The sequence below is a fragment of the Dromiciops gliroides genome, chromosome 4 (genome assembly GCF_019393635.1).
Source record: "Dromiciops gliroides isolate mDroGli1 chromosome 4, mDroGli1.pri, whole genome shotgun sequence".
Taxonomy (NCBI): domain Eukaryota; kingdom Metazoa; phylum Chordata; class Mammalia; order Microbiotheria; family Microbiotheriidae; genus Dromiciops; species Dromiciops gliroides.
In genome coordinates, this window is record NC_057864.1 from 467507630 (window position 1) to 467651102 (window position 143473).

Consider the following 143473-nt stretch of genomic DNA (forward strand, 5'->3'; position numbering starts at 1 on the left):
CAGCTCATTTGACAGATAAGGAAACTGAGGCAAACACAGTAAAATGACTCACCCAGGGTCACACAGCTAGGAAGTTTCTAAGAAAGAATTTGAACTCAGTGTCCTCCTGACTCCGAGGCTGGCACTCTATCCACTATGGCGACACCTAGCTGCCCTCTCACTAAGATAGAGAATTTTTAAATCTTGGAGTTAGGAGAGACCCCAGGTCCTCTTCATCTCTCTAGGCCTCAGTTTCCTCCTCTGTAAGAAGAAGGAGCTGGATTTGATGGCCTCTCAGGCACTCTTAACATCTTTGAGCCTTAGTTTCCCTATCAGTAAAATGAAAGATTTGAACATGATGACCCAGAAGGTTCCTCCCAGCTCTGAATCTATGATCCCCAGGTCTTGGTGCATTGCCCAGCAAAAAGTGTTATGTGGTAGGTGTCCGCTAGAGGACACCATAGTGCACAGCACAGAGTGCAGGGCCTGGCTTCAGCCTATCTGCTGCTGCTGCTGCCTATGGTGAAGGTGGTGGTGGGGATGATGACAACGACAACAACAGTAATAATAGACTTATATCTAGCGCTTCGAGGTTTGCAAAGCTCTTTACAAATATTACATCATTCGATCCTCACAACAACCCAGGGAGGGACGTTAGCTATCTGTCCTCATTTTCCCGATAGGGAAACTGAGGAATTTGTCTAAGGTCACACAGCTACTAAGTTCCTGACGCTGAATTTGAACTCAACTTCCTAACTCCAGACCCAGAGACTTGGCCTGACAGTGAAGAAGTCCCGAGTTCAAATCCTGCCTCAGACACTTAAAAATTCTATAATGCGGGGGCGACTAGGTGGCACAGTGGATAAAGCACCGGCCCTGCATTCAGGAGGACCCGAGTTCAAATCCTGCCTCAGACACTTAAAAATTATATAATGCGGGGGCGACTAGGTGGCACAGTGGATAAAGCACCGGCCCTGCATTCAGGAGGACCCGAGTTCAAATCCGGCCTCAGACACTTAAAAATTATATAATGCGGGGGCGACTAGGTGGCACAGTGGATAAAGCACCGGCCCTGAATTCAGGAGGACCTGAGTTCAAATCCGGCCTCAGACACTTGACACTTACTAGCTGTGTGACCCTGGGCAAGTCACTTAACCTCCTTTGCCCCGCAAAAAAAAAAAAAAAAAAGTATATAATGCTTCTCCATGAAATCTATCCAACAATAAAAAAGACACATTTCCCCCCACTTGGGCAGTGCCTCAGTGTCATTTCAGGAGGACCTCTCCCCCACCCAAGCCCATTCGAGCAGGTCTGCTACACATTCCTAAACTCTTTCCTAGGTAGGACCACCCAAGGGTTAATGATGGGACAAGATGTGGTCCAAGATGGTTTTCAGTTTCATTACAGTCCCCAGGGCCATCCCCTTCTCCACTTTCCTCTGAATTCCAGCCGTTCCAGCCATTCCAGCCTATTGATTTGTGGTACTGGGAGAGGTTGGTCCTCTTCCTCCCTAGGTGCTAAAGCCTAGACCCTAGAAGGGGGGGGAAAGAAACAAGCATTAATGAAGCACCTGCTATGTGCCAGGCACTGTGCTAAGCACTTGACAAATATCCTCTCATTTATCCTCCCAACAATCCTGGAAGAAAGGGGCTGATTCCCCATTTCACAGTTATGGAAACTGAGGCAAACAGATGAAGTGACTTACCCAGGGTCACACAGCTAATAAGCATCTGAATTTGTATTTGAACTCCAGGCCCCATGCTCTGTCTGTTCCAGGTGCCAAAGATCCCAGAACTTCTCTCCCAGGCTCTACAGCATCCTAATCTGCTCTCATTTTTCATCCTTTCTCTTCTGCCTCAGTCTATGCCTCACCCTCCATAGATTCTCCCAGGTCCCCTCTTCAGCCTCCAGCCCCAGCCCCAGCCCCAGGGTCTTGGCTACCATAAGGGGGAGAGCTGACTTTTCAAGTTTTAGAGCCTCTTGTTCACACCAGGAATGTGGCATATGGGGAGGAGAGATAAGCCCTTGGCCCCTGGCTTTGTCTTTGTGCCTTCCCCCACTCACTTAATGGATCACTCTGGGGGAGAGATCAAGGCTGACAACTTTGCACAGCTCTGCCTCACTTAAATCCAATTCACGTGAAAGTCAAGATATAACCCTCTGCACCCCCGATGTCACTGGTCCTCTTCGAAAAAGGAAGAGAGGGGAGAGCTTTTGAAGTTGGGAATAACAGTAATGGCTAACATTTATTTAATGCTTCCCATGTGGCAGGCAGTGGACTAAATGCTTTACAATTCTCTCATTTGATTCTCCCAACCCTGGGAGATAGAGGCTATTATTATCCCCACTTCACAGACAAGGAAACTGAGGTAAACAGGATTAAGTGACTTGCCCAGGGTCACACAGCTAGTCAATGTCTAAGGCTGGATTTGAACGTGGGTCTTCCTGACTCCAGGCCCAGAGCTCTGTCCATTGTGCCATCTACCTGCCCCTGGCAGCATTGGGCAAAAAGCCCCGGCATAAAGGATGACTAGGTGTGTAATCTAGCCTTCCAAGTTAAAAACTGGGAGGCTAAGGGGATGCTCACCATCATCAAAGGGGAGGTCTCTAACAGGAGACACTCAGAGCCTAGACTAGGAAGCTCAGTTTAAAAGATAAATCTGAGAGCTATTGTCGGGAATGTCTCTGCTCTTTGTTCTTGGTCCCTGGGGCAAATCTACTGCTGAGCCAAAAAGCTTTGTAGCTAAAACCGACTGTAATAAGAAAGCTGACTGCTTAAGGGAGTGAGCCCAGAAGGCTTTGGTTTTTGTTTGTTTCGGGAGAGGGAGTTTTACTGTTACCATGGCTAAGGCAAAAACTTGAATTTTCTAAAAAGTTCAACAGGGTCGCACTAGTTCTCCTAATGAGAAAGAGCTGATCCTATAGCCAAAGCCTTCATCGAAAACTAACAGAAGCTCCCCAGCCATGTGCACAAGGGGGCTGCCTGGCAGCCAGGGGTAGCTGGTAGGTAGAAGCGATGTATTCAGCATCTTGCCCCAGTCTGTCTCCATCGGCACTGACTGGGGCTCTCCTCTCTCTGAAAACGTTAGAGAAATTGCATGATCCGCTGCATTGCTCTCCATTATAAACAAGCTGCAGAAATTCATCCTTTAGTGGGATGAATACATAAAGAGTAAAAACTGTCAGGGGCCAGGACTGGAGGTCAAAAATACCCTTGCCGCATAGTATTCCATACATACTTCCTCCCTGACCAGACATTCTGCCTGTGTGTCTATTTATCCTTGTGATGATGTATATATTTGTGGGAGAATGTATAGCAGGTTTCTGGGGAAAATATTTAATTATAACTTTTCTTATCATGCTATTTCATTAAATATCTTTTGCTTTAAATTAATGGTGTCGGGGCAGCTAGGTGGTGCAGGGGATAGAACACCGGCCCTGGATTCAGGAAGACCTTAGTTTCAAATCCGGCCTGAGATACTTGACACTTACTAGCTGTGTGACCCTGGGCAAGTCACTTAACCCCAATTGTCTCACAAAAAACAACAAAACAAAACATAAATTAATGGTGTCTTCTGGCTGAATGTTAAAGGCTACCACACCAGTGGGGACTCAAGAGCAAGTATGTATAGACTCACAGAGTAACTTTTTTTTAATATTCTTTTTTTGTCTTTTTTTTTTTTTTGGCCGGGGGTGGGGGAGGCAATTAGGGTCAAGTGACTTGCCCAGGGTCACACAGCAAGTAAGTGTCAAGTGTCTGAGGCGGATTTGAACTCAGGTCCTCCTGAATCCAGGGCCAGTGCTATATCTACTGTGCCACCTAGCTGCCCCCTTTAATATTCTTTTTTTTTTAATTTTCCAATAAACATTTTTATTAAAGTTTTGAGTTTCAAATTCTAGTCCAGTCACCCTCCCCAAGGCAGTAAGCAATCTATATCTATAGGTTATACATGTGAAATTATGTAAAACATTTTCATATTAGTCATTTTCACAGAGTATCTTGAACTACCTTTGGGTTAGCCCCTCTTAGAACAGTAGCATGCAGCCTATGGGATATGCGGAAGGAAGATTCCTGTCCCACTGTGCCAAAGTGAGACTTTACTGGGAGATTATGTATGTAAGCCTCAGGTCTCTGACCATTCTTTTCTTACCTAGTCCTACTCCCAGGAGAGAGGGGAGAAGAATCCATAGGTGCTCCCTCTATTCTTCATGTCACATTCCTCCAGTAGAAAACAAGCTTCACAACCCAAATAGCAGGACTATTTCTTGTGTTTGCAGGAGACAATAACTGTCTGTTAAGTTGAGATCCTGTCTGGTCTGGCTGTGGCCAGGATGCCCAGAGTGGACACAGAATGCATGTCCCCTTCCCTCTGTACACTGAAGGACTCTCAGCTTTGTGGAAGTGTCCACAGCAAGTGTCCTAATCCCAGAGGCCCCAGCTCTCCCCAAAAGCTGGCCCCACTCACCCACCAGGTCATCCCTGGCTCAGTGATAGAGCTGCCTGTACTGCTGGGGGCTTGGACATGCTACCCCAGGTAGGAAGAAGAATTGTACCACTCCTAACCAATCAATAATCAATCGATCGATATTTATTAAACATCTGCTATGTGCCAGGCACTAGGCTAAATTCTGGGGATACAAAAGTAGGCCTTTGCCTGAGCATTCCCCAAACTGGGCCCCTTCCCTATTCCCTCAAATGAGAGGTTGAAAGGGGAGAAGGTGCTTCCTGCCTCTAGACAGAAGCTGGTGCATTTTCTAGTCCAAAAGCATACTTGGCTGCCCCAAACCCTATTCCCTGGGCAAAGCAACCCTCCTTGATCTCCAGGAGGCTTCTGGGTGTGGGGAAGGTAGCTGGGCTGGAACCCAAGCAGTACAAATATAGATGACATCTGTTTAGAGGGTTTTCAAAACACTTTACCCATTTTATTTTATCCTCACAACAACCCTATGAGGTAGGCAGGTATTACAATACCAATGTTATTCTCATTTTACAGATGAGAAAACTGAGGCTGAAAAATTCATCAAGTTGTTCAGGATCAGAAAGTGAGTCCATATCTGAGGTGGAATTTGAACGCAGGTCTTTCAACTGCCCCTGCTGTGCTCTCACTACTGTTCCCCTATACAGCAGGGAAGTACCATGCTGTAAGAGGCTTTGGTGGGAGAGAAGGTAGCCTATTTTGTATGGGGGGATTATCTATGAATTTAGGACACCAACACAGCACGCTTCCTTTAATCTTCAGTTACCAAAAGCTAAAAGGGACTCAGAGCATAAAGTCTAGCATGGGGGTACTCACAGACGACCGTCTAGACAAACAACAGCGTGAGGTGACACAACCATAAAAGGAGCAGTTGGTGCCACAGAAATGACATTATGAGCAGAAGCACTGGCAATCAGTGGCATGGGGTGCAGAGTGGGCTGAGGAGCCAGAAGATGGGGGGAGGCAGGTACCAGGGCCAAGTTGAGCAAAGTGGGCAGGGAACACTGACTGGGCTGGAGGTGGGCTTCAGAGGGGAGCAGCCAATAACCGATATCATATCAAGGTTTCATGACACCGATATGAGGCTCTATCAACCACATGTATGGGCTGGAGTGGATTTGTTCACAAGGCCTATCTGTCCATGATTGCAAGACTAGATGAATTAAAGTGTTTGTTAAGCAGTTACTTTGTGTCAAGTACTGGGGGGTACAAATAGAAACCCCTAAAGGTCCCCTGCCTAGGCAGATGGAAAGGCCTGGGAATCCTGGGACTGTGGAAGCAGGGAGGATGACAAGGGTCCTGAGGTTAAATGAATAGCTCAGATGACAATGTTGAGGGTCAAGAGGGCAGAGCAGATAAGGTCTGAAACTGGCCCAAGGGGAACATGATTGCAAGGTGAGGGAAGGGAGTCTTATAGGCTGTAACTAAAAGTTTGCTCAATGAATGCCAACAATGACCCTAAATAATGGCCAAGCCTATGTAGTGCTTTACATATATCATCTCAGTGCCTCACAACGATCTGGTGAGGTGCTCATACCATAGGTCATATTATCCTCATTTTATAAATGAGGAGATTGGCTCACAAATGTCCAGTAACTTGCCTATTGTCACGTAATAGCAGAGATGGGGCTGGAACCCATGTCTCTTCAGGGTCTTTTTATGGCATTGCCCAAGTTCTAAGACTGTGTTTGTTATATGGCAGTAGAAGGCTCTCAGCCACTGACTTCCAGGGCCCTCTCTCTCCTTTTCCCGACATCTGCTTTGAATTCCTAGTAAGGCTTTCTCTGTAACAGGATAGACAAAAGGATGTGAGAGCCCAGCACTCATCCCTCAATATCCCATTAAGAAGGTCATAGAGGGGGCAGCTAGGTGGCACAGTGGATAGAGCACTGGCTCTGGATTCAGGAGTACCTGAGTTCAGATCCGGCCTCAGACACTTGACACTTACTAGCTGTGTGACCCTAGGCAAGTCACTTAACCCCCAAAGCCCCGCAAAAAAAAAAAAAGAAGGTCATAGAAATTAGATATAGGTCTTACCTTGTTCCTACTTTCCACTGGAAGAAAAAAAGAAAGACAAGAAAAGAGTTAAATTAACTGGATAGTCCTCCTCCTTGGAGGCCGGAAGTGTTTCTTTCTTGTCTTTGTAGTCATGTCCTGCCTACTTTACACAGGTGCACCCCAGGGCTCAGTCTTGGACCCTCTCCTATTCTCTTTCTACACCCTTTTTTACTGAGATCAACGGTTCCCACAGATTCAACTATCATCTCTATGCAGATGAATCCTAATTCTAGATATTCAGTCCTCATCTCTCTGCTGAACTCCAGATTAGGATTTCCCTCTGCTTGCTCAATATCTCCACCTGGATTTTCTATAGGCACCTCAATCTCAACATGTCCAAAGCAGAATTCATTATCTTTCCCCCTAAATCCCTCCCTCCCATGAACAGTACCATTATTCTTCCAGGTTTTGAGGCTAAGAATCATTCTTGATTTTTCTTCCTCCTTCACTCATCGTATCCAACCAAGTCCCATGTCTTATAGATTCCACTTCCTCAGTATCTCTCTCATCTGTCCCCTTGGCTCTATTGACCCCATGACCAAGCATATCCAAGCCCTCATTAGTCCCCCCCGGATGACTGCATTATCCTCCTGGTTTTTATTTTAGTCCATGCACCTGTCATCTCCCCACTCCAATCCCTCCTTCCCGCAGCAACCAGAGTGATGTTCTCCCCTATGTTCCCTATTCTCCCATCTCACCTCTGCCTCTTGAAAACCTCTGCTGCCTTCAAGGCTCAGCTCAAGGGCTACTTCTCCTGAAAGATTTTTCCCTATTCCCCAAATTGTTAACACTTCCCAAATGATTGGGCATTTCTTTTGTGTATACCCTTATTTACTTCTCTGTGTACATGCATATCCCAAGAATCTAAGCTCAAGGACAGCATCTGTTTGCTTTTTTTTTTGTGGTTGTATCACCAATGCCTACCATAGTGCTTGGCATAGAGCGGGCAACTGATAAATGTTTGTTGATTGACTGATTGATGGATTGATCCCAGGAACCAAGGTTTTCTACTATTATTTTTCCCAAAGGTCCCCAGATATTTCATCCATGAGAGTTTGATGGCTCAAGGGTAGGACAAGGGTGGGGCATGGGCCCTCTAGTAGGCCATGCACTTCCAGATGGAACTGGGTTGAAGAGCAGCACCCCCCATGCTCAGGGCAGTTAGTGTTGCTGATTCCCTTCCCCCTCCCCCCAGAGCAGCCCAGCAAACAAACAAACACTGGTCTTTACCTTGGTGCAGGGTTCTCAAAAGAAGCACAAGCAAAACCACCAGGATTGCAATGATTAACAGGAGAAACCACCACTTAATTTCAAACCTTTCTGTAGAGAGAAAAGAGCAGCCCTATTGAATAGCTGGTCTGGAGACTGAGGAAAGCCAGCCCCCAGCCCCAATGCTTAATGGGGGAGTCCCTCTCATGTTAAGAAGGGCTGAATGGGGGGGGGCAGCTAGGTGGCACAGTGGATAGAGCACCGGCCCTGGAGTCAGGAGGACCTGAGTTCAAATCTGGCCTCAGACACTTAACACTTACTAGCTATGTGACCCTGGGCAAGTCACTTAACCCCAATTGCCTCACTAAAAAAAAAAAAAGAAGAAGAAGAAGGGCTGAATGGGGGCAGCTAGGTAATGCAGTGGATAAAGCGCCAGCCCTGGATTCAGGAGGACCTGAGTTCAAATCCGGCCTCAGACACTTGACATTTAGTAGCTGTGTGACCTTGGGCAAGTCACTTCTTAACCCTCATTGCCCCACCAAAAAAAAAAAAAAGGGCTGACTGAAAAAATAAAGAAAGAAAGAAAAGAAAAGAAGAAGGGCTGACTGAGAAAACTGGAGGAGAGGGATTTTGAGGGGGGAAAAAAAACCTGGGCACAAAGGGATCACTGACCACACCTTCACCTGAGGGTCTCCCTCCTAGGTTTTCACCTCTTTAGGCAGCTAGATGGTTCAGTGGTTAGAGCACTGGACCTAGAGTCAAGAAAATCCAAGTTCAAATCTTGTCTCGGACATCTACATGTTGTATGACTGTGGGCAAGTCCCTTACCTGCTGTCTATCTCAGTTTCCTTATCTACAAAATGGAGATCAGAGATAGCATACATAAGGTGCTTTGTACACTTTATAACCAGTACAAACGCTAGCTGTTGTTCTTACTGTTATATTTCAAGTCTCCTCAGCTCCTCAGCTCCTTCTGGGACACTGGATTTGGAGGGAGAGGACCTGGCTCCCAATGTCCCCAGTGTGTTACAGTATCCATCCCTCTAAACCTCAGTTTCCCGATCTGTAAAATGGGAAGGTTGGGCTCAAAGGCCTCTGAGGTCCCTTCTAGCTCTGTGAAAGAAGAAGGGACTTTGGAGACTACCAAATCTGACCCCTTATTTTACAGGAAGGAAACTCACCAAGTTGTACATACGGTGGCAACCTGCATTGGTGGAGGGAGTTTTCTCATGTGGGAATTCCCTAGACCAACCAAATCACAGATCCAGTCAGTCTCCCACATCTTGTGAGAAAACTGAGGCTCAGGGACCCTGAGAGAGCTTGGGGATTTGCCCAGGGTCACTAAGCTGAGAGCTGATCACTGGATTCTAAAACCTTTCTCTCCTCCTCTACTGCCCAGAGAATAGCAGAACAGGAGAGTGGGCAGGAGGCACCTTGGTGCCAATGAGGAAAAAGAAAGAAAAAGAAAAAAAATTACAGATAAGGAAACTGAGGCCCAGAGAGCACAAGCTGATGGCAAATGGGGCTTGGGCAGCTGGAAAGGGAATTGATCAAGGAGGACCATGATCTTTGACTCCTCACCTGGGGCTTCCCTGTCTATCTCCTCAGTCAGGGATCCTTCCCCAATTAATTTCTCACTACTCTGACCATTCCTATGCCCAGTTCTCACCTTCCCAACATCCAATGTCAAAGTGAGACTGAGGGGCAGCTAGGTGGCACAGTGCATAGAGCACCGGCCCTGGAGTCAGGAGGACCTGAGTTCAAATCCGGCCTTAGACACTTAACACTTACTAGCTGTGGCAAGTCACTTAACCCCAATTGCCTCACTAAAAAACTAAAAAACAAAAAACAAAGTGAGACTGAACTTGTCCTGTTTGCTGAGTTTGATGGTGGAAAACTTTGGGAGAGATGTGGCTGAAGTGAGATGCTGGGCCCTCCCTTCCCAGACCCATATCCCTGGAGATGGGAGGGAGGGAGGGATGGTTGGTGGGTGCCGACCACAAGTACCTTTCACCCTGATTGTGATGCTTTTCCTGATGGGGAAGTGCAGGCTCTCGTGTTCCACCCGGCAGGTATAACGCACACCATCATCTTGCAGGGAGACCTTCAGGAGGAAGTAGCTGGAGAAGCTGTAGGTTTCATCGCTGCTCTGCCGGTGATTGCTGAACAGGGCATTCTTCACTAACTCGGGGAGCATGCGGCCTTCCTCAGGCTCTCGCAGCCACTGCACATGGGCTTCTAGCGGGAAGTAGCGGTTGACCTCACACACCAGCTTCTTCTCCTCCCCTTCCTCCAAGCTGAGAGTTGGGGTCTGGGGACTGAGTGTCACTTTGGGGGGCTCTGGGGAAAGAGCAGAAATACAGACCTTGGGTCCATGGAGCTGGCGTGGGCACCACGAGCCGGGGAAAGGATCAGAGCTCTGTTGGAGGGATGGTGGACAGAACTGGTCTCAGAGTAAGGAAGGTCTGGGTTCAAGCTTCACCTCCAACAGTGACCAGCTGTGGGACCCTGGACAAGACACAGCACCCCAATGCCACCCAAACTAAGATTCCAAGTGGTTGGCCATCTTCCTGGGTAAAGAAGCCCCCAACTAAATTTAAGGTCCATTCTGAGCCCCCTCCCCAAAACCTCCCATATAAAAATGATGAGTCCCCCTATTCAAATGGAAGCTTCCTGTCTCATTGCCTCTCTGGGTCCTAGGGCTTGAGCCTGGGACCTCCTGGAGAGTAGGCACTGTTTGTTTTCTTTCTTTCTTTGTATCCCCAGCAGTTAGTGCCTGGCACATAATAGGTGCTTAATAAATGCTTGTTAAATATCTGGCATACAGTAGGCACTTAATAGATGCTTGTCCATTGATTGGTTGATTTGTCCTGCCCCCAGAACCCTGAGACCATTGGGAAGGTCACCCTGGAAGCCATGAAATTGGATTCTCCCTGGGCCAGTCTGACTCCAAAGGCAAGTGATGGGCAAACCCTCCCTAGGCTACGGGGAGCCACTGAGCTTGGGTTGTCTACACAGGCTATCTAGGCATTGCCAAGTTTGGGGTGTGTTCAGGGGAGGGGAACATTTCAGATAAGCATATTCACTGGTAACTATGGTAGATTAGAAAGTAAAGTCTATAAGAAATGCATAAAATTCTGAGGTCACTTGAGAGACCATTATATCCCACTTCTTCATATAGAGGAGCTGTATGACTTTGGGCAAGTCATTTGCTGCTTCTGGGTCTCAGTGCCCTCCTCTGTAAAATGGGAATAATCATGCCCAGCCTGACCAGGGACATCACAAGGTTAAATACTATTAAGGTCATGAAGCAGTTCCCCCCATCACCCTCTCCTAGGCTGGGGAGAGAGAACAGAGAAAAGGTAAGTTACCCACAACCACCACCTCAATGCCGAGCTCCCAGTGAAGCCCAGCCGTGCCCACGGAGCAGAAATAGGTGCCCTGGTCCCTGACCGCCACGCTGGTGAGCAGAATGGAGGCATTGCCTCTAGGGATCTCGCTGGGGAAGGCCTTAGCCTGCTCCTGAAGGTGGGTGACCTGGCGCCGTTTCCCCTCATACTTCAGCACCTCCCGATGCCGTCCCCCCTTCTGCCTGAGCACCCAGGCCACATCCATGGCCTTGGCCACATGGTCCACGGTGAATCCGCAGGCCAGGAGCACCGTCCCCTGTAGCTTCACCTGGACTCGGGAGGCCTTCGTGTACAGGGAGAACACTCCTGCGGGAGAGGCACAGAAGCAGTATTGGGGGGCTGGCATGGGCAAGGAACGGGAGGGAGGGTGGTGTCAGTGGGAGAGGGAGCAGGAGGGCAGTCATGCCAGGTGGGGACAGGGTCACAGACACAAGTCTTAGGGGTGTGCTAGAGGTCAGCGTCAGAGGCCTGGACTAGTCAGGGGTGGTGTCTGGGGCTAGTGGTCAGGGATGGGGCTGGCCGCAGCTGGCCTCCCTCTCCCACAGGGTGGCTGACCGGTAAAGGGTGCTGGCCCAGGGCCCTGGGAAGGTTCAGCAGGCTGGAAGCAGAAGGTGGAGATTCTGAACTCGTCATCTGTGTGGGTGATGGTCACAATATACCAGGTAGGCAGCTGGACCTGGCGCCGAGGGAGGCCAGGCCACAGGATCTGTGTGTTGGCGGTGAAGTAACGGCTCACTTTGCACTCTAGCTTATCCACATCTTCATCCACATGAGGGAGAAGGACCCCTGCCTTGTCTGCAAATACATGGGAGGGGTCAGAGAAGGGAGGAGCCTGGGTCCTCAGGCCTACTAGGGGGAGAGGCAATATGGCAAATTGAATACAGAGCTGGTCTCAGCCAGGAAGACTTCAGAAATACCTGGGTTCAAATTCTGCTTCTGACACATACTGGCTGTGTTACCTTGAGCAAGTCACCTAACCCCTAAGTGTTCCAGACAGCTCTCTCACACTATACTTTTTGGAGAAACTAGATCTGCGTGAGGAATAGAACTTAAACTCAGGAGATTCCCCCCCCAAAAAAAAGTATGAATGGAAGTAGATACCACTCACAGTCAATCACCAAGCACTTATGGGGTAGGAGACACTGAGAGACCTGAACCTGACATTTCATCAGTGTAGGGAACCCCCTGGATGAGAAAAATGCCAATCTGCTCCCATCTCTACAACTCAGTAGACAGAACACTGAGAGGTGTGACTTGCCCAGGGTCACCCAGCCAGGATGTATCAGATGCAGAACTTGAACTAAGGACTTCCCAGTTTCCTACTTAGTATCACTGATGCCTCTCTCCCTCCCAGTGTGAGTATACAAAGACCAAAACAGTAAACAGTCCCTAACCTTAAGAGATTTCTATTCTCATGCACTCACCTGTCACTTATACATAGCAACATGTCTAAGTTCACTCTCTCACACATTCACACCTACAAAGGCTGCACACACACACACATACTCTGCTCTCCCTTTGTCTGTCTGTCTCCTCTCTCTCTCTCTCTCTCTCTCTCTCTCTCTCTCTCTCTCTCTCTCTCTCTCTCTCTCTCTCTCACTCTCTCTCTCTCTCTCTCTCTCTCTCTCTCTCTCTCTCTCTCTCTCTCTCTCTCCTCTCTCTCTCTCTTTGTCTGTCTCCTCTCTCTTTGTCTGTCTCCTCTCTCTGTATCCTTTCTCTTTCTGTCTCTCTCTCTTTGTCTGTCTGTCTTCTCTCTCTCTCTTCCCCTCTCCTCCCCTTTCCCTCTCCTTCCCTCCCCCCTTTTCTCCAATTCTCCCCCCTGCTGTGACACAGGGAACCTCCATTGGAAGCCTCTCTCCTTGCCTCTCCCCATGGCAGACAAGAGCAGCTTACCCTGCAATAGGAAGGTGTCACTGTTGCTCCCATGGGGCAGGGTCTGGCTCTCAGAGCCACTCAGCACCAGCTGAATATGCTGCCAGTGAAGGTGTGACTCTCCATCCTGGGTCTTAGAGGGATCTGGGGGCACCTCCAACATGCAGGGTAGCTGGCCAACCTTGCCCAGCTTCATGCCAGCCTCCACCACGTGCCAGCCTGGGGTCCATAGCAACCCTGGGATAATAAGAGAGGAAAGGAGTGACCCTTCTGCCCCCGAAATGGGCTGGTTGGGGGTGTACACATCCTTAGGTCTTTCCATCAGTGATGAATGACCTCTTCCAACACCGAGATTCTGTGATTCTCTTATACTGCAGGCCCCAGGAGAGCCCAGTTCACTGATGCCAATGAGCTCAGGGTCCTGGGGTCACCCCAGCCCTACCTCAATCAATAAATCAATCAGTGAGCATCTACTATAGGCCAGACCGGGGCATATAGGGGGTGCCATAGTGCATAGAGTGCATAGAAAGGGCTTGGATCAGGAAGGTTCACCTCCCTGAGTTCAAATCTGGCCTCAGACACTTCCTAGCTGTACGACCCTGGGCAAGTCACTTCACCCTGTTGGCTTCAGTTTCCTCACCTGTCAAATGGGCTAGAGAAGGAAATGACAAACCACTCCAGTATCTCTGCCAAGAAAATCCCAAACAACAACATACTGTGTTCAGACAATGTGCCAGACTGTGCTAGAGATACAAAGACAGAAGAGAAGAGACCCTACCTGGGGGAAGAGAGACACATACAGCTTTCATAGGGGTGGCAAACTCCCTTAGGAGGAAAGTCCCTACAACTGTGCAGATCAATGCCCTCCAGCCTTAAGAATTGCTTGGGGTGGGGCAGCTAGATGGTGCAGTGGATAGAGCACCCGCCCTGGAGTCAGGAGTACCTGAGTTCAAATCTGGCCTCAGACACTTAATACTTACTAGCTGTGTGACCCTAGGCAAGTCACTTAACCCCAATTGCCTCACTAAAAAAAAAAAAAAAGAATTGCTTGGGGTGGGGCAGCTAGGTGGTACAGTGGATAAAGCACTGGCCCTGGATTCAGGAGTACCTGAGTTCAAATCCAGCCTCAGACACTTGACACTGGCTGTGTGACCCTGGGCAAGTCACTTGACCCTCATTGCCCCACAAAAAAAGGGGGGGGGGGGCGGGGAAGAGTTGCTTAGAGCATTGAGAGTTTAAGTGACTAAGCTAGGATCATTCAGCCAGTATTCCTCAAAGAGGGGGCTCAACCCTAGGCCTTCCTGATCCTGAGGCCTGCTCTGTATCTACAATCCCAGAATGAGAATATGCAGAACATACATAAAATAAGCTGTTGTATGGCACATACGATTTAATAAAAACATAATATTGGGGAGGCATTCACACCTAGAGGGAGTCAGGAACATTCTCATGTAGGTAATGGCATTGAAGGGAGCTAGGAGTGAGGAGAGAGGGCATCACAAGCAGGGTCACAGCCAATGCAAAGGCCTGGGGATGGGAGATGGGATGCTTTGGGTGAGGGACAGCAAGAGAGCAGTTTGGCTGGGTTGAAGGGTGTGTAAATGGCTCTTAGCTTCCCCTTCTCCCTTTTCTTCCTTCTGCTGCCTTTCAAGAGAAGGAAGTGCAAAGAAACCAAAGTCCTGAGGTCCTTTGGAGCCTATATGTGGTGGGGTCCCCTCCTGACTGGAGGACCCCCAGGGTCTGCAGAAGCTTTGGGGGGGCAGCCCAGCAAAAGTCAGTGAATCTGAGCCCCCAGCCCCAGCTCTCCCCTCAGGGGCCCGGCAATCCTCAGGTTAGGGCCGGGGCCACCTCCCCAGCTGTGGGGCTAGGACAGGGAACACCCAAGGACATTCTCCTCTCTGAGCAAGCACCCTGGGCAGTTCTCTCTCCCCTTTCCAAGGGAGCACCCCAGGCATTCCCCTCTCTGAGCCCCTGGGCACTGTGGGGTCCAAGGGGAGGGGGCAGGGTTGCTAGCAGCTCTGGTAGCCCCACCCCTCCTGGGCTGCCCCAGCTCGTCCCCAGAGCAAGGTGAACCTGCCGTGTTGAGGGGAGGGAGGCGGAAAAGGGTCTGCACTCACCAGCGCTGAGCAGGTACAGGGCCAGCATTTCTCTTCCCACCATTCCCCAGGACCCTCTGAGGCTGGTGCCTCACTAGCCCGCTTTCTTTCTCTTTCTCAAATTCACTTTCAGTTTCATTTACTTCTGAATCAGCAGAGGGCAGGTCGGGACAGCTCAGAACAGGATCTCTCCTTCTGCCTCCAGGTTCCCTTACCCTTGCCTTCCCTATCCCTGCCATGAGACTGAAGGGCTCTGGGCTGGGGACGAGGGTGGGGGTACACACCAGATGAGGAAGGAGCCAAGAACCAGGGCATCAATCAACGTGGGATGAGAAAAAAAAGTTATCTTTTCACTGATTCCTAATTGAAATTTACCATTTTCTTTCATTGTTTGGCGCCATATTCTGAGAACACTGTCAGACTGCCAAAGGAGATCAGGACATGCAACAAAAACGTATAAAGATTCCCGTTTGTAGGGAAATGGGCCAGGGCAGGGGAGGACAGGAAATTAACGAGCTTGTTACAAATTCTCATGTGCCAAGGGCATCCACCTTAGCTCACGGATCACCGAAAAACAGCTTAGCAGCCTTCTAGGACAGGAGGACCCTAGTGCTGGTATCATGTAAGATGAAGAGTCTCCATTTGTCCCATTTTTAAGAATCCCATCAAGCCCCTTGTCTGAAATGAGAGCTGTCTCCTATAAGGTTCTTTGGTGGCCCAGGCTGGGGTGACCAAAATGAAGTGAAATGACATGGGATTTACTCATAGGTCTGGTGCTTCCCCAGAATGCTCTCCCCCTCCTCAACTTTGGGGACCATCCAGTAATGGATGTAGTATTGAAGGGTGTCCCTCACTTTCAAGGAGGCAGCCAGGAAAATGAGGGCTAGGCTACCCACACCTCAGTTCCTTCCTAATTCACTCATCCATCTATGCACCCAACCATCCATCCACCATCTGTCCATCTGTCCACCCACCCATCCATGCCATTATTAGGGACAACTAGGTGATATATTGTATATTCCTCCTTTTATTGGGGGGAGGGGAGGCAATTGGGGTTAAGCCCAGGGTAACACAGCTAGTAAGTGTTAAGTGTCTGAGGCCGGATTTGAACTCAGGTCCTCCTGACTCCAGGGCCAGTGCTCTATCCACTGTGCCACCTAGCTGCCCTGGTGATACATCGTATAGCAGGCTGGACTTGGAGGCAGGAAGACCTAAACTGGAATCCTACTTTAGACACTGGCTGTGTAACCTGGGGCAAGTCTCTGAACCTTTCTAACCTCCAAAGTACCTGCCTCCCAGGGTTGTTGTGAGGATCAAATGAGATGGAGATACCATTTATGGAGCACTTTAAGGTTTGCAAAGCACTTTGTGTATATTGAGGCTGTTAGGCAGTCAGATAAGAATGTTGACCTTGGAGTCAGGAAGACCTGAGTCCGAATTCCACTTCTGACTCTTACTAGCTGTGTGATCCTGGGCAAGTCACTTCACCTCAGTTTGCCTCAATCTCCTCATCTATAAAATGGGCAAGTAACACTACCTTCCATGGTTGTTGTGAAGATCAAATGGAATCATTATTTTAAAGTGCTCTATGAACTTTAAATGCACTATATAAAATATTTGCTATTATAATTCTATGATTTTGTGATGATCAAATGAATTAATTTTTGAAAAGCATTTAGCTCAATGCTTGGAGCATAATAGACACTTAATAAATGTTTATTCCTGCTTTCTATTTCTACCTCTATCAAGTGGGAAGAATAATCACTTCCCCATCTCCCTACTAGTGTCAAAGGTGATAATGCAGATGAGCACAGAAAAGTAAAAGGCTTCTGGGATGTGGTGAAGAATTCCAATAGGGTCCCTGAGTGGGGGAACCAACAGGCTGCTTACGAAGGGAAGAACTGGTCCAGGGTCCATAAGGGTTGAAATAGGAGGACAAGGGTCAAGGAAAGAAGAAAAGGAGGGAGAGAAAGAAGGAAGGAAGGAAGGAAGGAAGGAAGGAAGGAAGGAAGGAAGGAAGGAAGGAAGGAAGGAAGGAAGGAAGGAAGGAAGGAAGGAAGGAAGGAAGGAAGGAAGGAAGGAAGGAAGGAAGGAAGGAAGGTTAAAAAGTCCAGTCTGAATGCTACATAATCCCAGAGAAGAGGAGAAAATGTACTTCCTTCAGGGAAGGGGCTGGGAGGTGGCTATACTGGTATATGATCATAAGTGGTGGCTGTGTTCACAATTCTCCTTTCTTTTGTTCTCTTGGGAAGGGAGAGAAGCAGATCTGAAAATGCAGGAGACAAAGGATAGTGATGAGCTCTTAGGAAAGAAAAGGAGACGTCATCATAGAAGGACCACTGCCCCCCAGACGCCCCTAGCTTGCTGTATCACACTGGGCAGAGCCGGCTCTTGGCCACAGCCCTGCCGCTGACTTGGTGTGTGACCTTGGGACCTTGAGAAAGTCGGTTACTAGGGAGCCACCGGCCCTTCTGCTTTGGAAAAATCAAAAAACCTTTATTTGGAAAGAACAGGAAAGCAGAATTTTCTTTAAGGATAAAACAAATTTGTGTGGCCTCCTCCGCCCCTGCCATCCCACAAGGTCACTTGGGCAGTGCCTGAGCAGCCCTTTCCACGATGACTCCAGGATGGGGGCAACACAAGCCTGGTAGAGGAGCCAGACCCTTCCTCCACACTCACCCCTGGGAAAAGGGAGAGTCTATGTTTCCCATAAGCCCCACAGCCACATCGTGAATCCACAAGGGGCCAGAGCCCAAGAGATCAGACAGGGCTGTCGGTGCCCAGCATCGGGCTCACCATTTCTCCCCAGTCAATCCCTCTCCTCTCTGGGGGCTCTTGGACAGGGATGGCCAAGGCCTCCTCTTGGCCCGGGGGAGTCGGCTCCACTGGGCCTTCCCGGCCCTCGGACTGTGGCTCGGTTCCTTCATCTACTCATCTTCTGGGCAGGCTGCTCCAGGGTCGACGCCCTCCTCCCGCCGCTCTTCCTCCATTCACAGATGGTGGCGTAGTCACACATCCGGCACTTCCACGCCTCCTTCACATCCACTCCCTGGGGCTCCCTGAGTCCTGTCCAGTACCCCAGGTGGTGGCGGAGCTTCTCCCTCACCTGCAGGGGCGAAACCAAGGGAGAGCTAGGCCGGCCCCAGCCCAGCTCCTCCCAACTATTCCCCAGGATTCTAAATACATAGCGCAAAGGCATCCCTGAGGCCCTCCCATTTTACAGGGGAGCAAACTGAGTCTTGGAGAGGTTACATAACTGACCAAGGTCACGCAGGCGGGATTTGAAAGCTGGGGCTCCTTCCACAATACGTCATGAAGCCACTCTTCCAGAATGGCTGGAGAAGGGGAAACCTCCCCTTCTAGAATGAGAGACACACAGACAGAGACAGAGAGACAGAGAGAGATACAAAGAGACAGAGACAGACAGAGAGACACAGAGACACAGACAGAAAGAGACAGAGACACAGAGACAGAGAGCAACACAGAGACAGAGAGAGACACAGACAGAGACATAGAGACACAGAGACAGAGACCAAGACAGAGAGACAGAGAGATACAAAGAGATAGAGAGTCACAGAGACAGAGACAAAGACAGAGAGAGACTGAGAGACAAAGACAGAGGTAGAGACAAAGAAAGAGACAGACAGAAATAGAGACAGCACCATTTGCTGCTGAATTATGTCATGTGCCATTCCATGGGCATGGGCCTTGTCTCCCCAATGAAGGGATTGAGTGGAAAACTTAGATTCAGGAAGACCTCAGTTTTAATACTCAGATACTTCCTGGCTGTGTGTCCTTGGGCAAGTCACTTTGGCTCTGAGACTCAGTTTCCCCATCTGAAAAATAGAGATGGTAATACACTACGTGTACCTCACAGGGCTACTAAGAGGCAAGTGCTTTACAAACCTTATTCTCTTCCTTTTGTTCCCCACTATCCCCAGTATCCAATACAGAAGTGGGCAAGACACGTCATATCCACCTCAGTAGAATGTAAACTCCTAGAGGGTGGGCGCTATTTTTCATTTTGTCTTTGTATCCCTCATAAGGCCGGATGCAATTTTCTGCATACATTAGGTGCCTAATAAATGCTTGCTGAAGCTTAGGACTGGAAAAGTGAGGAGAAAAAGCACCTCTCTCCCTTCTTGGCAAACATGGGGGCCTACAGGTATGGAATACCACGAGTGCAGTCAGACTTCATTGACATAGCGTTGCAGACCTGGCTTTCTTTCTTCTTTGTTACAAGGGATGCTCAATGGGGAGAGGAAGAAGAAGGAACATATTTGGAAATAAAGATGATGTAAAAACAAGAGATGATCATTTTAAAAACATTTCTTTTTTTTTTTGCAGGGCAATGAGGGTTAAGTGACTTGCCCAGGGTCACACAGCTAGTAAGTATCAAGTGTCTGGAGACTGAATTTGAACTCAGGTCCTCCTGAATCCAGGGCCAGTGCTCTATCTGCTGCGCCACCTAGCTGCCCCTTTTAAAACATTTCTTAGCTTGGAGTGAGCTTAACACTTCTACAATGAAACAACAAGCATTCATTAAAGCACCTACTGTGTGTCAGGCACTCTACTAGGCAATGTGGATACAAATACAAACAATGAAACAACCCCAGCTCTCAGGGAGCTTCTAGTCCATCAGGGGAGGCAACATGTACAATCAATCAATTAATGAGCATTTTCTAAGTACCTACTATGTGCCAGGCACTGGACTAAGTCCTTGGGGTACCAAAAAAAAAAAAAAGCAAAAACATAAAAGAACGTACAGAATAAATATGAAATAAAGGCAAGGTAGTTAGGCCAGCAATTGGGGGAATCAGGGAAGGCTTCACATAGGAGGCGGTGTGCTTGAGGTGAGCCTTGGAGGAAGTAGAGAGGAGGAGGTGAGGAGGGAGAGCACTCCGGGCATGATAGATCCGTCCAGGTGGAAGATGGAGCACATGCAATGGTAAGGGTGTTGTCTCCTTCCTGACTCCTCCTCATTTGTCCCAATCTTTAGATTCTTCTGTTCCCCTCAGCTTCCCTGTCTAAGCTGGATGGCCTTAATTAACCCCTAAGTTCAGAGGAAGGTAAGGAATGGGCTCTGACTTGACTGCCCCCTCCCAGCCAATCCCACTCCGCTCACCCGGTTCTCCTCAAAGACCACCATCTCTGTGCCCAGCACAGCATCCGTCTCCTGGTGGCTATACTCGATCTTCAGGGCATCAATGACTGGAAGGTCAGACAAAGTCAGGGACAAAATGGCCAGCTCCAGGAGGTCTCCGAAGGACTTCACGGTGAAGCCCCCCTGGTGGGCATGCTTCTGTACCTGGGACCCCAGCAGCAGCTCTGGGGAAAGCTTCATATGGTGAACCAGGCTGGCAGACGTCACCTGCCCCTTCACCATGGCATCAAAAATACATTTGTACAGGCTGACCTAGGGGAGAGGGGAGGTCGTGAGGAAAAACAGAGCCAGACTCGGCCAAAAAACCAACCATTGGGCAGTTATCAGACCTGAACAGGGCCTGAAAACCTATTTGCCCCTAGACAAATCACTTACCATTTCCTTTCTTTTTTTTTTTTCCCCTTTGTGAGGCAATTGGAGTTAAGTGACTTGCCCAGGGTCACACAGCTAGTAAGTGTTAAGTGTCTGAAGCCGCATTTGAACTCAGGTCCTCCTGACTCCAGGGCCAGTGCTCTATCCACTGCGCCACCTAGCTGCCCCTCACCATTTCCATAGCTCCTCACATGTTTGCTAAAATGAATTCATTTTTTGAGCCTCAGTTTCCTGGTCTTTGAAATAGATATAATAATATGTCACCTATATCAAAAAGTTGTTGTAGGAGGGCAAATCACTTAACCCTTATTGCCCCACCAAAAAAAAAAAAGTTGTTGTGGGGAGAGAATTTTGCCAACTCAGTTCAAACTGGGCATTTATTAAGCACCTACTATGCGCCAAGTGTTGGTGATACAAAGTCAAAAGCAAAACAGTCCCTGTCCTCAAGAAGCTTACAGTCTACTAGGATGATAAAATATTTACAGATAAGGAAATACACCATATGTCCTCAGTAAATGTAGAGTCATTTTTCCAGAGGAGGAAAGAACAATTTGGGGGTGGGGGGTAGTAAGAGGATGAGAAAATGTCTATAGGAGACAGTACCTCAACCACGTAATGGAAGCTAGAGATTCTGAGAGGCAGAGATGGGAAAGGACACTGTACATATCGGGGAACAGTCTGTCCAAAGGCATGGGAAGAATAGATGGAATTTTCTAAAGGAGGAACAGCAAGGGGAGTGCTTGTTTGGAAAAGAGAATGTATAAGGGAGAGTAATATTAAATAAGGGGTGGCTAGGTGGTGCAATGGATGGAGCGGCCTGGCCTAGAGTCAGGAAGACCTAAGTTCAAATCCAACCTCAGACACTTACTAGCTGTGTGACCCTGGACATGTCACTTAACCCTGTGCCTCAATTTCCTCATCTGTAAAATGAGCTGGCAAACCACTCCAGTATCTTTGCCAAGAAAACCCCCTATGGGGTTACCAAGAGTCAGAAATGACTGAAAAGAATGAACAACACAATATGAACCATATCTGGAAGGGTAGGCTGGAGTCAGACCTTAAGGTACTTTAAATATTTAAACAGAGGAGTTCCCATTTTATTCCAGAGGTAGAATAAAGATTCTTCAGCAAGAGAGCGCCTCTGCTTTAGGAAGATGATTTGGGGAGCAATGAAGCAGTCAATGAATGTGAGTCATTGTTAACAAAGACTCTGGACTCTAAAAGCCTATTTTCCGCCCCCCAGGAGGGTGTCAGGGCAGAATGACTACAGATACCTCTTTTATCTGCCTTTTCCTTTGGGCTCCCTAGGTTATCATTAACTGTGTGCTTAATCCAATGTCAGGCACAGTAAGCCCCTAAGACTTTCCAATGCTTGGATTCCTGCTATACTCTCTAATCAGCTTCCCCCTCTAGAACAATCCAACAAATGTTTACTGAGTGCCTATGCCTTGGTCCCTCTCTGGCTGCTCTATCTGTGCTAAAGACTGAGCCCATTCAGCTCTGCAACTCCCACTCAAGGGCCCATGCAGTCTTTTTTTTTTTTTTTTTTTTGCAGGGCAATGGGGGTTAAGTGACTTGCCCAGGGTCACACAGCTAGTAAGTGTCAAGTGTCCGAGGCCAGATTTGAACTCAGGTACTCCTGAATCCAAGGCCGGTGCTTTATCCACTGCGCCACCTAGCTGCCCCCATGCAGTCTTTTTTTAAAAATTTTTTTGGTGAGGCAATGAGGATTAAGTGACTGGCCCAGGGTCACACAGCTAGTAAGTATTAAGCGTCTGAAGTCGGATTTGAATTTAGGTCCTCCTGAATCCAGGGCCCAGTGCTCTATCCACTGTGCCACCTAGCTGCCCCGCCCATGCTGTCTTGATTGACAGGTGCTGCCCTAGGTCTCCAATATCTATCTGGCTCTCCCCCACCCCCATCAGCCTTCATTTTACACCCCAGTCATCTTCTAGCCATTAGCCCTGTGGAGCTGGGCTTCCTACTTCCCCTGTCTAGCTGGGGAACAATTACCAATTAAATGTTGCCTTGGCTAGTAGAAATTATGGCTCCATTTACCATCCCTGTGACTTCCTAAAATGAACCTCCCCTCCTCCAGATGTGTGCTTTCTCCATTAGAATGTAAGCTTCCTGAGGGCAGGGACTGCTTTCTTATGGGCATCCCCATCAGCCCCACCATTGTATCATTAGGGTTTTCCATATGCCCCCTTACCTTTATGTATCATCTCCCTCAATTACAGGATGAAATCTCTGACCAAAGAATAGAGCTCCCCTTTTCTTTGTCCCCCCAAAACTCAGCATGGTGTCTGGCACATAGTAAACACTTAGCAAATGCCTTTCTTTCATTCATTCACTCATTCATTCGTTCACAGTAAATTTTGTTCAAGCCTCTCATTTTCATTAAGTATGTTTCTTGGAGCAGCTAAGCGGCATAGTGGATAGAGCACTGGCCCTGGAATCAGGAGGACCTGAGTTCAAATTCGGCCTCAGACATTTACTAGCTGTGTGACCCTGGGCAAGTCACTTAACCCAAATTGCCCCCAAAACAACAACAAAGTCTATTTCTTCATTTTATAGACTTGCTTCCCATCTGCAGTGAAATGTTCAGTTTTGTTTTCTTATCCATTGTCATTCTCTTGGGCTTCTTGGATTGTTTAATCCATTCAAATTCAAAGTTTTGACAGAGGTTTGTTTTCCTCCTTTTCTTCTTATGTACGAGTCTTTATGTATTATTGTTTTTTATCTCCTTCCTCCTTAGAGACAGTTATCTGTCCCCACAGATTTTATCCTATTCAGCCACAGCCTTCATTCCGGTGGAGTTGAAAGAAAGAAATGGTTCTTCCTCCACGGCTTGACTCTGGACTGGGCAGGGGCACATCTCCAATACCAGCCCCCATCCTTATCTCCTACCTTCCCACTCCCTACTCCAACCACTTTCTCTTTCCCATTAGATACAGATCTACACAAATGAGAGTTATAAGGTTCAGTCCACAGAAGAGTCATTCACCTTTACCCTCCTTATCTTCTGATTCTTTTTTTGTTATTCTTTAATCCTCCCTGGGTTCCAGACAATGCTTCTTTGTTCTTCCTTTTAACTTGCAGTTCTATTGGTTTTTTTAAATAGTCTATAAAGAGGGAAGATTTGTCCATTTAACCTTTTCTTCATAATGGTTCTTATCTATCTTTTGGTGGTTGTTGTCTCTGCGGTGACCCCCCTTGGGGTTTTCTGGGCAGAGACAAGGCAGTGGTTTGCCATTTCCTTCTCCAGCTCATTTGCCAGATGAGGAAACTGAGGCAAGCAGGGGTAAGTGACTGGCCATGGTCACACAGTAAGTGTCTGAGGCCACATTTGAATTCAGGCACCCCCTAGCTGCCCATTTATCTTTCTAGCGTTTGCTTTTTTGGAGATCATATTCAGTTCACTTAGGTGGGTGGGTTGTTTTTTTTTTCAATAATGCTTCAACTATCTCTCTTTTGTTGAACACCCATTTCTTTGCGTTGGTGATTATTCTCAGCTCTGCAGAGATTCTTTTGGTTTCTTCCTTTGCTTTTAGAATTTCTCTATGACTCTAAAAAAAACCCCTGCATGATTCAAACCCGTGTTCTTTCACAGCTCCAGCTCTCTCCTGGCTATTTGCAAAATATGTTGTTTTGGGGTGAATGATGAATAAAAAACCATTTATAAATCTCTGGCACAGTACCTAGAGATACAAAGATCAGCAAACAAGATGGCCCCTGCCCTCAAGGAGTTTACACCAAACAAACAAACAAACAAACAAAAGTAAGTGATTAAGGGGCAGTTAGGTGGCACAGTGGATAGAGCACCAGCCCTGGATTCAGGAGGACCTGAGTTCAAATCCGGCCTCAGACACTTAACACTTACTAGCTATATGACCCTGGGCAAGTCACTTAACCCCAACTGCCTCACCAAAAAAAAAAAAAAAAGTAAGTGATTACACCAGACTCCTAGCTCTAGGTCTGATCCTATGACCTCTATGAGACGCAGTTTTGTCATCTGTAAAATGAGGGGGTTGGACAAGATGGCCTCTGAGGCTCAATCTATAATCCTGTGTCCCCTGGGGTCCCTTCCTTCTCTGAATCAACAACTCCAACATCTATGGTCCCGCCACACACGTACCTGGAAACGATCCTTCTCCTTCTGAGCCTCCAGTGGCATCATGGGTCGCTTTCGGGTCTTCAGTTCAGCCAGTTCCAGTTCCCCTTTTGAAGTGTAGTGTAGCTCATCAATTACTCCAACCAGGAACACCCCTTCTATTTCCCCAAAGACTGGGAACTCCCTAATTGTCCCACCTGTCAGAGAACAGAGGGTGATGTTACTCACAGGCAATCCATCCATCCTGGCCTGGAGCTTTTCACCAAGAAGAAAAAACAAAGACACAGGGAAGTGTCCTCAGAGCCCAGCATTTCTTCCTGTAAATAGCATCTCCTGTTTCCTTCTAAATGGTAGCTTGGAAACATGGGACAGATGTAGGAATGGTTCCTTGGGGTGAGGCAAAGAATTTCTATAGTGAAAAGGTAAATAGCCATCAATTGAGGATGGATTAAACAAATTGGGATGGAACATAACACACGAAAGGAATGGAATGACAAATATGAAGAATATGGAAAACCACAAGGAAGACTTCTATTAACTGATGCAAACCAAAACAGGGAGAACCAGGAAAGTGACATTCACAATGATCACAATCATGTAAACAGAAAGAACAACCATGAAAAAAATAGTGAAACTGAATGTTGTATAATTATAATGAGCAAGCCCTGCATCTAAGATGAGAAAATGCATCTCCTTCCCCTCTTTGCAGAGGTGGAAGGGACCATGGAAGTAGAACACTGCATATACTGTCATACTGGGTCATGGTATTAGTTAGTTTTGTTCGACTGCCTTTTATTCCCCACTTTGTTATTATTTGTTTCATAGGATGGCTTTCAGGGTACGAAAAGGATATTTCTGGAAATGAAAGTGATATAACCCCCCAAAAAATCAATACAGTTTTAATGAAAAGAGAAAAAAGGCAGACAGGGGACTTGGCAGGTGCCTTCCAATCACAAGTAACAGTCCAAAGGATTTAGCATCTTCATTAAGAAACTTGTTCCTCATTATTGGAGAAAATAATGACTAAATTGTTTATTCCCTTTGATTTATCTGCCCTAGGAATCCCACTCCTGGGTTAATACTCTCAGTGAATTCAATGGCAGAAAGGGCCCATTCATACCAAAATATTCCTATCAGCCCTATTTGTGTCTATATATACAGAAATATACATATATATAGTATATGTTTATATCTATATATGATCTTCAGAGAAACTTACTGCAAAGATTTTTTTCCAGTTACCTGCTTCTTTTTTCATTTTAGCTGCACTGATTTTATTTGTGCAAAAACTTAATTATGTGTAATCAAAATTGTCCATTTCGTCTTCTATGATCTTCTGTCTCATTCGGTTATATATTCCTTCCCTATCCACAGATGGCAAAAATAATTTCCATTTCTATGTACAACTGTAAGACTTCCTGAACTTAGGTACAAAAGCCCAGAGCATGAGGAGTCAGTAATATCTTGTGTTTCAATATATGTTCCTAACTGGTGTTCACCTTGGTAAATTTGAAGGCAGGGTAGCTGTGCTGAACTAAATCAATTCTGTAACCTTGCTTATTGGAGGTGACACAGTAGATAGAGCACTAGACCTGGAGTCAGAAAGACCTGAGTTCAAATCCAGCCTCAGACACTAATTGTGTGACCCTAGGCAAGTTACTTAACCTCTGCCTACCTCAGTTTCCTCACCTGTATTTCCCAGGGTTGTTGTGAGGCTCAAATGAGGAATATTTGTAAAGGGCTTTGCACATAGTAGGCATTATATAAATATCAACTAGTACTAGTAGTAGTAGCAGCAGCAGCACCACCACCACTACTGGTTTTCTCATACTCTTGTTAAGTAAATTTCTTTTCTATTAAATGTTAGATTCTTCAAGTGTCTAGCTTAGTTCTTACCCCAAGCCTGAACCACTGGACTGGTCTGAGTTAGGCCTGGCTCAGAACAGCCATGTTCTACAGTTATAGTACCTCTTCTGCAAAGAAGGGAATTGGGGGGGGGGGCAGCACTCATGGTTCTTCTTGGGGGCCAAGTTTAGTCATTAAAATTACAAGACAATGTTTCATTTTTTTTGTTCTTTCTATTTTCAATGTTGTAGGTGTCATGTAAATTCCTTTCCTGGTTCTGCTCACTTCGTTCTGCATTGGTTCATAGACATCTTCCAATCTGACTCAGAATTCTTCATATCAAGCAGTTTTTCATATAGTCCACAGAGCTTTGGCAGTGGAAACCAATGTAGCCCCAAGGGAAAGCTGCTGCCCAACCATCCGCGATGTATAAATTTGAGAGACGTGTTTTCTGGGTAATGAGTCATGGTATTAATCATGGTAACGGATAATTAATAAAAGGGGTCAGTGGTACTCTTGAACATCAAAGACCCCTCATGGAACCCACTCAACACTTATAAGTCCTTGGAAGAGTGAGTATTCCTGAGGGGTAGCAATCAACTCTGGTTAACAAGTAATGAGAAGAATGAATATTATAATGAAGGTGGGGCCATTCAAATGAGGGGGGGAAGGGGAAGGACTGCCTTAAATCACTCTCATTCCTAGACTCAAGCCATCTAGACTAGGGCTTCTTAAACTTTTTCCACTAGTGACCCCTTTTCACCCAAGAAATCTTTACATGACCTCAGGTATATACGTATATAAAATAGGTACCCATAACCTTTTACTGTTGCCACTTTTCACAACCCCCCACATTCAGTTACAGGACCCCACATGGGGTCAGGACCCACAGGTTAAGAAGCTTTGATCTAGGGGGCAGCTAGGTGGTGCAGTGGACAGAGCACCGGCCCTGAAGTCAGGAGTACCTGAGTTCAAATCCGGCCTCAGACACTTAAAACTTACTAGCTGTGTGACCCTGAGCAAGTCACTTAACCCCAATTGCCTCACTTTAAAAAAAAAAAAAAGAAGCTTTGATCTACACAAAGGATCCACTCCTACCCAAGCCTGAGTAGAACACAAAGGGCAGAAATTCACCTAAATTCCTTGTTAAGGTTCTCTAGTTGGGTGGGATCTCCAGCCCAGGACTGAAAAGCTCTCATCCATTAACAATGTCCTTCAATTCAATGTAATTCAATCATCAATTTTTGATGAGGGAAATAATCATTTCTCTCACTTCCTTGTTTATACAATGAGAGGGGTCACATTCACTGGTCCCCGAGGCCCCTTCTCAATCTAGATCTGTTTTCCTAAGTCTCCTTACCTGACTGCAGGATGGGTACCATAGAGAGAATGTTCAGCAGCTTCACTGCCCAGGCATCTTCTTTAGTGGAGGTGTGAATGTTCACAAGGTCATGGAGTTCTAACTCTGAAAGGAGAAATGGATTAGTGTTTGGTACTTTCTGTTGCTCTCTCCTCTCACCAGGAGCAATCCAGACCTCCAGCCCTCGTCTCAAAGACCCCTTTCTCTGTCTGTGCATCTCACTTCTCTCTCTGTCTCTCTCTCTGTCTCTGTCTCTGTCTCTCTCTTTCCCAGCATGAATAACTTCCCCAGGCACCAGACTTGAGAATGGGAGAAGGGGAGGGGCAGCTAGGTGGTACAGTGGATAGAGCACCTGCCCTGGACTCAGGAGGACCTAAGTTCAAATCTGGCCTCAGACACTTAACACTTACTAGCTGTGTGACCCTGGGCAAGTCACTTAACCCCAATTACCTCACCAAAAAAAAAAAAAAGAGAGAGAGAGAGAATGGGAAAAGGTACAGCAGCCTCTGAACAGGCTTGGGGAAGATGGGGCTGGAGGGAACACAGAAGGTCTCAACAGAAATTCCCCCGGGTATATGTAGTCCTAGCCAGGGTCCATCTATTGGGCAGAGAGAGTTTACCCAATCAGGGCCCTTCAATGTGCCAGATGGGATGAGGACAGTCAGTTTTCAGTTGTGTCCAACTCTCCATGACCCCATTTGAAGTTTTCTTGGCTTAGATACTGCAGTGGTCTACCATTTCCTTCTCCAGCTCATTTGACAGATGGATGAGGAAACTGAGGTAAACAGGGTGAAGTAACTTGCCCAGGGTTACACAGCTAGTGTCTGAGGCCAGATTTGAACTCAGGAAGATAAGTCTTCCTGACTCTAGTGTTCTACCCACTGTGCCACCTGGATGTTCCAGGATGAGAACATACTAGTCTACAGCCTGCTGAGGACCCAGAAGACCCTTTGTGTTAGCTCTGCTCTTCATATTTTAGACATCAAAGCATTATCACTCAGTTCTGCTGGGAACAAAAACTTCTTCTGCCTGAGATGTACATTAAATATAGACTAATACTTCATAATCCAGGAAATGAATAGTTTGAAATTCTGACCACTGGGTGGCTCAATGGATGAAGCATTGGACCTGGAGTCAGGAAGGCCCAAGGAAGACCTGAGGTCAAATCCAGCCTCAAACACTTACTAGCTGTGTGACCCTGGGGCAAGTCACTGAACCTTTGTCTGCCTAAATTTCTTCTTCTGTAAAATGGAGATGTTAACAGTACCTTTCCTCCCAGGGATCAAATGAGATAACATTTGCAAAGTGCTTTGCAAAGTTTAAAGTACCAGATAAATGCTAGTTATGTTTGTAATTATACAGGGTGTCCCAAAAGTCTTAGTCCCTTAGTGAGACATCTTCGTGGTGTTTAAAACTGCACTAAGACTTTTGGGACACCTTGTATTCTAAAGCAGAATGTGATACAGAGCCTAATGATATGGTTCAAAGAAGGGATGAGTGCCTCCAACCATTTTCTGCCTTCTTAGAGATAAATGGATTTCTTGACAAGGGATCTAGACCTTGAAAATTGTCCCTAGGAATATGGAGACACCCAAAATGTCCAGAGGAGGGGATTCTTGTTAGGCTCTATGGTTTCCTGGCTTTAGCCTGTCTTACAACAGGCCTGTACACTCCTCTTGGCAGATACCTCTGCCTTGACCCTTTTCTAGATCAATCACCTGGAATCTCCCTTCTCTGCTAACATCTTACAGCCCCAGGCTGCACCTAAGGGAGGCTGCTAGCATCTCCCTGCCTGGGACAAGTAGGAGTAGCTAATCAAAAACACCTGACAGAGGCCCTACCCCCACCCCCAAAAAAGTCCTGGCCCTCATCTGCATTTCTGAGCTGCTCTGATGTTTGAAGGGACCCAGGTGTGCTAGCCACCAACCTTGGAAATGTGAAGGAAGCTCAGAGCTCAGTGGATGTCCACCCATTGGAGGTAGCCTCTCACAGGCCCATCATTCAATTCCTTGCTCCTCCTGTCATTGCCTGAGGGTCATTACACCATACATGGGCCTTGCTTGCCCCTCCCTCCCCCAAGATGTCTCTTTTTTTTTTTTTTTGGTGAAGCAGTTGGGGTTAAGTGACTTGCCCAGGGTCACACAGCTAGTAAGTGTTAAGTGTCTGAGGCTGGATTTGAACTCAGGTCCTCCTGACTCCAGGGCCGGTACTCTATCCACTGTGCCACCTAGCTGCCCCTCAAGGTGTCTCATTTTAAGACCAATGCCCTTCTGCAAATCTACTGCTTTTAATGTGACTAGCCAGTCTACCTTTTCTTTAAAAATCTCTAATTCTCAAAAGCAGCTGCAACAAATGAGGACAAATGAGGCATCCTGGAACCGTGGAAAGAGTCTGAGGCTCTGGGTTCAAATCCTCCCTCTGACGTCTACTACCTCTCTAACCTTGGGCAAGTGAATCAATCTCCCTGGGCCTCAGTTTCTTCCTCTGTAAAGTGAAGGGGCAGAGCATGAGGGCCTCCGAGATCCCTTCCAGTTCTAAGTCCATAATCTCCTTATATGAGGTGGTTGCCAATTTTCAAAGGTTTGTTTTGAGTTTGGGTGTTTCGTTTTGTTTTGTTTGTGGGGCAATGGGGGTTAAGTGACTTGCCCAGGGTCACACAGCTAGTAAGTGTCAAGTGTCTGAGGCCAAATTTGAACTCAGGTCCTCCTGAATCCAGGGCCTGTGCTCTATCCACTGTGCCACCTAGCTGCCTCTTTTGTTTTTGTTTTTGTTTTTTATTATGATGATTTGGAAGGTAGCCTGTATCCATTTTATAAGCTGTAACCACAGCTGAGAGAAACCCACGATACCTGGATTCCACATCAACAGAAATGAATTGTAAAAAGTGAGATGTTCTTTCAATGTGGCAAATAGGACCTAAGTTCTAAATGCCATCTCGGATTGCTGACTACTTGTGGGACCCTGGGCAAGTCATTCATAACCTCTTTGGACCTCAGTTCCCCATCTGTAGACAGCTGGGGGTAGATAGAGTTTAACAGAGGACGAGCTGGGCCCCCTGGGCAAATTACTTCCCCTCTCCCTCTGCCTCAGTTTGCTTATCTGGAAAATGGGAATCAGAATAGCATGTACCTCATCAGGTTGTTGTAAGGACTAATAGATGTGATTTATGTAAAGCACGATGTAAATACAAGCTTTTTTTTTTCTTTTTCTTTTCTTTTTTGGTGAGGCAATTGGAGTTAAGTGACTTGCCCAGGGTCACACAGCTAGTAAGTGTCAAGTGTCTGAGGCCGGATTTGAACTCAGGTCCTCCTGAATCCAGAGCCTGTGCTCTATCCACTGTGCCACCTAGTTGCCCCTAAATACTAGCTTTTATCCTTATTATGATTATCATCTGGAAAACTAGAGGGTTGGATTAGATGGCCTCTGAACCTCCCTCCAGCTCCAGATCCATGATCCCCATTTGGGCCTACACTCTGGGTTTTATTGGAGGATGGGGTGCCATGGGCCAGCGCCACAGGCCAGCCTCTCCTCTCTTCCTCACCTCTGGCAAGGTGGATGCTGGCTCCAGCACCCAGCACAGCAGCCTTCTCCGCTGACTGGAAGCCTGGGAGTTCTTTCCCATACACCATCTGCTGCTCACACCAGCTCTGTGTAGACAGGTCAGAGACCCACAGGCACCTGAGGTAGAACCTCTCCATTGGCGTCGGGGCATCTGCCTCTCGCTTCCGTTTATATGGCCCCTGTGAGTTGACTTGCTTTCTGGGGTCTCCCAAAGAGGAGCCAGGCTGGTTCCCAAGTTCTTCGATGTCTCTGAAAATAGACAATACTGAGCCTCCAGGCTAGGTGGCAAAGTGGATAGAGCACTGGTCCTGGAGTCAGGAACACTTGAGTCCAAATTTGGACTCAGACACTTACTAGCTGTGTGACCCTGGGCAAGTCACTTAACTCTGGTTGCCTCAGTTTTCTCATCTGTAAAATGAACCAAAGAAAGAAATGGCAAACCACTCCAGTATCTTTGCCAAGAATCACCTTGGGTATGTTGCTTTTCTTTTATGTGCCTCAGTTTCTTCATCTGTGAAATGGGACTAATAATTGCACCTGTCTCAAAGTTAAGGATGTTATAAGGATCAAATGAGGTAATATCTACAAAACGTTTAGCACATAGTAGGTACTTAATAAATGCTTGTTCCTTTCCCACCCTTCCCTAGCTTTGCAGCATGATACAGCTGAAATATTCAAGGCTGGTCTAAGAGTCTGGAAAACATGGGTTCCAATCCTGACATTTACTAGCTATATGACCATAGACAAGACACTTAACTAAGCCTCAGTTTCCTTCTTTGTAAAACGGTGATAGAAACACTTGCAGTATTTATCACAAGTGGTTGTTGTGAGGAAAGCACTTTGTCAAGACACTAGATAAAAGTGAGTATCAGGGGGCAGCTAGGTGGCGCAGTGGATAAAGCACCGGCCCTGGACTCAGGAGTACCTGAGTTCAAATTCGACCTCAGACACTTGACACTTACTAGCTGTGTGACCCTGGGCAAGTCACTTAACTCCCATTGCCCTGCCCCCCCCCCAAAAAAAAGTGAGTGTCAGAAGAGAAATGAAGATACTTGTTGACTTCTGACCCAAAAGAGAATGTGAAATTTAAGACCCTCAGTACCTGACCCTTGCAGGGTAGGGGTAGGTGAAGAATAGAGAGGAGACTTTTCCTGGGGAAAGGTTTAGCATGGGCTTGTACCATCTAAGAAAGAAAGCCTGAAAATGTATGTATTTTGGTGTGTACCTGACAGTGTGCAGATTTGCTGGCCTGGATGGATGGATAGGTGGCTGGGTGGGTGGATGGATGGATGGATGAACAAATAAATGCACTGGTTTGTATTCAGCACCTACTTTGTGCTTCCCTCATTGCAGGATGACAGGGCACAAAAGAAAGGTAATCAGATGATTATTATGTGCCAGGCACTGTGCAAGATGCCGGGGGTACAGAAAAAAAGCAAAACCAGTGCCTGCCCTCAAGAAGCTGACATTTAGATGAGGGAGACAAAATGTATAAATACTAATATGTATAAAACAAAATTATATATAATAGGGAGCCAATGAGTAGAGAGGAGTGATGTGGTCAAACATGCCAGGCTTTAGGAACAACACGATGGCAGCTGACTGGAAAATGGATTGGAGTGCCAAGAGATTTGCCCTCAACAGTCATAGGGAAATTCAGAGGAAGGGGATTGTCTCTCGAAACCAGAAGGGACTTCTGAGGCATCTTATCTGATCAGGACCAAGACCCCATTACAACATCCCCAACAGTATGGTCGTCTAACCTGTTTGAAGATTTCCTGGGACAGGGAGCTCACTACCTCTCCTGGCGGTCCATTGACCTTTTGAATTTTTTCTCACTGCTGGGAAGTTTTTCAAATAAAGAATCTGAAATTTGGCTTTCTACAACTTTCACCCAATTGTGGCTAGTTTTCTTCTCTGAACCCAGGTAAATTAATTCTAATCTCACTTCTGCATGACATAACCTTTCCTGTGTCATGGACACCCCTTCCCACCCTTGGCAGTCTGGGTAAGCCTAAGGTCCCCTTCTCAGAATTATGTTTTACACAGAATTACAAAGGAAACCAATTCTATTGAAATTGAATTACCGGGGGCAGCTAGGTGGCACAGTGGATAGAGCACCAGCCCTGGAGTCAGGAGTACCTGAGTTCAAATCTGGCCTCAGATACCTGACACCTAACTAGCTGTGTGACCCTGGGCAAGTCACTTAACCCCAATTGCCTCACTTAAAAAAAAAAAGAAATTGAATTACTAAAATATTTTTAAAACATGTTCTCAGTTCTCAGGTTACCAATTCCTGGGCCAGACTCTACAGAATTCCCCTAATCTACCATTTCAGAAAGCTGGGTTAGTGGGACATGCTATTTGTTATTGCTAAAGCCATGCTGGGTCTTCCTGAGAACCAGCTCTATGTCTTAAGGGTTCAAAATTCGGAGTCAAATTCACTGGACTATAGTTTGAACAATCTACCTTCAGCTCTGTTTTTAAAACTGGGATATCTGCCTATCTCCTCTCCTGAAACAACTCTTCTATCCTTTACCACTTTTGTTGTTGTTTTGTTTTATATTCAAACTAACTGTTAAAATGAAGATCTAGGGGCAGCTAGGTGGCACAGTGGATAGAGCACCCTCCCTGGATTCAGGAGGAACTGAGTTCAAATCTGGCCTCAGACATTTGACACTTACTAGCTGTGTGACCCTGGGCAAGTCACTTAACCCCAATGGCCTCACCAAAAAAGAAGAAGATCTTCCTTTTCTCCCTCCCACCTTTCCTCTGCCCCCCAAATTGAGAAATCAAGAAAGACAAAATTCCTATTACAAGCATGCAGAGTCAGGTAAAACAGATGCTTACATCCGCCATATTCAAAAAATGTCTCAATCTGCACTGAGTCCATCAGGAGGTGGTTAGCCTGTTTCATCTTGAGTAGGTGATTGTGGCTGCTCATTGTGATGACTGGGGTTCCTAAGTGTTTTAAAGTTGATTGTTTTTACAATGTTGCTTTTTCTGTTATAAATTGTACTCCTGGTTAAGCTCACTTCACTTTTCATCAGTTCACACAAGTCTTCCCACGTCTTTCTGAAACCATCCCCTCTCCATGTTTCTTGTAGCACAATAGTATTCCATCATAATCATATACCACAAACAAGCCATTCCCCAATTGATGGGCATTCCCTCAATTTCCAATTCTTCACCAACACAAAAAGAGTAGCTATAAATATTCTTGTACATATGGGTCCTTTTCCTCTTTCTTTGAACTTTTTGAGTTGTAGGCCTAGTAGAGCCATTACTTTAAAACAAGTTTAATTAATGACTTTTGCATGACATTCATTTCTTTTTTTTTCTTTTTTTTTTTTTAGTGAGGCAATTGGGGTTAAGTGACTTGCCCAGGGTCACACAGCTAGTAAGTGTTAAGTGTCTAAGGCCAGATTTGAACTCAGGTCCTCCTGAATCCAGGGCACCACCTAGGTGCCCCTTGACATTCATTTCTAAATATACCTTGTCTGCCTTTCCTCCCCAGGAAGTCTGACCTAGGAACAAAGATTAAACACACACCAGTTCATTGGAGCTGGAAAGGACCTCAAAGATTATTTGGTCGACCCTGCCTCATTTTACAGATGAGGAAACTGAGGTCGAGAGAAATTAAAGGGATTCGCTCAAGGTCACACAGACAGTAGGAGCAGCAGAATGTCAGTTGGAACCCAGAATCCTCCGACTCCAAATCCAAGAAATCGGTAAAATCCACCAGAGCATTCATGGTGCCTGGCTGGGTAGGTAACATTCCACACCTGTAGCTCCCCACCTCTTAAAGGAAAGGGATCCCTACTTAAATCCAATTCACTGTAAGTGATGACATCACCGCGATGTCATGGTTCTCTTGGAGAACGAAGGACAAGTAACAACAAATTAGTGGTGCCGCAAGCACATTTTCCCATTCTTTCAGGAGCCTAGTGGCTTGAAGCCACTTGAAGGTTAGAGTAAATCCTACTCCCTCACCTTCCATGTGTATGGAGGAGGAGGAGGAAGAGGAGGGGAGAGGAAGAGGGAGAGAGAGGGGGAGGGGGAAAGAGAAAGACTGAGGACAGAGGAGGAGAAATCAACACAGAGAAGAACGGAGGAGGGTAGAGAGAGATGGGGAAAGAGACAAAACATAGACACGGAGGACAGACAAAGACAGAGATATGGGGGCGGGGGAGCGATGGAGGAGGGGACAGAGAGGGGAGGGATGGAGAGAGAGACAGATCACAGCATCTCCGACACAGTTTTTACGCGGCTCTCGCCTCCCACCCGCCCCCCGCCCCGGGTTCATCCTGCGCTGGGGCTTTGAAGGTGAGTGGCCGTGGGTCCGCATCATCCAGGTGAGCACTGCTCTCATCTCCCAGAGGCCCCGGAGATTTTAGGCCCTGATCCCTGCCCCGCCCCGCCCTCCCCCGCCCGGGCCGCAGCCAGGACCAGATCACCTCTCACCCCAGCTCCGAAAAATCGGGGAACTCTGAGTCGCTCAGATCTTCAAAACCCGCGGCCTCGGCTGCACCGGACTCCCGCCCAGTCCCGTCCATGGCCCAGCCCCGAGTTGCGGAAGGGGCCGGATCTACAGCACGGTGCCCGCCTCCTGGTCCCCCTGCCTCCGATGCCGAGCCCCTCCTCCTGCGTCATCCATCCCCTCCCATCCCTCCTCCTCCTCCTCCTCCTCCTCCGCCAGTGCGATCCCACCGCCTGCCTCCTGCTGGCCGTGTGCTGGAGAATCTCCGGCGACTTGGAATCCTGAAAGGTCGTGGGTTCGAATCCCCACATCAAATCACGTCTATAAGCATTTATTGAACGCCTGCCGTATGTGAGACCCTGCTCTTGGGATACAAAGAAAGGAAAAGACAAGTCTCTACCCACACGAAACTCACTGTCCAAAACTTTATAGCTGAGTGGCTATGGGCAGATCACTTGACCTCTCTGTGCCCCAGTTCCCTCACCTGTAAAATGGTCCCCGCAAAATACTGGTAGTACAGTACCTGTCTCCCAGGGTGGTTGTAAGGGCCAAGTGAAGTAATGGGTGTAGTGGGCTTTACATCTCTTATGCCTCTATGAAATGTCTGCTAGGATTTACCGCCCCACCTCCACACATCTCGTACCCACCTCCTGGCTAAATTTCCCCAGCACCCCACTGCCCCCCATCTGCTCGATGCTCCTCTCTCCCCCTACCCTCCCACTTCCTTCCAGGGCTTCCTCCTTCCCGCAGCCCAGTTTCTCCCAGCCCCTCCCTGCCGGAAAGCTCCCAGGGCCTGCCTGCCCTGCTGAATTTGGACCAAGCTCAGGGACGCTGAGGTCCTGGCCTTGCCTGGTCTAGCTCTGTTTTGGAGAGTGCCTCGATGTCCATTCCCACCTGTCTATAGGATAGGACTTCAGCTCCCAGGGGAGGCTCCTTGAGGTGTTTAGAGACCAGGAGTAGAGACTGCTTCTCCCTCTGGCCCCCACTAAGGAAAACTGAAGGATCCCAGCTCCCCAACCAACCCCAGTACTCTCCTCTTTCCTGAAATTCCTTCCCCAAGCCCTGTTGTCAATTCATAGAATGTCAGCACTGGGAGGGAGGAACTTGCGTCCAACCCTCTTGTTTTACAGAGAAGGAAACTGAGGCCAAGGTCTGTGACTTTCCCCAGTGCCTCATCACCACTCAAGAACCTTGGGCGAGTTTCTTCATGTGTGTCTTGTGGAAGTTCTGGTACTACCTGCAGGTGTGTTTGCCCCCCCTCTACTTGGAAAAGATGAGTGCAAACAAAAGTGCCATACAGACCACATTACCTTGGAGAAGTCACTGAAGCCCCTTGATCTTCAGCTCCCTCCTCTGTAAAATGGGGTGGGGCGGGGGAGTGGAAAGTGCCCTAGGTGACCTCTGAGCTCCCTTCAAACTCTAGTTCTATGATCATATGAATAGTTGGCACTCAATACAAATTTGAGATGCAGGGAAAAAATTAATTTAAAAAATAAAATTAAAACTCAAAAACTACAAGGGTCATGCCTTCCTGATCTTCAGCCTAGAGGATTATCTTGGTATATGAAAAATATTAAGTACCTTGGGAAAAATTGTCACTCTCCTGATGTGGGCAAAGAAATCCTTGTTTATTCACTGCCTATATGATATTGGGTAAATCACCTAACTTCTTCTGCCCTCAGTTTCCTCATCTGAAAAAAGGGGTGATGGTTTCTAAGTTCCCTTCCAACTCAAGATCAATGAATCTATAGGTAAGGCACCATACTAGGCCTTGGGGATAGGAAAGACATATGAAAGAGACCTTGCCCTCAAGGAGCTTGCTTATTTATTTATCTATCTATCTATCTATTTATTTATTTGCGGGGTAAAGGGGGTTAAGTGACTTACCCAGGGTCACATAGCTATTAAGTGTCAAGTGTCTGAGGCCGGATTTGAACTCAGGTCCTCCTGAATCCAGGGCCAGTGCTTTATCCACTGCGCCACCTAGCTGCCCCCTCCTCAAGGAGTTTACATTCTAGGAAGAAGTATACAGTGGGGGCAGCTAGGTAGTACAGTGGATAGAGCACTGGCCCTGGAGTCAGGAGGACCTGAGTTCAAATTCAGCCTCAGACACTTGACACTAGCTGTGTGACCCGGGGCAAGTCACTTAACCCCAATTGCCTCACCAAAAAAAAAAGAAGACGAAGAAGAAGAAGTATACAGTGGACATTGTTCTGATTGAATGAATCAGAATCTAATCAATGAGCATGCTTCTCCCTCAGTTGCTGCATCTCACAGCCCATGTGTGCCTTCTCATCTTGACATTCTTCCCCATATATTCCAATACTCTCCCAGAGGAGACCTACCCAAAATATTGGATGATTCCCATTAGAGCTCCCACATATATAAATATGGATGATACAGAGAAATGTGAGAATGGAAGGAATTTGTGTGTGTGTGTGTGTGTGTGTGACTTGCCCAAGGTAACCCAAATAATAAAAAGCAGAGCCAAGATAATAGTGTGGAAGCATGCCCCTTAGGTGGGCCTCCCTTTCTTAAAGGAAATATTGAGAAATGAGACTATTTCAGTCTAAAGTCCTTTCGGATTCACCTGATTGAAACAACCTTATCAGTACTTAAATTCCAGACAGGGCAATAATAGACTGCCTTGAAATTCACTGGGTTCATCCTTAACAAAGGCCTGACCAGTTTCTGTAAGGGCTTTTTCACATTTTTTTGGGGGGGGGGAGGCAATGAGAGTTAAGTGAGTTGCCCAGGGTCACACAGCTAGTAAGTGTCAAGTGTCTGAGGCTGGACTTGAACTCAGGTCCTCTTGAATCCAGGGCCAGTGCTTTATCCACTGTGCTAACTAGCTGCCCCCCTGACCAGTTTCTAAAGGTAAACTTAATCAAAATTCAGGGAGGAACCTGGACCTCCTGAAAGTAGATTCCTCAGTGCCTGAGATTCTCCTGCTCATCTCCTCCCTGAGGTTGTAATTCAAGTCTCATCTGATGCAAGAAGCCTTTCCTAGTCCTCCTTAATCTTAGTGCCTCCCCTCTGATGTAATGCCTCTCCTCCCTTCCAATTTACCTACAATATATCTAGTTTATACAGAGTAGTTCACATGTGGTCTCCCCCATTAGACTGGGAGCTCTGTGAGGGCAGGGACTGTCTTTTGCCTCTCTTTGTATTCTCAGTTCTTAGCATGGTGCTTGGCACTCAGCTGGCATTTAATAAATAATGCTTGTTGATTGACTGACTAGCATAGGAGTGCAAATATCTTTGATTTATCCAATCAACAGAAGTTCTTTCACTACCCCAATATGGTTTAAATGGTTTCAGGAAAATTATTCTCTCAATATTTTAAGTGATTAGTATTCTGACATGGGGTTTAGGATAAACCAGGAAGTTTCTCCAGTGAGAAGCAAAAAGAAAGATGACCAGATAACAGGACAGATATATTGAGGAATCACAGGACTATTACAGTTTAGATTGACCAACTAGATATCAGGACAGACATACCTAAGAAGGGGAGAGAAAATTCTATAGCAGGAAAGTCAATTACATTTGGTTACTACCTGACCTAAGCTAGGAGACAGAGATAACCCCAAAGGTCAGAACCATCATTTCAAAAAAATCCCCCTAACCTCTCAGGAATATGACAAGCATCTAGGCTTTCCCCACCCCACCCCATCTACCCTCTATAAAAGCTTTTGCCTTCCCTCTGTTCTAGGAAGAGAATGTTCCTAAGACCTCCTCCCCAGGGATGAAGTCTTTGACTTCCCACTCAATCACTTTCCCTAGCAAGAAAAAAAAAAGATCAATTTAATTCTAACTGGACTGTGTGCCAGTATAATTCTTTATTGAGGAATCCCTAAGGACCACCACAAACCCCTGCCCCAAGTCATATTTTGGTTCCCTGTCCTAGAAGTGGGAAATTCCTCTTTCCTCTTACCACAAAACCCCCGAGGTAAGAACTCTTTTTCATTTATTTTCTCTCTCTCATGCCTGACTCTATCCCTTGACAGTGGCCAAGGAGAGAAAGAGGTGGGGTCAGCTTTTCCATGCAAAGGGCAGGGGCATTGTCCTCTCAAAAGCTTGACCTGAAAGGGCAATATCTGAGTAAAGCTTTAAACAGCCTTATGCTCCTGGGGATGGAAGAGAATATTCATAGGGATTCCACTTGTGGTGAATTCTGAACAATTGGGCTAAATTTGACCTTACAAGCTTGAAAAAGCTACTGGACTTGTCTGCAGGCACTAGGGAAAGCCCTCATGGCCTTAAGCCAGATCAGCCCCTACCACACCTGGACTGGGCTCTAGTAAAGTAGACAGGAAGAAGTAATCTTCCCCTCTATTACAGTTGTTGGCTTGTTTGTTCGTCTTATGTGCATTTATATGTCGATGAAGAGTTATACTTGTGTGCCTACCCTTCACCCACCTTCCCAGCCTGACCAATCTGGGGAAGGCAGAGAAATCTTAGAATTAACTTAATCAACTGCAAGCAAAAAAAAAAAAATTCCTAATATTGTATTATGTTTCTAAATTTTCTTATAATGTATAAATTGGTACACAATTACATCTGTTATGATAGAAAAGCAATTTCTCTTATAATCTGGATGTCAAATTCTAAAAAAAAAATTTCTGTTAAAATGGGAAATCTGAATTTACCTATGTTTGTTAATCTGGAATTAGAATGTGTGTGGAAATGCATACAAACTGTTAAGGGCTAAAATTCTAGCTAGTCTGTCTAAAATATTTAATGAGTGGTCGCCAATAAATTATAAGCTTTAGCAAGAGTTAGACTTTTAAGCATTTATTAAGGAGAATAAGAATTTGGTAAAGAGAGAGAGAAAGGTCTAGATTCCTATCTATTAAAGGGAGAGCGCATTTCTAGCTCCCTTCTCCGCCAGAGTCCAGAGGAAAGAGCCAGACCGAGCGCCAGTCTCTTCCTTCCTCCTCCCACTAGTCTGCGTCACTTCCTCCCCGCCAAAGAAAAGACTCCTGGTCTTGCCCTCAAAGACCTTCGCTTCATGGGCAGAACTCTGCTACAGTAAGTATCCAGCAGGTGGCGTCATTCCAATCGTTACAGTCCCCCCTGTTGTTCCTCAAGAAACAAAATGTTTCCTTGACGGAACAGTAAAAACAATATAATAACTATTGCTAACTAATAATATGTGAACAACAATATAGAAAAGGAAGAGAGGAAAGTTTTGTCCAGAGGGGCGATTTTTTTTTTGTCCTCATGAACCGACGCTTTGACATTAGTCTTGCAAAGGGAGGGCCTCTGCAGAGAATACATGTTACAGATGGTGTATATTATAACAGAAAGAGAAAAAACAACAAAAACAACAAATCAAAACTGTTCATTTAAAGTCTCTGAAAGTCTTTTCTCAGATGTCCTCTAGGTGTAGTCGTGGAATGGAAGTCTTTTCAGGGGTTGATGTGTGGATGCTGGTAATCAGCCAGGAAAATTTCCTACAAAATTGAGCTTAACACAACTTTAAAACAGCTTTGTCAATAATCAAATCAAACAATGAAAGTTCTCAAAAACATGTCTAAGGGAATACAGAATCTTAGTTGTTACACATGAAACATATAATAAAACAAAAATTGAAACATTCTTTAAAATTATAATCTTACTATAGTCCCCCCTTATGGAGGGTAATTGAGAAGACAATTGCTGCGATATTAATTTTTAAAAATAATTTTTATCTTTGTTTCATCACTTTTTGCATCATCTGCCTAATTATCCTCATGCCATTATGAGAAATTAGAAAATCTAATATAATTGGTAACAGGTGTCAAGGCCAAATTCAACACTGTTATTTATCATGACACCTGAGATAATTATGGGGGTTACCATAAAAGAACAGAGAAATGATGGGATATGAGCATTCCCACACTTGAGCAATATGTACTGCCCATACAGTATGCCAGGCTTAAAATAGGTGCATGGAATATATGTCCATGCCACCAAACATATTGGAAGAAACTGAGTCAGACTTAATCAGATGCATGGGATTGAGATGTCCATGGCATCAGGCATATAGGAGGGAGCATAGAAGCCAGGTGTAGAAGTGAGATGGGTGGGATGAATACTTCCAGCCATCTGTACAATATTGTGGGGAAAAAGAGAATAAAATATTAAACCAAGAGAATCCAACCTCAACATTTGTCAAAAGCCGTTCCCTCGGCCATACCTTGACTTCATGCATGTCTCCCCTCATGTGACAGTTCAGTGTCTGCTCTTGCATGTATTCCTCTTGTGATTGGATGGCATCTTGGCCAACTGGCATCTGATAACTCAGAATAAAGGCAATTAATGTCTTAAATGATAAGTTCCCATAATCCAAGTCTCATATGGATTTAAAATTGAGGATAATAAATGATTGCAAAAAATATGAATACATCTTGACTCAAAATATAATATAATTATGCAACAATTTCAAATAATACCCTTTTTTTTACTTAGTATACAATTACTTTTGTGAAAAATCAGAACATACTTAAATACAAGTTAAAGCACAACAGAATCTCAAAGAACTTTTTTTTTTTGAAAATAGAAAACTTTTACAAATGTTCCCCTCTTTTTTTTTTTTTGGGAATATGCTTATCAAAAATAATACTTCTAGAATCAATTTACACTTGCCATGGCAACCAATTTGCCAGGGAAATGCTTTAAAGAGTTTGATCAAATAATCAGTTGAGAAAAAATAACAAAAACAAACAACTCAGAATATGGGAGCACAATACTCCTAGAATTAACATTGTATAATAAAATCAAAACCATCTTGCAATGTTTCAAAATTAGATAGACAAATGAATAGAAGAAAATACACATGGAACAATAAAAGACAATGAAATTCAAACTAAGGAAGTCTAAATGAATGTGAACTTAATATTAATAAGAGTATTATAAAATATAAACTTGATCACATGACTATAAAAAGCTTTTACAAATATTCTCCTTGTTTTAAAAACTAAATATAAAACACAATCTCAAAAGCATGAAAATCTCTATGAAAATAAACCCATACCATTAATTTCAAAATGTATATGTAATAGCATAGAAATCCTATGTAACCTCTGAACTGATATTAATACTCTGAGTGAATTCAGAACACCTTTGATTCCAATATCTAAAATCCCCAATACTCATATCAATACCTTGCTGCTTACTTCTACATTTCTGTAAAATATATACCCTTCCATGGCAAAAGAAGCGGAGTCTTGAACTATGGTGATGATTGTCATTCTTATTCAGCTTAAGTTTTTCTTCTTTAACCCCTCTATATTGTCTGTCAGTCTTTTCACCATACAAATGCTTTATAAGATTACTAATTAAAGACAAAAGCAGGTTAGCAAAATTATGAACAAAACGAGCATATCTGGAATTTAAAGAGTTTTCTAAGATTGTCTCAAAAGCACAGCCAGGCCAGGGAAGGGCTGAGCCTGAAGCTGCAAATGCAGGTAGAAAAAGTTGAGCATGTGCATCAGATCTCTGGACTTCCCAGGCAGGGGAAGCTATGGGCTTGGCCATAGGAGGAGTAGAGGGTGGGGTCTGGAGAGGAGGGGAGGGACCAGCGCAATTTGAATCCGACTTGATTTTGAACTCAGGCCTGGATTCCTCTTCCCCCACTTTGCCTCCAGGTGCTAGGGGATTAAAAGCTTCTAGAGGGTGGGTCATTGCCTCCAGGCATGCAAAATTAGAGCAACAATTAGTGTTAGAATTGGGAAAAGCTGCAGGAATCTCTTCAGGTTTCTCTGAAAAAGCATGGTTGGGAGAGGGAGAGATATTTCCTTGTGTGAGTAAGTTGCTGGCTCTTTTAACAAAAATAAAAAGAAAAATAGAAAATCCACAAAAACAAAGCATTAACATGATCTTATCTCCCATTTGTCTGGTTAAACAGACCAAAATCAAAAATAGGATAATTAGGGAGTTTAAAAGGTCCATTCGAAAAAATTCAAAGGAAAAACACAGCCAGTACACCAGTACTTAGCAGTTAAAGGGAGAGGGAGGGGAAATTTCTTATCCAACCAGCAGATCAGAAGAAGACTGAGGGTTAGCTGTCCCTTCGTGGTCGCCATCTGTTAAGGGCTAAAATTCTAGCTAGTCTGTCTAAAATATTTAATGAGTGGTCGCCAATAAATTATAAGCTTTAGCAAGAGTTAGACTTTTAAGCATTTATTAAGGAGAATAAGAATTTGGTAAAGAGAGAGAGAAAGGTCTAGATTCCTATCTATTAAAGGGAGAGCGCATTTCTAGCTCCCTTCTCCGCCAGAGTCCAGAGGAAAGAGCCAGACCGAGCGCCAGTCTCTTCCTTCCTCCTCCCACTAGTCTGCGTCACTTCCTCCCCGCCAAAGAAAAGACTCCTGGTCTTGCCCTCAAAGACCTTTGCTTCATGGGCAGAACTCTGCTACAGTAAGTATCCAGCAGGTGGCGTCATTCCAATCGTTACAAAACTAGTTGAGTCACCTTAAAGATGTTCCCATTCTTTTAAGGAATTCTATGGGCAGTGTCCTATGTTTATGCCCACATGGTTAATAACTGAACCTGTTTTACTATATATTATTGTGTGAAACATTTTCTAATGTGTTCTCTATATTCAATTTTGGATTATTTACACTTACCCCAACTCTTTTATTGTTTGTTATTAAACATCTTAAATCAAAATTCATTTGTATAATACTAACTTGGGGATGAAAAACATCTGCTTAACATAAGTGCAAGTATCGTTAATGCTTGCTATCCAGGATATGTGATCTTTGAGAAGTGAATTCAGTTGCAATACTGATTATTGGCACCTGCAATTTAGAGACATTATGGGACTGTTAACTGTTATTCTGAGTCTGACTCCAGGTATGATCATTAAGGAATTCTACTGAGCCAATCAGCCATGGTGGCAACAACCCTAAGGGGTTTCTCAAATATGAATTTCAGGTGATGGAATTGTCATGGGAAAGACTGGGAGAATGACTTTTGACAAAAGGCTGAGGTAGGATTTTCCTGACTCAGTTTCCCCAATATGACACATGGAATGAAAACTATCCCACCTGGCTGATTTTAAGTCTGGCCCACTGCAATTGGCTATCTATTCAACTTCTGCCTGGAGTGGACATGAAGTTTAGGGAAGCATTGTCCCCCGAGAGCTTTGTCCCTCTTCTTTTATGGCAAATTCCTATAATCTTATCATGTGATCAGCATGATCACAATATTGACTCTTCATCCCTGAGTACTGCAACTGGGCTATTATAGTGAGATGAAGGTATAAGGTTTAAACTATTTAACCTAAAAATTCTAGTTCTTTTTATATTATAAACAACTAAAGTGTATAAACATCTGGCTTTGTCATCCGACTGTTATTAGTTATACATTTTAAAACTGAATCAGAAACATCTTAAAAGAGACTTTTGGGGCAGCTAGATGGTGCAGTGGATAGAGCACCGGCCCTGGATCCAGGAGTACCTGAGTTAAAATCCGGCCTCAGACACTTAACACTTACTAGCTATGTGACCCTGGGCAAGTCATTTAACCCCAATTGCCCAGCAAAAAAAGAAAAAAGAGACTTTTAAGGCAACCAGTTTTCTTAGAAGAGGATAACTTATATAATGCTTTGTTATACCAATGGAAAGATCTTTATTTTAGTTTATTATGTAATGTGAAAATAACACCTGTCTGTAGAGTATGTCCTATAGTATAAACATGATTTATTATGGACAAATATTTGACATGCACTCTTTTGAAATTAATTACTTAAGTGTCACTTTAAGTACTTTACTACAATTGAAGTTAACTTGGTAACTTTTATGTAGGTTCATTTGTGATCATTTTTCTATAAAAGTATTCTGTAACCTAAGTTTTATGTGAGGATTAGATCCTTATCTATCTCTGCTTCTTCTGAGGAGGGCATTGATTAATTGAATTAAATAAATCAAGGGATATTTAGATTTGGACTTCCAAAATGAAGTAATCTGGAACCAGGGAAGTAATTCCACTGAAGAGGTGCCCTGAAGCCCCTGCAAATACTATGGGCAATGCACAGTGGGATTTTTTTATGATGATGGACACTGATGAACAGCTCTTCATCCCTAATGTGGGTTCCTGGCTTTTCTCTTGTTGGACCCCTTTTCTCATTATAGTAATATTCATTCTTGTCCTTTTGATTTTTGCTCCTTGTCTTTTTAGCCTCTTGTTAAAGTTTGTTTTGCCTAGGCTCAAGGCTTGTCTATACATCTCTTTATCCTCTGGACCAGACCCCTCCTCCCCCCCCCACCCCCCCGTGATTTCTGTGACCCTTTTCAGCTTGAAGCAGTTACAGAAGAAGAATCTTCTCCCCCTTTTCCCTTAGATATAAAGAAGGGGGAGATAACATGGGGCTTAGGATAAATCAGAAGAAGTTTCTCCTGTGAGAAGCAAAACCAAAGATGACCAGATAACAGGACAGACATAGAGGAATCAAGAGACTGACCAACTAGATATCAGGACAGACACACCTAAGAAGTAAGAGGAGATAAAATTCTATAGCAAGAAAGTAAATTAGGCATGGCTAATTTACTGAGCTAGGAGACAGAAATAACCCCAAAGGTCAGGACCATCATTTCAAAAAATCCCCTTAGGGGCAGCTAGGTGGCGCAGTGGATAGAGCACTGGCCCTGGATTCAGGAGGACCTGAGTTCAAATCCAACCTCAGACCCTTGACACTAGTTGTGTGACCCTGGGCAAGTCACTTAACCCCAATTGCTTCACACACTCACACAAAAAATCCCCTTTGACTCTCAGAAATATGACAAGCATCCAAGCTTTTCCCACCCCACCCCGAAAGGGAACCTTCCAGTTTTCAAGTGGATATGACATCTATCCTCTATAAAAGTTTTTGCCTTCCCTCTGTTCTGGGAGGAGGAGGTTTCAAAGCCCTCCTCCCCAGGGATGAAGTCTTTCACTTCCCACTTGGTCACTTTCTCTATTGCCAAATAAAAGACCACTTTAATTCTAATTGGACTGTGTGTGAGGGTGTAATTCTTTATTGAGGAATGCTTAAGGACTCCCACAATCTCCCCCACCTGTGTCAGTTACATTGAAGCAAATTAAAAAACAACAAATTGAACTTTGTATCTTTGTTTTATCTCTTTACCAAATTTTGCTTTTGTTTCACTCTCATTACAAAAATGTAAGTCAAAATGGTTTGGAAAGAGAAATTTTAAATAAATGAGAGATGGGGAAGATAGGAACTCTACCCATTTCAATCTCTGTATACCTCCCCTTCTTTCCCTCTTCCCCTTTCCCCCTTCTCTATCTTTGTCTCTTCTCTTTCTCATAGTCCCCACTCTCCCTCCCTTTCTCTTTCTCTTCCTCCTCCTCTGTAGCTCTCTCTCCCATCTCTCTTCCTCTTCCCTCCCCCTTCTATCTCTCTCCCTCTCATCTCTCTCCTCTTTCTGTATCCCTCTTTCCCCTCCTCTCTCTCTGAATCCCTCTCTCCTTCCTTCCCTCCCTCCCTTTCTCTCTTTATGTCTCTCCCACCTATCTTTCTCTGTGTCTCCTTTCTCTTTCTGTCTCTCTCCTTTCTTTCCCTCTCTTTTTCTTTCTTTCTGTCTCTCCCTCTTCCTCTTTGTCTTTCTTGCTCTCCCTCTTTCCCTTCCTCTCTCTCTGTCCCATCTCTCTTCTCTACCCTCCCCCTCCCCTTTTATAGTAAACTAAGTTCAACCAGGAAAACAGCAAGACTTTATGCTTCAGGTCCATACTCCATGCAGCTGTCCAGCCAGGCTATTTCACCAGCTGTTAGAGATGCTGAGCTCCTCCTCCCTACCTACAGCAACATCCTCCACACCCACCCTGATACCTGGATTTATATACCAAGTGTTCCAGAATAGAGGCCCCAGATCCTGGGGAAGTTGGTCAGTCAGTCAACAGTCAGTCAATGACCATGTAAGCTCATTTGGAAGATAGTTGAATGACTGCAAACTTAACCCACTATATTTACTGACTCACTCCAGGTGCCAGACTGTGCTTTTGGCCGAGGTCATCTTGTTGTAATATCAGAACCACCAACCTTGACTCCAAAGAAGAGACAAGAAAGAGATGGTGGAGTGGGTTGAGTATAAAACACCGCATCGTATATCAAACTTTTTCTATATGTTGCTTCATTTTGCTGAATTGTTTTCTTCTTCCTTTAAAAAAAAAAAGCCTTATAGGGGCAGTTAGGTGGAGCAGTGGATAGAGCGCTAGCCCTGGAGTCAGGAGTACCTGGGTTCAGATCCGACCTCAGACACTTAACACTTACTAGCTGTGTGACCCTGGGCAAGTCACTTGGCCCCAGTTGCCTCACTAAAAAAAAAAAAAAAGCCTTATAGGGGCAGTTAGGTGGAGCAGTGGATAGAGCGCTAGCCCTGGAGTCAGGAGTACCTGGGTTCAGATCCGACCTCAGACACTTAACACTTACTAGCTGTGTGACCCTGGGCAAGTCACTTGGCCCCAGTTGCCTCACTAAAAAAAAAAAAAAAGCCTTATAAGGCCTCTGGGACAGTTAGAGGATAGGAATATATTTGGAAATGTAGGTGATGCAAAAACAGAAGATTTCTATAATAGTCATTTTAAAAAATAATGATATAACGATAGTGCAGTTTCCACATTAAGACTTTTGGGACAACCTATAGTTTTGTACAGCTAAGACGTTCCCTGTGACTTTGATCTCATTTCTCACTTGGCTGCACTACTCCATCATGCCCCTGGAACCTCAATGTTGGGATCACCCCATCATCCTGCAAGATCTCATCAAGCTTACTCAGTACTTCACCTCATCACTGATTGAAGGATGGGGTCATGAACTTCAAACCTCCCTCCCTCTCTACCTTCCTTCCTTTATTTCTGGCGATCAGGATTAAGGGACTTGTTCAGGGTCACATACCTAGTAAGTGTCTGAGGCTGGATTTGAACTCATGTCTTCCTGACTCTAGGGCTGTGCAAACATCCTTTTTTTTTTTTTTTTTTGGCGGGGCAATGGGGGTTAAGTGACTTGCCCAAGGTCACACAGCTAGTAAGTGTCAAGTGTCTGAAGCCAGATTTGAACTCAGGTACTCCTGAATCCAGGGCCAGTGCTCTATCCACTGTGCTATCTAGCTGCCCCCTACAAACATCCTTTTAAGGAGAAAACAGACATCTCATTTTTCACCTCGAAGTACTTTTTAGGGACTTCTATAACTTCTTTACCACCTAGTACATTCTTCTCCTCCTCCCCTTTTCAACTGTGTTGTCTTTTCCCCATTGGACGAGATGGTAAGCTCCTTGAGGGCAGGGATTGTCACTCGTTTTCCCAGTCTGACACATAGTAGGCACTTAATAAATGTTTATTGATTGGGGAATGTCTATCACTCGATCAAAGGGACCTGAAATTCACTGGATTCTTTTTAGTATAATTCTGTTCTCAAGCTCCACCAACAATGGAGTGATTCGGGGTCCCTGGGACCTGCATCCTTGACCTGGGTACCAATGCCTGGTACACAGTAGGATGCCTTTTGCATCAACCATGTCGCCCCACCTGTGAGCTAGTGACTTCTGCTTTTCAGGATTTTATTAACGATAGTTAACTATTAATTAATTAGCTACACTGGGCCTCTTTGGTAGTTTTAGACGCGAAGTTCCAGAGGGTTGAGGCAGCACGTAAACCAGGGGTTCTTGATTTTTGAGGGCGTCCTGGACGCCTGGGGCAATTAGCGGAATGTTTTTAAATGCGTTACACAAAATGCATAGGATTACAAAGGGGACCTATTATCTTCCAATACAGTTGTCAAAATATTTTTTAAAAGCACTGTGAATAATCCCTGACATTAGAGAAATGCTTACCACAAGAGAGCCTCTGTTTGCAAGAACCAGGTCAAAGCAGAAGGGCCCCGCCCAGGGGGCGGGAGAGGGAGGGGGAGGAGGAAACGCCCCGCCCTTGACCCAGTGCGCCTGCGGCCCCCACAGCGAGTCACGTGTGCAGAGAAGGATGCGGAGGCCGAGGGGGCGGAGCCCTGGCGGGGTGAGGAGGTGGGGGGGGAGGGGGAAGCGGCAGCCTCCCGTGATGCCCCGCGTCGGGAAGGGGCCGGAACTCCGGGGTGGGCGGCTTGTTGACAACATGGCGGCTGCGGTGGCGGCTGTGGCGGCCGCCCGGGCAGTGAGAGGCGCCGGCGGTGCCGGCGGCGCCGGGAGGACGGAGCCTCTCTCGGGTTAGTTGGGCAGGCCGCTGCGGGAGCCGCCGGCGCTCGCTCCGGCGGGGGGACCGGTCACTGAATGAGGGGAGCCGGGGCTGCCCCGCGCGAGTCCCCCCGCGCCCTCCGCCCCGACCCGGGCCCCGCCATGGCCTTCTTCCGGCGGAAAGGTAGGCGACGGGGCCGGGGCGGGGAGCGGGGCCGGGCTCCGGGCTCCGGGCTCCGGGAGCGGGGCCGGACTCCCGCGCGGTTCTGCGCCGGACCGGGCCGAGCTCGGGAGCGGGCGCGGGCTCCCCTCCGGGCTGACCCCGGCTTTGCACTTGACCCTGGGAGCCTCCTGGGCCCCTACAACTTGGAGGGCTCCCGGAATAGGAGCGCGGGCAGCGGCGGCCCTTGGGTCTCCCGGGCAGGAGACCGAGGGCAGGCCGCCCGCCCAAGGTCGCCCCGGGGCGCTTGGCGCCTGGTCCCCGAGCCCGTGGCGTTTGTCCGGGGGTGCGCGCTGGGGAGACCCCGAGTGACCTTCGGCGGTGCCCGGCACACAGTAGGAGCTTCTGGATCTCGGCTCCGGCTGGGAAGAAGACGCACCTCCTCCGGACGGCGTCCGCCGCCGCCGCCGCCCGGGGAAGCCCGGCCTTTCTTTTTGGAGCTTCTGTGTGCGAAACTTGGCTGTAAATTGTTTTGGAGGAGGCACGACACCCGGGAAGACCCGGGCTTCCTGCCCGCCCGGCAGAAGATGCTGCCCCGCTGCGCCCGGGGCACGGCTCCTCCTCCCGCCTCCAATGAAATCCCAGCCTCCGTCCCCATCCCTATGAATATCTTTCCTACTCCCCACCCGACCGCATTCCCCCCTTACGCGGGTCAGTGAAAAATACAGAACTACTAAAGTGAACTGCCGGAGACCCACCAGCCCCCCGGTAGGACTTTTTCTATCTGCCCTTGTTGTCTTTGCACCGAAATAAAGGATTCCACCAGGTCTCGTAAAGGAATTTGAAGCGTTTTGATAGTGTTGGTCTGGTGGGGTGCGTGACAGCGTTCTGCTGGTAGAGCAGTGGTGAGGAAGACGCGTTTATGCCCCTCTTCCCTCCAGCCCTGTGAGGGGGTAGTGCCAGTATTTTACGGAGAGCTCTTGCAGATGATCCCACCACCGACGGGTTTAAATGTAACAAGGAAGCATGGTCACCCATTTAAGAAAATGTTCACCGAACCCAATCTCTTTGACATCTTCCGCATCCAATCAGTTGCAAAGTCTTATCAGTTCTATCACCATAGCTTTGTTCCTTCTGGCCCTTGTCTCTAGAGCCATCACCTTGCTTAAGACCCTCTTTATCTCTCACCTGAACTGTTGCAACAGGCTCTGAATTGGACTCTGACTTCCTGTTTTCTCTCCTCCAATCCATGCTCTACACAGCTGCTGAAATAATCTTCCTAAAGACCGGGGTCTGGCCACTTAACTCCCCTGTTTGAGAACCTCCAGCGGTTTCCTGTTACCTCAGGGAGAAAACACAAATTCATTAGCTTGGCATTTACAGTAGCCCTCCACCAACTGGCCCCAGCTTCCTTTTCCAGGGCTACTTTACATGACCCCCTTCTCAAGCTATGTTCCGGCCAAATGGCCTCTCCTACCTCCTGTTTTAACACTGTTATCCCCCATTGCACTCCCTTCTTATTTCTGCTTCTCAGAGTCTCCAGCACCCTTCCAGACATAGTTCGTTTGCTGCCTCTGATTCTAAACCATTGGCTACGCCTATAGTTAGTTTCTCTCTTTCTTCAAATATTCATGTTTCTCACTACATCCTTAGTAGAATGTAAGCTCTGCTGTGTGTGTGGGCTATTCGGTTTTTGTTCTGTTTCATTTTCCTATATCACTAGCACCTAGCATAGGTGCTTTGTTGGAGACATGACTAAGTAAACATAGTAGTATTAAAACCAAGATACAACTTTGGTGACTTATGTGCTGAGTGGTATGCTATAGTCTCACTTTCTTATTAGTGGAAATATCCTTTTTACCAAAAGTTTGCAGTCTGCAAATTGATCTTGCTTCCTTTATTAGCATCTGCCCCAATGCCTTATATCTGTATAGGGTTGTATCCTTTTACAAAATGCTTTCACATATTTCCTTTGATCCTTGCAGCTACCCTGTGAGGAAGGTGGCCAAGGTGGCCTCATCCACATTTAATAGCTGTGAAAATTGAGGTACCAGACTTGCACAGTGGCAGATCAGAAATTAGAATCCAGATTAGAATTTTAATTTAGTCATCTTTCTACTTCAGATGTCAACAAATTTTATTGTTTAATGCCTTTTTAGGCACGCCATATTTTTTTCTTTTCTTTTTTTTTTTTTGGTGGGGCAGTGAGGGTTAAGTGACTTGCCCAGAGTCACACAGCTAGTAAGTGTTAAATGTCTGGGACTGGATTTGAACTCAGGTCCTCCTGAATCCAGGGCCAGTGCTTTATCCAGGCACGACATATTAAATGTATATTTTGAGAAGTCAGCCTACTTAAACATATTAATTCTTCATAACTGAAGTAAAGATGACAAGATGTGATCAAAGAGGAAAGTTCTGTGGAGTTGATCCCCGCCCCCCCCCCAACCTTGCTTTATGTCATAAAAAAATAGCCAGGCCTTTTGTTCACAAGTGAAAAGATGCAATTACTGAGATCTCTTTTGTGTTCTATTATTGTATAGAATTATGATGGAGTCAAAATGGGTTTACAATTTCTTCAATTACAATTGACTTCAACAATCTTTTTGCTTTTTGCTTATGATGAAGCTAGTATATTCTTGGACTTAAGGCAGTATTTTTTTTCTTTTTACAAAATTAATTTATTTGCATTGTCTTTCAGTCTCTCTCCATCTATCTACTTATAACATTTTGTTATTTTTAGGATATGGCCTTAATGTGGTTTTAATAATGGTATGTGTGTTCTAATTCTGCTATTATCACTTCACTTGGATGCAAGTCTTTCTACATTTCTTAGTTGTCAGTTTTTTACTTTGTAATAGTACTCTTACAATTATATCATACTACAAGTTATTTGACCATTCCAAGATGAGTTAGGTCATTTTTAGTTTTCGGTGTTATAAAGATGCTATGAATATTTTTGTGCAAATAGGTCTTCTTTACCTTTTAATATTATCTCTAGAATCATATCCCTAGTGTTGGGATTTCTGGGTCAAAGGATTGTGAATCTACAGAGTTTTTATTTGAGGTGCTAGTTACAGTTAAATGTAAGTGATGGGGCAGCTAGATGGCGAAGTGGATAGAGCACTGGCCCTGGATTCAGGAGTACCTGAGTTCAAATCCAGCCTCAGACAATACTTACTAGCTGTGTGACCCTGGGCAAGTCACTTAACCCCAATTGCCCCTCAAAAACAAAAAGTAAGTGATGGCAACATGAGCAGTGTTAATATTTCTCTTTTAATCAAAAACTTTCCCTAGAAAAGTTTAACTCTTTTCTTAGTGGTATTAGGAACAAATGGAATCAGGGAACCAAGCTTTAGAAGGAATTGGCAAAACACTATCACTTAAAATATTATAGACCAAATGGTTGTAGTCTACTCTTACTAATATTTCTGTGATAACAAAACCAAAGGGAAGGGAGTATCTTTTTTTGTTTCCACCTAGAAAATAACTGAATGGTTCCAATTTCTTTATACATTACTCTTTTTACCCTTCCACCCTTTTCTGAGGTGATATTCTCATCTTGTCTTTGAAAGGAAGGCCTTTGTATCCTAAATGGTCTTTGTTTTAGTTTACAAACGAAATTTTTAAGTTTAAAGGGGATCTGGCTTAGGAAATTGCCCTGCCAGGCTATATATAGCCTTATTTAAAACCAAATGTTTCTCTCCCAAAGCAATGCAAAGCATTGTCTAAGTATAAAAAGCTGAGTTGCTCATTCTAATTGTCTTTTTCCATTTTTGCTTCTTGTTGGAAATAGCTGACAAACTGGTATTTCAGACAGTCTTGTGTTAGGCATTTGTATAAATGTGGAGGCCTGGATGGATACCTGTTAGCAGTCATTAAAGATTTAAAATATGCTTTCTTGCTTTGCAGTGTAAAGATTTCATTCTAAGGACTGGTCTTGTTTTATTGACAGCTTTTGGAAGGTTTCCCAGGCCAGCAGTTCATGAATGACCTGCTTGTAGTATTTTGAATTCAAAGATGATTGCACTGGATACATTTTACTTTTTGTTGTTGTTGGGAGAAGGCAAAGGGACCAAGTAATGGAAAACTTTTTTTGAAAATTTTCTATTCTACCTGCATCTGAGATTTTTAGTGTGTCTTCAAAGAGGTTCTTGAAACATAGAGTTAATGTAATTTATGTAACTAAGAAGAATGAATTCTATCTTATGTTGAGTCACCAGATAAGATGGAAGCAAGGTACTGTATAAAGGAAACATTATACATGAACTTTATTTTCTGTCCTGTGAGTAGTATACACACAAGGAGGCTAAAAAACAGTCTGTCTGTTTCGAGGCATTGTTTTGCCCAACTAAATCCAGGAAATGGTTTGATTGAATATTGGCCAGAGTTGAAACTGCATTTTTGAATTTGTCTGCATCATTGCTGATTCAGAAATTGTACTGGAAGTAGATCTTTGAGTAAGTTCATTCATTTAAAGAGATACACTGAAGTTGCTTTCTAAGGTTTGTTTGTAATTGTACTGTTTTAATAGATACATAAATGTTTGCCTCCTGTGTACTTGAAACAGCTATATTATGACAATTGAAATCTTGTTATAACATCTATAAATACATTTTTCTTCGATTCAAGAATCCTACCAATTGTTTGACAGCTCATTTAGTCACAGTATGCAGTCTTTCAGCCTTTGATCTGGTTGCTAAGGAATGTAGTGGTGATGACAAATGTGGCTTAAATGCCAAAGCAAAGTAAGAATATAGTAGAGTTGTGACACTTTGAATCTTTTCAAATGTTGTAATACTTTAAATCAGAGGAGTCAATTTTGTTTGGATGCCATGAATCACTTAAACCTGGGGACGCTTTCAATGTATGGCCGTGCGTTTTAGTACTTTTAATTTTTAAGGCTCTTAGTGGTACATCTAGGCACTTAATTACTGTTTATTGACTGAAGAGGGTATTATAAGCTGCCCCGTGCTGTTATAATTATACTGGCTTTTACTTCACCTTTAACACAAGAACACAACCCAGCTAGGGGCATAGAGTCCATTCGTGCTTAGGACACTGTAACAAATGAATCCTTGAGGAAATAGTAATTGATAGTCCTCCTGGACCCTGCTGCTGTGCTGGTTCTTAGCAGTCCTGAGCAGCCTGGAGGGAAACCATGTGATAGGGTTTTCATCTTTGGGCCTCTGTTGGTCAGGGATTCTGGCAGCTTTTAACATTTTGGCACAGGAATGGTCTGTCCAAGGTCTTGTGTTTGGTGATGTCTTTTAAAACAAGGTTTACTGTAGCTTTTTAAAAAAAATTCCATCACATAAAAGCAAGATTCACGAATAAGAACCAGTGAAAGGGGGTGCAAACAACCTCTGAAAAAACAAACCACAGTAACAAACAGAACATTTTTTTAACCCCCGAAAGCAAGTCAGACAGCACAGAAACAGGGGTTGCTAATGGTGGTGCATGGAATTGTATCCTTTTCTGGGATACACTTGTCCTGTCACTCATGTCTGAGGGATGGTAGTGGATGGTAGTGCTTTCAAGCTTCTCCACCTTGAGTTTGGTTTTCTACCACTATGGTGACATCCTCATGTGTGGGTCTTTCAGCATAAGGTGAAGGGAGTTCAGTCTCTCTCCTCCTTGAGAGGTGCAGTGATGTTAGTGTGAAAGAGAAGGATGGTCAGGGGCTCAGGCCTATTCATTCTGGCTCCACTATTTACTGACCATATCTATTTAAATGGTGGTTAAACTCTTGGAGCCTGTTTGGTAAACTAGGTTTGATAATCCCTGCCTTGGCTTTTCTTATAGGGTTATTGTGAGAATAGGAGGATGTATGGAGAAACACTTTGAAAATTATTAAGTACATTTTTGTCCAAAAGGGTACTTGATATCTCTACCTTAGTGGAAGTCATGTGGGTGCACCTCTTTTACAGTCCTGATGCTATTGCTCATCTCTGTGATTAGCTGAGTGTGGGTTTGGGGGAGGACTTGTTTTGTTTTGTTTTTCAATGCTTAACCACCAAGTGCTCCAAATGACAGCTGTTTTGTACTTGGTTCTAGCCCTTTTAGAACTTTTGGGATATGATAAATAGATGGTAAATCTTGGCCAAAAGATGAGGGAGGGATATTTATTACGTCCTGTCATATCCTAGTAGGCTTCAGCCTTCCAATTAAACTACCATCTTTTAAAATTCCTGTTTAGGATGTTCTGCTTTTAGCTTATCTGTAACAGAATGCAGTGAATAAATTGAGATTATACTACTAGTCTCTCTAGTCTCCTAACCAATAAGTATTTGAGGGTCTCTTATGTTGTGAGCATTGTAGTAAATGCTATAGAGGAGATACAGAATAATTCAGATGTGTGGAGAGAAGACTCCACACATGAAAAAGTGGAAGAGGCTAAGGACAAGTCAGCTGATCACCAAATGTCACTCAATCGCTATTTTGCAATATACAAGGGAATTAGAAAGTGCTGAGGCAGTATCTGGGTATTGGAGCGACAAAAGGCCATGGAATTAACCAGACAGAATTCACCTTGGGGTGTGAATTTGGAGGTGGCTCTCAAGACAACATGAAATTTGTAAATGGACTAAGATTAGAAAGGATTTGGGGGGAAGAATGGCCTAGGCAAAGGCATGGATATTTGTGAGCCAGTTCATCATTCCTTGGAGATGATAAGCCAATTATTTCGGCTGAAACTGAGAGATGAAATGTGAGGGAATAAGAAAGCTTGCGGTTGAATTGTTACCTGGGATAAAGGACCTGAAGGTCAGAACAGGAATTAGGATTGGACTTTATATAGACTGTAGGAAGCCCTTGTCTCTCCTTGGGCAGAAGAATGATGTCATAAAAATGCTGCTTAAAATAGCTGGTGTTGGTATAGAAGATGTTTCAAAGTTGGTCTTTCAGCTCCATGAGGATAGAGAACATTTCTTACTTTTTCATGTGACTCCCTGAGTATTCTGTCTGCCATTGTGCCTTGTACAGATAGGCACAGTTAGGTCAGCTATAACCTGACATACACACATCCCCCAAAACATTGAGAAATAAAAACCACAGAGCTTATGGGGAAAGTGGAATTACAGGCACAACATTGAAAAACTTCATCAGTAACACATAAAAAAAGATAGAATTCTAATAAAAACTAACATTTTTATACATCTTTAAATACAGTAAATGGTACCCCTTTCCCCCAGCCTTCAAAAGTAGTTGGGCAGGCCTAGTGGAAGGAGATGAGGTCAGTCTAGTTTCATACTAGCCCTTCTCTAATTACAGCTCCTATTGCCCCAGAATAAATACAATAAATGTGGCACTTTACTTTGACAAAGACCTGAAATTTGCTTGAGTGGGCTTCAGAAGGGTGGCAGCTCAGGAGTTACTGTGAATTGGGGCATTTATCTGCAAGGAAGAAATTGCAAAGAAGCAAACTTGAAATTGGAACAGATATACACTTTTTGGGGAAATGTATTATAGCAGGACTGATTATATTCAATATTTGTTGAGTAAATGGAGGAGGAGAAACTCGGAGAGTACTGTAAGTATCCAGGCACTGTGTAATGAGGGTGTTATAAAAATGGGTAAGAATGGGGGAGTTGGGGAAATATATAAGCCTTTATAAAATAAAGCCTTTAAGTACTTTAGTGATTTGGAGAGAGTAACTGCATATGGATTCTGGCTCTTAACACTCTCCGGAGTGACGGTGTTGTATTTAGGGCATGTTGCCCTGTCTTGAGATCCTGAGTCCTGTAATGGATTCATTAACAAGCTTTGACATCTTCTCCCTTCTCTCCCCCTCATTAAAATATTCAGAAAGATGCCATAGCAAAACTGTGATCACAGGATTTATTTTTAAGTACTCTAACTATTAATGGAAAGATTTGAGCTATTCATTCCCTTAGCCAACTTAACCTATATTTAAATAGTTCATCTTTTGAACCTTAAAAGTAATTAATATAATACTTAGAAAAAAATCTTATCTACACACATATATTTCATCCTTTAAATATGTATATCTCATATATGTACATATTGCCTACTCTTCCCTCTCCCCTAATAGAGTATAAACTTGCTGAGGGCAGGTAATGGCTTTGTTTTCCCTAGTGCCTAGCACATAGGTATTAAGATCTCTGGCACATTTTTTGCTGCAACCTTCTTCCCCAGACTTCAAGTATTTTTATTTTATTTAAAATTATTTCTCTTTTTTCTTTCTTTTTTTTGGGGGGGGTAGTGGTGCAATGAGGGTTAAGTGACTTGCCCAGGGTCACACAGCTAGTAAGTGTCAAGTGTCTGAGGCCGGATTTGAACTCAGGTCCTCCTGAATCCAGGGCTGGTGCTTTATCCACTTCGCTACCTAGCTGCCTCCCACATTGTTTTTCAAAAAGTTTAAAACTAACGATGCCATGTCAGTGGAGCTGTATGATATTTTATACTTTATTTTGGTGTGTCCTTAGACACCTCCACGGGGGAACGTGTGATAGCATCTATCTGGCTTTGCAGTTTGGGGAATGAAGATAAATATGTTTTACTATTTCACTACTTCATGGATATCTAATTTCATTGTTGTGAGTGGTCTTTACATTTATGCAGATTGTAGTTACGCTATGATTTTGTTGGTCTTTGAAAATTGTTGAGGCCCCCAAAATTTTCACTGTGGCTAATGTGACTGAGCCTCTTCATTTAGCCTAACTTAACAGCAAACATACAGGCCATCAATAAGTATGTACTTTTGATGACTTTTGACAGAACAATTGTTTTCTTTTCAGATATCGTATATAAGATTTGTGTGCTACTGTGGGGAGTTGGCGTGTGTTTTTTATATGCCATCTAGCATGTGGTGGGAGCCAATATTTCTGTGTGTATATTTCATTTATTTAATATGCATACTGGTCAGTTCTCAGTATGTTGGACTTTTGTTCAATTGTTTCAGTCATGGCTGATCTTCATGACCTAATTTGGGGTTTTCTTGCCAAAAGTAGTTTGCCATTTCCTTCTCCAGTTCATTTTACAGGTGAGGAAACTGAGGCCAACAGGGTGAAATAACTTGCCATGGGGCAAAGAACTAGTTGGTGTCTGAGGCCAGGTTTGAGCTCGGGTCTCCCTGACTCCAGGCCACTGCACCACCGAGCTGCTCGCAGAGACTGTACCAGGTGACCTTTGAGTTTCTTCTAGCTCCAGATCTTCTGTGCCGAAAAGGCTCCAAGTGTGGCCCATAAAACAGGTTGTGCCTCCTGAACACAGAGGGCCCGACCAGCTGATGGTAGGTTCTTAGTTACGGCCGCCCACCGCCAGGTACAACCATAAAGTGGCCTTCAGCCCTGGCAGAATAGAAGGTGGCCATTGCGTTCTTCAGAAAACAGAGGGCGGACACAGGCTGCTAGGAACTCCCAGTCTTTAGACAGTCCTTGTGATGTCAGAGGGACATGAGAGGTCTCAGTCTCGCTTTTCGGATACACTCCCTGTGTTGAAATTGTGGCAGGACATGGATAGGCATGGATGGATCATATGACCTGCGTTGTTGGAGGAAATGTGCACATTGATTCTCATCAGTGATCACAGATCTCTTGTGTTTGTTCTCAGAATTTGGGTGCTGATTGAAGTGGTCGATGCAGGGTGGTTTTCCAGGGAGCTCAGTCAGACTCGTCTTCCCTTCTTTCTGTTAGTGCTTTACCTAGAGTTACCCAAACCAGTTTGTCTGGCTTTGGTCATTTGGACATTAAGTTCCCACATAAATGGCCGTATCAGTGCCCATTGCCAGACTCTTTACCTTTCCTTTTTCTCACTATCACTCCTTCAGCCCAACAGTCTGTTGCTCTCAGTCAGGTATCTATCCTCTGAACCCAGCCCTGCCCGGCTCCTTACCATATTGCTGGTCACCATTTTTGTCTCACCTGACCTGTTCACTGTAGCAGGCAGCTACTCCCTGGCTGGGAAACCTGGGGGTTAGAAACCTCTTCCTTTGTAGGAAGGAATCTTTTTTTTTTTTTGGTCTTTTTTTTATTGAATAGAATTTTCCAAAATATATGTAAAAACAAATTTTAACATCAATTTTTTTTTTTGGCGGGGCAATGGGGGTTAAGTGACTTGCCCAGGTTCACACAGCTAGTAAGTGTCAAGTGTCTGAGGCTGGATTTGAACTCAGGTACTCCTGAATCCAGGGCTGGTGCTTATCCACTGCGCCACCTAGCTGCCCCCTAACATCAATTTTTTAAAAAATTGTGTTCCAACTTCTCTTCCTCCTCCATTCCCACCCCCCACCCAACAGAACTCAAGCATTTCAAAATAAGTTATACATGAGTAGTCATGGAAAACATTCCCACGTTAGCTAGGTTGTGAGAGAAAACAATCAAAAACCCCCCAAAACTTCAGATTGAGGAATTGTCAAAGAGAAAAAAAAATGTAGGAAGGAATCTTAGCGCTTTGGGGGGAAGCTAGAGAGGAAGATTGGGATGAGGAGGAGGAAGGGGGGGATCTAAATTCTTATTTTTGAGTTAGGTCCACTTCTAGTTTAATACCTTGAGCTCTAATTGACCCATACACCTGCCCAGGGGGGGTGTTTTCCTTTGCAGAGCTATCTCTGCTCTGGGGAGGGCTATGAGGTATGTGTACTTTGTATTGTTTTCTAGCCACCCATGGAACATGGGGCTTTATTTTCAGATGTCTGAAACACTGTCTATCTTCTGTTCTACTGAACATTGCTGGTTAAGTCATAGGACTGTGCTCTTGGTCCATTACAGATTCATGTTAACGAACTGTCCATCTTGATCGTCAAATATTGGAGTCAGTGACTTAAACTTACATCGTTCTTCCCTGGTTTGGGGCAGACTCTATGAAAGCTTCAACCAATAGAGGTAGAGATTGTATAAAAAGTGATTGTATAGAGGGGAAAAATGTCATGGCCAGACTCTCCCATAATGGAAAGGCCTAACTCTGGAGTTTACATCCTCCCTGTTGCTAGACAACAGTCAAGAATGTTGTCAGGGGGATTCTTGGTTCAAGGATGGGTTGGATTAGATTGGATGCCCTCTTACATCTCTGCCAGCTCTTGGGATTCTGTAATTTTATATAATTCTATTCAGTTATATGAAGGAGTACATGACGATCATATCTTTTCCTTCCTTCCTTCCCTCTCTCCTTTTTTCCCCTCCTTCCTTTCTCTTTTTCTTTCTCTCTTTCTCTCTCATTTTCTCTTTCTCTTTCATTTTATTAAGTGCCTGCTAAATGCCAGGAACATACTTTTTCCTTTTTTTAATCATAAAAGTATTTTATTATTTTCTAGTTACATGTAGAGATAGTTTTCAAAATTCGTTTTTACAAGATTTCTAGTTTCAAATTTTTTTCTCTCCCTCCCCTCCCTTCCCCCTCCCCAAGACAGAAAGCAATCTGATATATGTTATTATGTACAATCACATTAAACATATTTCTGCATTAGTCATGCTGTGAAAGAAGAATCAGAGCAAAAGGAAAAAACCTCAAAAAACAAAACCAAAAAGAAGTAGAAATAGTATGGTTCAATCTGCTTCTAGATTCCACAGTTCTTTTTTTCTGGATTTAGAGAGCATTTTCCATCATGAGTCCTTTGGAACTATATTGGACCATTGTATTGCTGAGAATAGTCGAGTCTATCACAGTTGATCAACACACAATGTTGTTGATACTTCAGGGACACATTAAAAAAAAAAGATAGTTGGGGCAGCAAGGTGGTTCAGTGGATAAAGCACCGGGACTGGATTCAAGAGGACCTGAGTTCAAATCCGGCCTCGGACACTTGACACTTACTAGCTGTGTGACCTTGGGCAAGTCACTTAACCTTCATTGCCCTACCAAAAAACAAATAACAAGATAGTTTCTTGTCCTCACGGAGCTTTCAATCTGAAAGGGGAAAACAACTCGTGAAAGGTGGTGGGGAGGACCCATTAAGGTACTAGGGCAAAGTGGAAAAAAGTAATCAGAGTTCCAGAGTAGTGCAGCCAGATTGAGAAATAAGTCAGAGGGAAACTTGGTCTTCTAGTCTGTCCTTCCGTCCGTCCTTCCTTCCTTTTCTCTCTCTCTCTCTCTCTCTCTCTCAGGTAATTTTATCAAACTTGAAACTTTATAGCAGAAAAGGCACATGAATTCCTGAAGTAGTTCTACATGTCTGTTTGTCTCTGAAAATTAAAGGCTCCATTTATTTGAATCAGCAGATGGACTATGGCCATCCATTTAGTTCGCAAAGCACAGTATTTGAATTCTGTATTTTACTTCAGCTTGTGATAATGGCTCTCTCTCTCTCTCTCTCTCTCCTTTTTTTAATAAACAGTGAAAGGCAAAGAACAAGACAAGGCCACAGATGTAAAGGCAATTAAAGGTAAGGTCAATCAAGTTTCATTGTATTAAAAAAATGTGTATAATACATTGGTCATATAGAACATTTTCCACCTTTTTTAATTGCTCATACAAGTCAGTTTGTCTTTTTTTTTAAGTATATTGATGTCGTTTATTTATACATCACTTTGATTTCCAAATATGTCCCTCCCCTCCCCCTCTCCAGAGAACCATCCCTTGTAACAAAGAACACCAAAGGAAGAGGAAATAGAAGAATTGAGCAAAACTCAGCAGCCAGTCATGGTTCAAGTTTGACAGTTTGTGACATGTCTCCTGGGACAAGCTTGGTCGTTATAGAGACAGTTCTGGAGTTATCATTCTGTTTACTTCACTCCAGTGTTCATCCAAGTCTCCCCGTGCCTTTTTTTTTTCTTTTTCTTTTTTTAGTGAGGCAATTGGGGTTAAGTGACTTGCCAAGGGTCACACAGCTAGTAAGTGTCAAGTGTCTGAGGCCGGATTTGAACTCAGGCACCCCTGACTCCAGGGCCTGTGCTCTATCCACTGCGCCACCTAGCTGCCCCCATGCCTTTCTGATGTTTTCATAGTCATCATTTCATGTGGTGCAGTAATATTCCATTACAGTTTGCCACAATTTGTTTAGCTGTTTCCCAGTGGACATGCATCTACTTTGTCATCCATGCTTTATTAAAACAAAAGGTGCTACTCTGAATATTTTGGCATATATGGAACCTTTCTGCTTCTGATCTACTGTTGGGGGTGGGGGATGGGAGTAGGAACAATATACTTATTAGCAATGGGATCTCTGATTCAAAGGGTATGAGTGTTCTGATCACTCTTTTTTTTTTTCTTTTTTTAGTGAGGCAATTGGGGTTAAGTGACTTGCCCAGGGTCACACAGCTAGTAAGTGTTAAGTGTCTGAGGCCAGATTTGAACTCAGGTATTCCTGACTCCAGGGCCGGTGCTCTATCCACTGTGCCACCTAACTGCCCCCTGATCACTCTTAACATAACTCCAGTTTGCTTTCCAGAATCGTTGGACCAATACACAGCTCCACCAGCAGTGTATTGGTGTTCCTATATTCCCTCCAGCATTGATTATTTCCATCTTCTGTCATTCTTCCCCATTTGCTGGGCTTGAGGTGAAATTTAAGAGCTATTTTAATAGTGGCTTTAAAAAAGCTCACTTTTCAAAAAGTTATGATTTTATTACTATGCATACTTACCGATGATGGCAGTAGGAACCCTTACTACCTTAGATAATGCTCTGTTATTTTCTGTGGCCAAAAAACCTCAGACAACCATTCTTCTGAGGATAATTTCTTTTGAATTTAGCTAAGCTAGTCTTTGGATGACAGACCATACTCCAGCTTATAGCCTTTATATTAGGGGGCAGCTAGGTGGCGCAGAGGATAAAGCACCTGCCCTGGATTCAGTAGGACCTAAGTTCAAATCCGGTCTCAGACACTTGACACCTACTAGCTGTGTGACCCTGGGCAAGTCACTTAACCCCCATTGCCCTGCCCCCCCCCCAATTAAAAATAAATTAATAAATAAATTTAAAAGCCTTTATATTAGAGTGTGGGGCTTGCCAGAGGGTAGGCTGTACTGCATGGCCTTGGAGAAAATAAGATTCCTTCCATACTAGCATGAAGCATCTGAGTAGGACTTTTATGGAGGAATATTATATTTAACCTTTATTTTAAATTTAAAATGGTATTGAAAAGTACATTTAGAACTCACTATTTGACAAATATTTCTGGGAAAACTGGAAAGCAGTTTGACAGAAACTAGTATATACCAGTTTCTATCCCTAGAGCAGCTAGGCCTAGAATCAGGAAAACCTGAGTTCAAATCTGCCTTTAGACACTTACTAGCTATGTGACCCTGGGCAAGCCACTTAACCCTAATAGCCTTTGTAAAATAAGCTGGAGAAAGAAATGGAAAAGCACTTAGGTATCTTTGCTAAGAAAACCACAAATGGGGTCATGAAGAGTCAGACATGACTGAAACAACTGAACAACAACAACAAAAGGTATAGACCAACATCTCACACATATACCAAGATCAAGTCAAAATGGGTATGTAATTTAGACATAAAGGGTGATATAAGCAAATATGGGGAACATGGAATATCCTACCAGTCAGATTTATGGATAAAGGAAGAATTTATGACAAAACAAGAGGCAGAGAACATTATGGAAGTAAAATGGATAATTTTTATTACATTAAATTAAAAAGATAGGGGCAGCTAGGATAGAGCACTGGCCCTAGAGTCAGGAGGACCTGAGTTGAAATTTGACTTCAGACAATTACTACTAGCTGTGTGACCCTAGACAAGTCACTTAACCTCAATTGTCTCCAAGGGGAGAAAATTTAAATAAATTTAAAAGCATTTGTACAAACAAATCCAATATAGCCAGTATTAGAAGAAAAGCAGAAAGGGGGGCGGGGGGATTTACAGTAAGTTTCTCTGATAAAGGCCTCATTCTCAAAGATGTAAAGAACTGAGTCAAATCTATAAGACTACGAGTTATTCGGCAATTGATAAATTGTCAAAGGATATGAACAGCTAGGTTTCAGAAGAAGAAATCAAACCTCTCTATAGTCATATAAAAAAAATGCCCTAAATCACTATTGTTTAGAGAAATGCAAGTTAAAGCAACTCTGAGGAAATACCTGACATCTGCAGATTGACAGACATGGCAGACGAGGTAAATGACGAATGCCGGAAGTGATGTGGAAAAGCCGGGACACTCATGCTCGGCTGTTGGAGTTGTGTATTGGCCCAACACTTTTAGAGGAAATTAGGAACTGGACCCAAAGGGCTATAAATCTGCACACACCGGCTCTTCCTGTGGTGGCCAAGAATTGGAAACGAAGGGATGCCGATTAATTGGGGAATGGCTAAACAAGCTGCGGTACATGACGGTGATGGAATATTAGTGCACTATAAGAAATGACAAGCAGGATGGTTTCAAAAGGCCTGGAAAGATCTGTATGAACTGATGTATAGTGAAGTGAGCAGAACCAAGAGAATATTGTATAGAGACAGCAATATTGTTGGATGAAGAACTGTGAATGACTTAACTACTCTCAGCAATACAATGAACCAAGACCATCCCAAAGGACTAATCCACCTCCAAACAAAGAATTGATATTGATTGAACACAGACTGAAGCAGGCTATTTTTCACTTTCTATTTTTTTCTTTTATTTGAGTCTTCTTATAAAAGATGACTAATATGGAAATATTTTACATAATTTCACATGTATAATCTATATCTGATTGTTTACTGCCTCAGGGAAGGGATGGGAGGAGGGAAGGATAGAATTTGGAACTCAAAAAAAGTAAAATAAAATTTAAATGGGGGGGAGGAGGACTGTGCACACCCTCTGACTCAGAAATGCTACTACTAGATCTGTATCCCAAAGAGATCAAAGGAAAAGGACCGATATGTACAAAAAAGTTTTAGCAGCTCTCTTTGTCATGGCAAAGAATTTGTAATTGAGGAAATGTCTATCAATTGGGGAATGCCTGAACAAGTTGTGGTATGTGATTGTGATGGAATACTATTGTGCTTTAAGAAATGATGAGCTGAATGGTTTCAGGAAAAACCTGGGAAGACTTATATGAACTGATGCAAGTGAAGTGAGTAGAAGCAGGAAAACATTGTACAGTAACAACAGTATTATATTATGATCAACAAGTAAATAACTTAGCTATTCTCAGCATATAGTGATCTAAGACAGTTCTGGTTTTTTTTGTTTGTTTGTTTTTGGTTTTTTGTGTGTGTGAGGCAATTAGGGTTAAGTGACTTGCCCAGGGTCACACAGCTGGTAAGTGTTAAGTGTCTGAGGCCAAATTTGAACTCAGGTCCTCCCGAATCCAGGGCCGGTGCTCTATCCACTGCGCCATGTAGCTGCCCCTCTAAGACAGTTCTGAAGGACTCCTGATGAAAAATACCATCCCCCTCCAGAGAAAAAATTCTGAATCAATCAAAACATACTTTTGAAAAAAACTTTATTTTTCTAAGGATATTTTTATCAGTGTTTTCTTTTGCCATGTGCCTAATATGGAAATATATTATGCACGACTGTACATGTATAATATATATTAAATTCCTTGCCTTCTCAATGAGGGGTGAGGAGAGGGAACAAATTTGGAACTCAAAATTTGAAAAAATGAATGTTAAAAATTGTTTTTACATGTAATTGGAAAAAATAAAATTTTAAAATAAATAAAAATAAAAAGTACATTTAATTTTTAATTTTTATTTTTTTGGTGAGGCAATTGGGGTTAAGTGAGTAGCCCAGGGTCACACAGCTAGTAAGTGTCAAGTGTCTCAGGCCGGATTTGAACCCAGGTCTTCCTGACTCCAGGGCCAGTACTCTCCACCACCTAGCTGCCCCAAGTGCATTTAATTTAAAACTAATCGGGTTCAACTAAATTAGATTATTTCCAGTTTATCCTGTATAAATCTTGTCTGTGCATTGTTGTTTGCATGTTACCTCTCATTAAACTGAGCTTCTTGAGAGTAAGGCCTTTTCTTGGCGCTTAGCAGAGTACCTAGCACATTTTAGGTGCTTATTAAATGCTTGTTAACAAATGTACATTTAGCATTCTACAACTTGGCCAGCCCATTGGAGTTGTGCTCACAGAAGTAGAGTTTGAATGCTTGGCAGTTCACCTCTAGAAAGGACCTCAGTGTCCAGTATTCACTTTGTCAGGTGATCTTTAGAATCTTCCTAAGATAATTCAAGTGGAGACGCTTCAGTTTTCTGGCATGGTTTGTTATATGGGACGGTTCTCTGTGAAGGGGAGAATACTGAGGGAAAGTATGGTGATATTTTTTAAAAAGGAAGAAAGAAAGAAAGAAAGAAAAACCTTTTAAAAACAAAAAACCCCAAACAGATATACAAGCAAAAAGGCACTTACTGTGTGCCAAGTGCTGTGTTAGAGACTGGGCATACATTTACAAAGAATGAAACCACCCCCACTCACTACAAGCTTTCATTCTAATGGGGTGAGAGAACAAATACTTATAAAAAGGAATACGGCTTAAATATAGAGTTAGGAGATACAAAGACGTGCAGAGTAATTTGGGAAGAAGGTCACAAAAGAAGTGCAGAGTAATTTGGGAAGAAGGTCACACATTTGGGAGGGGTCACAAAAGGCTTCATGCAGAAGAGGGCACTTGAACTGCATCTTGAAGGAAGAGAGGAACTTCCCAAGTCAGTAGCTGTGGGAGTGGAGAGAAGAGGTGGAGGCAGGAGGTTAGGGTGGGATAATGGGTTGGGCCTGTGAGGTGAAGGAGAGCGGGGAGTACAGGAGAACGCCAACGATGTTTGTCCTTCTGTGCTCAGAGACCAGATTGGATTGAAGGGGAGCCCAGTTGGGCTAAGTCATCAGCCTTACTCTTTCCTCCAGAGCCATCAGAGCCCAGGGACAAGAAATTACAGCCCCAAGATGCTGGGTGAAGGGGGTGCCCTTGACAGCAGTGGGGAATTTTGGAAGAGGGAGTTTGGGATTCGAAATGATAGGTCGTTGGCGATGAGGGACTGGGGCTCCTAGGACTGAGCCTGGACGTACACATGCACAAGGATGCGCACATGTGTGGGAATCATCTTTGCACAGAAGATGATTGAACTGTTAGGAGCTGATGATACCAAGTACAAATGTAAAGAGAAGAGGAACCAGGGCAGAGCCTGGGATGAATTGGAGGAGATGGGGTTTGACTCCCCTTCCCAAACTGCTGTCCAGCCAAACTGGCCTCCCTGTTCTTTCCCCATTCCATCCCCCATCTTGGTGCTTTTACACTGGCCATTTCTCATGTCTGGAGTGTACTTACTCCTCACCTTGGCTTCATAAAAATCCTCCTCCTTTCAAGATGCAGCTCGAGTTGTATCTTCTACACAAAACCTTTCTTGAGTTTTCCCTCCCCATAATAGCTTGTATTCTCCCCACCTTCCCCAATTCCCTTGTATTTAACTACCCTGTGTATTTATTTTTTTCATACTTCTATATGTCCTTCTTATCTTCTTTGATAGAATGTGAGCTCCATGAGAATAGGGATTGTTTAATTTTTTGTATGTATATTTCCAAGGTCTAGCTGAGGGCCTGCAATAGAGAAGTCTTAGATCTTCTTTAACAAGCACAGGTAAAGCAAAGATTCCCACCCACCCACTCACCCCACCCCCAAAAGAACAACTAATTTGACTTAGTTCTAGAAATATTTGACAAGGGAAATAAAGGCACAGGCATTGGCAGAGGAAACGTATTACTATTTACAGATAGCATGATAATTTTCTTAGGAAGCCACAGAGAATTATAACCCAAATCTAGGAGCTACATGATGCATAGACTGTTTTCTCAGTAAGATAACCGCCTCTGTAGATGATTGCATCTCAGCCTCAGAGGCTGCATGGAATACACAACAGACCGGATCGATTCTCTGCTGCTTGTGCTAATTTTGGCCCAACAATCACAGGTTCTCCACCAGCTAGCATCACACCATCCATACATGGAACCATTGATCAGAGTAAATGGACAATTTTGGAATGCTGTGGGTAAGTTCACCTACTTTGGCAGTCTACTTTCCAGACATGTTCACATAGTTGCCAGAGCTAGCTCAGTGTTTGGGAGTCTGAAGGAAAGTGTGGGAGCAAAGAGTTATTAGGCTGCCTACCAAACTGAAGGTCTACCAAACCATTGTGCTGAACTTGTCATATGCTTGTGAAACCTGGACAGTGTACCAGAAAATGGCAGCGCTTCTACTTAAATTGTCTTAGGAAGATTCTGAAGATCACTTGGCAAGGTGAAACACCAGACACTAAGGTCCTTTCTCAAGCTGAACTGCCAAGTAGTCAAACTCTTCTTCAGAGAGCACAACTCCAATGAGCTGGCCACGGTGTTTGAGTGCCAAGCGTACGTTTGTCTAAAGACTATTTTATGGAGCATTCACAGAAGGCAAGTTCTCACATGGAGGTCAGAAAAAGCAGTCTCTCTGAAGAACTTTAGCATCAGTGGTGAGACATAGGAGATGCTGGCACAGGACCACCCTGCACGTTTCCTTATGAACAAAGAATCGCACTGGCACAAAGGAAATGAGAGATGTGCAGATCTAGAGACATCTCTATCCCAAATGTTCGCAGAGACTATTCGTGCCCAGCCTGTGGTAGAGTCATATTGGACTGGGTTGAGCACAGTTGAACACACTGTGCCTTGACTCCAATTTAGGGATGTCATTGATCTTCTTCAAGTATGAAAGACTAACAACAATGATGAGGCATGGTCCTTAGAGTTGGAAAGTGGCTTAAAATGGTACCAGGGCCTTCAGAAGGTTTGGTCCCTGGGCATGAGACCAAAAATATAGACTGGGGAGTCATCAATTCTAAAGGTGATGTTTGAAGCCACAAGAATAGACACAGTCCCCAAGGAGACTGCAGAGAGAACAAAAGAGGAGTGAGCGTTTGGGTGTACTAGGAACCATTCAGGACTAGAGAGGAGGAGCAGGAGCGAGATAGGGCAGGTCATGAAGGCTGGAGTTGGCTCTCCAAGGAGAGATTGAGGAGGACAGAGAAAAGGCTTAAGAACTGTCTTAATATTCATTATCACCTATCCTGCATCTTAAAAAAACCAAAACCCTTTCTCATTCTTCCTGATTCAGAAGCGTGCTTATTCTCCTTTGTTTGTTCTTCTGCATAGACATCCATGAATCTTAAAAGATTCCTTATTTCTCATTTGCTTTAGCTTGAGGGAGGAAAGTGAATTTAGTAAAGTTGGCACCTGAAAATTACCTGTAATGCCCATCAATTGGGGAATGGCCAAACAAGCTGTGGTATATGAGGGTGATGGAATATTACTGTGCTGTAAGAAATGACAAGCAGAATGATTTCAGAAAGGCCTGGAAAGACTTGTATGAACTGATGTATAGTGAAGTAAACAGAACCAGGAGAACATTATGCACAGTGACAGCAATATTGTTTGATGAAGAACTGTGAATACCTTAACTGTTCTCAGCAATACAATGATCCAAGACCATCCCAAAACACTAATGATGAAGCGGACTATCCACCTCCAAAGAAAGAACTGATATTGATTAAACACAGACTGAAGCATGCTATTGTCTACTTTCTTTCATTTTTTTCTTTTATTCAAGTTTTCTTGTACAAAATGACTAATATGGTCATGTTTTACATAATTGCACATGTATAACCTATATCTGATTGCTTACCACCTCAGAGAAGGAGGAGGGGAGGAGGGATAAAATTTGAAATTCAAAGTTTTAAATAAAAATGTTTATTATTGAAGTTCAAAAAAATTACCTTTGGTGAATGTGCAGAAAGTCTGGGCACACCCTGTATACTTAGCCCCAAGTCCTGCTGTCAGCTACTAATAAGTTTCTCTTATTCTTGGCTAGCTGTTTATGGACTAGTAATTTAGTTACTGGAGCAACTAGGTGGTCCAGTGGGTGAAGCACTAGGTCTGGAGTCAGAAAGACTCCTTTGTGAATTCAAATCTGGCCTTAGACACTAACTAGCCGTGTGACCTTGGGCAAGTCATTTAACTGTTTGCCTCAGTTTCCTCATCTATAAAATGAGCTGGAGAAGGAAAGGCAAACCACTCCAGGATCTTTGCCAAGAAAACCCCAAATGGGATCACGAAGAGTCAGGCATGACTGGAAAATGACCAAACAACAACAATTTTAGTTACCCTTGGGGATTATCCTTACCATGAATGCAAACAGCAAAAAAAATTCAAACTTCTGGCCTTTGGGGATATGCTTACTGGCAATGGGAGAGAGGAATGCAAGTGTACATGTTTTTTAAGCCCACGTTCAAATTCATTGGCCTATGGGCAGGGAAATGAGGATGGTCTATTATATCTGTAATTAGGTCAGAGTAGTGCAACTGATATTCTTAGTACATGGGGATAATGGAGAGCAATGGGACTGATATTGGTCCTGGGGCCCTTTAAGGAGCTTTTGTTTATGTTGGCTATATCTATTAATATTTATCACATTTGAAATTAAAACATCTTATATTACTATGAAAATAGTTTTAACTTTGAAGAGCCTCTGAAAGAGTCCTCTAGGGTCTCTAGATTATACTTTGAGACCTACTGGTCCAGGTGAGGAAACTCCCTCTGGCAGTGCTGATTGGCACCCTCTCTGCACTTGAAAGTTTGAGAGAATTGCCTGTAGTCCAAAGAAGGTTAAGTCACTTGCCCAGACCAGAATGGGTCAGATATTCAGCGTGACCCAGGTCTTCCTGACTCAGAGACCTGCTCAGTATAGCCTTTCATTCTTAGGATGTATGACAACTTTAAAAATCAGTGTCTAAAACATTCCTAATTTAAATATAATTTTACCTGATAAGAAAGTCGTGTACTTATTTTTATTTTATTTTATCTTTTTTTGTGGGGCAATGAGGGTTAAGTGACTTGTCCAGGGTCACACAGCTAGTGTCAAGTGTCTGAGGCCAGATTTTAATTCAGGTCCTCCTGAATCCAGGGCCGCTGCTTTATCTACTGTGCCACCTAGCTGCCCCATACTTATTTTTCATTAGTAAAATGGCTATACACTCTTAGGAGAGTTGTCAAGTTTCTAGGTGTCCAAATTGAGGGTTTTCTGGTAAACATTTCTTTTCTTCTTCTTTTTTAAATTACAGCTGCAATACCAGCACATTCCCCACAAAAGAGCCCTAGAAATCATGCCTTACTGGAGGCTGCCGGACCAAGCCATGTGGCCATCAATGCCATTTCTGCCAACATGGACTCTTTTTCAAGTAGCAGGACAGCTGCTCTTAAGAAACAGCCCAGTCACATGGAAGCTGCTCATTTTGGTGACCTTGGTAAGTGAATTCCATTGTTGGTGCTGGATTTTCTTAGAGGGCTCTGATACTTCGGGGCACTTGGAGAAATAATTGGAAATCTGTTTGTGCCAAAGTAGCATCTACAAATGTGATAGGTAAGAGAGTGCCCTGATTCTGTGTGGGAGATGGCATTCATAGGATGTCAGCAGAGTTAAGTAAAAAATGCAGCTTTTCTTGTCCATCAGGGACCCTGATGAGCCGGCTAATGTTTGTGACCATCTGTTTTAAATAGAAAGATGAATCATAGACTCGCCTGTATTTCTTCGGTGCCACCACAGTCAGGTGAGGCCTAGCAGATAGAATTCTCTAGCAACTTAGTTTGTTAGGAATCAACATCTAGTTTTTGAGAGAGTATTGGGGAAAACACTTTTTGAAATGTCTTCTGTTGGCACCTTTGGGAGACAAGAAATGTCCCTAATGCTAATGGAAGAAAGATTGCAGGGGGTTTTTTTTATGTTTTATTGAAGTCTTTTCTATTCAACTCATAGTTGTTTCCCACCCCCCACTCTGATTGAATCCTTCCTTGTGACAAGAAAACATTAAGCAAAACATCTGATTCACAGAGCTCATATGACAGGTAAACTCTGGTGTGTCCTAGGAGGCCTGCACTTGTCTGTCATAATTGGGGAGGCTAAGGGGCGGGGCTCTCCCATTTTATTCTTTCTCCTTCAGGACCGTCACTAACTAGTTGGTCCATCACTCCAGGGTCACCTCGTAGGATGCCTTTGTGAGCCCTCATTTCTGTGTGGCTCCATCGAGCACTTCTGAAGTTCTCCTCTTGTCACATTGTTGAGTTCTGTCTTCATTTGTTTCTTTGGGGACCAACTCATGAGGAACTAGAGAGTTCTTCAGTTACTCCACAGCCTCTCCTCATACTTTGGTTACAGTACAGATAGCCCTAAGGAGTAATGATGGCCACAAAGGAGGGAAAGTAAAAGTTACCTTTGATCCCATGGGACATGGAAAACCCAGCACACTGTCGGTGTGAGAATTGGCTGTATGGGAAATTTAGACAAAGTCTATTTAGCTAATCTTGAGGCTTTTCCTCTTGATTATGTATCATGTGATCTCAGTTTCCAGTGGAAGAATCAGGATTAGTCACTTAGGTAAAAAAAATATTGAATGCACTTATGGAACACTTTTTCTTTTCTTTCCTTTCCCCTCTGAGGACTAAAAAACCATTTTCTATAATGTTTCCATCTTTTTTTATTTTACAGCAAACTAACCCATGTATTATTTTTCTAGCTGTTTGAGATGAGTGTCAATTTTATTGCAGATAACCAGTGCTTCTGTTGTTAAAGGTGCCTGGTCTCTGAATCTTAAAGTATTCTGTTTTTTTCTAATTTCTTTGCTGCTCTTTGTCTTTTAGGCAGATCTTGTTTGGACTATCAGACTCAAGAGACCAAATCAAGTCTTTCGAAGACCCTTGAACAAGTCCTACAGGACAGTATTGCCCTTCCTTATTTTATCCAGTTTATGGAACTTCGGAGAATGGAACATTTGGTTAAATTCTGGTTAGAGGCTGAAAGTTTTCGTTCCACAACCTGGTCCCGCATAAGAGCACACAGTCTGAATACAGTCCAAACAGAGCTCATTGGCAGAGCCTCTCTCTCCCTTCGTCCTAAAAGGCACGAAACTACAGCATCTTTTCCATCTGAGTTTCTTGACCAGAGGTTAGAGAGTTCTAACACAGTCCAACTGTTGATGACCAAGTCAAAAGGAACAGAGATGAATAATAGAACTAACAATGTTCAGAATCACTCGATGCCTTCCCAGGGTAGAGACAATGTCCGTTCTCTCCATCTTGAAATGTCCAAGGAGGGGACTCCAGTTTCTATGGAACATCAAGACTCTTCCAAACTTACAGTATCAAATAGAAACAGTCCTTCTTCCACACTAAAGGAATTGTCAGGAAAACTCATGAGAAGTAAGTAGGTGATGGGTTGGTGTTCTTTCATTGGCTTTATTTCTATCTTTAACCCAAGTCAGAATTCAGGCTATAGGAAGAGGAGGACTGCAAGGATTCTCTTCCTCATCCCAGCCCAGCCCATACCTGTTACTGCTTCCATCCTTTATGAAGCCTGTGGGGAGAAACAAGAATATGTTCAGAGTGATTTGTATCACCTGAGAAGCAGAGCAACAGAATGGAACTGACATGTAAAGAAATGTAACTTCTCTTGACTTCAAGGATTGGAAAATAGTAGTTGAATAAATTTATATATGGCTTTCCTCTAAAGCACTTGATCTACATGATCTTATTTAACCTTCACAACTTTGTGAGGTAGGCAATGCAAGGGATTCCCCTATTTTGTGGAGAGGGAAACTGAGGCTCAAAGAAGTTATGACTTGACCAAGGTCACACCCAGTTCAGTGGCAGAACTGGGACTCGAACCTGGGACCTCTGGTTTCACTTCCATTCCTCTCCAGACCTCATCCACCCCCCTTTTCCCCTCAATTATCTTACCCATTTTCAGGATTGAGGGTGGGGCAAGGTAAGCAAACATGTCTCTTTTTATTATCTCCACAGCACTTAGTTGATCTAATTAATCTTTTTAAGAAGTCTTATGTACTTTGGTGGTTTAGTGTAATACAGCAACAGCAATTTTGAGTTTTATTGAGTGGTTAAAAGCAGCCCCAGTTAAGATTTTAAACCAGAAAAAGATGTGGTTTTTCTGGTTGGAGTCTGATCTTTTTCTTCAGAAATTGTTGTTGTTTGCCCTTCGTTCTCAAAGAGGACCATGACATGGGGGTGATGTCATGCCTTGGAGTAAATTGAATTTAAGTGAGGAAGGCCATAGGGGCAGCATATACATCAAGACAACTGGAGATGGCCCCTAGTGTTTGGGAGTTAAGTGGCTTTCCCAGGGTCATACAACTGGTGAGGTGAGATTTGAACTCAGGTCCTCCCAACTCTCCATGTACTCACTGCACCACCGAGCTGCCCCTTTTCTTCAAAAGAAATATAAGTGAATGAATGGGTCAGATTAAGAACATTGTCTAATAGTGAACATATAGCGTTGGGAGTCATGGGATCATTAATTCAGTGGGAACAGAGGTCATTGAGTCTACATATGAGAAAACTGAGGTAGTCATAGAGATATTAAGTGACTTGCCCAGAGTCATATAGTAGGTATGTGAGGTAAGATTTGAACCCAGACCTTCCTCAAGGCAGGTTTCCTTTGATTGTCAGTCCTAGTTGTGTGGCCTTGGACAAGTCATTTGGTTTCTATTCCTTGGTAAAATGATTCCTAGGATCTCTTCCCTGTCTAAAATTCTTTGATTCTAAGAATATTGGGGAGACTTTATTTTAATATGTGCTTGCTTCTGGGAGTTCATTGATGTTCCTTGAATGTAAGTTCTGTAAAACCAGTTTGCCTGCCCCAAGGGTCAGATAGAAAATTCTTTTGTATTGGCCATGCACTAATGCCTCACTGGAATACAAACGAAAACTCTTTTTCACCCATAATTCCTATTTGACCCTTTTCCCACCTTCAGGTTCTATTGTGGAGGAAGAACTCAGAGTCTCCTTGGACAGACTAGAGGAATATTTTCCTTGTTTTGTTTTTTTGGAGGCCTCAGTGTGTCTCTGTAATTATCATTAACTGAGGGGGGCTGTAAGAGGGATTGTTGGGTGCTAGCAGGGTCTGTTTAGCTGCTTCTTCAATTAACTGAAAATGGATGTGGGGAAAGGGGAGTTATGGAAGAAGAGTGACTGCAAGAGCTCATGGTGATAGGATTCCTTTTCCACAACTTCCTTCAAAAAAGAATTAACTCCCAGTGTATTAGTGGCCAGTTTGGACCTTTGCTTATTTGTTTTCAGCTGGAATCTCATTTTGTAGAAATAGTGGAATGAACAAAGAAGTGCCAAAAGCTAATTTCCTTTTTTTTTTTTTTTTTTTTGCGGAGCAATTAGGGTTAAGTGACTTGCCCTAGTAAGTATCAAGTGTCTGAGACTGGATTTGAACTCAGGTCCTCTTGAATCCAGGGCCAGTGCTTTATCCACTGCACCACCTAGCTGCCCTAATTTCCCTTTTTTTTTTTTTTTTAAATTTTAGTGAGGCAGTTGGGGTTAAGTGACTTGCCCAGGGTCACACAGCTAGTAAGTGTTAAGTGTCTGAGGCCGGATTTGAACTCAGGTACTCCTGACTCCAGGGCTGGTGCTTTATCCACTGCACCACCTAGCCGCTCCCCCTAATTTACTTTTAATGATAATTTTGGATGTAACTCAGAGCCCATAGATTTTGAGACAGGTGAGTGCAGTGTACTTATAAAAAGATGTGAGTCAGGAGAGACCTGGACTTCAATCCCCCCTCCCACACTCGTGGCCTGACCCGGGGAAGAGCATGGAACTGCTCAGTTTCTTCATGTATAAGATGGATCTAATAATATGATAGGACCTACCTTGCAGGGTTGTGAAGATTAAATGGCACAGTGGATAGAGCTCCAGGCCTGGCGTCAGGAAGACCTGACTTCAAATCCAGTCTCAAACACTCACGAGTTGGTCACTGGGACCCTGGGCAAGTCACTTAACCCTGTTTGCCTTTGTTCCTCATCTGTAAAATGAACTGGAAAAAGCGATGGCAGCGCATTCCAAAACCACACAAGAAAACCCAAAACAGGGTCACTGAGAGAAAGACACTAGGACACAAATGAAAGGACTGAATAACAAGAAGCACCACATCCTTGTCAGCCGTCGTCATCATTATCTTCATTTTCTTTATTTTCTCTCTGACTGGTCAGCTCTAGGCAGGAATAGAAATGATTGTTTTTCTTCCCAATAAAGAGGAAAGCAGAAGATACTTCTCTCAGCCCCCCTTTTCACTGAGAAAGAAGTTGATTAATCAGGTGTTAATGAATTAATTAATCTCATAGTAGAGATGAGAACTGGTCCATGCACTAACCCCAGTGTAACTCCTGTGAGGAGGGTGTCTGTGTATTTTAGCCAGTTTCCCTCACAATGACCCTGTAAAATAGGCAGGGCCGGTGTACTTAGCCCTATTTTACAGATAAGAAAACTGAAGCTCTTGTTTGCTCAGTGTTGCACAGCTGATAACTCGAATCCAGATTTCCTGACCACTGTACTGCCTGCCTGCCCCTCTTAGAAAGGGTGAACCCAGCTTCCTCTAACCATGTTTCTCTTGAATCTCCCTACTATGTTTTTTTGTTTTTGTTTTTGTTTTTAATGAGGCAATTGGGGTTAAGTGACTTTCCCAGGGTCACACAGCTAGTAAGTATTAAGTGTCTGAGGCCAGATTTGAACTCAGGTACTCCTGACTCCAGGGCCAGTGCTCTATCCACCCAATTATGTTGGGTTTTTTTTTTTAGTGAGGCAATTGGGGTTAAGCGACTTGCCCAGGGTCACACAGCTAGTAAGTGTTAAGTGTCTGAGGCTGGATTTGAACTCAGGTACTCCTGACTCCAGGGCCGGTACTCTATCCACTGAGCCATCTAGCTGCCCCCACCCAATTATGTTTTAATCTGCATTTGCCCAGTGAGCTTGAGGGTGTCAAGTCTGACACCTCTGGTCTAAGGCACTGACTTGTAAAATGACTTGCCCAGAGTCACACAGCTGGTATGTAGAAGTGGGACTTGAACTTAGTGCTTGTTTTGAGGCCAGCTGTATCCACTCTGCTTCACTGCCTCTATTGAACTGGATACTCCAAGCATAACCTTTCCATTTTGTTTTTGCTTTTGATACCCTAATTGGGATTGAATGCTTAGAGCTTTTCTGAAACAGTCCAAAATAGATCTATTTATAACGAGATGTCATGGCTTGGTCACATGAGACAGCTAAAATGTCTTCAGATTTAAGGAACTTTTAACCAAGTGTACATATTGGGATATTGTAAAGTCTGATGAAAACTTTGGGAAAACAAGCAAGGCTTCAGGTTAATGTGCTTATTAGTCTTTTGTGTTCATTTGAATGGATATACATTTATTTTGAACTAAATACTAGACAACTAACTGAGCAGTTTCACATGCTCACACAGGTTTTTTGCATTGAGGCCTGTCGTATTTAAAGAGGAAGGAAGAGGAGCTGAGAGTTAAAATGCAAGGACCCCTGCCACTTGATCTTAACGTCCTCGGATGTTTGCAGTGTACTTCCCTTTCTAGCAGCTTCCCAAAGGGCAGCTCTTCAGTTAAAGTTCAAAAATGAAGCTGAAGCATTTTCTTTCATGTTCCTTTTTTTTTTTAAAAGAAGTTGCATGAAAGCATTTTTTTGACTTGAATTTTTTGTTTGTAATCCGTGTCACTTTGCTTAATTCTTAAGTCACTGAATAGCACAGATGAAAAATTGAGCTTTTTTGGATCCCCAGGTCACAGAAACTTGCTACTTATGAACTGTAGCCCAGCTCTCCTTAGCCCTTGGCCGCCTCCACCCCCAAAGTGGCAGGGGCGCTGTCTTCTGTTCACCTCCAGTGTTGTTATAATGAGCCCCCCCAGAGTTCCTGTTATTACTTGGAATAGATTTTTCTCTACTGTGAGCATTTGGTTGGCATTTCCTTTGAAGTCCTATGTCAGAAGCCACTCCTTGGAAGGTCGTTGGTCAGTGTGCTTACCCTCTGCCCACAAAGCTTTGTCACAGAGCAGGTGCCCAGGAAATGTCCATGTAAATGAGACCTGTCTCCTTGACTTTTGTTCCTGGGAATGAGTTCTCAGTTACTTGGTGAGGGCACTCAGCAGGTACTCCTGGATGCAGCTTTCTCCAGTGCTGGCACGCAGGCTAGCATGTTCTCCAGAGCTCCCTTAACCCACACAAGGCGTACTCGGATGACAGCACGCAGAGCACTGCTGCCCACCCCTCCCCAGAGGCAGAGCCTCGGGGGCCTTTTTTAGTGAAGGTGTTTGGCTCCTAATGAGGCTGAGTGCTGTGTGTCACCCTCTGCTAGGCACTAAGTGGAGGCATTGACAGGTGTCAGGGATGGGTTGAAAATAAAGTAGACAAGACATATGAGTCAAGAAGACAGACCATCATCACCCAGAATCTGGGAAGAGCAATGATCCAGCACAGGCCAGAAAGAGCAGTGCAGGGATAATGGAAGGGACTGTGCAGAGGACCAGGAGTAATTAACATCCAGCCAGTGCCCATCCAGTGAGCGTCTTGCTTTCTAAACGCCATTGGTCTTGTTTTTCTCCTCAGGTATAGAACGCGATGCAGGAGAGTACTTTTAACCAAATACATATCTCCAGATGCTGCTAACCAATACCTATAACAGAGGCGATGAGAAATGACATAGTAGGTAAGCCAGTTTGTGTGCCCAGACTACACAGTACTGATTTTTACTATCAGAAATCCAAAGGAATCTCTAAAGAATTTAGGATATATGAGCTTCCCTTGATCTGTTCAGAATGCTCTCTGGCATGTTAGTATATCTCATTTGAAATACCTATTGCAAAACAAAATTAAAAAGAAATAAAATTTTTTAAAAAGACACCTATTGCATGTGTTGGACCCAGTTTTCTTTTTTCTTTTTCTTTTTTTTTTTTGTGGGGGCAATGAGGGTTAAGTGATTTGCCCAGGGTCACACAGCTAATAAGTGTCAAGTGTCTGAGGTTGGTTTTGAACTCAGGTCTTCCTGAATCCAGGGCTGGTGCTTTATCCACTGCACCACCTAGCTGCCCCCTAGACCCAGTTTTTGTAACCTGCATCAAAAAGATATCTGTCATTTTCCCCTCCCCATGTTCTGAGCTGTGGTGACCACAGATATTGTTATTTGGAAAAGTGAGTCTGGGGCAGCTAGGTGACACAGTGGATAGAGCACCGGCCCTGGATTCAGGAAGACCTGTGTTCAAATCTGGCCTCAGACACTTGATACTTACTAGCTGTGTGACCCTGGGCAAGTCACTAATTGCCTCACACACACACAAAAGAACTAATGTAAAAGTAAGTCTATAAAAGCTGTTCATGGGGTAGTGGAAAGCACTTTGACCTTGTTGTTGGGATGCCTGGGTTCTTGGCTCACTTCCTACAGCTCACAGGGTCAGAGGCCCTTGCCCATGCTGCCCTGAGGTGACCAGGGTTTTCCCCCCTCCTCCCTTTCCTCCCCTTCCCTATCAAGTAGTCCTTAGTCCCTGAGCAGAGAATATTTAAATTCAGCCCGCCACTGATGACTGACTTCACAAAACAGAAACCTGCTGACTTTTGTAGTGGTGCCCCCTTCTTGGGAAACATGGACCAGTGCTGAGTGAGGTGGGCGGGGGCTGCACCTCTTCCCTCAGGTGTGACCAAGGTCACACGAAGAGGTCCCGGGAGCTTAGGATGGGCCGATTCTCCTAATGGGGTGGGTTCTAGAGAGAGGAGAAGTAGCTGATAGAGTAGTGTGGTGTTGGGAAAATTAAACCATCTAATTATATCCCTCAATTTTCCGTTTTCATTTAAGACGATCAGTCAGTCAGCAAACATTTATTAAGTGCTTCCTCTGCACTGTGTTTCTATGGAGCTTGGGCTTCCCTGGAGTTCAGTTATTTATAATCTCTTTTACAGCAAAGATCTGTGGGGAGGATGGACAGGTGGATCCCAACTGCTTTATTTTGGCGCAGTCCGTAGTATTTCATGCAATGGAACAAGAGTAAGTTGACTTGGAGGTTTTCCACCTTTTGGACACCGGGGGGTTTGGTTTCGGGTTATGTTCTTGGCAATCGACATTGCCGATGAAAAAGTCCTACAAGTTCAATTGTAGGCCCGGATAGCTTTCGTTCCTGTGAAAGAAGAACACGTAAATAATTGCCAAATTGCGTTGGTTGGTTAATTTTTAACTTAACAGTTTGTGTAATCTTTTTTCTACCTAAGTTTCAAATACTAATTTTCGATTCTAAAGCTCAAGCAATTGTGTGACTAGACCGTCCTCTGGCTTTCATACCAGTGATAAAAGTCTAAGAATTGGATTCCCTGGTTCTCCATTATTGTTTGGCCTGTGCTTATTTAATCTGCTACTTTGGTATATACTGTGTTGTTACAAAAAACAACAGACAAACACCACAGTTTTGGGGGGGGGAAATGTCTTCAGAGTTGGAGTTCATAGACCAACAGAGCCTGCATGTGACCCTGATCAATGTGAGGCGAGTTAGCTGTTCTGATGCAGCTGTCTTGGTTGTGGTTTCCTCAGATTTTTCCCATTTTGTCTGTGTGCAAGGCACTTTAGTGAGTTTTTACGAAGTCATCATTCTGTAAATACCAGATTGAAGTGCTGACCAGTGGAACTGTTTACCTGGGCTGACATTCTCTTCTGTTGAATCAGCCCTGTTTTATTTCTCAGAGGTAAATCTACATTTCCTTCCACCCTGCAGTAGCATTTGTGCCCCACTAATCCATAATATGAAAGCCTTTCCCATAGAAAAGAAATGTGAAAGTACAATCGATGGAATGAAGCTAGTTTCTCTTCCAGATAGATATACATTCTGTTTAATGGTGTGAATATTCGAAAAGTTTAATGCTTAGATGAAAGAAAACAAAAGTTAAATGTAACCAGAATGTTGGGGGATGCTCTGAACCAAGTTTTCATCTTCCTCATCAAAGCTGGCTTGTGTAGATGTTCATTTGGAGGCCAAGCCCCAGCTCTGACTTAAGAGTTGGGTGACTCATGCGCACGAGCTGAGTCTCCTCCCCATCAGTAACATGAGGAATGTGTTGGTTATGGGTTCACAGGTTTTAGGGACATCCTGTAAACATGCCCTGTCAGCACTAGATCTCCCGAAATAGCATTTGCAGGCTACACACCAGAGGAGGAGACTTGTTAGTAAATACCCTTTTGTGCTACCATTCTTTTAATTTTAGCTTATTGAGCAATTTCAGTGCCCTGTGAAGCATTAACTAGAAGCAGTGCGTAAGTGAGCCGTGTTGGGGCATTTTTACTGGGAAGCTCTCAGCTGGCTTTAGCAAAGGACACATTTCACTCATCCAAGTCTAACGAGTTTTGCGAGCCAGGATGGCCCATCTTCCAAAGCAGCGGCTTTCCAAGACCAAACTTGGTTCTGTCTTCAGCTGCCTTGGGAATGCGCACCGCCCGCAGCGCTAGGCTAGCTGGCTGTTTTCTTTATCACTTCACCTGCTGCAAGTTGAAGGCTGGAGCATTTATTCAGAGGGCTGTGGCACTGTATGATCGTGAAAACGGCCGTGTGTTTGCTAGTAAAGAATTTGGATGTTTGATTTGGTTGATGCGATGAAAGTAGAACAGCAGGTTTGATCTTGCTTCTAGTGTGATGGGTATAGATCCTTTGTAAAGGAGAGTGTCATAATCTTCAACCTGAGACGCTGTCTGCCTATAACCGCACTGAATGTATCTTGCTTGTTGTTTGCAAGATCGTGTAATAGAATGACTGTCTATGGGGGTGGGCTAGCAGTGGTAAGAGGGACCCCCCCAACTTTATTATATTTTTCTTTTTCAGTATATGGAAAAGGAAGATGCCGTGAATATCTTACAGTTTTGGTTGGCAGCCGATAACTTCCAGTCCCAGCTTGCCTCCAAAAAAGGCCAGTATGATGGTCAGGAAGCCCAGAACGATGCCATGATCTTATATGACAAGTGAGTTGGGTTGTTTGACCATTCCACCTGACCCTATGGATGAATGTGCGCAGAAAAGCAGACTTCTAGGGAAACCTGTCCAGCTGGAAGGCTTATGCCCACAGGAAAAGGCCTCAGTTGGGAGTTGAAAGCTTTTAGTCAGGGAAATGCTCAGGCTGTGTCCCACTCCATGGAATATAGGCTGCTGTTCCCTTATCATCCGCTAAATTGCCCAGTTTCCCTTGATTACTTCTGGGGTGTTTCCCGTTTTGTAATAACTTATATGGCTGTAGCGCCACCTTGTGACAGCACTTAGAGCACTAGTACGTGGTAGAATGGGGCCCTTTGGAAATGTGTGGGTATCTTGGGTAGAGATGCTGCAGATAGCAGACCTGTATTGCCACAAATTTGATAAACCACAGCATGATTAATAGATGAATTAGAGCAAGATCCACTTGGTCTAGCAGTCTTCAGGCATACAATGTCTCAGGATTATCTGCAGGAACAAGAAGCAAATTTTTTCCCTTTTGTTCCTGCCTGGCCAAACCAAATGGTTTTAGCAACACTGGAGGCTTTGGGCCCCTGCTGAATCCAAGCTGTTTCCTTCCATAGAAAATACACAGCAAGATGTCTCATTTTCTCTTTGATGTCATTTTTTAAAAGGTAGTCATTTAGTCATTGAACTAGTGTACGTGTGCTTTCTGTGTTCCAGGTACCACTAAACTCTGGGGATACAAAGAAAGGCAAAAACATTTTCTCTTCCCAAGGAGCTCACATTCTAATGGGGAGATCATGTGCAAAAAATTATGCACATCACGTATAACCCATAACAAATGGCTTGCCATGTCAGTGAGTAGAGAGGGGAGAAAGGGAAGGAGAGAATTTACAGTACAAAATTTTTAAAATGAATGTTACAAATTGTTTTTTCATGTAATTGCAAAAAATTAAGTATTTTTAAAATGATGTATATGAGTTGGACAGTGTAAATGGAAAATATCTTAGAAGGAAAGTACTAATTTCAAAGGGACCAAGAGAGGCCGCCTTTTTTTTGTGTGTGTGTGAGGCAATTGGGGTTAAGTGACTTGCCCAGGGTCACACAACTAGTAAGTGTCAAGGGTCTGAGGCTGTATTTGAACTCAGGCCCTCCTGAATCCAGGGCTGGTGCTCTATCCACTGCACCACCTAGCTGCCCCAAGGCCCCTTTTTTTTTTTTTTTTTTTTTAGTGAGGCAATTGGGGTTAAGTGACTTGCCCAGGGTCACACAACTAGTAAGTGTCAAGGGTCTGAGGCTGTATTTGAACTCAGGCCCTCCTGAATCCAGGGCTGGTGCTCTATCCACTGCACCACCTAGCTGCCCCAAGGCCACTTTTTTTTTTTTTTTTTTTTTTTAGTGAGGCAATTGGGGTTAAGTGACTTGCCCAGGGTCACACAGCTAGTTAAGTATTAAGTGTCTGAGGCCGGATTTGAACTCAGGTACTCCTGACTCCAGGGCCGGTGCTCTATCCACTGTGCCATCTAGCTGCCCCCAAGGCCACTTTTTGAAGGGGGGATTTGAGATGAAACTTGGAGGAAGCCAGAGAGACAGAGGCAGAGCATTCCAGGCACAGCAAGGATAACCAATGAAAAGGCCAGGAGTCCAGAGATGGTACAACAAGAGGGCCAGTAGAGCCCAGCCTCACTGTTTCTTAGAGCACATGGAGGGGAGGGGTCAAGTGCAAGAAGACTGGAAAGGAGGTGGGAAGGGCCCAGGTTGTGAAAGGCTTTAAAAGCCAAAGGGTTTTGTATTTAATGCAGGAAGTTGAGTTGGTGTGGAGAAAGTGACTTGAGGCAGTAGTCTGGCGTGAGGCAATTAGGATTTGCACCAGGGTGCTAGTAGTACCAGAGGAGAGAGGGGAATGTAAATGAGAGATGCTGCAAAGTTAGAAAGAATAAGACTTGGCAGCACATTGGATCTTTGGGGTGAGTCTGAGGGAAGAGTTGAGAATGAAGATTGTAGCAAGGTTGGGAAGAGGGCAGGGTTTCAGAGGCTAAGTTCTCTCCTGGATGTCTATGGGACAACTGTATGAGGTGTCAAAGAGGTCGTTGGTGATACAAAGAGCACTGGAACTCAGGAAAGAATACATATCTGGCATCTGGGGGAGTGGACATGACCTTATGGAAGATACAGCAAAGGAGATGAGGTAGGAAGACTCAGGAGAAGCAGGAGAAAGCAGTGTCACCAAAACCTAGAAGGAGAGAGTATACAAGAGAAGAGGCTGAAGGAAGAGAGGTCAAGAAGGACAAGAGCCGAGACAAGGCCAGGAGATGGGGCACATCACTGGCAGTTTGGTTGAATGATGAAGTTAGAAGCCAGACTGCAAAGAGTTTAAGAGGATAGAAGAAAGCAAATGGAGACACCTGGGCCAGGAGAGCCACAGAGGAGAGGGAAGGTGGGGGACAAATAGAGACCCAGGTTTGGATCGAAGACGCCTGTAGAAGGCTTAGCAAGCAGGATGGCCACGTCCTGTCAGTGGGCAAGCACTTACTATGCACTTACTGTATGCAAGCCACAGTGCTAAGTACTGCAGACTCATAGAAAAGCAAAGACCTGACCCGTGTCAGACATGAATAAGGGAGGGAAGAGTGGGAGAAGGTATGTGAGTGAAGCCTTGTTTTTTTCAGTGAGGTCCTTAGTTGAGTGTATGACAGAGGGGGATGAAAAGGTTTTGACTCCCTGCTGTGCTAAGCAGGGTATTGCATCAATTAAGGAGGTACAATTTCCTTGCTGCAGGGCAGGCCCATATTTGCAGAGAACCCAGTCAGCACCGTGTTGTGATTTTCACAAGTTCTGTTCAGCAGCAGGTTAATAGGAGCAAAGGCAAAGGACAGTGGGAGTGAACGAATATTGGAGTCTGGCCAGTTATGATTGGCCATATGAAATAGGACCAAGGGCTTCTAGTGTAGAATTGAACTGACTCACCAAGAGATGAAGATGTGAAAGGGAGGAGAGTGTAGCCAGTTCAGGGAAGGTGAGCTGGGAAAGAAGTAAAGGGCACAAGGGATTAGAGGTTACAGTAAAGTGCTTTAAGGCAAAGGGAAAAGTGGGATGGTCAAAGCTTATGATCAGAAACAGACGTTGAGGAGTTCACGAGTAGCAAAGGGGAACATTTGTGGGTGATGGCAAGAGCCAAGGTATGGTCATCTCAGTGTGTCTGAGGTTCAGTAGAGGGAGCAGGTCATGGAGATGGAGATGACTGAGGAACTGGGAAGTTAATGTATTTGAGGGAACATCAGTATGTATGTTGGGGCAAAAGTTGGAGTGGAGGAGAGGGAGCCTGTGGGCCAAGCACTGAACTCATTGCAGAATTTAGGAGAATGTCCTGGGGCTGGTAAATGGCAAATACCAGAATCTTGATTGGGCGATAGATTTGGATTGAATGAGCCTTAAATGAGGCGAGGTCCCTGAGTGATGATAGTAGAGGGAGAGTCTGACAGGGATGACAGGAAGCTCAGAGTATTCCAGCTTGGGATATGGTGAAAGGGGTCAGTGCCAGAAAGTGGCTAGGGATGCAGTGTCAACAGTGGGGAACCAGGTCACAGCAGAAGCCTGATGATCAAGGGAATGAAAAACGACAAGTTGTAAGATGAAAGCAAAGTTTGCTAATTATGGAGAAGGCATTCTGAAGAGCATGAGGGAAGGGGACGGCAGATCTGATGGAGGGGGTTTGAGGGGGATAGGAATAGAGGAGCGAGAAAGGAGTGGGCAGCAGCACATGGAGTTTGTACAGTGGCAGCCAGGTTCAGAATCACCAGATTGGGAGAGCACAGGGAGAGGGGGTGGATGGGAGTGGGAGGATGCTGACCATTGAGGGAGGAGGCCAGGCAAAATGCCAGTCGTTAGAGCAGGATCTGTTGAGGGAGATAGGTGATTCAGTAGTTCAAGGCCCTGAGGTTGTATCCTGTGAGAGTCTCAAGAAGCCCACCTGATAGGAGCGGGTGGTCTGGCCTGGGGGTGTCCCAACAGGACATGGGTGGATAGATGCAGAAAGCTGATGCTTTCTACCACCCTGCTGAAAGAAATCTCTGATTTTAACGAGGAATAGAGATGGTTTCATATATTGAATTGGCTTTTGACAGCTCTACATATTGGGGAAAGTGAGCTTAAATTAGTGGCCATTTTGTGTTTCTCCTCCTCTATATAGGGGCTATGAGGTATTGGGGCCGAGTATACAGTGGTCTCCCTTCTTCTCTTCTCTGATACAGTCTGTATATGGCTGCAGAATTAGTCTTCCTAATACATCACTTTGCTCCCCTGTGCTTAAGAATCAGTGATGGTGCCCTGGTATCGTCTGTATCACATCTAAACATCTCTTCCTGGCCTCCTTTATTCCCATCTTCGAGTAGGAGGCTCTTCTCCTTGGGAAAACTTACTCCTCTTCCTGGGTCCTCTTCACTGTAGTGTCTTCTTGGACCTTCTCCCCATCTCTCCCCATTAGACATCATTCCCACTTGCTTATCTTCTCCAGTGATTGCTTGCTTTTCCTACCACTTACAAACATGCTAAGCTCTCCTCTCTTCCTTAAAAAACTGTCACTTGACTTTGAACTCCCATAGTCCTGTTTCCCTTTTACTGCCAGACTCCTAGGAGGAGATGGCTATCTGCCCCGATTGCCTTTACTTCCTCACTGCCCTGCCACAACTTGCCCCTTGTTCATACCTTCCCATTTTTTTTTTCTTTTTTTTCCGGTGAGGCAATTGGGGTTAAGTGACTTGCCCAGGGTCACACAGCTAGTAAGTGTCAAGTACCTGAGCCCAGATTTGAACTCAGGTTGAACTCTGACTCCATGGGCCAGTGCTCTATCCACTGCACCCACCTAGCTGCCCGGGTGACCTCTTTTTTAGCTTTTATGATGCTATTTTCTCGATTCTCCTTGATGTATTAATGTATCCAAAGGGCCTTAAGACACTATCCTGGGCTTCTTTTCTTCCAACATGCTTTCTCTTGGATCTCATCCAGTTCAATGACTGTTTCTGTTCGATGCCGCCCAGATTTGAAAATTCACTGTTCTATCTGTCTCTTGAACCAGTCATCACATGCATTTATTAAGTGTCTACTATATGCCAGGTACTGTATTACTCTAGTTGCATGGTAGAGCACTCCCTCCTGTATGTCTCATTTATGATGTTTAAAATCTAAATTGTAGTCGCCTTAAATTAGACGCTTTAGCACCAGTCCTTGGGCATTAAACATTTATTAAAGCATACAGATATTCCCATGGAGTTCAGAAAGTTAAGAAAAAAGCCTATTTAGCCTAGAGTGCCAGCCTGGTCTGGTTCTTCCTCAAGTCCTCTGTCACAAGCCTGCTTCAATCATGAACTCTCTCCAGCAAACTCATTGTGGAAGCTTTTTATAGGTCTGGACCAGAGGTGGTCCTTACACACTGCTTCAAGCTGATTTGTTGGCATCATCCAAATCCATTGGTTCTGAAGGTGTTCTCAAGGTGTGATTACAATCCAATTAACATGAAGTAGGCTAATCAGCAGTCAATCACTCTCACTTGATTCAATCAGTCTAGATTAATCTCCAGGTGGGCGTTTGAGTATGTGCTAAATCTCATTATTTCATCACACATTGCTACCTCAACTCACCACGTTCAAAGTGAAAGTCACTCCTTCCCCTGTCACCTGCCCCTTCTTACAACTTCTTTTTCTACTAAAGGTCCTACCATATTCCCAGTCACCCGGGCTTTTTAGCTTCAAGATGATTTTTCACTCTCACAGGTCCCTTATTTCCTACATCCAGTCAGCTGTAGGCTTGTTGATTCTGCATCATTTCTTGCAAATATCCCTTCTCCGTCCACAAAGCTGCCACCCTAGTTAGGGCTTTGTCATCTCTCTCTTTCTAATTCAGCTTCTGTAATAGTCTTTCCAAAGCACAGGTCTGATCATATCACTTCTTTATTGAGAAACTTTCCATTGTTTCTCATTGTTTATTGGGTGAGAGAGAAGCTGGAGAGATTTTAGTCTTTTTTTTTTTTTTGGTGAGGCAAGTGGGGTTAAGTGACTTGCCCAGGGTCACACAGCTAGTAAGTGTCAAGTGTCTGAGTCCAGGTTTGAAGTCAGGTCCTCCTGACTCGAGGGCCAGTGCTCTATCCACTGCGCCACTTTGCTGCCCCTAGATTTTAGTCTTTGATGGTGGAGGAAATGCCCACACCAGCTCAATTGGATCCTTGAAACACAGTTGCCATAGGGAATCGATTCCTAGTTAGTCATTTGGAGTCTCCAGAAGACCCTAGAAAGATTCTTTGGAAAGGGATAAGAGGGGGCTGAGTATGGTTTGTCCAAGTACTTTACTGGAACACAGACCTGCATGTTGGAAAGCCTCAGTGGCCAGCTGCTCCTGCCTCGTCCATCCCTTTCTTCTCCCCATAAGTTTGGGCAGGGAACAGAACAGCAGCACGGCCTTCAGCTGAGGAGCCCAAGGAACATGTCTTCATTATTACTTGGGACTTTGTGCCTCTCTGGTGTTGAGGGCTTCGTTTTAAGGTAGCGTGGTGAGGAGGATGAGAAGAGCTTATCTTGATGGAGTGCTTTATGGTTTACAAAGCATTCTTCTCACCACAAGCTAAGGGGGTTGTTTTATGCAAATATTATCATCCCAGTTTGACAGATGAGGAAATTGAGGGTCAGAACAGTTAAACGACTTGTTCTTGGTCCTAAGAGTCAGAACTGGGACTCATGCCTGGGAATTCTGACTCTGGGTTGGGCTCTGGGTGAGTACTGAGTGTCCTTCCAGAGTTTCAGTTAAAGTTGTGCCAGCCATACTGAGCACCAGGGGCCCTGGATTTGTGAAAAGCTGAGGGAACTCAAGTGGCAGTAGGGAGCCAGAAGAGAGAAGAGAGAGCAGCAGCAGGTGGCATGTCATCATGGCACCGTGCGGACGAGACGGGCGGCCTTGTTGGTTCATTTCTGGCCTGTTGTCTGGCTTCTTATTTGGAATCGAGTTTACTCATGCCACCATGGCCTGTCTTTCTCTTTTCTTGCTGCAGGTACTTCTCCCTTCAAGCTACACATCCTCTTGGATTTGATGACTTTGTAAGACTAGAAATTGAATCCAACATCTGCAGGGAAGGAGGGCCGCTCCCAAGTTGTTTCACTACTCCATTGCGTCAGGCCTGGACAACCATGGAGAAGGTAACCAAGGGCCTCAGGGGCGGTCTCCAGCTCGGTTCCATTTCTGCTTGTTCATTAAAAAAGAATGCTTGTGCTTCGTTGTAGGTCTTCTTACCTGGCTTCCTGTCCAGTAATCTTTATTATAAATACTTGAACGACCTTATCCATTCAGTACGAGGAGATGAATTTCCAGGAGGAAATGTTGCACTGACGATTGCTGGCTCTGGGAGCTCTTCTGATCATGAGTCTCATTCAAGTAGTTCAGATGGCTCTGCTCAGGTACAAACTGATCATCTTCTGGAACATAGAATTTATAAATGAAAAACTCCAAACCTTCGGATCAAAGTCTGCTAGTGAACTCTTTAGACCTTTTATCCCTTCTGAGTTAGAGATGAACAGGGAAATGAAGTCTATGCACCTTAAACTATTCAGGGTACCAGCACAGTAACATTGGTTACCCCAGAAGGTGGCTTTCTTTGTGATGCCATTAAAAGCATAAGAAATCCCACATTGGGTCAGACCAGGGGTCACTCTAGTCCATTGTTCTGTGGCACAATAGCTATGTTTTGTGAAAGGCAGTGGTCATTACCCTTCATGATATCATCCTAACTTTGCTCGAATAGCTAGCTATGAACCTATCTGTGAATTCATCTGTTTTGATGCAGACAGCTGTACCTGAGATAATTTAGAAATTTAAATGACTTTTTAAAAATATATATTTTTTTCAAATTATAGGCAAAAACAATTTTTAGCAAATTCTCTCCCTCTCTTCCCACCCCCCTCCCCTCATTTAGAAGGCAAGCAGTTTTATTTAGGTTATACATGTGCAGTTAAAGACTGTACTTTTAAAATTTTGGGTTTTTTAAAAAAATTATTTTTTCCAATTATGTGTAAAGACAATTTTCAGCATTCATTTTTTGAAAGATTCGTGTTCTCAGTTTTTGTCCCTCCTCCCTCCCCAAGATGGCAAGTGGTCTGATAAAGGTTATACCTGTGCAATAATGTAAAACATTTCATTAGTCATGTTAAACAACTATGGTTAAGAGTCTATGTAGAATAAAGGAAGAGAAATGCTATTATAGCTTGAAACATTGTGTCTTTTTAATTCTCTGTTTTGCTATATGAGAAGCTGTTTTTATGGCTTTTATATAATTTTGACTTGTAATAATAACCTTATAGAGAAGAGAGCACCTTGTAGCTTTAGAACTGGGTTCCCACGTGTCATTTATGTATCTAGTCAGAAACCATTTATTAGCATTTACTAAGTGCTTTCCTTGGGGCAAGGGCATAGAGAGGAATAAGAAGCATCTGTCTTCTAGTAGGCGAGGTGAGACATGTACCTAAATGATTTAACACAAGGCAAAATGTGGCAGGAGGGCAGAGGAGGAGGAGAGATGCCTTCTGGATGGGGAGATCAGAGAAGACACAATGGAGGAGGTGGAAAGTTGAGCTTGGCCCTGGAGGGAGGGTAGGAATTGGAATTAGGGGTTGGAGGCCTGAATGGAGAGCATGAATAGAGGCAGGAAGGTGGGACAGCACAGGGATTTGGCAGGAGAGAATGGTTGGCTGCCAGGCTGGAAAGGTAGGCCAAAGCCTGAGAGAAGGAATTTGGATTGGATTTGGTAAGGGATATGGGAGCATACGGTTTTTGAGCCCAGGGTGATATGATTAGACTTGTGATGTAGAGAGATTACATTATAACCATGTGGGGAGGATTTGGATGGGGAGAATCTGGAGAGAGTGAGACTAGTTGAAATGACAGTCTGGGTTCAGTTGGCAAAAAAGAGGATTGAGAGAAGATGGAGAATGAGTTTACATTTAGGGTTAAAGGGATAGGTTAATGGTTTGTCTAAGGTTAGCCAGCCAGTAGGTAACATCTGTGACTCCAACCCTCCTTGGACCTTCCTACTTAAAGGCCAGTTTTCCCCCCACTCTGGCAAGCTCATCTTAGGATGGGCATGAGAACAAGGTGGAAGAGGTGCTGCTACGCTGATAAGAGCAGGCATAGTAATCATCTTTGATAAAGGAATCCTTTGATAAAGGATTTTATAACCAGGGCACCTTTTGTTCTCTGAGTTCAAAAGAGTCCCAGAGAAAATACTGCTAAAAAGTGGGGGGTGTCCCCAATGTCCCCAGCTTTAACCTTTCGGACTGTGGGTTGCTCTCAGGTCTTACTTTTCACCTTGTCGGACTAGCTGTTTTTGTTTTTTTTTTTTTGTCAGGCTATGCAGAGATGAGAAGTGTTGCCAGCAGAACTCACAAGGTAGCTTGGTGTCACCTGTTAGATGCATTTAGGTCCTCCAAAGGTTTATGGGCTATAAAATATTGCAAATGGCCATCTTACCCTGGGCTTTGAGATTCAGCAGTGAAAGTGAAATATATAGAATGCTTCCTATGAGCACTTTCCAGCTATTCCAAATGAAAGAATTACAGAGCCTAGCATTAATTCACATTTGGCTCTAGGAGGTCACTGAAGCCAGTGTGTCCATTTCAGTCAGCAGACAGCTCAGTTTTATGCAGGACCAAAATGAGGATCAGTTTCCTCTTTTCACTGATGGCTTCTTTTCCATCTCCTAAGTAAATGTAAGGCAGTGATGTTCCTTTGTTTCCAGGACTATTTCCTGGTCGTTTCATCTCCATAGGCTCTTCCCAGCTTGAGAGATACCAGCCAGCTAGACTGAGTCTCATGGAATCTCTTTGAAGCCAAAGCCTGCTTTTAAAAAAGTCACTGTGGTCTCTGGGAGAAAATCTTTTCATCTTGCTCCATTGACTCAGAGGTTTAGTGCCTTGGCACTTAGTGGCTAGCGATGGGATTCAAACCAGTCTGGTGCTAAAGGGCTCAGTGGGGCAAAGCTGGAAGCCCTGGCTTCTTTCAAGCCTGGGTGTTAATTGAGCTGAGGAGGGAGCAACAATATGAGTGAAGCTGGTGCTCACACATAAACCCGTAATTGCCTGAAATGGGATTGGCTTCATTTCTCTCTGAATCCTTCTATGAGCTTTTCACAGCAGAAAAAGCTTAGCTTTGTATTTGGGGTCTTAGTGAACTGCTCAAAGGGAAGATAGTACATTAGCCTCACTGGCCATTCTTGGGAAAGGCTGTGGTGGACTGGGACAAGACATAGTGACTGAGGAGTGCACAGCATTTTCTTTTCCTGTAGGAATTGTTTTCTACATTTATTGTCTAAAAGACCCCCAAAATGGGGGGGGGGGGGAGAGAACTGTTCTTCTGCATAAATATCAGAGACTGCAGATATTAAGCTCAAACAATTATTTGAGTAGATTTAGAAGAAGGTAGAGCTATGTAAGCTATCCTGTGGGACAACTAGGTGGTGCAGTGGATAGAGCACTGGGCCTGGAATCAGGAAGAGCTGAGTTCAAATACTACAGATAGTGTTGGAGTGTATTTGTTCTTATCCTGGCGTTGTTTTGGTTTGGTTTTGTTTTTTTTTTAGTGAGGCAGTGGGGGTTAAGTGACTTGCCCAGGGTCACACAGCCAGTAAGTGTTAAATGTCTGAGGCCGGATTTGAACCCAGGTACTCCTGACTCCAGGGCCGGTGCTTTATCCACTGCGCCACCTAGCTGTCCCTTATCCTGGCATTGTTAAGCTGTAGTACTAGTAGTTTGGGACCATTGGGTCAAATGATGTGAAGAGCTTGATGGTTCTTGTACATTGATATATTGTTTTCCAGATTGTTCCGTTTTATACCCACCTCCCCCAGTAGAATGGACCTATTTTCCCATAGGACTGGCAACACTGAGCTTTAACTGTTTGATTCTCTTTGCTGACGTAATGGGTATAATGTGTCTGACTTTTTGGATAGTGTGAATGGTTTTTCAAGCAATTATTGATAATCAGTGTTGACCCTACTTAGCCATTGGGGATGGATCTTGATCTTACAAATTTTCATCAGCTTGTAGATTTTGGATGGCTAATTTTTATCAGAATGTTCATAGCCCCAAAATGCCCTACTGTTTTTCTTTCCTTTTTCTTCCATTACAAACATTAGATGGCCGTGGCATAGGGGGGGATCATTTCTTTCATGGTTGCATAACTTTGCCCTGTGATACCAACTTTAGAGCCCTGACAGGAGAGGCAGAAACTATTAGTACTATAAACCTATGTGATTCAGAAACCCCAGGTGGATGTGTTTCCTGCATTTGGCACTAACATGTAGAATTTATGTTGTAGTTCAGTGTGAAGAAGGCCAACATTAAAATCCTGAAGAATTTTGACGAAGCAATAATTGTAGATGCTGCAAGTTTGGATCCCGAATCTTTATATCAGCGGACATACGCAGGGTAAAGTGAGCTAATGACAGATTTTTGGTACTGTCGTGGGTTTACATCCACTTTATACCTTTTCAATTTTCTTAATATTGAGGAATCTCAAATGTACAGATTTTACTTTCTGGTAACATCATGTATTAGAACAGGTCTTTCATAATCAGTGATCCAGATGTATAGGGTTTTTTTAAAAGGTGAAATGCCAGTATGCACACTCTAGGTTGGAGAACTCAAACCTGCCACATCATTCTTCTCTGCTTAGGAAATTGGTTGCGTAATTTTATCCTTAAAGAACAGATATCATTTAGACACTACTAGAGTCCCCCATAACATGGCCCTGTGTTAGACTTATTCAGTTTTTTTTCTTTTGTGAAATAACATTCACAGGTCTGAATGTGAATCCACTGTAGTCTGTAACCTCTAAGGAAGAAGTTAACCTCCCTACTAACGATTGCCACCATCCTGCATAGCATTAAAAAAGAGATTCTTTTGTGGTTAGTTTCAGTTATGTCAGATGAGTGGAATTATTTGGAAGAATGAAAATCCTTAAAGATTACACAGAATGGAACAAAATCTTTTACTGACTTGATTGATAGGAAGTTTCCCCATCTTGCCCAAGCTAGAAGGGCAGAAACCACTTATGGGCCTAATCTCATTGCCCATTAGCATGCGTGTTTGTCCTGTTCCTTCTCGGACGTGGGTGGGTTCACTTCTCCCAAGGTAACCTGGTGGCCCCCCCCACTCAGGCAGCTTAGCCACTGCTGCTCCAAGTGACCCAGCAGCTGTCTCTAAGAGAAGGGGTTACAGGTGTTCACCACCATAGCTAGCCTTTCCTTGGTTTTAAATGGACAGCACATGGGCAGTAAGAATTGATGATGGATTAAGTCAAATGAAAGAACTTAGGAACTTTAAGTATGTCCATTTTTATAAACTCTCAGGTACTTTTTTAGTTCTTTATAATAATCATTTAGTAAATAGTATCCCTGGAGTCCAAAAGAATTAATACTTTGCCAGAGATGTGACTTGGGGTTTTGAGGGATAAGTTCACTTACCTATAGCTTCATTTCCACATGTTTTGTTGTATAAAATATAGCCTTAGACAGAGTGAGGTTTTGGTGTTCCTTAGCTGTAAAATAATGGAGTCAAAATATAGGGATTTCTTTCTTTCTTTTCTTTTTTTTTTTTTTTGGATGAGGCAATTGGGGTTAAGTGACTTGCCCAGGGTCACACAGCTAGTAAGTGTCAAGTGTCTGAGGCTGGATTTGAACTCAGGTCCTCCTGAATCCAGGGCCAGCGCTTTATCCACTGTGCCCACCTAGCTGCCCCAAGAAGCCCACTTTCAATAATATAAGGCTGCTCCAAGTGGGCCACAAAGTAGTTGCCATTTTTCTAAACAATTGTGTAGAGATGAGTAATGATAAAATTTTCTTCATGAAGATTAAAGCTAGGGGCAGCTAGATGGCACAGTGGATAGAGCACCGGCCCTGGATTCAGGAGTACCTGAGTTCAAATCTGACCTCAGACACTTAATACTTACTAGCTGTGTGACCCTGGGCAAGTCACTTAACCCCAATTGCCTCACTAAAAAAAAAAAAAAGATTAAAGCTGATTCTTGCAGTTTGTCATTTCCTTTTTCTCTTCCCTTCAGGAAGATGACCTTTGGGAGAGTCAGTGACCTGGGGCAGTTCATCCGAGAATCTGAACCTGAGCCTGATGTCAAGAAATCCAGAGGTTTGTTGTGGTGTTTACACTTAAAACTGAGTCTTCCTTTGTATTGCTTACAATGACAGTTGTTAAAGTAACTTCAGGTCCAAAGACTAGAGTTGATTTTATGAAGTAAATTCCTCTTTCTGTATTCAACACGTGCCTGTCATGTACTTCACAAAACTGGCTATTGGGCCATTAAGTTATACACTTAAAAGGGGCATAATTAGTCTTCAACTTTTGTGCAGATAATGTTCCTAAAAAACAATGCTGAAGTAAAAAAACAAAAAAGCCCACAAAATATTGATACATTGAACCTGTGGAGAAATAGGGGTTAGGTTCCTGCACCTACCAGAAACTAATCTTTCCCTAGAAATTTATGAACTAATATACTTTTCTGTATATTCTGTATAATTTTTTTTTTGTTGGGGCAATGAGGGTTAAGTGACTTGCCCAGGGTCACACAGCTAGTAAGTGTGCATCATTCTTTATAACAAAACATTAATTCTGATAATATGGACTTTTCCTAACACATTAACCATGAAATTACTCATGAAATACAGTATACAGAATCAAACTGGTAACATGCAAAATGTTTTTACTCTCTAATAATTCCCTAGAATTCTGTAATCTTTTGTGCTAACATCTCAATTAAACAAACATTGATTCAGATAATATTCACTTTTCATAACACATGAAATCTACAGTACCATAAATATTTTCTTCCTTTTGTGATTATAACAAATCATCAATTTGTTAACACCAAGCTCTTAGTCAATAGCAGCTGTAGATGTTATTTCAGCATGAAGTTTATCTAACACTTTTATTTTCTCACTAAGCTTTATCACTGACTTTGCATGCTTGGGCTTAGACCCCAAAGGACTTTTATATACTTTGGAGGCATAATTGCAATACAAAAGTTGAGTTTTAAAGGCAAACAATGAAAATATGCAACAAATTGCGGGGGGGGGGGGGGAGGCTCTTTACAGTGGTAGGCTGAACAAGACCAGGAAAGCTGGTGGGATACCAACCACGCCACAAACTTGCACACAGCACCTCCATTTTTCTCTGTGCTGAGCATAGTTGCAAATGTGCACAGTTGCTGAGGTGAAAGTGAAAATGAGATTACTAATAAAAGTCATGCAAATTCATGAAGTCTCAAAAGTTAAACATACAGATGTTAAGGATCAACTGTGGTTTTAGGAAAACTAAACATCATTCAGTGCAGTTAACTTTGTAACCCCTGCCTATGGACCAAACTTAATTGAAATCTCCTAAAAAATACTTGAGATACAGGAATATGAAACCTTTATTCAGCCACCATTTTGTTTCAGGATGGCACTCTAAACCAAAGTTGGACTTGAGAGGTGTCTTGAGATGCCCTAATGTACTACCACAATCACATAAAAATATTCATTGATCAATGAACAAATGGGAACTGTCAGTTAAGTTGAAGCTTAGTTGGGTAAATATCACTCTGATTTTATCCAAGAATTGAATGCAGAGTGCTTTTTGCTTCCTACTGTAAGATTTAAAATTGGATATTAGATCATAAATCTCCCCTACTTAACCCTTCCCTTAATTTATCTCCCAGACTAGTAAATGGAAGAAGCTTCTGGTTTTCTAGATAGAGCCTTTATTGTATACAAGGTGTTGTTGATTAGAAGGATAGGAAAATAGAAATACAGTACAAATCGTCTTAAATCTAGGCTTAGTCTATATTCCTTATAAAAACTCACCAATCCGAAAAAGACCACCTTTGGAGAGAGAGAGTCTGTGCCGCGCCGTCAGGAGTCCCGCCAAGCAGGTAAAAAGAAAGCTACTCCTACTCTCCCCAAGCTGTTTTTGGAAGCTTATTTATAGATCTGGAACAGAGGCGGTCCTTATACACTGCTTCAAGGTTATTGGTTGGCATCATCCAAATCCATTGTCTTTGAAGGTGTTCTCAAGTTGAGTTCACAGTCTAGTTTCTGAGAATTACACCTTCTTAAGGGATAACCAGGTATGATCACAATCCAATTAACTTGATATAATCCAATTAACTTGAAGTAGGCTTAATCAGCAGTCAATCACTCTCACTTGATTTAATCAGTCTTGATTAATCTCCAGGTGGGTCTTTGAGTATCTGCTAAATCCCATTATTTTATCACATTCCCCCCTTTGTTTCTTCTAGGAACAGGTGTTCCTTGATGAAACAGTAAAAAATAATTAAGTCTTTGGAAGTCTTTTCTCAGTTCTCTTGTCTTCTTGGAGTGGTAAGATGTCATCAGGAGGAAGCTGGATTCTGGTCTGGAAAGCTGGATTCTTCTTCTTTAACTGAATTGCTGGATTTTTTACTAAACCTTAGCATAGCGTTGTCAATGATCAAATTTAGTACATTCCATTACATTCCCTCCTTTATATAATAGAGAGTTGAGGTAGTTATGCAATCTATAACACTTCTTACCACCATGTGTCTGGATCAAAGCCAAATTTAGTAACGTGTTTATGTCACCTGAAAATGTTATGGAAAGGTTATCATACCACATCTCATGGTTTCGAGACATCCAGTAGGCCATAGGTGGATGGATTCTGACTATGCCATCAGACTTAGTGAAAGAAAAAGAAAACTTTTAGAAGGGAGAGAGGAAGAAACTGGACTGTGTCCAGCAATTGTGGTCTATATAGTTGCCATCATAAGCAAACCATAGACTTACATGTACCTGTCTCTCCTCCTGTTGTACATATATTCTCTACAGGGCCTATATCAAACTCATTGTAAGAGCAGTTAGTCTCTGAGATGATAAGTTTCCATAATTCATAAATCTCATATTAATTTCACCAAAGACAGTATGATGGTAAAAATGCATGTTATGCTGCATAACTGATGATGTACTTGTTATATATACAATAATTCCAAACCATACCCACAATGTACATAGTCACAATGACATGTAAATGATATATGAATGTAAATGACTGATAATATTAGACATTATTACATAATCTTTTAGCAAGTAAACACATTATCTTATACATGAATTCTCTATCTAGTATGACAGTAACAGATACTTAAAGTGATAAACAATTTCATCAAAAAGAAATGAGTCAATATTCAATATGTCCATTGATAAATCAAGCAATAGGTTTTAAACATAATACCATAAACAGACTCATTAAACTCATGGTTCAAAAAAAAAACAAACAAACAAAAAAAAGCAGTTTACCTGCAGAAGGAAAAGCTTGTTAAGGTTAAAGTATTTAAGCAGTCAGAATTTGGGGTATGCCACATTGTTTCAACTGGTTCTCCAATTCTGTGCATGTCAAAGTGGCAGGGGTTTCTGAATTGTCGTTAATTTTTCTAATGCTATCATAATGTTCTTTATGGTAGAAAATGTGGAGTTCTGTAGCATCAGTTTTGTCTGTGCCACTGATTTTCAATAAAGGCTGATTTAATTGATGAACCACAACATTCAGCTGATGCTGCTTAGCAAATGCTACAATTGTATCATTTCCTCCCCACTTTCCAAATTTCTTTAATTCATCAACATATTCTTCAAAAGGGGAGTCATTTACTATAAAAGACTCAAACTCTTGTCTATGGTTAATCATATAAGAAGCAGTTTTAATTAAACAGTCGGATTCCCCTGGTCCGCATATTTCGAGTCAGTAAAAATGGTGGCACTCTTATCTTTAGCTATATTACATCTTAGAAACTGACTTGCATTTCACAGTATTTGGTTTCCACTGATAAATGAAGATTTCAGAAGCCAATGTGCAGCCATTAAGAGGATAATTAGAAACTCTGAGTTGTAACTTGATTGACTGGGTTGCTTTAGATAAATTAATTTATGTGGATTCAGAACTAGAGCAAAGGAAGTTGATTTTTGCAAAGGCTGAAGATTTAGTGTAGTGCTAACCTGTTAAGATGAATAATCACTCAATAAAGTATTTATTAAGCACCACTGTGTGCCTGACACTATACTAGTCAATGAAGATACAAGCAGAGTGACACAATTCCTCCTTAGAGTGCACTCATTCTGATGGTGGAGCTAGCAGGCGTACTTAACTGTGTCAACAACATACATAGAAATGTGTGAACAAAAACATACAAAAACAGGTGGATGAAAGTGAGTTAATACAAGGTATTTTAAGAGGGAAGGCGCTGGGGCAGCTAGATGGCGCAGTGGATAGAGCACCGGCCCTGGATTCAGGAGTACCTGAGTTCAAATCCGACCTCAGACACTTAACACTTACTAGCTGTGTGACCCTGGGCAAGTCACTTAACCCCAATTGCCCCGCAAAAAAAAAAAAAAGAGGGAGGGCACCAGCTAGGCACTTGGAGGTCTAGATACCAAGAATGAAACAGTCCCTGTTTGAAAAATTATATTCTGTTGGGGAAGACAAGTACAGACTTAAGTATAGGCAGAATAAATGCAAAATCATTGACTGTACCATGGCTTGGAGAGAGGGCACTAGTAATGGGGAGAATTTCTTCTCCTTCTTGTAGAAGGTGGGGCTCAGGTTGGATCTTGAAGGAGAAGGAGGATTCAATGAGGTGGGGGTGAAGAAGTATGTACTCTAGATCTTTGGTCCAAGAGGCAGTAGGAAGCCACTGAAGTTGATTGAGTAGGAGAGTCACATGGTTAGATCTGTGCATAAGGAAAATTCCTTTGGCATAGTATAGAGGATAGACTGGTGTTGAAAGACTTAAGCCAATTAAGCAGCTGTTACTTAGGTGAACTAAGTGGGTTGGGGGTTAAGGTAGCTGTGTGAGTGGGGAGAGAGAGGCCAAATGCGAGAGAGGTTGTGAAGTTATGCAGGATTTGGCAGTCAGTGGATATGTGGGGTGAGGAGAATGAGGAGGAAAGGGTAATGCTGAGGTTATGAACCTAGGAGCCTGGAAGGATGCTTGTGCCTTTGACCGAATTGAGGAATTTTAGAAGAGAGATAAGTTGTTTTGTACATAATATCTGGGTGGTGCCTAACTGAAGTTAGGGGAAATGGATCTATTTCTGTCTGTAACTATAGATACCCATATACAAATATATGTCATCTGTACAGAGATGGTAGGTAAATCCATGGGAGCTGATGAGGTTACTGTCTTCGGCTTCACACTTGTTCCTGTACAAGAGAGAGACATCCAGCCTGGTAGAGCTCAGCTCCTTTTTTTAAAAAATAGTCATTACAGCTTTTCATTGAGGACAGCTTAGTGGAGAAACTGAAGGAGTGGTATAAGCGAAATGGGATATGATGTACAAGGGCTTACCTGTTCTAAGCATTGAGGGGCCAGAGAGGATTGAATTTTCTGAAAGAGCTGGATGGTTGGTTGCTCTCTAAGGAGTCAGTTGGCCTAGGGCTGGGTACAGCACTGTACACAGTTCCAGAAGCCTCTCTCCTAGCCGGGTGGGCAAAAGTCATGGTTATGTTACATCTTCTGTCTCTGCAAAAATCAATGTTGAGTTACCAGAAGAAAAAATATTTTGTCAGTGATTGTGTGCTGATTCACTAATCTTAGGAAGAAGTTAAAAAATAAAACCACCCTGTTATGGGCTTTATTTAAAGAGAGGTTCAGGCACTTCATGAATATGTGAAATCGGACCTGAAAAGCTATAATCAACTTTGGGGTTTTGTTGTCTTTCTTTTTTTTAAATAGGATCCATGTTCTCACAAGCCATGAAGAAATGGGTGCAGGGAAATACTGATGAGGTAATTTTTTTTTTTCCAAGTAGGAAATAGATACCTGGTTATAAATATCATTCCCTCTGATTAGGGTGCCATTTCCCATCTACTTTAGCTCCCTTTAAATGAAACTACCAGGATTTCAGCAGTTTTGCCCAGGATGCAATTAGGAGGAGTTGTACCTTTGTGATACCCATTCTCCTTTCTAATTGCTGTATTCAATCTAGCTGAAGATAACTGGGTACCAAGGGTAGCTGTTGATGCTCTGTCACTTACCATATATCTTATTCTACATCTATAAGAAATAGTCTTTCCTACCTGGTGAAGGAAAGCACTAAAACCGAGCTCATTGTTTTGGGGGGGGGCAGTGGGGGAAATGACTTCTTTGACTCCCTAGGGGGTCAGTCTCTGTGGTAACTGAAAATTTGCTTTTAGTCCTCTAAGCAGATTCTGGAGAATGGGGACTCAAAAGGAGCATTTTTTGGTCTTGATCAAGCACCACAAAATTGTTCCTAATGTTCAGTGCTAATTAGTTTTTTCTCAGAAGAAGGGGGCAACATTTTAACCTGCTAGAGCCAGAGTAGCAACCTTAATCCTTAATGGAAAGTGTGCCCAAAACTTGGTCTCAGTAACCAGTCACTGAACTTCTGGACTTTGGGGTTCTCATGTAACCGGGGGCTGGAAGCTTTGTCTCCCTGGACACCTGAGAGAATCACATGAGAGAAGTAAAGGAGCTCTAAGACCAAAGAGTGGACAGCAGTGGGGGCTCTTGAGATAAACAGAGGACATGCACACAAAATGTGCTTCTATTGGAGAATCAGGAAATGTGGGACTGGAGCATTGTGTTAAATACCCTTGAACCAGTTGCTGAATGTTTGTTTTAGGCCCAAGAAGAGATGGCTTGGAAGATAGCAAAGATGATAGTCAATGATGTGATGCAGCAGGCGCAGTATGACTCGCCATTGGAGAAGTCGACCAAGGTAATCACCTGACTTAGGCAAAACTGGTCACTCGCAGCTTGTCACAACAAGGAGGCCTCATTCAGTCCCTTAATCATCTGGCATTTATGAAATACCTACTGTGCGCTGGGCCTCTGTCCTTACGTGGTGTCCATTGGGGCATTAGTTCTCTAGGTCCTCCCTTCCCACTCCCACCTTCCTGTACCACCCCCTGTCAGTGGCCATGCTTTGCTTTCCTCCCATGCTCCATCCATCCCCTTCTTTCCACTCACTGGCCACCATCCTGGTTCACCCCTTTCTGTCCTGGACTCCTCTTTAGAGCTCTCGCTTCTCATCTCTGCCTCTCCTAGTCCCTAATAGAGATGTACTAGTTGCTTAATAATTGTTTTAAATGACATTGAATTGAGTCTAACTGATGGGTGCGGCAAGATATGGTCAAACTTGCATTCACTTTAGGCTCAGATCTCTTTTGTGACTTTGAACAAATCACATCCCATCTCTAGGACCCAGAGAACAGGGTCTTAGACTAGATGATCCTTCCAAGTCTAAGTGGCTGATTCAACAAAGAAGTGGAGTTCAGCAGCAAGCACTTATTAAGCACCGGCTGTGTGCAAGGTGCTCTGTGGGCTCTTGGGAAACAAAGGCAAACACAGAATTGCCCTTGACACTAATGGAACTTATTGTCCTCCTAGGAGAGAAGCAACAAGTGCAGATAAATAATTTAAAAATAAACTAAATACAAAGCCATTTCAGAGGTGAGTACACCTAGTGAGTACTAACAACCAGGGGGGTCAGGAAAGATCTCATGCAGGAGGTGGCTTTCAAGCTGCACCTCCCAGGAAGCTCAGGATTCTCAGAGGCAGAGACAAGGGAGGGGGAGGAGGAGAGCATCCCAGCCTGTGCAGAGACACTGAGGGACAGATAGATCGGTCTCAGCAGGGTACAGTAAGTGGGCCATTGTGACTGGAAGAAAAGTAGTTTGGGAAGAGAAAGTTGAGGACAGGTTTTTGGCGGGTTTTTTGGCAGGGCAATGAGGATTGAGTGACTTGCCCAGGGTCACACAGCTAGTAAGTATGTCAAGTGTCTGAGGCCGGATTTGAACTCAGGTCCTCCGGAATCCAGGGCCGGTGCTTTATCCACTATAGCGCCACCTAGCTGCCCCTGAGGACAGATTTTTAAAGGGCTTTTAACTTCAGACTTGGAGAAGGCAATGGCAGACAACTCCAGTATCTTTGCCAAGAAAACTCCTCCCAAAGGGGGTCATGAAGAGTCAGGCGTGACTGAAACAGCTGAGCAGCAACAGTAACTTCAAAGGCAGGAAGACACCCTTGAAGCTTTTTGAGCAGGGGAAGGACATAGTCAGACCTGTCCTTTAGGAATATTAGTTTAGTGACTGTGGATTCAGAAATGCCACTTACAAGGCTATTGTAGTTTTCCAGCTGGGGGGATAAAGCGGGCACAGGTAAGGAAATCCATCGTGTGGGAGGTGGCACGTGAATGGAGCCTTAAAGAAAACGAGATTCTGGGAGGAAATGCATTCTAGGCATGGGGGGGGGGCGGCAGGGATGGGATGGCGCAGCATCAGCGTAGATGGGATACACACTTGCCCAGTTTTCCTAGAATAGGTCTGGAGAATAGTAAGCCCAAGACTGACTGAATGGTTTGAAGCCAATTTGTAAAAGGCTTTGAATGCCAGGCTGAGCAATTCATATTTTATCCTAGAGGCAGTAGAGCATGAAGCTTCTTGAGCAAAGGAGTGTCATAGACTCGAATTTTAGGAATATGATTTTGTCTGCTGAGTGGAGGATGAATTAGAGAGGGCAGAGGCTGGGGACATAGGGACCAGTTAGGAGGCTATTGCAGTAGACTGGGGTAGTGGTAGTGTGGATGGGTGGGCAGAAAGGGAATGAAGGGCAGAGAGCTGGAAGTAGAATCTATAGGACTTAGCAACTGATTGGATATGGAGAGTGTGTGAAGGGAAAGGAAGAACTGAGGAGGGTTCTGAGATTGTAAAACCTGGGTGAATGGAAGGAATAGGGAATTTAGGAAGAGTTTGGGCTGAAAAATAATGAATTCCGTTAAGTGGGGCCAAGCTAAGAAAATGTAATATAAACCATAAAAGAATAAAAATTTTAAAAGACTACCGATCAGGGGCAGCTAGGTGGCGCAGTGGATAGAGCACCGGCCCTGGAGTCAGGAGTACCTGAGTTCAAATCCGACCTTAGACACTTAACACTAGCTGTGTGACCCTGGGCAAGTCACTTAACCCCAATTGCCCTGCAAAAAAAGAAAAAGACTACATGATCATTAGAAGTCACCCTAGCCAGCAAATATTGACTGTTTTTACCAAACAAAGAGGCATTCTTTAGCAGCTGGGGCCCTACTGGTTTAGAAGACAAGTTCTTTTGCAAAACATCATATAGGAAGAAGATGAAAACTATGAATTCTTTTGCCTCACAAAGTAGCAGGACACTGCATCTGAAATCAGACTCAGCCAGGCCATCCCGAGGAACTTTGTAGATGAAACTAGTAGGAAAACAAATAGATGAGAAATGAAACATCTGTACTTGAGTCTTAGGGACCTGATCTCTTTAGTCCTGCCGGTGGAGCCGCCATGGTTGTAGTCTCTCACATCAGTGCCCCTGACACTGCATTTAACAAGTCATGCTTGCACAAAGGGTAGGATAGAGCACAGCTGCTCTGATGTCCAAGTGTTAGTGCATGCGGCAAGGCGGAAACATGAGAGGCATTCTAGGATGACTTTGTACAGCCAGATCTGTGCGTGACTGAGGGAGATTTGTGGAGAATACAACTATAGATACACACATATTTGCTTCACTTATTATTTTTAGGCTCTGTGACAAACACTGTTCTAAGTGTAGTATATACAAAGATAGAAAATATACTTCTTGCCCTCAAGAGTGTTTAATCTATAGGGGGAGGCAACATGTTCACATCGTGGTGGGGAGGGGCACACTAGTGATTGGGAGGACCAAAAAAAGGAGTTGCCTCCGGGGTCTGCTGAGCATTGATTTATCACTTGAGATCATCTCTCCCTAAGGGCAATGGCTCCTGTCATGGGAAGATACTCCAGTAGAGTCCAAACGAAAGAGTTACTTATTGATTGCAATGTTCTTTAAATGTTCTTATTTGCACATAATACAAAGGTTATAATTTAAATTGCACCAGCACTTCAAAACATTTCAGAGCTTCAGTGAGAATCCATAGTAATAGAATGAGGTTGGACCAACAGCCTACTGCAGAAATTAAGCACATGAAAAATACACCGAGCCCAATGGAAGACAAGCGTCTTCATGTATAATCTATCGAGTTAGTCCATTGACATTCTCAATTCTCCTCTCTCTCTCTCCCTCTCCTCCTACAGAGGTGCCTTAGGATTTATTTCATTTTGGTCTTTGTGATTCTCATGCTTATAGATATTAGGTGCTTGAAAAATACCAGTTGGTTTATATTTTTTTTTAAATGTGTCTGCAAATCAAGAAGCACCATGACATCAGAAGAACTAAAGTCCTAAGGTATACCAGAGGGCAGTGAAAGGCTCTGTAGTGGGTAAACGCTGCTGTGGCCCTGTTCCCAGCAGCACCTGGCAGGCCAAAAGTAGCCTCGGAGACAGTCAGGATTTCTGACTGCAGAATGAGAGGAGGGCCAGTTGTGTGGTGAGAGGAAGATAACAGGCAGGCAGTAGGGAGCCAGAGCTTCCATTGGCACTTCACCTACCTGGGGAGATGAAAAGAACTGGAAGCTGCCAACCCAGCAGGCTCTTTGCCGAGCATAGATTAAAAGACAGGTCAAAAATAGCCCAGGCCAGAAAGAGCGCGAAAGGGACACAGGGGAAGTCACAGATATGTCTAAGGAAAGTCAGCTAAAGGGGTTTAAGGTAACAGTGGCCATCAAGGCCACTTTGACAGTCACCACCCATCTGACCACATGGTGCTCTTTCCTTGTTCCTCAGCCACCTCATGTGGCTGAGGGAATTTGCCTTTTTGCTGAAATCAACTTGTACGCAAGGTCCTCTGATAAGTAAGGACTCTCTGAAAGGAAGACTGTACGCTAACTCTAAGGCAAAGGCTCCCAAGACTCAGGAGCACTGTTCTGGCCAAAGCTGTGAGTGTGTCAGACACCAGAGGAGTCAGAGCGTCAGAGTTGGGTGTGACAAGATCAGCTCTGCTTAGATGCTTAGACCTAAGCTGGTTCCCCTGGGTGATTGATGTAAACAGAGCTAGGAAGACACTGAACCAGAATCTATCCCGATGAATGTGGGGGTTGGGGATCCAGATGTGGCCTCAACCCCATCTCCCTTCGTCACATCGTTAAGCTTTGGGCTAGCACCTGTTTGTGGGCTTTCCTGCATTGAGCCCTCACTTGGGACTGTTTCTGAGCATCTTTAAATGCCAGTGATGATGCTTTCCCCAAGAACGTCCTCTGTTCCATGTGCAGAATGTGCTTTTCCTATCGAGAGCAGTCTTTGTTGAGTTGGTTTCTATCTACACCGCTCTAGCTATTCATGCCACGGTGTGAGAGGGAGATAAATATAGTCATGGGATAAAAATAGAGGCCTACTTTTTGTGGCAACTGCCTTCTAGTATGCTTAATTGGGAGAAATGTAAAGGTCATACAGAAAAGATCGATTTGGAGAGCAGACCTTTTAAAAGAAGATTTGCATGCAGTTTGTCCAAATGTTCATTGTATTTAAATTTAGGATATCTCCATATGTCTTGTCACCTTGCATCTCTCTCTTCAAGCACCAGCCTTCTGTGTTGGTTTGCTTTTTTTTTTTTTTTTTTTTGGTGAGGCAATTGGGTTAAGTGACTTGCCCAGGGTCACTACAGCTAGTGTGAAATGTCTGAGGGCCCGGATTTGAACTCAGGTCCTTCTGAATCCAAGGGCCGGTGCTCTATCCACTGCGCCACCTAGCTGCCCTTGTGTTGGTTTCCTTGTCAAGCTATCTAGTTTACCAGTCAGGGCCCAGCATTGTGTGCAGTGGAAGGAGAACCTGGACAGAGATCAGGAAAGCTTGCTGGACCTAGTCCTGTCAGTCGTGGGTCTATGACCTTGGGCAAGTTTCTCCCTCAGCGGACAAGCAGTTTGAATGGTTTGATTCTTTGAAGTCCATCATCTCTTGAAACCTTGGCTGGCCAGTACTGAGCAGGGCTGGGCTCTGCTTTCTCTTCTGCCCAGCCTTGTTGACAGCAGGGGCTGCTGTATTTGTGGGTTCCCTCAGCATTGAACCACATGATCAGGTAAATACTTAGCAATGAGCATCACCCCTGGTTAAGCTTGACTCGGTCTTTCTGATTTTTTTCCAGCTATGATTCTAGGTGCGAGATCAAGGAAATCTGCTTTTGAAGATAAGTGAACTTTTTTCCTTTGGTTGGATTCTACTTTAACACGGCCGATGAAAACATGCACTGTACTTTGATCACTGATATTGCCATCATTTCCTAAGGAAGAATTGGGAGCCACCCACAGAAATCTGCCTGTCACTGCCTGTGTAGCACGCACAGGGGAGAGCTTTAAAGAGACAGCCGGTGGTCTGTGTGTTGTCGCCAGAAGATTGTGATGGATGGACTTCACAACAAGGAGAAGCCATCTGCGAGAGGTTGTCAGACTCTCGGGAGTAGTCTTGGGCCACTCATGCTGGGAGGCGTGGGGCCGGCTTAGCACCAGCCGGATTGCTGATGTTACTTACGGTAATAATCACACATTCTGAAGGCTGAGTATGAATTACAAACTAAATGTATTTCCTTCCTTTGCAGAAGCATTCATTTTGAAGGAAAGTAACAGGCCATGAGTGAAGTGACTACACTCTCCTTGCCTTTGGTAGAGGTATATAATTTTTGTGTTTTTACTAGCTTCCGAGATGCTAAATATCTTAAAACCAGTGTTTCACTGGTAGAACTCTGTGTTGCTAACACAAGGCCGAAGGTGCAATTAAGAATGCCATGTGTGAGCATCAAAGTCTCCCTGTTCTCCAGTTACTACCACTCCCTGTCCAAAAATACGTGTAGAAGCAGCAACGTATTTAAAAATACCAATTGGCTTATTGATTATACCATAATGACTCACTCCATTCTTTCATCTTGTGCTGGCCTCGAACTAGAAGGTCTGTTCCCGGATAGGACTTTTTTTTTTTTTAAGAAGAAAAATTTTTTTTAATCAATTAATCCTCTTTGGCAGTTGCCCCCACCTCCTGCTTCTGCTGGTAGTTTGGACTTTTGCCACTTGTGACCTTTGTTCTTTTCACTGTCGTTAAGACAATAAGCAGACTCTGCCGTGTTTCTGCTCAGAACCATGAAGCAATTCAGGGCAGCACAGCATTTGGGTTTCACTCCATTATGTTTTTGCTCATGTTTCCTTGTGAGATGTTTCTGTTTTGATGGGGTGGGAAGGGGTGGTTTTTTTGTTTTGTTTTGTTTTTTCCTGTTACTGCTTTTTTGTCAAAGGACTTGGGAAAAAAATCACTTTATAAAGATTATCAATCATCTCCGTTCTTGAGAGTCTTTGAATGAATACAGAATGTTATTCCATTGCAATATTTGATTGTATAGAGACACACTGTGTATTGTCGACAAGAAGAAGAAACAGAAAGGCTGTGTATAGGTTTTTGGTACTATGTACCACCTCTATTACTCTTCCAATGCCCAAGTATTCATGTACCTAAACCATATTCTATTTAATTGTGTTTGATTTAAAATATATATAAATATCCATAAAATATATTAAAAGATGTCTCTGTTTTCTGCTTGGAGGGTCATTTGTGGCCTTTTCAATATATGTGTTAAAACTTGTGAATGTTTTCATTTATTAAAAAAAACCAGACAATAGGATTAGGATGTATGTATAAATATGAGTTGTTATTGACCATGACCTTTGGGTGAGTTCTTGGCCACTCTGCTAGTGATATGTTTAAGCTGGTTTGGTTTGGCAGAGGTTGGGCTTTTTATTTTTAGCCCGCTTCAGATTTCTTTAGTCTTCATAGAAAAACTATATAAAGAACATGGAATCAAATGTGGTTTGGGGTAACTCTCATGCCGCTGCATATTTTGGAATGTTTACTCACACGAGAAGATTCTGGTTATTTCAACTTCTTTTTAAAAAGTTGAGTCTGTCTTTCTTCATACTCATCAGATGTCCATCCACCGGAAGGCTGCCATGTTTCTGCAAGAGCGCCAGAATGGGAGTTTGGGAGTTGGGAAGTTAGGGTTAGGATCTTGTCTCTCCCTTGAACTGGCTGCAGGACCTTAGACAAACCCCTTCACTGCAGAGTCTCTGCCAGCCCATCTGAAAAGTGAGCAGATTAGGCTAACCAGTTCTGGAAATGCCACAGAATTCAAATTTAATGAATGAATGACAGATTATTGAAGAATATATATTCTTGATTGTTTGTGGGAAGAGCTTATGTAGCTTTTATCATAGACATTCAAATGGTTTTAAACGTGTTTGAATTAACTACTAAAAAAAACCCAACTATCCAGATCAGGGGAAAATTTGAATAGGCCATTTTATTTTATTGTGGAGCAAAGAGGGTTAAGTGACTTGCTCAGGGTCACACAGCCTAGTAAGTGTCAAGTGTCTGAGGCCGGGTTTGAACTCAGGTCCTCCTGAATCCAGGGCCAATGCCTTACCCACTGCACCACCCAGCTACCCCACCTTGTTTTATTTTCAAATATATACAGTACCTCAAACCATTGCTCAACAGTGATTCACCTGGGCTCCTGTCAGACCTGCTTTAAGGAATAAAGATAATTTATAACTATCATGTTAATATGTAAATCATCCTGAGCGAATCATGAAATCCTAGCCCAGTAGACCTTGGAGCAATGATTGGAGCTCTTTCCTCCTTAATGGTGGAAGAAATCGAGGCCCAGAAAAGGGCATCAACTTGCCCTAGGCTACACAAGCTCACTTACATAATAACCAGGATTAAAACACTTTGTTTCCTAACTCAATGGAGAGCTCTTTCCTATTTTGCCTTTAAAAATCGTTTGTTCTCTTAAGCAAATGTTCCCTAAAGTGAAGTGCTTTTCGTTTACACTGTTATTTTTTTAATACTTTGTTTTAATCAGCCAAAAGTCACCTTCTCGACCTCTCACCCCACAATTAAGAACATGAGAAAAATAACCCATTACAGACAAGTCAAGGCAATTTTCTACATTGGCCATGTCCTAAGAAAAACTTGTCTCCTGCATTCTGAGTCCCTTATTTCACTGGCAGGAGGTGGTAGCATGTTGCATCATTAGTCTTCTGGGATCTTGGTTGGTCATTTCGCTGATAAAAGTTCAGCACAATGTTCATCACATTTATATACCATAACTTGTTCCCCAATTACAAAGTTTGTGGACATTTCCTCAGATTCTCATGCTTTGCCACCTCAAAAAGAACTATAAACATTTTTGTGCATCCTAATAGTTTGTTTTGCTTAGGACCCATCCTTCTCTTAATCTACCTTTCCTTTAATGCTCCTCCCCCCTTCTCCTTTTTCCCTTCTATTTTCCTGTATTTTTTACCCAACTTTGTGTCAGTCTTTGACTATTTTAGATGAGATCGTGGTTCAAGTGTTAGCTGCTTTCTCCATCTCCCTTTTTGTTAGTATAAATGTTTACTTGTACACCCTGATTATATAGAATAATTCCCTTTCCCCTTAGTATATTCCTCTTCTCCTTTCTTTCCATTCTTAAGATCATCAAGACATAACAGAACCACTCCCAGGCCTTATTTTAATTGGATTTACTCTTTGAACCCTGATCAATGTTGGATTCAGAGAAGACACATGTGTCATCTCATATTGGAATGAAAGCAGTTTATCTTTGTTTGGTTCTTTGTCATTGTTCATTCTAGATCTGCGTTTGAACTTCTAAGTTTCTAAGCAGCTCTGTTCTTTTCATCAGAAATGCTCAGAAGTCCTGCGTTTCATTAAAGGTCAATTTTTCTCCTGTAAGATTACACCTAGTTTTGTTCCTTCTTAGCTATGAGACCATATCTGTTGTCTTCTGCAATATCATATTCCAAGTTCTCTGCCCCTTTATAGTGATGGCTGCTAAACCATGGATGATCCAGACTGTGGCTCCTCAAGTCTCGAATTCTTTCTTTTTGGTTGCTTGCAGTATTTTTAATTTGGCCTAGAAGCTCTAGGTTCTGGCTATGATGTTCCTAGGAGTTTTCGTTTTGGAGTTTCTTTGAGGAGGGGATGGTGGGTTCTTTTTTGTGGGGGGGAGGGGCGGCGGGGCAGTGAGGGTTAAATGACTTGCCCAGGGTCACACAGCTAGTAAGTGTTAAGTGTCTGAGGCTGGATTTGAACTCAGGTACTCCTGACTCCAGGGCCGGTGCTCTATCCACTGTGCCACCTAGCTGCCCCTGAGTCCAATAATTCTTAAATTATCTCTCCTCAATCTCGTTTCCAGGTCACTTTGCTTTTGCTAAGATAGACTTTACATTTTCTTCTGTTTGTTTTTTCCTCCAGCCTTTTGACTTCATTTTAATATTTCTTGTTGCTGGGACAGCTAGGTGGCACAGTGGGATAGAGCACTGGCCCTGGAGTCAGGAGTACCTGAGTTCAAATCTGGCCTCAAATTTTCAGGGAGTTTGTTGCTTGGACAAGGTTTTGAACATCTCATGCCAAGCTGTTAATTCCTTTTCCAGTTTTTACTTCCATAGCTCTCATTTCTTTTTGATTTTTTTCTTCAAGCTCTCTCATTCCATTTATAAAGAAATTTTTGCTTCAGCTCTTCCAGGAATTCTAATTGAGTTTGTGCCCAAGCTATGTTGTTCTCTGAGGCTTTGCTTGTACATATTTTTCCCCATGATTTCCCTTTTTATTTTATTTTTTTTCCATAAAAGTATTTTATTATTTTCCAGTTACATGTAGAGATCGTTTTCAACATTTGGTTTTTTTTTTGTTGTTTGTTTTTTTTTTTTCGTTCAACAAGAAGCCACAACTTTATTGATAGAAACAATACAAATTTCAAATCAGGTTGCATTTAATCTTCTCTGAAACACTGAAAAAATGTCTTTGTCTCCAGATTGTTACATTGTTAATTCCATCATAGCATTTACAATATCATTACTGCTGTTCTTTAGGGCTCGGACAGCCTTTGCTCTGGATACATTTGCTTGGGACATGATCAATTCTATGTCCTTAACTTCCACACCGGTTTCGTCAGCCTCTTCTTCACTTTCTTTTTGTACAGTTGGAGTTTGTGTATTTTCCTGTATGTTTGAAACAGCTTCACCCTGAACTTTGAATTTTTCAGCAGCAGCTAGCCGACATTTGTTTTTATAAGATTTCTAGTTGCAAATTTTTCTCCCTCCCTCCCCCCTCTCCCCTCCCCAAGATAGCAAGCAGTCTGATATAGGTTATATATGTACAATCACATTCAACATATTTCTGCATTAGTCGTGCTGTGAAAGAATCAGAACAAAAAGAAACAAAATAGAAATCGTATGGTTCAATCTGCATCTAGACTCCACAGTTCTTTTTTTCTGGATTTGGAAAGCATTTAACATCATGAGTCCTTTGGAACTATCTTGGACCATTGTATTGCTGAGAAGAGTCAAGTCTATCACAGTTGATCAACACACAATGTTGTGGATACTGTGTGCTTGTACATGTTTTAGAGTCATTCTCTTCTTTTGTGTTTGTGTCTTGAGTGCCCCTGACATCATGATAGTTATTCTTCCAGCCTACTTCCCTACTTCAAATTCTATATTAGAATCAGGCTCTGTAGCCCTTTGGAGGGAAGGTCTGGGCTGGTCCTGTTGCGGCTTTCTTGGGTTATTGAGTGTTGTGTTATTCAGCGATCTCAGGGACAGGCTCAGGACTTGGAAGCTTTCAGGGCTCCCTAAGGGGTCTGATTCAGAGCAAAGTCTGACTGCTGTCCCCTTGGTCTGATCTCTGCAAGTTCTTGACCTGGGCTTGGGTCTGTACAAGCAAAGAGTTCTGCTAGATTCCCACCCCTATTAGCCATCTGGGTTGGGTTCAAAGTGGCAGGATTGTCGGCTCCTCTTTGGTCTGGGTTTCTTGCTTTGGTTATTCCTCTGCAGGCTGGGCTAGATGCTGGAAGTGAGACCCTGCTCCGAGCTTGGGGTCTGAGCCACACTGCCACTGTGGCCACTGCTGCTTCCTTCTTATCTTCGCCCTTTCTCAGTACGCTGCCCAGGGACCCCGTGCACAGGAACTCTTCTCATTCTACCCTCCATCTATGATGCAGGATTGGGTGGTGAAACTATAGGTTGGCACCTCTCCCGTGGCAGTGCTCTCTATGGGTCTGGGGGTGCTCCAGTATGGGTCTGGGGTCTCTCCTATAGGGGCAGCATCTCCCTCGAGTACCCCATGCTCCTGCCTCCCCCCCCCCCGCCCCCCACCTTGGCCAGACAAAAGATTCACTGTGTCACTTTCACTCTGAGGATTCAATCAGGAGGATTTTAGAGATCTGTTTGGAGGCGTTGTACACAGGAGCTCTGCTGCACAGCTTCCTTCTGCTCTTTCATCTTGTGTGTATGCACATGCGCATGTGTACACACACACACACACACACACACACACACAGAGAAAACTTCTACATGGCCCTGATGACATTTCCACACTGTTACATTATAAAATAAGCACCTCATTCCCACTCCTCCCCTTAGGATGGTGGAAAGGTTAACTTCAGCCTGATCTCAGCGTTCACAGACAATTTACGCTGATGTTGCAGGACCCACTTAGGAATGGGATGGTAGAGCACAGATAAAGTAAAATCAGCAGTTATTTTCTTCCAGCCACGAGGAAACAATCATTTCCATTTACGCCACGACTCTGCCCTCACCCTAAACCATCTTCCCTGCAGCCTTCAGGAAACGTTCCAGAACCAATTCAGAGGAGGGTGTCATGTCCAAAGCACAAGCATGCAACTACTGACAATGCAGAGACACTGACAAAGTAATAGAATAGTCCCAAGGGGAGATGTTTGTGGCATAAATGTTCCTGGAGATAATTCCTGTAAATTTAGAACTTCAAGAGAAATCGAACCAACTAAAAGTACACATACCCATTCTTAAGGAAAACCTGTCTTTTTTTTTTCATCTGGTTTATAAAATAAAGTGGGAGGTGACTCTTTGTTTTATAGAAACTTTCTTGCTTTCAGGATCATGTTTGGGATAGCAGGCTGGACTTGGAGTGAGAGGCCACTGGCTGTGTGACCACATCAGGGTAAAAGACCTTCACTTTTCTGTGCTGTGGTTTTCTCATCTGTAAAACTCTGGTAATACCTGTCATCAATGTAGCTCCTGACAAGGGGGATGGGGCGACTCAGCTGAACTATTGTCTGCAAAGGCCTTTGCAAATCTCAGAATTCTTTGTAGGTCAGTCACTGTTACTTAGAAAAGAATTCACAGAATATCGTTAAGTCTCCAGCTCCTTTAGAGACATGACTTTTAAAATCTAGGGTGGACTCAAGTTTTCAAGAACCTTATCTTTCACATAATGCAAAATACACCTGCATGCCTGTATGTTTATGATGTTTTGACTTTTTAGGGTGTGCAAAAAGAGCAGAATTGGTGATTAGAACTGGATCCAGGGGTGGCTAGGTGGCGCAGTGGATAAAGCACTGGCCCTGGATTCAGGAGTTCCTGAGTTCAAATCCGACCTCAGACACTTGACACTTACTGGCTGTGTGACCCTGGGCAAGTCACTTAACCCCAATTGCCTCACCAAAAAAAAACAAAAAACAAAACAAACAAAAAAAAAGAACTGGATCCACCGAAGGTTCAGTTGTCAAATAGTCTGCATTTATGTATGTAGTGACAACATGCTGGTTTCCTATAATCAGAGAAAAGACTTTCTGATTATTGAAAAGTTAGTTCTTCAAAGATAGTGATTATTCTGTACTCTCTCTGCTGGTGATGTGGTGCCTTATTCAGAACAGTTCTGCATTCATTGGGCCTTTTATGTGCATAAAGCATTAGGCGTTTTGCCAGGCATACAGTGAAGGTTGGCCATAGTCTCTTATGGAGACAGACACTAATTCCCTGCCTCATCTTAAGCATATGACAAATGCCACAGCCTTTGGCAAGACAGAGTGCTTAGAGGTAGGAGAATATCTGGAGCTCCAGAAGATGTCTTAACTTCCCAGGCCTTTGTGACATGTTCTATAAAGGCCCCATGCTCCCTAGTGTGGCCTATCCCACCAGTCCATCCCCAGTCTCCCCTCTCTGTGGTCTGTGTGAAGTCTTCCATACTTAGAAGCACTGAAATTGAATGCCTGGTGTTCAGCATGTCTTTCTTTCTTTCTTTCTTTCTTTCTTTCTTTCTTTCTTTCTTTCTTTCTTTCTTTCTTTCTTTCTTTCTTTTTTTTTTGGTGAGGCAATTGGGGTTAAGTGACTTGCCCAGGGTCACACAGCTACTAAGTGTCAAGTGTCTGAGGCTGGATTTGAACTCAGGTCCTCCTGAATCCAAAGCCGGTGTTCTATCCACTGTGCCACCTAGCTGCGCCTAAGCATGTCTTACAAGAATGGTCATTAAGTTTTTCATCCAGGTCTCACCTCAGCTGGTTTTACAAACCCAAGGATGACACAGTTGTAGGCCAGAGATGATTCTACCATCTTTGTGCCCCGTCAGTCCTCCCAAGAAGGAGCAGCCCTATTGTTGAAAGAGTTGGCTTGACTTTTGTTAAGGGAGTAAATCGTGTCTCCCCAAAGTACTGTATAGGACACATGCATTTAAGAAGGTCATGGGACTCAGAATGATGGTAGATGAGGATTGGGTGAAGGAACCAAGGCTGACAAAAAGAACTTGGGAGTATTGGAAGGACTGAAATTCAGGAAAGAAGCGTTGGCATTGTTCTCCTGTCTGAGGCAGCCAGCGAGCATCAATGAAGCACTTACTCTTTGCCAAGCACTGTGCTAAGTGCTGGAGCTACAAAGAAAGGCAAAAATCACCCCCACTTTCAAGCAGTGCCGCACACTATACTAGGAGATATAGGAGATACAGAGAGAAAGTAGGTGGATTATCCCAGAACTAAGAGCATGGGCTTTGCATGTGGGGGGGTCTGGGGGTGGGGGAGTGGGGAGGGGGCATGTCCTTAATGATTAGAGCTTCGAAATGGGCTGCTTTGGGCTGAAGTCAGTGTTAACCAAAACCTCTGATATCCCTTCATTTGAATCACTGAAACTCTGGGACAAATGCTCCAGGAGACCCAGCATGACCCATCTGGAGGGCTCTCCCTGGACATGGAGGTAACCAGCTTTCGAGCATTCTGGATGTGTGGTTCGCTCACCAGTATTTCCTTATTTTTTTTTTAACTTTTTTTTCATTTATTTGGAATTTTATTTTCCCCCAATTACATGTAAAAACAATTTTTAACATCCATTTAAAAAACTTTGTGCTCCAAATTCTCTTCCTCCCCACCCCCTTAAGAAGGCAAGCTATTCAATATAAGTTATACATATGTAGTAATGCAAAATATTTCTGTATTAGTCAAGTTGTGGGGAAAAAAAAAACAGACAAAAAACACCAAGAAAAATAAACTAAAAAAAAGTATGCTTCAAACTGTATTCAGACACCCATCAGTTCTTTCTCTGGAGATGGATCACATTTTTCATTATTAGTCCTTCAGAGTTGTCTTGGATCATTGCATTTGCTGAGAATAGCAAAGTCATTCACAGCTGATCATCTTACAATCTTGCTGTTACTTTGTATACAGTACATTTTACTTTGCATCAGCTCATGTAAGTCTTTCCAGGTTTTTCTGAGAACTTCCTGCTCATAATTTCTTTAAAAAATATATATTATTTATTTATTTAGAATCCCCCACTCCACTCATCATTTCTTATAGCACAATAATGTTCCATCATAATCACATCCCACAGTTTGTTCATCCATTCCACAATTGAATTCTTTGCACCAGAAAAAAGCTACCATGGGGGCAGCTAGGTGGTGCAGTGGATAGAGCACCAGCCCTGGATTCAGAAGGACCTGAGTTCAAATCCGGCCTCAGACACTTAACACTTACTAGCTGTGTGACCCTGGGCAAGTCACTTAACCCCAATTGCCTCACCAAAAAAAAAGAAAAAAGCTACCATAAATATTTTTCTCACCAGTTTTTGTTGTTGTTGTTGTTTGGGCGGGGGGGGGGGGGAGTGTGGCAGTGAGGGTTAAGTGATTTGCCCAGTGTCACACAGCTAGTAAGTGTCAAGTGTCTGAAGGCGGATTTGAACTCGGGTCCTACTCAATCCAGGGCCGGTGCTTCATCCACTGCGCCACCTAGCTGCCCCCTAAGCCTAGAGCTTAACATTCAAGGCCTTCCACCACCTGGTGCTACCTTACCTTCAAGTTTTATCTCAAAGCACCCTCTTCCATGTCTAGTCAAGGTGCTCTATATCTCTATCAGACTCTCTGCCTTTGTCTCTCTTTGTTTCTGTCTCTTGATTTTGCTCTCCCTGGTTCTCTTTCTCTTCTCTCTTTGTCCTCTCTTCTCTCTCCTCTCTTGTCTCTACTGTGCCACCTAGCTGTCCCTCACCAGTATTTCTAGTGATAAAGCTGGAAGACCCCACCCCTACCGCCACGGTCATTGGAAACAGCATTGTCCAAGCTGAGAGTTAACTTGTTAAATTTGTCCCACATCACCTTGTATCTCAGTTCAATCAGCAGGTTTCTTCTAAAGTTCTGACGTAAGGAACATCTTATCATCTCGAATGTGAGCTTCCTGGGGAAGGGACGATCCAGGTACTTCAGTGCCTGGAAACAGTTGGTACCTAATAACATGATTATCGAATAGATCTGAACACCTACTGCTTGCATGGCACAGCGTGGAATATTGTGGCACAGAAGCTTAGCCGTGGTCTCCACCCCAGGGGGACTTGTGGACTAATAAACACTAAAGACAGTTGTGCCGCTTTAATGCCAAATTTGAAGGAGGATGGGAAATGCAAGGTTTGTAGTCTCAAGTAAGACTCTGTGACCTTGATGGGGGGAGGGGAGGTTGGGATAGATGGAAAGGACAAGGAAAGACAAAGCTTGGGGCACATGCCCTTGTATGTGACAGGAACCAGAGTTAGCCAAGGTTAACCTAAAGTTAGCACAGAAGGTACCTGGTAGAGGCGCCCTCTAGAGGGAAAGTGTGGCAGGGCAGGTAAATATTCCCAGCAGCAAACACTTGGGAAGGGTCGGCTGAGTCCAAGGCACAATGCTTGGGGGTGGGGCACAAAAACAGAAAGGAAAGAACGCTTTCCCTCAAGAAACTCAGGGTCTCCTGGGGGTAGCAAGATGTCCTGGGATAGCGTTAGGCAGTCCTGGGTTCAAATCCCTCCTCGGATACTGGCTGTGTAGTGTTATTTCACCATTAGGTCTTGGTTTCCTCATTGGTCAAGTTCAGTGGTTGAATTTAATGACTCCTAAGTCCTCTCCAGCTTTCCATGTGTGATCCTAGGGCCCTATGAATGTGTCCACAAGTAAATACACAATAACATCAGGTGGAAGAGGATCGGGAAGTCTTGTAGGAGACCACTGTGCTAGAGGCAGTAGGGAGCCAATGAAGATTTTCAGAAATAACTTCTTTTTTTTTTTTGGCAGGGCAATGAGGGTCAAGTATCTGAGGCCAGATTTGAACTCAGGTCCTCCTGAATCCAGGGCCAGTGCTTTATCCACTGCACCACCTAGCTGCCTCCCCAATGAAGATTTTCAAAGAAGGGAATGGCGTCATGAGGCCTGTGCTTTAGTGATATGACTTTGGCTGCTGTGTGGAGCACAGATGAGAGGAGGGCTGGAGGGCCTAAGGCAGGAGGTGATGAGGGCTGGAACTTCTAAGTAAATAGTGGCTCCGACCCAAGATTATCTTTGCATTATGAGACTTCCTTACTCCCCAAAGCACTGGCATCTCATTGGAGCCAGCGTGGCTAGAGCATGTGGTAATTGGGAGGGTGTACTCTGTGGTAGGGAAGCCCAATGAACTGTGCCCTCTTCAGGAGTGGCAGGAGGCACTGGGCCAAGCACTTGGCAACAAAGTTTCATGGAAGATGGGGGATGCCTCTAGGCCCTGTGTGATGGCACCAGTCCTCCCTGATAGTGCCCCTCCCCTGCTGTTGGCCACTGTGTGGGAGAAGAGAGGTCTATGACACTATTGCAATCCGCCAACCCTCAGTAGTCACCAGGCCGTTAGAAGTTCAGAGGTCCTGCTCCTTGGAGGGTTTGCATTTCACTTTACAGCACACATGCTTAGGAAAGAAAGAAGCATTGATTAAGTGCCTGCTTTCACGTGAGCCAGAAACTGTCCTAAGCACTTTACTAGTATCTCATTTAATCCTTATAGCAACCCTGGGAGATAAGTGCTATTATCTCCCATTTTACCGTTAAGAAAACTGAGCCAAGCAAGGCTTAACAATAATAATGATGCTGCTGCTGAAATATGTTTGATGTGATTGTACATCTATATATATATATATATATATATATATATATAACCTATAGCAGATTGTTTTCTGTCTTGGGGAAGAGGGGAGGGAAAGGAGACAGGAAGAAAAACTTGGAACTCAAAATCTTAGAAAAACAAATGTTGAAAACTATCTTTACATGTAACTGGAAAAAATAAAATACTCTTAAGATTGGGGGAAAAAAACAAACCCCAAAACCCACAATAATAATAGCTAATATTTAAATAGCACTTACTGTGTGCCAGGAACTATGCTAGGCACTTTACTGTTATCTCATTTGATCTTCCCAACAACTCTCAAGGTAGGTGCTGTTACCTAGTTTATAAATGAAGAAACTGAGGCAGAGGTTAAGTGACTTGCTCAGCTGTAAGTGTCTGAAGCCAAATTTGAACTCAAGTCTTCTAGACTCCAGTCATGGTGCTCTATCCACTGCACCTCTCAGCTGCTTCACATGTGTGAGAGAGGAGAAAGGAGAGGGTGGAGAACAAGGATCATCCTGACCTTGACTAGGGGCCCTCTGGGTGCTAATTCAGTGGCTCAGGCTGCCCAATTAAGGATTGTTGGCTTAAGTTTTATTGGGAACTTACAATTTTATTGGGAACCTATAATAGACAGTGCAGTTTAATAGGTTTGGGGTGGGTTTTTTTCCAAATAAACTTTTTCTTCTGGCATTTAATCTTACAGAGGTCCAGCTGTGACTAATTTTGAGAAGAACCCTAGACTTGGTCAGAAGGACCTGAGAGAATGAATCCTCTCTTCTCCACTTGGCTCCCTATGGGGTCCTCCCTATGGGGTCATGACTAACTTAGTTAACCTCTCCTGGCCTCCACTTTCCTCTTCTGTAAACTGATAGGAATAGAGCCCTAAAGGCCCTGCCAGCTCTAATGTTCTGTGACTCCATCTATCTGGTTCTGTACTTTTATCCATATTGGAAGAAGAGGAAGAGAGGTCACTCTGAGCTGATGTGGTCAGGGAAGGCTTTGAGGAGATTGAGATCTGGGGGAGAATGTAATTTCATGTGTCTCTTGGGGTCCTTGAACATTTTTTTAGATTTTAAAGAATTATTTCAGTGGAAATGGTTTCCTTTGAAATCCTATGCTTTTTTTTGGGGGGGGGGCAGGGCAGTGAGAGTTAAGTGACTTGCCCAGGGTCACACAGCTAGTAAGTGTCAAGTATCTGAGGTCAAATTTGAACTCAGGTCCTCCTGAATCCAGGGCCAGTGTTCTATCCACTGCGCCACCTAGCTGCCCCCCTCTGCATTTTTTTTTTTTTTTAGTAAGGCAATTGGGGTTAAGTGACTTGCCCAGGGTCACACAGCTAGTAAGTGTCAAGTGTCTGAGGCTGGATTTGAACTCAGGTAATCCTGAATCCAGGGCCAGTGTTTTATCCACTGCTCCACCTAGCTGCCCCTCTGCATTTTTTTTAAAGCCACAATTCTGAAAAAAGGCCTATAGGCTTCACCAGGCAGCCAAAGGCATCCATAACACAAGGCAAGAAGTCTAAAATGTAGCCTAATCAGCCACAAGCCCACAGCGGTGCTTGCTGCCCTATAGACCACACAACCCACTGCCCCGTTCTTGAGCTAAACCAACGTTCCCCAGGAAGAATGCTTGTACCTTTCATAAGGCTCCAAGGCGTTGGTTAGATTGTTGTTCACTAGGTGTGTTATTTATCGAACAAAGGTAATTTATTTTTACCTGTCCTGTAGGAAACTCCCTTCCTCCCAGTGAGAAAACCCCCTCTGCTGATGCAGCTCAGCATCTGTTCAGCAACTTACAGTCTTAGACTTGTCCAGGGTTGCCATGAGATGGGTCTCCATTCCAGATCTCCCAGAGCCCTCTCTGCTGTAATCAAAGACAGCATTTCATGGGCTCAGTTCTGGGCACCAAATTTGAGGAAAGATATTGACAAGCTGGTGCAGGTCCAGATGAGGATGATAAGGATGCCCAAGGACCTGGAGAGAATGCTATATGGGCACTTGTTTTTGGGGGTTTTTTTGTGGGGCAATGGGGGTTAAGTGACTTGCCCAGGGTCACACAGCTAGTAAGTGTCAAGTGTCTGAAGCCGGATTTGAACTCAGGTACTCCTGAATCCAGGGCCGGTGCTTTATCCATTGCGCCACCTAGCTGCCCCCTATATGGGCACTTGTTAAAGGAATTGGGACTATTCAGATTGGAGATGAGAAGATTCAGGGAACAGGATAGCTCTCCTCTGCTTGGCCTTTGAGCACTGGTCCTTAAGCCACAAGGTTAGTTAAACTTTTTTTTTATTTATTTATTTTAAAAAGATTTTGATTACTGCATTTCAGTATAATTGGTTTACTTTGTAACCCTGTATATTTACTTTCAGTGTTTAAGAACCTTATTCTGAGAAGGGGTCCAAAACACAAACGAGGGCAAGAACCCCTTCCCTGAAGCAGAGCTTGGAAATTACAGGCATATTTTGCTTTTATGTAAGGAAGCACTTCCCAACAATTTAGCTTGAAGTGGAATGGGCTGTCTCAAGAGGGAGTGGGTTCCTGGCTTCATCAGTGGTCGTCCGAGGGAAGCTAGGTGACCTCTTGTCTTGTATGTTGAAGAGGTAGGAAGGAAGGGAAGATGATGACTCCCTGAATCTGAGCATCTCCACTGGGCTAAAGTGGGAGGGGCAGCTCAGATGGGATAGTCTCTGCCTTCAGCTGGTGTTATTCTAGCTATCAGCCAGCAGAGGCCGCCACCGCCCCACCTCAGCCCCTCCCCTGATTGCAGAAGGGGTTATTGACCCAGGCTAGTTGAAGGAAGGATTTAGGAGGTAAAGCTCCAGGTGAAAGAATCACAGATGTAGAGTCAAAGGGACCTCGTAGGGGTCATCTTAGTCCAGCCCCCTCCTCCTCATCCTACAGATGAGGAAACTGAGCGCCAGAGAGGTGAGTTACCTTGCCCAAGATGGTAGAGTGGGATATGAACCCAAGGTTTTCAACTCCAAATCAAGCACTGTTTCTTCTGTGGCATGCTAAATAGTTAAATCTAGAGAAATTGCCTCATTTCACAGAACAAAGGAGAAGCAAGATCTGCAACAGACTAATTTTGGCAACATCATCATAATAATAATAACAATAATAAAACTACATTTATATAGCACTTACTAAGTGCCAGATCTTGTACTAAGCACTTTACAATTATCATCTTATTTGATCCTCACAAAAACCCTGGGAAGTAGGTGTTATTATGATCCCTATTTTGCAGATAAGGAAACTGAGGCAAACAGAGATTAAGGGACTTGCCCAGGGTCACACAGCTAGTAAGTATCTAAGGTTAATTTTGAACTCAAGTCTTCCTAACACTAGGCCCGGTGTTCTAATCATTGCTCTAACTGTGTGATGTATGTTATGTCGTGCCAATAAAGTTACCAGAAAAAATAAGAACAAAAAACAGAAAATCGATGAGCTATGATCAAGACCAGATTTGGGGAAATGACATGCTCATCAAAGGCATAATTAATATCCAGTGGGATGAAAGTGTGGTTTCACGATGAATATATGTCAAAATCTTCTGAATTTAATGTCAAACCATATAAAACAAGTGATTGCAGCAAAAAGAGACCCCCCCCAGGCACATTACATTTATATATACGTATTATGTATATTTATATATATATTTTTTTTAAACATTGGGGGGGGCAGCTAGGTGGCACAGTGGATAAAGCACTGGCCCTGGAGTCAGGAGGACCTGAGTTCAAATCCAGGATCAGACACTTGACACTTACTAGCTGTGTGACCCTGGGCAATTCAACCCTCATTGCCCTGCCTCCCCCTCAAAAGATAAGTAAAATTTTTTCTTTTTTTTTTTTTTTTTAAGCGAGGCAATTGGGGTTAAGTGACTTGCCCAGGGTCACACAGCTAGTAAGTGTTAAGTGTCTGAGGCCGGATTTGAACTCAGGTACTCCTGACTCCAGGGCCGGTGCTCTATCCACTGCGCCATCTAGCTGCCCCAAAATTTTTTAAAAAACCATTATGCACATCAAGTCCATGATCTCTGATCTGGGGCTACAAGGGGGCTTGGAGGCCAGCTAGTCCTAAAGTTGTCAAACACAGGCCTAATACCTACAATACTCCCTAGAACAAACCAGATTAAAATGTCATTGTGAAATATTTAACAAAATAAAGAAAAAAGCACACAGATAATGCTAATATGTCATTTTATAAGTCAATATGAGGCCCTCAGGATCATTATGTGCAGATTAAATTTTTTTTTTCAATTTACATGTAAAAACAATTTCTAATATTTATTTATTTATTTTTATGGGGCAGTGGGGGTTAAGTGACTTGCCCAGGGTCACACAGCTAGTGTCAAGTGTCTGAGGCCGGATTTGAACTCAGGTACTCCTGAATCCAGGGCCGGTGCTTTATCCACTGCACCACCTAGCTGCCCCTAACATTTATTTTTAAAATTTTTGAGTCCCAAATTCTCTCCTTTCCTCCCTAAGGTGACAAGCAATTTGATATAGGTTACACATGTGCAGTCATGCAAAACATATTTCCATATTAGTCATGTTGTGAAAGAAAACACAGACCCCTCCCCCCCCCAAAAAAGAAAAAAAAAGTGAAAAAGTAGTATGTGTCAGTCTGCATTCAGAGTCCATCAGTTCTTCCTCTGAAGGCAGATAGCATTTTTCATCATTAGTCCTTTGGAGTTATCTTGGATCCTTGTGTTGCTGGGGAAAACGAAGTCATCCACAGTTGATCATAATGTAATATTGCTATTCCTGTGTACAATGTTCTCCTGATTCTGCTCACTTCATTCTGCATCAGTTCACGTAAGTCTTTCCAGGTTTTTCTGAGACCATCCTGCTCATCATTTCTTATGCCACCATAGTGTTTCATCACCAATCACCCCACATTGTTCAGCCATTCCCTGATTGATGGGCATCCCCGCCATTTCCAAATCTTTGACACCACAAAAAGAACTTCTATAAATATTTTTGTACAAATTGGCCCTTTCCCCTTTTCTTTGATCTTTTTGGAATACTTAGTAGTGGTGTTACTGGATCAAAGAGTATGCACTTTTAGAGTCCTTTGGGCATAGTTCCGGACCGGGTCACAATTGCACCACCAATGTGTCAGTGTCCCAATTTCACACATCCCCTTTCCTTTGCTGTCATATCAGCCCATCTGATGGGCGGCGCCTCAAACTTGTTTTAATTTTCATTTTTCTAATCAGTAGTGATTAAGAACATCTTTTCATATGACTACAGATAGCTTTGATTTCTTCTTCTGAAAACTGCCTGTTCATCTCCTTTGACCATTTATCAGTTGGGAATGGTTCATATTCTTATAAAATTTGACTCAGTCTCTACATATTTGAGAAATATAGTCTTTTTTTTTTTTGGTGGGGCTATGGGGGTTAAGTGACTTGCCCAGGGTCACACAGCTAGTGTCAAGTGTCTGAGGTCGAATTTGAACTCAGGTACTCCTGAATCCAGGGCCAGTGCTTTATCCACTGCGCCACCTAGCCGCCCCCGAGAAATATAGTCTTTATCAGAGAAACTTGCAGTAACATTTTTTCCCGGTTTATGTTCAGTTTAGTGACCCCATTTCTATTTGAGATTGACTCTGCTGATCTAGGCCAATTCCCTCACTTTACAGTTGAGGAAACTGAGGCCCAGGGAGATTAATTGACATACCCAAGGTGGAATTTGAATGCAGGTCCTTTGTGTCCAGAGGTAGAGGTCTTTCCACTGTAGCATGCTAACTTCCTTATTAGCAAGTGGTTGCCCCAGGTTAGGTATGGAGTAGGAGAGAGGAACTGTTGTTTCCTTAGCCAGGAAGGGCTTGGGTCCCTAGTGCCTTGCAGAGTGTGGGTATCCCATAACACTGTCAATCTGTAATCTCTTCCTCATACCCACATGGGCAGCTAGGTGGCACAGTGGATGGAGCTCTGGGCCTGAAGCCAGCAAGACCTAAAGCCTCAGACACTTACTAGCTGTATACCCTGGACAAGTCACCTAACACTGCCTCAGTTTCCTCATATGTAAAATGAGCTGGAGAAGGAAATGGCAAACCACCCCAGCATCTTTGCCAAGAAAACCCCAGATGGGGTCACAGAGTCAGACACAACTAAACCACAGCATACCCTATTCGGCTTAGGCTACTGGAGGTAATAAGAGGCAAAGCTTTAGTTGACCTTCCTAACATTGATAATTAGGCAACAGGACCCTGCTGTCTTGTGTTCCCTTCGGTTTCTTTGTCTCCTCTCTTGTCTCATGGTGAAGCAGAAAGAAGAAGCAGTTCTGTGGTGGTGAGATCATCCTTCTAATATAATCACACTTATGTGTGAAGCCTTTTTAAGAGTGGGTTGTTTTGTTTTGTTTTGTTTTTTACTGTAATCATCAGTTTTTCTTCCAGCTAAGTCTTTACTTGTTTCTATTTTCTTCTATCTGAAATCCTGGTTTCCAGCTATTTTTTTTCTTCAAAAAACATTTTTATTTTAAATGAACAGATCTATTTTCTCACTCTCCTCTCCATCTACAATTTAGCTTTGTGCATTGAATAATAAAATCGACATTCAGTGTTTCCATAGTAATCAACTCTGGTCCATCAGCTCCTGATAGAAACTTGCATCTTCTACCAGGCATGATTATTTTGTCTTGAGTTTAGAACCCAACCCCTTCCTCTCCCACCACTCCACTGTGCTATCCACATGATATAACATGAAAACAGAAGGTGTTTTGAGGAAGGACAGAGTACTGTCAACTAAGACTAGGGCTTCTCACATTTTTTACCCTTTTTGCCCTGAGAAATTTTTAGGCAACCCTGGGTATATAGGTATATAAAATAGCTGTACAGAACCTTTGACCATTGCCAGATTTTCTCGACCCCCACATTCAGTTATGGGGTCATAACCCACAATTTCAGAAGCGAGGAACTAGAAGGACCACAAAGGGCTTCCTGGAGGAGGTGACCCCAGATCTGAACCTCAAAGGAAGACCCGGACTGTCAGGGGCTGGAGGTGAATGTTGAGGACACCAGGTTGGAGGATCATGATTTCATGATAGCAGCATCCCTCTTCCTGCTTCCTAGGAGTCGCCTCTGCCCTCAGTGGCTCCAGGCCTGATTCCTTGGTTGAGAAAGAGCCTGCCCCCACTAATGCCTTTGGAGCTTACCCGGGCAGACAGTCAAACGAGGGTGAAGTCTGGAAGGGCCTGTGAGGGGTTTGGAGAGAAGGATAGAGAGAGCTGAGGGCCCCAGGTACAAATCCAAGCCCAAAGGAGGCCCCTTGGTCTGTCCTAGTCATTCTCTACAAGCCTCTGCCTTTGTTGAATCTGTAGGAGTCGACAGTCAGCTGGTCCACTTGGGGCTCTCTGTCTAGACTGATTATAATTTATGTTGTAAAATTACAATAGAGGGGCAGCTAGGTGGCACAGTGGATAAAGCACCGGCCCTGAATTCAGCAGGACGTGAGTTCAAACTCGATCTCAGACACTTGACACTTACTAGCTGTGTGACCTTGGGCAAGTCACTTAACCCTCATTGCCCCACCAAAAAAAAATAATAATAAAATTACAATAGAGATCTACCTTCCCATGGAACCTTCTCCCTCTGAGGGGATTCATAGCATCAGAGTTAGAGCAGGGAAAGTACTTAGAGGTCATCTACTCCAGCTTGCTCATTTTCAGAGGTGGGGACTGAGGACAGAGGCGTTTAGTGCCTTGCCTCAGAGGGATTTGAACCCAGATCTTCAGACTCCCAATCCACTGCTGATTCATCCTGCCAATTCCCCAATCTGAATTTGGACCCAGTGTTCACCCACAGCTTCCATGCTTCACAGATCGGTCTACCCTCCTCTGGCGGGCAGGTTGTCATGAAGAGGCTGAGCTTGGACACTGTCACTGTTCTGAGACTGTTTTCTCATCTGTAATATATGAAACCGTAATAGTCATCACAGCACAGGGGCTTCTCTGTAAACACCTATAAATGTGAGTTGTGAGGATTCTCTGCCTCACCACCTCTTCCCTCCCTTTCCTCTTTTCTCTTCCTCTTTTTCTTTCCCTTTGCTTTCTCATCCTCCCTACCCAGCATTGTTTCTGCATGATTTCGGTTGTTGTCAGGTGACAGGGGCAGGAGGAAGCTTGTTGGTATCTGCGGGGAGGGGTAGGTGGGCTGTCCCATGGTTTTTCTATGTCACCAAGCCTCGGTTGTTCTCTGTGGCCATATCCCCTCCTCCAGCTCAGGGTGGCCTCAGGGACCTGCTGGTCCCTTCTGGGCTGGACAGCTCTCCTAGCTAGGATTCCTAGCAAAGCTCATCTATCCCAGGGCTTGGGCCCCTCTGGGTAGGGCTAACTTTAGCCCCATTTACCTCACTTTCTCTCACCTCCTCTGGTTATTCACTTTACCCTCAGCAGGGTGAAGGGTTCTTCTGTCCCAGGGGCAGTGTAGGCATTGACAGAGTCACACAGTACAGTGCCCCCAGGGCTAGGAGCACAGACAGATGCCATAGGACACTCCCCACCCCCACCCCCATCAGCCTGCAGAGGAATGAATACATGTGACCTCTGCAGTCTTGTGCTAGGCTGGGGGTTTGGGAGATGGAGGGAAGCTAAGATCCCAGTTCTGGGGGCGGTGGGAGTGTCCGGGAATGCCGGGGTGCAGACAAATCTGCATTCCCTTGCACAACGGGGCCCCACCCAATCTCATGCTTCTTTACCAACCAGCCAGGGCCCGGAACATTTTTGAAGAAAGGCAGTCTGTGATCTCCTAGTACAAGCTGTGATTGCCAACTAAGTTCCAGTGACATATTTCCAAATAGGGGCCCTGCTGAGCCAGTTTGAATGACTAGATAAACCTCATTTGGTTCTCCTCGGAAGGAGCATCCCCCTCCCCCCAGCCCTGCAGTCTATTTAGCCTCCTCATTTGCATAGCGAACTGGTTTGTGGCCTTATTGAGAGAGGTCAAAATGATTTCAGTCTTGTCTTTGTATCCTTGGTGCCTAGCACTGGGCCTGGTACACAGTAGGCATTTAATAAATGCTTATTGATTGACAAAGACTGGGCTGATTTGCTTTTTACCTCTCTTCGCATCCACAGTGCTTAGCACAAATACCTTGCACTCAGTAGGTGCTTAATAAATGCTCGTTGATTGATAGAAGGCTCTGTGTGTGTGTGTGTGTGTGTGTGCATGTGTGTGTTTGCCTAGCACATTGCCTGACCCATAGTAGGTGCATGATAAATGCTTGTTGACTGACCGAGGATGCACTTATATGTGTGTATGCGTGTGTATGTATATTAGTTTTTCTAAAATTTGTTTTATTATGAAACAGAAAAATCATAAAGAAACGGTGAATAGTTCCATGCATAGAGAATTAGGGTCGCTTGGTGGCTAGAGCCTTGGACTCACAGGAGGGTCAGAGTTCAAATGCTGCCTCAGATACTTAGCTAAGTGTGCAAATAACTCTTTCAGCCTCAGTAATTTGCAGAATGGGGATCTAAACGCATCTCCCTCCCAGGGCCATTGCAAGGCTCCTATGAGAATATGCAAAGCCCTCTACAAACCTAAAGTCTTATATAAACACTAGTTATTTATATAACTAGGAGGCAGAGGATTATATATGAAACATACAGATTGTTTTTAAATATACATTCCATTCAACATGGCAGACATTTCCCTGCTAGGCTTCATCTCTCTGTACTTTTTTTTTCCCTCTGTACTTTTAAAATATTTCATTGATGCTCTTTTTCTGTTTTCCTTTTTCCCCTCATCACCACATCCAAATAAAAGCCTGTCTATGACAAGTATAATCAAACAGAACAAATCTGAGTTGGATTGGTCACGTTTTAAGGTTGGTTTTTTTTTAGCTTTTAAAACAAAGTTTGTGTTTTAAGGTTGTCTTGCCCAAGAAAAAAAACTTTCTCATTAGTGGAGCCTGTATTGATACGGTTTTACTGTATTTATGTTATTGCCCACACTGAGAAATCAGTGTTCCTCTTTCCATTGTCTCCTGCTGTTGAGAGGAACTCGACTGATATCTTCCCCAAAGTTAGCAGGAAGTGAACGTCCTGTCCTGCCACCCATTTCCTTTCTCTTGTGGGGCCAAGGAGTTAACAGTCCTGATAGAGACCAGTAGCTCAGCCTTGCACACAGATACCCTAAATGGGGCATTGACAGGAAGGTCAGACTTGGGCTAGACTGTGAGGGAAAAGAAAAACAGCAAGCTGGAATCCTCTTCCTTTATCTCTATACTCTCTTAGGGTCACAGATTTAGGGGTGGAAGGGGCCTCAGAGGCCACCTAGTCCAACCTCCTCATTTTAAAGAGGAGGAAACCTAGGCCCCTGGAGGTTAAGTGACTTGCCCAGGATCATACAGGTAGCAAGATAACAGAACCAGGAATCAAACTTGGGCCCAACAGGCTTTCCATTTTACCAAGGAATCAACAAGCAGTTATTATTATTAATATAATTTGTTGGGGGAGGGGTGTGAGGCAATTGGGGTTAAGTGACTTGCCCAGGGTCACACAGCTAGTAACTATCAGAGGCCAGATTTGAACTCAGGTCCTCCTGACTTCAGGGCAGGTGCTCTATCCACTGTACCACCTAACCACTCTTACAAACAATTATTTTTGAGCACCTACTATGAGCTAGGCACTTTGATAGGCATTGGGAATATAAAAACAAAAATTAAACAGTCCCTGCCCCCAGATAGGTTACAATCGATCAAGGGAGAAAATGTGTATACATATGGCTAAATATAAATTATATACAAAGGAATTAAGGTGAGGAGACACTAGCAGCAGCAGGGGGAGGAAATGGCTCCTGTAGAAGGGAGCAATTGAGTTCATCTTTGAAGGAAGCAAAAGATTCTAAGAGGTGTAGGTGAGGAGGGAATGCATTTCAGGCATGGAGATGGAGTGTCTTTTTTTTTCTTTTTTCAGGACAAAGAGGATTAAGTGACTTGCCCAAGGTCACACAGCTAACAAATGTCAAGTTTCTGAGGCTGGATTTGAACTCAAATCCTCCTGACGCCAATGCTCTATCCACTGTACCTATATGCCCCCTACTTTTTTTTTCAATCTTAATAGTATTTTTTTCCAGTTGTATGTAAAGATCGTTTTCAACATTTATTTTCATAAAATTTTTAGTTCCAAATTTTTCTCCCTCCCTCCCTTCCCTCCCCCATCCCCAAGACAGAAAGCAATCTGATATAGGTTATATATGTATAATCACATTAAACATATTTCTGCATTAGTCATATTGTGAAAGAAGAACCAGAATAAAAGTGCCCCCTGCTTTTTAAAATCAAAAATGTTTGAATGATTAACGTTTTGACATTGTTAACAATTCGGGTATATCCAGATGAGCTGAGGATTTATTTCTAGCTCACTTAGCACTTTTGAGTATTGTAGCTTCTGTACTGAAATATGGAAAGCTTTTGCAGACATACCTAGGAATGAAGATATACACATACACACACATACACACTGTAGTTTTGATAGGGTAAATGTAAACAGATGCATGATATATAGATAGATAAATATATATATATATATATATATGTATGTGTGTACCACATGTCTGAATATATACATGCATACACCCATCCATTCATCCTTCCATCCATACATTCATCCATACATTTCCCATCCAAGTTCATAGACCCTCCTGAAATCTATCCACAGGCTCCTGCCCTAGGACACCAGCAGCTAGATTCCTCACTGGCACCTCCAAATCCATGGGTTCAAAACCTAATATTTTTCTTCCCAAACCTGCCTCTCACCCATGCACCTCCACTTCCCTGATCCTATTAATTACATCCCCACTCACCCAAACACTAGAGCCACTGACCTTGTTGTGAGAATGAGTGATGTGTTAAGAAGAATAGAAGGGTGGGATTGGCCAAATTATGAATGGCTGAAGATCTTCCAAATAGAAGGTTTTATACAGAGGTGATAAGGAGCTGCTGGGGTTTATCATATCAGGGGATGACATGGTCAGACTTGTTCTTCAGGAAGATCAGTTTGATGGCTGAATGGGGGTGGGGTTGGGGTGGGCAGAGGCTTGAGGCAGAGAGACCAACCAGGACATTGCAATAGTCCTGGTGTGAGATAGTGAGGGCCTGAGCCAGGGAGGTGAAGACGTCAGAAGATAGAAGGAAGCTATACAAACTATGTTATGAAGGGAAACTTGACAGGCCTTGGCAACAGATTGGCTGTGGGGTGGGGGGAAGGGGGGGGGGGTGAAGCATCCAGGACATTGTCCAGACGCTTGCAAGGCTCTGCAGCTGGGAGAAAGGTGTTGCCCTCAACAGTCATAGGAAAGTTAGGAAAGGGAAAGAAACTGAGCTCAATTTTGGACACATCGAGTTTGGGATGTCCGGTAGGCAGTTGGTGATGTGAGTCTGGAAGTCAGGAGAGAGGTTAGGGCTGGACAAATGGATCTGAAGATCATCAGAATAGAGATGATAGCTGAATCCATGGGAGCTGATGAGATCACCAAGTACAACAGCACAGAGGGAGAAGAGAAGAGGGCCCAAGACAGAGACTTGGGAGATAGCCCTGGTTAATCAGCATGACCTAGGATACTGAGCAGCAGAGGATACTGAGGAGTGGTCAAATAGGAGGGAGGAATTGTGGCCCCAAAACCTCTAGAGAAGAGGGTGATCAACAGTGTCAAAGGCTCCAGAGAAGTAAAAAAGAATAAGCATTGGGGGCGGCTAGGTGGCGCAGTGGATAAAGCACCGGCCCTGGATTCAGGAGTACCTGAGTTCAAATCCGGCCTCAGACACTTGATACTTACTAGCTGTGTGACCTTGGTCAAGTCACTTAACCCCCATTGCCCCGCAAAAAAAAAAAGAAAAGAAGAATAAGCATTGAGAAAAGACCAGTAGATTTGGCACCTCATAAGGTTAGAAGCCAGACTATAGGGAGTGAGGAAGAGAGTCGGAAGAAAAGAAATGGAACCACCCATTGCAGACAGCCTTCTTAAGGAGTGTTAACCATAAGAGGGAGGGCAGATAGAGGACAACAGCTATTGGAAATGGATGGATCAAGTGAGGGTTTTCTGAGGATGGGGGAGACATGGGCATAGTTGTAGGCAGTAGGGAAGCAGCCAGTAGACAGGGAGAGATTGGAGATGAGTGAGTGGGGAGGACAGAAGGGAAAGTCTTCTGGAGCAGACAAGATGGAATAGGATCACTTGTGAATCTTGGCCAGGAGAATCGCCTCATTATGAGACAGTGATGGAGGAGGAGATGATGGCAGGAGGTATATCAGTGTTGTAGAAGAGGAAGAGGAGAGGCAAACGGCCTCAGTTTTTTCAGTCAAATATGAAGCAAGGTTCTCAGGGGAGTCATGGGAAGTTTGAGGGGGGAGGAAAAGATCTCAAAAGCTGATGTGGCGAGTGGGATAATGAGGCAATTAGGGAGGTATAAAAAGAGTGCTGGGCTTGAGTGAGGCCCCTGTTGAGATTATGTAACAGGCATTTAGAGTGGACCCAGGCAGCACAGTTTAGTGATTAACTCCATCTTGGGTTAGCAGCGTATGATGAAAAATAAAAGCAGTAGATAGTGGGATTAAGCCAAGGCTGAGATGTAGCAGGGCAAGATTGTCCATAAGATAAGGGGTTGAGGGACTGGAGAGAAGATGAGAGTATGGAGCTGAAGTGACTTCTCCAAGGGGTCAAGATGGGGAAGGGGGGAGCATGTAGCCATGCAGGGGTGATGACTTGGAGAAGAACTGAGGGGAGGATAAAGAACGAGGTTGGGGCAGCTAGATGGCGCAGTGGATAGAGCACTGGCCCTGGAGTCAGGAGAACCTGAGTTCAAATCCGGCCTCAGACACTTAACACTTACTAGCTGTGTGACCCTGGGCAAGTCACTTAACCCCAATTGCCTCACTAAAAAAACAAACAAACAAACAAAAAAACTAGGTTTAGGGATGTGAGTGGGGTGGGGTGAAACAGATCATGATTAGATAAAGGAATCTCACAGTTTATAAACATGGAAGTGGTGCGTTTGTGGGTGATAGCAAGATCCGTAATGTGACCATCTCCTTTGTGTAGTTGAGGTGAAGTGAAGGAGCAGGTCATAGGTAATGAGTAAGGTGAGGAATTGGGGAGGCTAGGGTGTTCCAGGGAGTATGTTAAAGTCCCTTTTATGAAGGTAGGAGTTGAGGAGAAGAGAAAAATGGTGAACCAAGTTCTGAACTCATTGAGGAAGGAATGACCTGGAGATTGATAGGCAACAGTGACCAGAATCTTTTTTTTTTTTTTAGTGAGGCAATTGGGGTTAAGTGACTTGCCCAGGGTCACACAGCTAGTAAGTGTTAAGTGTCTGAGGCCAGATTTGAACTCAGGTACTCCTGAATCCAGGACGGGTGCTCTATCCACTGTGCCACCTAGCTGCCCCCGTGACCAGAATCTTAATTGGATGGAATAAAGAAAAATTGGGGGGCAGCTAGGTGGTGCAGTGAATAAAGCACTGGCCCTGGATTCAGGAGGACCTAAATTAAAATCTGGCCACAGACACTTGACACTTACTGTGTGACCCTGGGCATGTCACTTAAACCATCATTGCCCTGCCCCCCCCCCAAAAAAAAAAGAAAAGAAAAGAAAAATTGGGGCAGCTAGGTGGCACAGTGGAAAGCATGCTAGGTCTAAAGTTAAGACTCATCTTCTTGAGTTCAAATCACACTCATTTGCTATATGACCATGGGTAAGTCACTTCACCCTGTTTGCCTCAGTTTCCTCATTTGTCAAATGAGCTAGAGAAGGAAATGGCAAAGCCCTCCAGTATCTTTGTCAAGAATATCCCAAATGGTGTCACAAAGAGTCAGACACAACTGAAACAAAGAGAAAGATTGAACCAGGACTGAATTCATTGAAAGAAAGCATTCTGGAGTTCGAGAACAGGTACCGGAATTTTGATTGGATGGTAGATATGAACAGAGGGAACCTCAGAGAAGGAGAGATCACTAAGGGAGACTGGTAGAGGGAGAGGTTGAAAGTGCTGAGTGGTTTAGTTCAGAGGTGTCCAACACACTGCCAAGTGGAGCCAGAAGCAGATTAAAAATGTGATTGGGAAATAGTTCACAAAATAAATGAAAATGCAATAGAATAGACATAACATAACGTTTTTTTGTTTGTTTTTTTGTTTTGTTTTGCAGGACAATGGGGGTTAAGTGACTTGCCCAGGGTCACACAGCTAGTAAGTGTCAAGTGTCTGAGGCCGGATTTGAACTCAGGTACTCCTGAATCCAGGGCCGGTGCTTTATCCACTGTGCCACCTAGCCGCCCCCATAACATAACGTTTTAAATTGAAGTCAATATGCACAGATTATGTGAGGATTAGTGGTCCTGTTTGTATCCCAGTTTGATATCACTTGAAGCAGTGGCTAGCACACTGGCCAGGGCACTGGTCTGGGAGTCAAGAAAACCTGAGTTCGAATCCTTCCTCAGATATTTACTAGCCATGTGACCCAGAGCTAATCACTTTATCCCTGTTTGCCTCAGTTTCCTCATCTGTAAAAGAGATAATAATAGCACCTTCCTCCCAGGGTTGTTGTGAGGGTCAAATGAGTAAATGTAGACTGCTTTGGAAACATAAAATGCAAGTTGTTATTATTATTATTATTATTATTATTATTATTAAACTCTGATCAACGTGATGACTTCTCCAAGAATTCACAAGGCCAATGATGAAGGGTGCTCTGTCATCTGACCAAGATGGACCAGAGGTAAAGAATCAGACCTTGACATACGTGCTCAATGTGGAGATTTATTTTGCTATGATCCAAGAGGTTTGGTTTGTTGTTTTTTTAATTTTGGGAGGGACAGGGAGATTTGGGGAGAAGGAGGTAAAGTATAACCATGCAAAACCCCCCCAAACAAACCACAAAGAGTGTCAGTAAAGCATTTTTTTTAAAATGCATAAGAGAGAACAGAAGAACATTCGGAGGGAAACAGACAAGTGAGAAGAGAAAACTGGAATTAATGGGCTGAATTCAGTTTATACTTTTTTTTTTTTTTTGGTAAGGCAACTGGGGTTAAGTGACTTGCCCATGGTCACACAGCTAGTAAGTGTCAAGTGTCTGAGGTCGGATTAGAACTCAGGTACTCCTGACTCCAGGGCCGGTGCTCTATCCACTGTGCCACCTAGCTGCCCCCCTGCCCCTATACTTTTAAAAAAGCAAAATTTACATCATGGAGGCTCATGTCCTCTTTCTCTATTCTTCATATACAGAAATATTTTTGTTTATCAAATCCACAGTAAGAAAAAGTTTAAAGATTACTAAAGATCACAGTAGTATTTGTTATTAATTATTAATCTTTATTAGTAATTAGTAATATAGTTCCCTGGTGTTTATCTTACTTGGGGATTGTGAAGAAAGCATTCTGCAAACTGTAATGAACTTTAGAAATGTCAGTTATTTTTATGATTGTCATTAGTAATAGTTATCAACTATTATTGTCCTCCCTTTGATAATGACCTTCCTCTTCTTGATATACTACTCAATAATATTTATATAATGATGTATAATAATAATTTATGGTTGAATAATAATTCAAGGAGCTGTTGATCCAGGCAAGGTGCACAAGCTATACCTATATAAAATAACAGAGTATGACCCTCAGCCAATACAATAACTGAGCACTAGATTTTTGGCATGCATAAGTATGACCCTGTGACTGGCACCTAGTAGGTGCTTAATAAATCCTTGGTAATTAAATTCATCCCTGGAGTTAGTCAGCGAAGGAACCTAACACCCTGGGCTCATAGGACCAGAGCTAGAAGGGCCAGAGAGTCCAGTGCGGAGAAAATAAATGAGTTGGCCAAGGTCACACAGCTAACCAATAGTTGAAGTGGGACTTAAACTCAGGTCTTCCTGACACTGAGCCCATTGCCCTCTCTTCCTCATCAGGCTTTGTAGAGGAGGAGTTAGCATAGACTAAGGCTCTCCCTTTTTCTTCAGAAAGCTCTGTAACCCACCTGCAAAGGTTGTTCTCCCCTCCTCCGACTGGCGGTGGCTCTTCTGCCGCTGCTGGGCCCCACAGGCCCAGGCTAACTTGTGACATGCCATCATGCATTGGCAAGGGAGCCCACAGTCCTTAGTACCAGGCTTGGGGCTCGGTGCTCTTCTGATCATCGATGTTGGCCGTCCCTGGGTGGCAGCCTGGGAAAGCAGCAGAGATTCAGGAAGCACCTCCCACTGAGCAACCAGTATTGACTCAAGAACCCAGGAACTCCCCGCTTGGAGAAACCTGCTCTGTGTTCTGTGACCTCTGCTAAGGGAGAGAAACACAGCAGAAGGGGCAGCTTCTCAAAGGGCCTTAGATCCAGCTCGAACCATCAGTCAATCAATCCCAGAGCATTTATTACATGTTTACTCTGAGGACACCAAAGAAAGGTTCCTGAGAGGCCAGTGCGTGTTTCTCATTGGCCTGGGCTTGTAACAGCCATGGCTTCTGGAGGATGGGGGAGGGAAGAGAGAAACCCCCTCTCCCCCTTTCCCTTCCCCCATTGCTAGCAAGAGAGGAAGAGAGAAAGAAGGATAATTGTTTTGCTTTTCTCCTAAAGTCTGCCAGGATCTGGCTCTGACGTCGAGAGACCAAGGGACGAGTTGGTTTGTGTCACATATGTCCTTTGGCAAGGGACCCTCGATCACCTGTGCCATCCCCTTCAGGGCCAGGTGTGCCCACCTCCTTCCTGGCTCTGGGTGGGCTTTCTCTTGCTTTTTTGTTCATTACCTACCTGCGCTCTGGATTTGTTTATTTCAACACTGGAAGCCAGCACATCATCATCTCATTTCTTGAATGTTGTCTCCTGGGAATTCTGGGTATCTCAACTGCTCTTCTTCTTCCTACATCATCAAAAGTAGCTACTTGGGGGCGGCTAGGTGGCGCAGTAGATAAAGCACCGGCCTTGGATTCAGGAGGACCTGAGTTCAAATCCGGCCTCAGACACTTGACTTACTAGCTGTGTGACCCTGGGCAAGTCACTTAACCCCCATTGCCCACAAAAAAAAAAAAAAAAAAAAAAAAAAAAAGTAGCTACTACCTGGCTAAGAACTGGAAATTAAAGGTAAGCCCATCAATTGGGAATTGGCTAAACAAGCTGTGGTATATGCTTGTAATGGAATATTATTGTGCTGTAAGAAATGACAAACAGGATGATTTCAGAAAAACCTGGAAGGACATACATGAACTGATGCAAAGTGAATAGAACCAGGAGAACATTATACACAGAAACAGCAATATCATTCGATGAAGAACTGTGAATAACTTAGCTCTTCTCAGCAATACGATGATCCAAGACAATTCCAAAGGACTAATGATGAAGTATACTATCTGCCTCCAGAGAAAGAACTGATACTGTTTGAATACAAACTGAAGCATGCTATTTTTCACTTTCTTTCATCCTTTTCCTTTCTTTTTCAAGTATTCTTGTACAAAATGACAGGCGTGGAAATGTTTTACATGACTGCACATGTATAGCCCATATCTGATTGCTTACCATCTCAGGGAGAGAGGAGGGGAGAGAAGGAAGCAGGGGCAGCTAGGTGGCACAGTGGATAAAGCACTGGCCCAGGATTCAGGAGGACCTGAGTTCAAATCTGACCTCAGACACTTGACACTTACTAGCTGTGTGACCCTGGGCAAGTCACTTAACCCTCATTGCCCCACAAAAAAAGAAAAAAGGAAGGAGGGATAGAATTTGGAACTCAAAACTTGATGTTAAAAAAATTGTTTTAACATGTTATTAATACACACATAAACACATATTTTATTTTATTTTGGGGGCGGGGCAATGAGGGTTAAGTGACTTGCCCAGGATCACACAGCTAGTAAATGTCAAGTGTCTGTAGCCAGATTTGAATCCAGGGCCTGTGCTTCAGCCACTGCACCACCTAGCTGACTCCACATACATTTTAAATGTAGCTCCCCTCTCTGGGGGTGTTTCTCCAGTGTAGTGCCTTCTCTCTATTGATTATCTCCAAATTATTCTGGATCCTCTCATATGTACAAAGTTGTTTGTGTGTTGTCTCTCCCATGAAACCAGGAGCTCCTGATTTTTGCTGTTCTTTGTAACCCCTGGGCTTAGCACAGAGCTTGGTGAGTAGGAGGCATTTAGATGTTTGTTGACTGACTGGTGTCTCTTTGGTGGATAGATAGCAGCTTTCTTCTCCTTCCCTCTCCTTTTGCTGTCTCATGTTACCACCCTCTTCCCTCAGTAGTCTTTGATTCCTGTAAATACTTCCCCTTTCCCTCACCCTCTTTGTACCAAATGACTTTCCCAGAATCTTGTCACTGGAATGGGGTTTGCCACAGAAAACTCTGTGTACAGTAAGATTAACTGGCTCCTTGGAGGTCAGGTGTCCTCATAACAATAACTGTAATATACAGGAATATTTGTTTAGGAGTTTAAGATTTGCCAACTTCTTCCTCATCCCTCCATCCCCCACCCCCAACACTACACCCCCCCTGTTAATTAAGGAGGGAGGAAAAGGAAATGTTATTATTCCCACTTTATAGATGCCCAAATTTGTTCTGTGTACAGTTTGTTTACACATAATTGTGTGCCGGTTTTCTCCCCATTGGATTATGAGCTCCTGGAGAGCAGGGACTATTTTTTACCTTTCTTGCATGGTGCCTGGCCCATAACAGATATTTTTGGTTTGGTTTGGTTTGGTTTTTTCCTGGGCAAGGGAGTTAAGTGACTTGCCCAGGGTCACACAGCTAGTACATGTCAAGCGGCTGAGGTTGGATTTGAACTCAGGTCCTCCTGAATCCAGGGCTGGTACTTTATCCACTGTGCCACCTAGCTGCCTCCCATAACAGACATTTAATAAATGAGCATTTACTTATCTGCGTCTATGTTGTTCCCCCTCCCCCTTACAAAGTTAATTTCTTGAGAGCAGGAAATATTTGGGTTTTGCCTTTTTATCCCAAGTGCTCAGCATGGTGCCTGTTATATAATAGGTGCTTAATAAATGCTCAGTTAACTGATCATCAAAAACATTCAGGCTTTGGGTTTATTCCCACTGTATCATATGGATCCCACCCCTCCTGTATTCCAAAAGCCCCAGTTCCTCTGCGTACCACCTACATGCTCCCAATGGGCTAGCCATGTTCCACAAACCACTATTCCCCCAGGGGCCCTGTAGGCTCCTAAGCTTTCTACTCTCCCGCTAGATCCCGGCTTCTTAAACTGACCCCTTATGGGGTTTCATAACTGAATGTGGAAGTCGAGAAAAATTTGGCAACAGTCAAAGGTTATGTCTACCTATTTTATATACCTGTATACCCAGGGTCACGTAAAAATTCCTCTGGCAAAAAGGGGTTGCAATTGGAAAAAGTTTAAGAAGCCCTGGGGAGATGACCAAGGCAAAAAACAAGGGGCTAGGCATGAGGCCTCCAGGGGACTAGCCTGATACTATAGTTGAGGGGGTGGGGGTGATGATGATAACTTTCTATTTAGGAAAGGTTTTGCATATTTCATTTATCCTTATAACAGTCTGGTAAAGTAGGCACCACAGTTCAGCCCCCCCCCCCCCAAAATCAACAAGCATTTATTGCTGTTGTTGTTTAGTTTATCCTTCATTATGGAAGAGGGCCATGACATTGACATCAGGAGATGATGTCATGATTTGCGCTGAATTGGATTTAAGTGAGGCAGGACTGTGCAAAGTCACTAACCTCACTGTCTCCTCCAGAGCCCCGCATGTTTAAGGCAATTGGGGTTAAGTGAATTGCCCAGGAGGGTCACACAGCTAGTAAGTGTCTGAGGTGAGATTTGAACTCAGGTCCTCCTGACGTCAGGGCCAGTGCTACATCCACTGTGCTACCTAGTTGTCCCATTTATTAAGCACCTACTATAACTAGGCACTGAGTATACAAAGCCAAAAAATAAAATTCAGTCCCTGCCTGTAAGGAGCTTATATTCTGCTGGGGGGAGGGGGTACAAAATAGATATTTGAGGACGGAGGGATGGGAGGGGTAAGATTGCTGTAGTGGGGTCTCCTGTTGGGCTGAGGGTTGCACTGGATAGTGGCTGAGGTCTCTGGCAACTCTGAGATCCATATCCTGCCTCTGAGGTTTATGCTGTTTGACCTTGGGCAAGTCCCTTTAACCATCCCAAATCCTCAGTTCCCTCCAGTCTATGAAATGAAGGCTTGCTTAAAGGCAGCTAGGTTTGTCCCCAGGGGACTTGGGTTCAGTTTACCTTCTGATTCCTTAGAGCCGCCTTTTATTCATTTGTAAAAAGGGACTGGGCAGCTAGGTGGCACAGTGGATAGAGCACCGGCCCTGGAGTCAGGAGTACCTGAGTTCAAATCCGGCCTCAGACACTTAACACTTACTAGCTGTGTGACTTTGGGCAAGTCACTTAACCCTAATTGCCTCACTAAAAAAAAAAAAAAAAAGGGACCGAAGTCCCTTCCAGTTCTATCTATGGGATCCCTTGATTCTAGAATTCAGGGTTAGGGTTAAGGCGGGCTGTAATTCCGTCCACCTGGGATACTTTGACCCATACACACACACACACCAGCAAGGCCCTAAAATAAATGGAGTAATCTGTTCATGGCCAGCCCTGAGGGAAGCGCAGTCCACATAAATCTCCCCCCTTCCCGTGGGAGTGCCAGAAATTCCTTAAGGAGGAATTCCAAAAGGAGAGATAATGGAGGAGGGAAAACCTTGGGGTCAGTGAATCCCCCAGCCAACTGTGAATGCAATCTCTGCCCTGGTCCTGGTGTGTGTGTGTGTGGGGGGGAGATGAGGAGGGGACAGAGTGGAAAAAGAGGAGGCTGGAGACCAGACACTTTATGGGGTCCCAGAAGCTTTTGAAGTCTTCCAGTCCAACCCCCTCTTTTATGAGAGGCTGATCTACTCCCCCAACACCCTGGAGGTAGGTACACAGGATTCTAACCTGACTTTTGTTTATCTTCCTCTGCCCAGGGAACAGCAGAAGCTGGGGGTGAAGGTGTTGTCCAGTCCATAGCATCCACCCTTATCAGGGAAGCTCTGTTCTTCCTTGTGACCTCCCTTTAATTACACCTCCTACGTGGTGAAGGCCAGTCCCAGATTTAGAGCCCAAAGGAACCTCAGAGCCTGGGGCAGGCGCTGAATAGCAGCAGCTGTTCTGTTAATGACAAGAGTTATTAAGCAGTTAACAAAAGAAAGCACACTTTGCCCTAACACTGCTTGGAGAGAAAACAGTTTCTTGTGGATGTGGCTTTTCATGACGTGGCCCCTCTCCCTTTTCCCAGTGTTCTCACCCCCCTTCCTACACTCTGAGACCCAATGACACTGGCTTCCTTGCCCTTCCTTGAGCACTCCATTTCCCAGATTCCGTGAATTTTCACTGGCCATGTCCCTCCTCTCTACCTCCTGACTCCTCAGAAGTCCCACCTTCTGCAGGAAGCCCTCAGCAGTCTTCCTTAATCTTAGTGTGTTCCCTTTGAGACTCCCCTCCCATCCTCTCCCATCCTCTCCCATCCTCTCCCCTCCTCTCTCCTTCCCTCTCCTCCCCTCCCAATTTATCCTGTGAATATTTTAAGCTTTACCTAACAAAGGGTGGTCCAGGCCACCTCCACGGCTTTATTCCCTGTGTGACCTTGAGCAGGTCACTTCATTTCCCTAAGGGGGTGGGGGGATGCTAAGATTATATCACCTCTTAGCCCTTCCGGCTCTAAATCTCTATCCCTAATCCTGCTGCTAATGAGTCTGAGCTCTGTGACTTTAGCCTATCTGAACCTCTCTTTTCTCATTTGTCAAATGAGGGGTCTGGACCAGACGCTCCCTGCTGTCCTTTGCAGGATGTGATCTAGTGTTTTGAATGGTGCCACCCAAAATTCAGAGTTCTGGGAAACAGGGACATATAAAGAAGGAGGAAGGAGAAGAGGAATGCGGGTGAAGAGTAGGGGAATGTAGTGAATCAGAGAATCATCAAAGAGGAGGGAGCAGGAAGAAGAGAAGAGGAAGAAGAAGAAGAAGAATGTTTGTTTTCTGGGCCCAGGACCAGCCCTAGTTAAAATTTTGAAATCAAAGCCTAGGATCAGAGATTTAGCTCTAGAAGGGGCCCCAGAAGTCATCTAGGCCAATCCTCTTGTTTAGATGGGGAAACATGCCCAGGGAGTTGAAGGTCATATAGGTGCCCTTTATTGTGGGCTTCCTCCCACCTACCTTTCTGCACCTCTGACCTCTGAATTCACTTAGGCTTGGTGGAGGATTAAAAGCCGCCAATTTGAGGCCAGAAGGGATTCCAGAGACCAACTAATCCAGGCCCCTCATTTTACAGAGGATGGAATTTGTTGGGGGCCCATGACCTTGGA

At 43.9% G+C, this 143473-nt stretch overlaps 3 protein-coding genes across 7 annotated transcripts; 1 reads left to right on the forward strand and 2 right to left on the reverse strand.

Moving 5' to 3' along the window:
- Positions 1-1143: 1143 nt before the first annotated feature.
- Positions 1144-15349, reverse strand: LOC122752854 (tapasin-related protein-like). 2 transcript variants are annotated; one of them, XM_043999794.1, is made up of 8 exons: positions 15124-15349; positions 13028-13243; positions 11690-11929; positions 11096-11440; positions 9732-10064; positions 7746-7835; positions 6495-6511; positions 1144-1510 (listed from the first exon to the last, which is right to left on the reverse strand). In XM_043999794.1, exons 1-8 carry the CDS (start codon positions 15164-15166, stop codon positions 1490-1492), a joined length of 1305 nt encoding a protein of 434 aa, XP_043855729.1. In that variant the 5' UTR covers positions 15167-15349; the 3' UTR covers positions 1144-1489. The 2 variants fall into 2 exon arrangements, with proteins under 2 accessions (XP_043855729.1, XP_043855730.1); XM_043999795.1 differs by lacking the exon at positions 1144-1510 and adding an exon at positions 4501-6241.
- Positions 15350-17606: 2257 nt separating this feature from the next.
- EXO5 (exonuclease 5) lies at positions 17607-36130 on the reverse strand. 4 transcript variants are annotated; one of them, XM_044005032.1, is made up of 7 exons: positions 35983-36100; positions 31873-31926; positions 31499-31767; positions 27958-28062; positions 24777-24949; positions 20228-20518; positions 17607-18208 (listed from the first exon to the last, which is right to left on the reverse strand). In XM_044005032.1, exons 3-7 carry the CDS (start codon positions 31653-31655, stop codon positions 18026-18028), a joined length of 909 nt encoding a protein of 302 aa, XP_043860967.1. In that variant the 5' UTR covers positions 31656-31767; positions 31873-31926; positions 35983-36100; the 3' UTR covers positions 17607-18025. The 4 variants fall into 4 exon arrangements, with proteins under 4 accessions (XP_043860967.1, XP_043860969.1, XP_043860966.1 ...); XM_044005034.1 differs by having other exon boundaries at positions 35976-36021; XM_044005031.1 differs by lacking the exon at positions 31873-31926 and having other exon boundaries at positions 35983-36130.
- Positions 36131-50079: 13949 nt separating this feature from the next.
- On the forward strand, positions 50080-109611 carry AKAP10 (A-kinase anchoring protein 10). Its single transcript, XM_044005310.1, is given in 22 exon segments — positions 50080-50333; positions 62599-62646; positions 72292-72474; positions 73865-74076; positions 74078-74110; positions 74113-74422; positions 79637-79665; positions 79668-79692; positions 79695-79736; positions 80981-81065; positions 81630-81658; positions 81661-81707; positions 81709-81726; positions 81728-81754; positions 82882-83018; positions 90026-90170; positions 90255-90428; positions 94339-94448; positions 96082-96164; positions 101773-101825; positions 102683-102778; positions 108085-109611. Coding segments are annotated over 22 exon segments (1980 nt in total). The 5' UTR covers positions 50080-50245; the 3' UTR covers positions 108091-109611.
- The last annotated feature ends 33862 nt before the right edge of the window (positions 109612-143473 follow it).

Coding starts and splice junctions, on each gene's coding strand:
- LOC122752854 (XM_043999794.1), bottom strand. CDS start 15,166: ATGGTGGGAAGAGAAATGCTGGCCCTGTACCTGCTCAGCGCTG. Junction 11,441..11,689: donor TGGGCCAGCACCCTTTACCG/GTCAGCCACCCT, acceptor CCTCTCCCGCAG/GAGTGTTCTCCCTGTACACG. Junction 7,836..9,731: donor CATCACAATCAGGGTGAAAG/GTACTTGTGGTC, acceptor TTCTCTCTACAG/AAAGGTTTGAAATTAAGTGG.
- EXO5 (XM_044005031.1), bottom strand. CDS start 36,074: ATGGACGGGACTGGGCGGGAGTCCGGTGCAGCCGAGGCCGCGGGTTTT. Junction 24,950..27,957: donor GGTACCCATCCTGCAGTCAG/GTAAGGAGACTT, acceptor GTTCTCTGACAG/GTGGGACAATTAGGGAGTTC. Junction 20,519..24,776: donor AGGAGAAGGATCGTTTCCAG/GTACGTGTGTGG, acceptor CCTCTCCCCTAG/GTCAGCCTGTACAAATGTAT.